Source organism: Camellia sinensis, chromosome 7 (assembly GCF_055761805.1).
Source record: "Camellia sinensis isolate YWXY chromosome 7, ASM5576180v1, whole genome shotgun sequence".
In the NCBI taxonomy this organism is placed as follows: domain Eukaryota; kingdom Viridiplantae; phylum Streptophyta; class Magnoliopsida; order Ericales; family Theaceae; genus Camellia; species Camellia sinensis.
Window position 1 is genome coordinate 19,908,718 of NC_138967.1, and position 144,179 is coordinate 20,052,896.

General features: G+C 39.5%; 5 protein-coding genes and 4 pseudogenes across 5 annotated transcripts; 3 read left to right on the forward strand and 6 right to left on the reverse strand.

The window, feature by feature from the left end:
* Positions 1–1,395: 1,395 nt before the first annotated feature.
* On the forward strand, positions 1,396–7,817 carry LOC114306255 (ATP sulfurylase 1, chloroplastic). The gene is made up of 5 exons (XM_028251466.2): positions 1,396–2,301; positions 4,745–5,150; positions 6,000–6,260; positions 6,375–6,461; positions 7,122–7,817. Exons 1-5 carry the CDS (start codon positions 1,796–1,798, stop codon positions 7,257–7,259), a joined length of 1,398 nt encoding a protein of 465 aa, XP_028107267.2. The 5' UTR covers positions 1,396–1,795; the 3' UTR covers positions 7,260–7,817.
* A 10,627-nt stretch (positions 7,818–18,444) lies between these two features.
* LOC114306270 (calcium-transporting ATPase 12, plasma membrane-type pseudogene) lies at positions 18,445–19,884 on the reverse strand (annotated as a pseudogene).
* A 9-nt stretch (positions 19,885–19,893) lies between these two features.
* LOC114306271 (calcium-transporting ATPase 12, plasma membrane-type pseudogene) lies at positions 19,894–21,132 on the reverse strand (annotated as a pseudogene).
* Positions 21,133–25,027: 3,895 nt separating this feature from the next.
* Positions 25,028–28,084, reverse strand: LOC114306256 (calcium-transporting ATPase 12, plasma membrane-type pseudogene; annotated as a pseudogene).
* A 6,630-nt stretch (positions 28,085–34,714) lies between these two features.
* Positions 34,715–35,110, reverse strand: LOC145795645 (uncharacterized). The gene has a single exon (XM_082880492.1). It carries the CDS (start codon positions 35,108–35,110, stop codon positions 34,715–34,717), a length of 396 nt encoding a protein of 131 aa, XP_082736618.1.
* Positions 35,111–35,137: 27 nt separating this feature from the next.
* LOC145795646 (uncharacterized) lies at positions 35,138–36,039 on the reverse strand. The gene is made up of 2 exons (XM_082880493.1): positions 35,614–36,039; positions 35,138–35,524 (listed from the first exon to the last, which is right to left on the reverse strand). Exons 1-2 carry the CDS (start codon positions 36,037–36,039, stop codon positions 35,138–35,140), a joined length of 813 nt encoding a protein of 270 aa, XP_082736619.1.
* Positions 36,040–50,704: 14,665 nt separating this feature from the next.
* On the forward strand, positions 50,705–80,467 carry LOC145795647 (uncharacterized). Its single transcript, XM_082880494.1, has 5 exons — positions 50,705–50,866; positions 64,979–65,561; positions 65,671–66,069; positions 79,932–80,219; positions 80,262–80,467. The coding sequence occupies exons 1-5, from the start codon at positions 50,705–50,707 to the stop codon at positions 80,465–80,467; spliced, it is 1,638 nt and encodes a 545-aa protein (XP_082736620.1).
* Positions 80,468–80,643: 176 nt separating this feature from the next.
* Positions 80,644–81,906, forward strand: LOC145795648 (putative calcium-transporting ATPase 13, plasma membrane-type pseudogene; annotated as a pseudogene).
* A 3,024-nt stretch (positions 81,907–84,930) lies between these two features.
* Positions 84,931–88,247, reverse strand: LOC114306257 (putative calcium-transporting ATPase 13, plasma membrane-type). Its single transcript, XM_082877560.1, has one exon. The coding sequence runs from the start codon at positions 88,136–88,138 to the stop codon at positions 85,040–85,042; it is 3,099 nt and encodes a 1,032-aa protein (XP_082733686.1). The 5' UTR covers positions 88,139–88,247; the 3' UTR covers positions 84,931–85,039.
* Positions 88,248–144,179: the final 55,932 nt, after the last annotated feature.

Below are 144,179 nucleotides of genomic sequence, written 5' to 3' on the forward strand. Positions count from 1 at the left end.
AATATTTGGTGCATCTTTGAATTTAAGTAAGGAAGATTCCTACAAGTATTGGCACAATCAGACAATAAACCATTGCCAACCCACTTTCCATCTTTTTGATACAAAAGTCCATTTTTATAAAGGTGAAAGAGATGTCAGCAGTGGTGATTTTGGCCACTCCACACTTGGCTAATTGAATTTGTTCTCCCATTGAAAAGACAATTTTATCCAAGTTCTAGGATCATAATCTTGAACACCTCTGACCTGATTTCGAATTTATTATTTACGTTAAGGTTTTCCTCCGACTATTGTGGAGAAACTCCTACAATCCTTCTCCGGTGGCAATCTATGATTCGACGCCACTTGTCACACAATTTAAAATTCATAATTTCTCATTCAATTCCACGATAACAGTCAACATTAATTAATTCTTTTAAAAAAATAACGTTAACTTATTTTAGGCCTTTATGCAATTAAATCTCTATTTGCTTGTTGGAAACATTTCGTATACAATCTTATTACAAAATTACGAAAGTTAAATATAAATTTGTGTAAGTTTATAAAAACTTAAGACTTTTATGAATTTGTGTTTAATTTATGCATTTTTATGAGATCACTTACATAAATTTATAAAAATTTAAATAATTTTATGATAAGATTGCATACGGTGTGCATTGTATACTAGAGAATTATTTTCATTGTCTCAATAATTTACTCTTATTTGAAGTGTCCATCAAATTGTAAATTAAACCGAACCATCAAGAATATATTTTGTTACTAATCTAACCATCATTTTTTTCTTTATGATAGATTTACATATAATCAATTATAAAAAATTATTTTAACCATACATATTAAACAATGAGACTCATTGCAAAAGAGATTGTTCAAACTAATATAATGCTTAATTATTTTTATGTAATTGGTTATGTATTGGTAGTATTATTGCTATAGGAGTGTGCGCGATGCGGTTTGGATGATTTGAGAGTAAAATTACAAATTGAATGGCGGATTAGTGGATTGGCAAATCGCGGTTTCAGTAGTTTTAGACAAATTGACGAATTGAAAAATATTCTAACCAATTATCAAGTATTTGCATAATATATAATACTAATTTGCATAATATTTTATATATATAATACAAATTAATTTTACATAATATGTTTCATATATAGTTTGTAACAAATTTCATATTTTAAATTTCTCTCACACTCATTTGTACTTTGATATGTCATTGGAGATTAATATATATATATATATATATATAATAATTATAACGGAGTAAAACGGTTTGAAAGACAATTTTAAATTTTAAAATTCAATCCGTGAATAACAAATAGAACGGTATAGATTAATACCAATTAATATAATTTTAATGAATTAAATAATATTTTACACGAGCCTAAAATTGCACATATAAACAAAAGCAAAAGCATGCTTCATGCGGCACTTCCATGGAGGACATTTTTGATTTTCTACACTCACTTTTGTTGAAAGAGGAGAGTGCCCCAATCCATAAAAAGCCATCACAAAAGACCAGGAGAATAGTGTCCAGGTTCATCCTCCCAAATTTACGCAACAGACCTTATATAATCCAACATGCGATCTATCCAACTTCCAAAAATTCATATCAGACTCAGACGTACTTCACTGTTTCATGTGATAAGATATATCTTTCATTCTTTTTTCCAACCTGCCTTAATTTTTATTACAAAAATACCCTTCACTTTCTCCTTCTCCAAACAAAACCAGAGGAGAGAGAGAGAGAGAGAGAGAGACAGAAACAGAAACAGAGAGATTTCAGTGGCCATCTCCAATGGCGTCCATGGCCCTCCTTTTCAACAAATCCCCAAACCCATCTCTCTCCTTCCCCAAAACCCACAAAACCCATTACTCCACACATCTCAAACTCCCTCTCTCTCATCATTCAAGCCCTAAAACCCACCGAAAGATCCGAATTTCATGCGGGTTGATCGACCCGGATGGGGGGAAACTCGTTGAGCTATTCGTTTCGGAGTCAGAGAGGGACGAGAAGAAGAGAAAAGCCGTCTCTTTGCCGAGAATCAAGCTGTCTCGGATCGATCTCCAGTGGGTTCATGTCCTCAGCGAAGGCTGGGCTAGCCCTCTCAAGGGCTTCATGAGAGAATCCGAGTTCCTCCAAACTCTTCATTTCAATTCGCTCCGACTCGGTGACGGCTCAGTCGTCAACATGTCGGTGCCGATTGTTCTCGCCGTCGACGACTCGCAAAAGGGTCGGATCGGTGAGTCCACCTCGGTGGCTCTGGTCGACTCGGGTGATGATCCGGTGGCGATTCTTAGCAAGTAAGCTTCTTTTCTTTTCTTTTTTTCTTTTTTTTTTTCATGTTTAATTAAATCGCATATATGAAAGTATTGTAATGTGATTGATATTGGGTATGTCATGATTTTGTTGTTTTTTTGTGGTTACCATGCGAATTGTGTTATTCTTTTGGGTTAAATTAGATTGGCACAGTGAAATGTTATTTATGAAGATCATGCAGTTCCTAAATTACATGTTAAATTGTGTAAAATTCAATTTTTCAGTGTATGTTCTCACCAATTTTTATTTTTATTTTTATTTTAAAAATTTTCTTATGTTGAGATTTGGGATTAGTGAAAAGTTTAGAAGGTTGATTAGTATTCCAGATAGTTAGACTGGATAATGGATCATGGGTCTGAGAGTTGCAAAGTTGATAAGTATTCAAAATTGGAAAATGATTTGCAAACAAAATTTTATATAGAAGGCCCACCAGAATGACATGACAATGACATTTTCGAAACAATAAGCCATTTTGATGGGTTTTTTTGGTTTGAAATGAATGGATACAAATCTGCCACGTCTTTTTATATGATTTTTCTGTTTGTATATCTTTACTCTTCAGAATAATAGCGTACACGATGGAGTGATGGTGATAGAGTTGCAGAGATGGATTAACTCTGATTTTGTCTTTGTTTCAGATTATAGAGGCCATGAAAAAGATAACTGTCTGATCAGTGCACTGTTGCTAATGGCAATATTGATCAATTCACTATCCTTCCCTTGAATCTTGTTTTTATATGTCGGCTACTTGTTCAATATATTTTTGTTATATCACATGATGAATTCAATTCGTTGTCATACATTTTAAAATCATAAAATAAATAAATAAATAAAAATTTAGAGACTTTCTATGGATGTTTCATATTTTAGACTCTAAATTAGGTATATCAGAGAAGATAATGAAATCTTTCCTTTAAATTTGTTTTTTCAAAGGTCCCACTTTCTCACAGATAGGGAGAGGCCCTACCATAAATTTAACAAAATTATGAAATTTTAAATATGCATTTACTATTGAAATCATGCAGATTCCAAACACCTTTGAAGTGACCATTTTACTGTGTCGAATTTTAGTTGACTTATATAGGCTTTCTAAGGGAATGACATAAGCTTGATTTTGTAAAAAACGAGACGTGTGTTGCGGCTGGACGTTGACGCTGGACGTTGACTTCATATAATGTGATATGCCTCTGCTAGTGATATTAACTGTCATATTGGATTGTAATCCCTGAAGAGTGAAAGGGACCTAGTTGATGTCTGTCCTGTAAAAGTATCAATCCATTTGACGATAATATGTCACGTCAATTTTGTTTTTAGTTTTCGTTATTTCTGTTTGGGGAGACCTATATCATGTAAAAGTTAGTTGGTAGTTAAGTTATTAGAGTTCTGGCTGGCCAAGGGAAAGAGAGCTAGTTAGAGTTATGCAAAAAATTGAACTTTGAGCAATTGCTTTTAATTGGCATTCTATTATGCATTATTTGGGTAGGAATGACTTGTCGATGGGGAATGAGAAGGAATAGAATGAAGTTTAAGGGTTTATATTAATGTTATTTTCTTATTTATAATTTAATAGGTAATATTATTTTATTTAATTTTTATTTATTCTTTAATTATGGTAGTTTTATTTTTGGTTACTTTTAATTAGGGTTTTCTTGAATGCCTATAAATAGGCCTTTTATGTAACGGTTTAGCTTTAGCAGACTTTTGACATTGAGAGTAAAATTTTGGATATTGAGATCAGATAATTAGGGTTTCTTTTATTTTGTGTGGCCTTTCTTTCATTTTCTTTGTGTTGTTCCATTCTTGCTGACTGTCCAGCGTCACTTGGTTTGTAATTTTGGGAGAGCTTTGAGTTTGGCACTGTAGGAAAACATATTCAGCTTATGATACTTGGTTGAGAATGCAAAATACCTTGCACGGTTGCACTTCGTGTACAGTTTGTTTTTGTAGAAAACCCTATTTCACCAATGTTTTGGGAAGCCAAACACGGCATTGTTGTATCAATTTACTTCATTATCTTTAGGATGAATTGGAAAAAAGAAAAGAAAAAAGAACTAGTGGTCTGAGAGTTGGGTGTGGGTGCATATCTAAGGGTCGGACGCATGAAACTCCAAATTTTAGGATATGCAAGCTCAACAAAAAAAATTTTAAAAAAATCCAAAATTTAGATATGGGTACAGGGATACGTTGTCTAATTGGGAAAAAAAAAACAATTGTATATTATAGACTTTTTTTCATGATATATCATTTTATATTAATATATTGGCAATGATTTTACTCCAAAATTTATTTATTTTTCTATATGTGCTGATGATCTCAGAACTTTTATTGATTAGATCAGGCATAATTCAATTTAGTCTGTGACTGTTTAATCCAATGGCTTGCCAAAAGTTTCTAATATGTTTTTGGTTTGTGCAATTGATTCTATAGTATTGAGATCTACAAGCATAACAAAGAAGAACGTATAGCGAGAACTTGGGGTACAACTGCCCCCGGTTTACCATATGTTGAGGAAGCCATAACCGGTGCTGGAAACTGGCTGATCGGAGGTGACTTGGAGGTGATAGAGCCGATCAAGTACCATGATGGTCTTGATCGGTTTCGACTGTCTCCTGCGGCACTCCGTGAGGAATTTACAAGGCGTAATGCTGATGCGGTGTTTGCTTTCCAGCTCAGGAATCCTGTGCACAATGGTCATGCTTTGCTGATGACTGACACACGTCGTCGGCTTCTTGAGATGGGTTATAAGAATCCCGTGCTCTTGCTTCATCCATTAGGAGGGTACACTAAGGCTGATGATGTTCCCCTTAGTTGGCGAATGAAGCAGCATGAAAAGGTTTCATATATTCTTTCTTTGACCACTTACCATATTTTCTTCTTATATGAATTGATGTTTTGTTTGGTTATGGCCACAACACCTGGGAATATGGAGATGAGAGAAGCAAAATTAGGGTCCTACTTGGTTGCCTTTTTTTGTTTTTTGTTTTCATTTCTTGGAAAACAAAGAAAACTTGTTTGGAGAACTGTTTCCAAAAACTTTTTCCGAGTACATTTTTTGAAAACAACTCACATTTTAATTAGGAAACATTCTAAAGTTGTTTATGGATTTTCAAAAACTATTTTCAGACAAAAATGAAAATGATTAGGCTATGTTTGGATTATGGGTTTGCTAGGGATTAGGAAAGGGAAAGGAAAAGGTGATGGAATGTTAACAAATTATAAGCTAATTTTTTTCTTCATTTCTCTCACCTTTTCCTTTCCCTTTCCCTTTCTAGATCCTTACCCAAATTTATGATCCAAACACAACCTTAATCTTTCTGACCTTTTCATTGCTTTGTTTATGCAATCATGAAAAGAAGACAATGAAAACACAACTAAACAGGCCCTAGGTGATTTTCCGTAGAGTCCCTTTCAAGGAAGTGAGATAATGTATTCTAGTTCAGGTTAAAATATCTTTAGTAGAAATACTTTACCCGTTGCTGGTTTTGCAAAACTCTATGGCTTTCCCTCTCTCTCACATCAACATGCTCAGACGCACACAAAATTATTAGAAAACTACGAAATTTTATATTCTTGTTACTCAAATTCTTATTGGGGTTTGGGGAAAATGGGAAATCAGCTCTACCAATCTTTGCCTATCTCCTACCTGTATTTATTTTGCTTGACAATTTAACTCGTTTCTCAGGTTCTTGAGGACGGCGTTCTTGATCCTGAGACAACTGTGGTTTCTATATTCCCATCACCTATGCATTATGCCGGCCCCACTGAGGTGCAGTGGCATGCAAAGGCTCGGATTAATGCCGGGGCCAACTTTTATATTGTGGGTCGGGACCCAGCTGGCATGAGCCATCCGGTTGAGAAAAGAGATTTGTATGACGCCGACCATGGGAAGAAGGTGCTGAGCATGGCTCCTGGACTGGAGAGGCTAAACATCCTCCCTTTCAAGGTATACAACACAACCCACTCTAGCTGTTACAGTCTCCTTATATATATACATACCACTATTGTCTTTTAAATTAGTAAGATCCCAAGTATTCATTTGTGTTATGTACAACTGCAGGTGGCTGCGTATGATAAGACTCAAAGTAAGATGGCATTCTTTGATCCCTTGAGGCCTCAAGATTTTCTCTTCATTTCAGGCACCAAGGTATATTTTCTGAACATAGTAGTGTCATGGACCCATTTGACAATGCTTAGATGCAGCTTAATTGGCTTGAAATTTGAAATTCCAAACTTAGTCAGTTGTACTTTGAGATGCCTTTGTTAGGCTAGTCTGTTTTTTTAAGAGTTTTGGCATATGTTTTCTTCGTGGAATTGTGCATTTTTTCCTCTTTTGTGGGTTATATGGTTGGAGCATAATGTTAAAGAGTTTTTGAGGATAGGTTTGAGGATATTGACACTTTATGGGATAGAGAGTGTGTTATTTATCCTCTTTTTGGGCTTTGGTTCCTTTTAAGAGGATTCCGTACTTTTTTATTTTTAGGGATTGGAGGGTGGTGTTCTATTTGTAGGTGGTGACTTTGATAAGTTTTTTTTTGTTTTTTGGGGGGATCATTTTTTGGTGGACTCCTTGCCCTACTCCTTGTACTTTTCTTTTCATTAACGTTATCTCTTATGTTGCTGATCAAATTTTTATTTATTTATTTATTAAAAAAAATGCATTCAAGTGTAAAAACCTAATGAAACAAGAAAATAAGTGCACAAATAAGAAAATTGTAGGAGGATGGAAAATGCATTTCATTTTGGTGTGTTACATTCGTGCTCTTGCATGTGTAGTCGTCATCTGATTGGTTGCTTCATTTTGCAGATGCGAACACTAGCAAAAAACGGGGAGAATCCACCGGATGGATTTATGTGTCCCGGTGGTTGGGAAGTGTTGGTAGAATACTACAACAGTTTGGCTCCGGCCGGGAAAGGGAAAGTCCCTGAACCTGTACCAGCTTAAAAGGATTTGCTGTGTCAATAGACATTGACATCTGTTTGGGAGAAACTTAAATTTTATTTATCTCCAATGTGTGGTTGTTGAAATGTTGTAAAGTTTCTCTGTCCAGCTCTGGAAATAAATCATATGAGGCACTGGGTTCAGAGACACAAAACTTGGCCTCAACTTGTAAATAGAGCTCCAAAGATGGAAGCTTGAAATTGTGTACTTGTACCTGTGTGCACGCTGTATCATATTGGGATGTGATTTTACAAAAAGAAATTTGTTGATGGGTGCTTTTTAGAAGACAAAAAATCTATCTCCTATTTTTGTTTTGGAAAATATTTGAGTTCCTCAAAAAGTACCCGTAATTCTACCACAATGATATGTCCGAATATGTGTCAACTTTTGATTTATTACACTTAATGATGATCGGTGAGTCTCTAACATTACTCCTTTGTTTTTGGTGGTGGTGATTTGGGAGGCATTGAGAGATTAAAGAAGGAAAATTTCTGTGCAGTTTAAGTTTCAAAAAATAATTGCTATAAATAAATTGGCAGATTTTATAAATCTTAATAATTATAATTATAATTTTTTTTATAGATCTGTAATAATTTTTTGAAGTTAAATCACTGAATGATAGTTTTTCCACAAAAAAGAAAAAAAAGGGGGATAAATTATTACACACACTGTGAGGTTTACGAAAAGTTTAATATTTTTAATATAATTACATTGATTTTCTTTACATTTTTAATTTACACAATACTTATTTTTTATCAGTAATATGAATAAAAAGTTGAGGTCGTCATTTTTATATTAAAATATATATTTACTTTTATTTACAATGCGTGTATCTACTACTTGCATTAGTTTAGTTGCTTCAATTTTATTAAAAAAAAAAAAAAAAAAGTATAATTATATCAAAAGTATAAAATTATGAGTGTAATTTGCTTTAAAAATAAAGTCTGATTTTATTCACCTATTTAATAGTGGACCATCTTCGATTCTAATTGGTAAAGAATAATACTATATATATCAATTAATGTACTAATTAGTGTACTAATTGATGATGTGTCATAATTTAAGAGGTTTTTGGTATTTGTAATGTGATTAATGAGTGGAGTCAATAATAATGTCATAATTAGTATTGATATACTAGTTAATATACTAATTGGTATATATAGCACCACCGATTGGTAAAAGTAATAGAGTTTATATATTTTTTAACTTGGAATTGACATTTTTAAGGGTAGTGGCTAAAAGTCTAAAATTAAATTTTCTTTATTCAAAAGTTTAAGCATTTGATTTTCCTTTGTCCATAAAGACAAGTTTAGGTAAAATGGCCAAAATATCCTTCCTTATATATACCATATACACATTCTAAACCTTACACACACACACACATTCTCTCTCTCTCTCTCTCTCTCTCTCTCTCTCTCTCTCTCTCCAACCTCACACGGCAATGCCGATGCCTAGCCTCAGTGACTACCACAACCACCACTGCTGCCGTCACCACCCTTTTCCATCGCCGCCTTCTCTCTGTCTCTTCTCCTCTTCTCTTACCGATCATCGCCATCCTGTGTATCTCAGATCTCTCCCACCTCACACGGCAATGCCGATGCCTAGCCTCAGTGACTACCACAACCACCACTGCCGCCGTCACCACCCTTTTCCGTCGCCGCCTTCTCTCTCTCTCTTCTCCTCTTCTCTTACCGATCATCGCCATCCCGTGTATCTCAGATTTGAGATCTGTTGTCTTGTGTCTGAGGCGATGTCGTCGTGTATTTGAGAACTCAGATTTGCCATCGTGCCAAATCTTTGATGATCTTAGATCTACCTCGAAGGACTGATCCACCGTCGTGGCTTCTTCACATTCTCTTTCTCCTATGATGTTGCCTCCGCCTCCTCATAGCGCTCGAAGTCTTCTCCACGAGAACCAGTCCCTCGACGGCCAGTTTCAACCACCGACAACGACTTTCCACTTGAACAAGTCAGATCTTGATAAACTCGATCCAGATCTGTAACAACCCTCACTCTACTCTAGTCATGCTTGCATATATTACATGATCTTGTCTTGATATGTTGCATTTGCAAACCTTGATTTATCTTGCATAAGTGTTACTTGCATGTTTGTTCCTTGTTTGGTGTGTGTTTGGCCGAGGTCATCTTAAGCCTAGGTTACACCTTTGAACCTCTTGCACCTAGGATCACCTTGAAACCACTTTGGTTGGCCTCCACCTTCACCCCGGCATATTGGCCGAGATGTCATCATCTAGGGCGAGGTGTTCATCACCAAGGCCGAGATGTGTATTATCTAGGCCGAGATGCTATCCTTGCACCTAGTGATCTTGTTCCTGGACAGGTATGACCTAGACCGAGGTGTGGCACAGCTAGGCCAGGTGTTGTCCTTCCTAGCCGAGATCATTGTCACCTTACTTGCCGAAGCCTTGCCCTTAGCCGAAGTCATTACTCGCCGGAGTGCCCATGCCATCTTGCTTGTTGAATACACTTTGTCATAGTCTTGTCTTTTCACTCAGTCACATTTTTTAGGAGAACCAACCCGGTAGTGCCACGTGTCCGAGCTGAGTGTTAAATCAGCCGGCAGAGAGAGAAATGTGTCATTTTGTATCATATCTTGTTCTTGAGGAGAGAGAAGCTCTAGGAGAAGAAGAGAAGTTCTTAGAGGAGGAATAGATTTCCAAACTTGATCTTGGGTGATTGAACCGTTAGATTCAAGTTCTGAGGTTAGAATCTTAATCTACTCTTGTTGTTCTTATTGATCATCTAGCTGCATTGCATGATCGAACCTGATTTGCAAGCCATGCATCTATTTAAAGTTGGGTTTAGAAAGGGAAAGTAGCATTCATGTGTTCTTGAAGAAAAAGCCTTGTTTGATCCGAAAGTTTGCATTAAGATTCATGTTTTTGTGTTTGTTTTCATAAAATCTTCGAGTATGGGTACCCAGGTCCGTGTTTTTGAATTCATAGCATGAAATCTCAATTTTTGTAATAACAAGTTGTGATTGAGCATTCATGTTTTTCATGTTCTTCATGTTCGTGTTCTTCATGTTCTTCAGCAGAGGGAAACCCAGATTTTCCCGACTTCATTTCTTTGAATGTGGCCATCGGGACCACACCTCGGCAAGAAGGTGTGGGACCTCAGCCAAGACCTGGTTAGTGCCCAGCAAGTTTTCCCTGAGATGAGAAGCAGTGTTTTGTTTTGGTTCGACTTAGTTTTGAAGAAATGCCGAGATCATTTGCATTCATGTAAAGCTTGTTTGGTAGTGCATTCAATAGACCTTGCCATGTGTTTGTAGGACTTGGACTCTCGCTTGACCCGACGTTTGAAGAACTATGTGAGTGGTATTTTTAATAAAGCTATGTTATAATGTTTGATAAGCTTTGCCTTGCTTTGTTTTGAAAAGTATTTGTTAAGCATGAATGACTATCCCTATTTTGGTGTATCGAGTATTAGCTTTGGTTTTGCTCACAACCTTTGAAAGTCCATACGTGCTAGGGGACTATAAGCATTTGTAACACAACCTTTGAAAGTCCGTACATGCTAGGGGACTATAAGCATTTGTAACACAACCTTTGAAAGTCCGTACGTGCTAGGGGACTATAAGAATTTGTAGCACAACCTTTGAAAGTCCGTACGTGCTAGGGGACTATAAGCATTTATAGCACAACCTTTGAAAGTCCGTATGTGCTAGGGGACTATAAGCATTTGTAGCACAACCTTTGAAAGTCCTTACGTACTAGAGGACTCTAAGCTTTTGTAGCACTTTGTTAATGTCATCCCTCGAAACTTAAAAGCCTTGAAAGACTTTGATTGTTGAAACTTGAAAGATTTGCTAAATGAACTTGATTCATCCCATGTTTTGTTACAAGCTATGATTATGTATTGTTTGTTAAAGATCTCGGATATCATTCATGCAAACCCTTTATTACTTGTACCATTCACTAAGTATCCAAGCTCACCCTCTCTATATATATGTAGGTGATGAGCAGGACGACGACAACGCCTAGATGTGCCTTGCAACTTGTTTTGGATTCGCATTTTGTAGCATCTTGAAGATCATGCTTCTTAGCGTGCATTTCATTGTGTTTTGTATATGATGGCTTGAGAAGCCTATTGGTCAAGATGTATTTTTGTACTTCACTTTATTGTATCCAAGTTGTAAGACCTTGACAAGATGTATGTCATATCATTAGATCTATGCACAGCTCTTAGGGACTAATTGGATTTAAATTTATTGCTTCCGCACTTGTTAGCCCCATATGTATACTCTGATTGTGTGTGAAACCTTGTAAGTTGGCCTTTTGTAACCTCGGATTACTGGCCATCATGGCACCATTCTACTAGGGGCGGAATGGGGTCGTGACAAGATTTGCACGATTCATAGAATCGGCCGATCTCCGCTCAGATTGAAGTTGTCGGTCAGATCGAAAGACATCTCTCTCCTATAGTGTCCCGGGTCTTAGACCCAGCTTGTTTATGTTAAGTGGTAACTGTTACCTTATACTTACAAAGTTATTTTTTTTTTTTTTGACTTTTGAAAAGTTATGGGTTGCATTTACCTTTTAGTTATTATAATTGGGACCTCCTCTTCATTTTTTGGAGCCTTGATTGATGAGTTAACTTGTTGGTTGGACAAGATTAGACCAAGAATGCTGAATTTGAATATTTGTTTTGAGTAGTGTTCACTCTTTTGTCTTTTTCATTCTCTACATTTTGAATCTTGATGTGGGGCTAAAATTATTAGAAAGCTTATTTCCGAGACTTCAATTTAGACACAAAATTGACCATATTCCATTTTCGCACGAGAGATACACATGTTTGAAGTCACCCTGCAAAAGTTGTTAGGTCAAATCAGCACGATCGAAAATTTGAATTTCACAAAAGCGGATTTCGTGAGAAAGCCATTTTTTCCTGAGTTGATCCGCACGAGCTATTTTAAATTCGCACGAGTGGATTTTGTACGTCTAAACATCGATTTATGTGCTCTTTTCACTCAAATAAGATCACTATCACTCTTTTTGACCATTTCTCATCACACACTGTCTCTGTAACTTCTATTTTCTGTTTTCTCTCCCTTCTCTCTAAACTCTCACCAAATTTCACATTTTGTTCGATCTACAAAGATCAAATGAGATTTTGATACTAGTTTCTTATACAAAAATGACGAGTGTGTCGAGGGCTATGTTTTGACTAGTGGAGATCAAATTCTGGCGAAGATGATTTTTAGAGTTTTCTCCTCTTCTCTCTTCAAGGTAGGGATTTTTTTGCTCATTTTCAATACCCCATTATAGATAGATATGTGGTAGTTTTTGTTGTATTTTAAACTTGTTTTGTTGGGTATTTTTTAAAAGCATGTGATGAGGGTTAGGATTTTATGATCTAGAGTTAAATCTTGTGTTTTATTGTCAGTATATGAGATTGTATATTTGAGGAAAATATTTAAAAGGATTAGAGTAAAAAGCCTAATTAATTGTTTATGGGTTATGAGAAAGAGGAAAAAATTGATAATTTGATTTTATTTGAACCATATGAGGTATTGTGTATTACAAATATGAAAATGGGTATGTAAAAAAATAAAGAAAGTCATCATGAAATTTAATTTGTGTTAATTGTTATGTATGGTTTTATAATTGTTAAATTGTAACAATTGTCGAAAAATTGAAATTTCGGAGAAATAAAAAGGGTGTTGGTAAATGTTGTGCATATGAAAGATTTTTGAATTGTCTAATCTCGTTTATGAGGGTTGTGATGAAAAACCCCAAATCCTTTGGTTATTTATTTGTTTGAGAGATGAGATTAATTTGTGTTACATATGTGTTGGATTATGAAATAATGTGCCAATTGTTGACTTGAATGAAAGTGCGCATTGATATGGGTTCCTTTCCCCTCCGGATTTGCACCCGGTAAAGTTTTGCACTTTGACATAGGTTCCTCTCCCCTCCGGTTCGTGCCTGATAAAGTGTGAACGAGTTTCTCTTCCCTCCAGCTCGAGGTCCGGTAAAGTTTGACTATTTGAAATGGGTTCTTCTTCCTTTTGGCTCGCGCCCAGTAAAGTGGGTTGTCGTGGTTATGGCTTAACGAAGCCAGGGTTCGTTATGTGTTAATTACGCGCAGTGTATCTTCATACTTGTGTTATGATGAGAAGGGATGCATTATTGGCTTTCCATGCTTGTGACCGGTAAAATATGATAATGCGTGTTGACACGTATATTGTTGCTTATATATATATATATATGTATTTGTGAACGTTTATTTTACACTTGTGCTTAAGGCTATAATATAAGTAGTCGTAATGAGTTGGAATGTAGGACGAGTATATTGTTTAGATTGATCTTAGGAGATCATGTTAATGTGATGAATGGTTGAGATTTCTTTAAATGCAAATGAAAAGTTTTGAAAGGTAAGAACTGGTTTTTGCTTCTCATTATGTTAAAGAGGATCTTTTTGAAAATTGTATTTATGTAAGTATATTTTGAAGTATGAAATGTCACATATCCTATATATATACGTGAAGCATTCATGATTATAGCTATCTATATGTGCTATTGTTTAGAATTATTAAGATTCTTACTGGATCTTCGTGTTCATCCCATGTTGTAATCATTTTTTAGGTATGGAGTGAAGAGTTGCTTGAGACTTGAAGTTTGTTAATTATTGGCCATGGGGCTTTTTAAATGCAATCGGAATGCCAATGTGTTGTAAAAAGGATTAATCCCTTTTATATATTTCGTTATTTTGTAATTGATGACGTAATGCCTATGGGCGTATATTGTATTTCATTACATGTACATGAGAAAGAATATTGTAATTTATTTCTTCCTAAATATCTTTGATGTTTATTATTATTGAAATGGACTGATTTAAAGGGAAAAGTTAACATTATCTAAGTAATAAAAGTTGGGGTGTTACATCTCCTCTTTATTCTTTCTCTCTCTTCTTTGTTCTCTCTCATTCATAGATCTGAAATGAAATAAGGGCAGGTCAATAGCTCCATATGCTAAGAAGTCCTAATCTGGTAAAGTTGATTGGGTATTGTTGTGAGGATGATCATAGATTACTTGTTTATAAGTTCATGTTCAGAGGAAACCTTAATTTACTTTGCTAACTCTTGCCTTTGATGCTTTCAGTCTTGCAACCCTTTCATTTTTGTTTTTGTTGTTTTGTAAAAATTAGCTATTTCGTTAAAATGTTATCTATTGCAAGTGGTTGAATGATAAGGTGTTTACTTGAACCATATTTGCACTTATCTCTTTTTTCAGTTCGAACTTTAATTAGAGCACATCGACTCCAAATCTGAATTCGATTTTGAAGCTTGAGCTTTGGTTTTGACCTAAATCTGTCTTTTTTAGGTTCAAATTGCATATTTCCATTGGGATTTTTTTTAATTATTTTATTTTGAGCGAAATTGCTGCTTGGATTTGATTTTGAGTTTTGGTTTTGAATTCTGGTAGCCATATTTGGTCTTGCAATCGAAGTGAATGAACAAGAATTGCATATCTCGAATCTATATATATATATATATTAATGTAAATTTAGATCTCTTGTTGTTGTTGATGTTGTTGATGAAGATGATGAAATACATAAGAAAAAAAAGGCTTGTGAAATTCAACAAACAAGGGGAATTGCGATAGATAAATTCAACTGATAATGAAATTTCAACAGATAAAGACAGAAAGAAAAGAGAGATGTAAAAATTCAAGTTGTAAATTTCAACAGATAGCAAAATTTTTAAAGTAATAAGGGCAAAAAATTGAACATATAGTTAAAAAATTTGAATAGATAATTATAAATTTGAACACATAGTTAATGAAAAATCCACAAGTAAAAAAAAAAAAGTCAATAGATAAATTAAAGGATAAAATTGAAACCAAAATGTCCTCTAAAAGTAATGAAAGGACTTCTCACAAAACTATTTAACAAATGGTAGACCTTTCACCAACAAAAAAAAATCTATTAGATCTAATGTCTTATACACTTCTTAGATTGGATTTATCACACATTTTCTCATTTTTAAATATATATTTTTTTAATTTAAAAAAAGTTCAACCTAGTTTTACAATGGATTAAAAAAGTAAATTTTTTTTACTAAAGATTCCAAAAGAAGTAATTTTTTATTTTGTTTTAATACTTTGGCCTTTTTTTTTTTTTTTTTTTGGGTTTTTGTTTGATTTTTTTTAAAAAACTTTTTCAGATCTTTCTTCATTAAATCGACTTGGGAAAAAAAAAATAGACACAATTAAAAAAAAAAAAATTCAGTAAAACTCGCTGGGCAATATTTGCTGTAATTATCAACAACAGCGCCCTTTTTATCTATCCGTCCTGTCTTCACCACCAATGGAGCCATGTATGCATGGTTTTGGGTGCTTTAACATTCATTCATCTGCGTATCCTATCCATCTATCTGGGTTGTATTGTATTGTATTGTTCTTCTTTGTTCCAGATTTCCTCAATCAGAGTCTGACTTTTATCTTCTCCATAAGAAGCTAAAGGTACATTCTTTCCATACCTATCAATTTCACAGTTTTCCAGTCTTTCTCAGTTTTGGGTTTCTTTTATTTCCTCAATTTTTTACATCTTTATTCTTTCTTCAATAATGAAACTAATTTCTATCATTAATTACTTGGAGGTGTCAGTATATTAGATTATAGCATGCAATTCTGTTCAAATTATGTACATTTCCATTTCAGTCTGACTCTGAATTCTTTTATTTATTTATTTAATCTTTTAAAATGTTTTGTTGGTGTTTGATTTATTGGCATATGATACAGATGGTTCCAAATGAATTTGGGTATCCTTGTTACTAGATGAGAAAAATTGGCATTTTGGGTTGATATTGGTTACAAATTTGGATGAATAATTTGGAAAACCAGAGACAAGTTGGTCCACTCTGGCAAATAATTGATGAGTTGAAATTTTTTTTGGATTTGTAAAAATGTAGGTAAACTATGTGTTGAGGGAAAATGTAGGTAAACTATGTGTTGAGGGAAGATTTGGTTTGGTGCCAAATATTGAAATCTGTACATGCTTTAAGGTGATTTTTACATGCTTTTTTGGGTTTTATGAAGCTTATAAATAAGCCTCAAAGTTGTAAAGAGAGATTAGACCTAGATGATGAATAATGTTTAAGAAAATATTTAGAAGAGCTCTCTCTCTTTTCTTCTTTTTCTTCTTCTTTGCCCCAGTCTTTCTCTGTATATATTTTCTTCTAATTTTTTTTGATATTCCTGTTTTTTGCTTGTGAATTAGAGGCTTGGAAGACGCATTGTGCCTTTCCTCTCCTATTTTCATTTCTTTTTCTTTCTTCCATGTCATTGTTTGAAGAAAGTCTCAAGAGAGCCAAATTACATCATATAATGAATTTTTCGTTTGGCAAGTGACTGGAAACTATTGTTGGAGGGGTTGGGGATTGGGGTTTTAGAGTTCAACATTAACCAATTTATGATATGTATTTTGTAGTAAGCTGATTTATGAGGAAAGGTTCTCTTTTGGACCCATACTTCCACATAAGCAAAGTCATTATAATAATAATAATATTATTATTATTATTATTATTTTTTTGTGTGTGTCAATCTTCCACTGAGTCTTTACAAATATAAATTAAAATAGTTTGTGGTTTACTAAGAATTTAACTTATGAAGCTAAGGATATTGGAACTATCTTGGGGAAATGGACTACCTTAACAATATTGGCTTGGCAGAACTAATGAAACTTCCCACAAAATCTATGAATCTCTTAATCTTCATCATGATCAGAGCCTATGTGGGTACTTTTTGTGTCTTGAAACTGAAAACTATGGTTAAGAATTGACAGTGTATCTTGAAGTAAACCTATGAAGCATGGTTACTTTGCAAAGCATGCCGAATCTGTGCCTGGTATATATGGGTACCGGTATTTTGCATAATACCTCTATATGTGTACCGGGTACATAAAACACGTACCCAAGCCGAAATAATTATTTTATTTTATTTTATATAAAAGTGAAGTTAGTTTCATAAGACTTTTTTCTATGCTTGGCATGATTTGAAAATTAGGCTTTGCTTTGTATCTTACTTCTAGTATTAAAATGTGGGGTTGTCCTTCCTTAACCATTTAACTAATTTTTTCATTTGTCCAAATTACAAATAAATATCTTTTTATGAACGGATCCAGCCATACACGTACCTTATTTTTTCTAGATTTTACTACATCGACATACCCGTACCGTCCTAGTACCCATACACGTGTAAATAGTTATTTTTTATTTATTATGTTATACATATGAATATTTAAGTTAAATATAATAATTTTTTAAATCTAAAGGAGGATAATAGGTATAAATTTACACCGTTTTGGTTTTATCATTAGATACCGAGTTATTTTACTCAAACTTGGTAATATGTTTTGTGTATGTAAGAGTTGGGAAGTGTTCAACATGTGTCGTGTCATGTTACTTTTTTGTCGGTACTTCTTAGGTCATGTGTAACTTGCCCAATTGTGCACTTTCAATTGTCACCTACCCACCATACACGAGGCAATTGAATTTGCCAATAAATATGTGGCGATATGTGATTAGCAAAATTTAACTTGTCTACAGTAAGAAAGGGTAACAAATTTTATTTCTGACAGTAGAAAAATATGCATATGTAATCCTAAAAATGAAATGTCATAAAAGACTAACCTGGTCTTTGAAGAATCAAAGATTCTTTAGTTGACCATAAAATGATGCTACGTACACAAAAATGTTATTGTGGCTTAGATTTATTTTAAGTGCGGTGGGGAGGATCACACCAAAAAAGAATATGGCCACACATTGATTTTTATGTGCATATTTATGGTATGTTTTTCCAACTATGCATATAGCTAAAATGCTTTTTGAGGAACTGGTACGTACTTGATAGCCAACCAATAAACCAAGGTACAGCTGTGATCCCAAAGCATGTACCCCATTGCCCCCAAGATAACACCTCTAAATGTGCAAATGTTTTCAACAATTCCACCATTTCCACCTGAAGAACAATGATTATTCCGATGATCCCCCAAATCAACTTTTTCCTCTGTATTCCCTCAACAATATTCCTTTCGAACTTCCTTGCATTGAATATCGTAAAGATTTGGAAGAGAACTAGTGTATTGAAGGCCAATGTGTCATTCACCTTGGTGTTTACGCTGAAAATTAGTTCACCCTGGAACTGTATGGTTAGCAGGATGGTTATTTGATACAAGCTTGAGTCAGCATGTCCCTCCACATAATGTTGGTGATGAATGGCTCGGTGCGATTGATAAGTGGCTTTTGCATGACGCTCATGGTGGGCTGCTCTATAGTTGTAGCCAGAGCAGCCAATGTACCCATGACCAACTTTACCCATAGTAGTTGAAGCGATGCATACGATACTTTACCAGTTGAGATGGCTGCCACTATGTTGATTGTAGGGGGTTCACTAGCTGAAATTGCAGTTACAAAGTCAATTACCAGTGAAACGATGCTGACAGTAAGCTGGAACTTAGTGAATGTTTGGAAGTTGATGTATATGCCTCTCCCGCACCTCAGAACTTTGACTACAGAAACAAAATCATTGTTCAGGATGACAACATCCAAGCTCACCTTGGCCATATCAGCGCTCTGAATCCCCATAGAGATTCCTACTCTGGCTTCTCTAAATGCTGTTGCATCCTTTGTGCTATCTCCAGTAACTACAACCACATGGCCTTTATGTTTCAAGCATTGTACCATAAGAAGCTTATGGAGATGAGAGGCTCTTGCTATCACACGAATTCTATTGACTTTCTCCGTTCTCTCGTCGTCTGTCCAGTTCCTAAATTCCTCTCCATCAACTACTTCTCCAGTGGCAATACCTTGATTTAGATCAATTATACCACAGTCAATGGCTGTAGCTTCTGCAGTGGACCTGTCGTCTGCTGTGATCATTTTGATATTCACTCCGAGACTTTGGCAATCTATTACAGCTTGTCTTGCCCTAGGTCGATATGGGTCATTTAGGCCCACAAACCCTAATAAGATCAAACAATCCTCTTCTAGCATTTGGGTGTAATTTTTGTCAAAATAATTTTCTTGTGAGAGTTCTTTATGTGCAAAAGTAATGCACTGGCAGCCAGTAGTTACCAGGCGTTGAATTACTTGCCGCAATTTTTCCCTTTCTCGATTGCTAATGACTAAGATGTTCCCAGTGGCATCATAATAGTGTGAACACATAGCTGATATTGCCGCTGGTGATCCTTTGTGGTGCATGCGGATTGTTTGGTCAGCCTTCTTCCTGATCATAACACTTTGTATCTTCTCCAAATTGAAGGCTTCATCATAGAGAATGTCACAGCTCTTCCTCAGTTCCTCAATATTCATGCACATGCTTTTGACACCCCAGTCATGAATTGCTTTCTCAGAGAGTTCAGATGGAGACCCTGAGGGATATTGTGTTTCATTCAAACCAACTCCTTGGCAGAGCAATTCTTGAACACTTGGTGAAATTGAAGATGAAGCACTTTCTCCAATATATTTTGGGCCTACCCAAAACATGGTTACCTTCATTTGGTTCATGGTTAGAGTGCCTCGTTTGTCTGTACAGATCGCAGTGACGGAGCCCATTGCTTCAGAGGCTGAAAGATCTTTTACAAGGGCCTGGTTGGCTAGCATTCTCTTGATTCAATAAGCAAAAGTAACCTTGACAGCAAGCAAAAACCCTTCTGGAAAGGCAGTTGCTGCAATGGTAACTGGGGTTACTAGGATTCCCACTACAGCTTTGAACAAGTAATGTATATTTTTCTTGTCACCAGTGAACTCCCGACTTCCATTATCGCCATGCATATTTCCAGTGAAGTAGCGAATCAACAATATTACAAGAACCAGGAAAGCAAATAGCATGCCGACCATTCCTATAAACCAGGTGAGATTTTTGAGCTTAGCTTGTAAAGGCGTCTTCTCATCAAAATCATAGTTTATTTTGCTCATTGTCTGTCCCCATTCTGTGGTCGTGCCGACTGAAGTCACAAGCATCCGAGCATCCCCATCAATGACCTTGGTGCCAGAAAGCAAGAACGGATTAAAGATCTGGTCGACTTCTTCAAGTGGATAACTTTTTGCTGTGATGCTTGATTCATCTACCTTTAATGGGTGTCCATCTAAGAGCAACCCATCAGCAGGAACTTGATCTCCGATTTTCAATGAAACAACATCTCCAACAACAACATCAAAAATTGGAATCTGCTGTTGCTGTCCATTTCTTGTGACATCAACCCAGATGTCGCTGCTGCCTTGGGATAACTTGTTGAATTGTTTTTTGAGCCAGAAATTAATCGAGGCAGAGACAGCAATGACTAGGAAGACGGCAATGAATGTGCTGGCACCATCAGAGCATCCTTTGAGCCCATCCTTGTGAACTCCGAAACCATGAGAAAGAGCAGCACAAACAAGTAGGATGAGAATAATGGGATCTTTAAATGCCTCCGCAATAGCATCCATCACAACTTGGAGTGTCTTTGCAGGTGGCTTCCTATAGGAGTTGGAGCCAAAGATGTTGCGTCGAGAGGCAATGTCATCAACATCGCCTTTAATCCTATTCTCTGCATTGGTTTGGAGCTTTGCGACCACACCCTCAACCCCTCCAAACTGTGCAAGCTGGGTGGTGTTTCTCTTCCTAACTAGCTTGCTGAGGCTTGAGTGATCGATACTAGGGAAGTTGTCCGGCTCCACATCAACCACAAAAAAAGATGGCGCATGCAAGAAACACTTCTGGTTTGGATTCGCTTTGTGCAGAGCCAGAGAGAGCCAGGCTTCGGTACAATAAACTATAGTATAAGCCAGTTGCCACCACTTCTGGGCTTTGCTGCTAGAAATTTGCACCAACTTTCTGCCATCAATGCTTGCTCTTAAGACGCAATACATGGAAAAAAGGATCAAACAGGATGGAAGCTATGGAATTTGGAGATGCCAAGGTTGGATTGGTTGGTTGATATTGGGTACCAATTAGGCATCAGAATGATTAAACTGTTAAAAAGTTTTATAAGTGATGATGAAGGGTATGCTCTTTGTAAGGGGATGCCTTGAGTGTTCTTAGGTAGAAGGTTTGATTGGAAGAACTTTCCTAGATTTTCTGGGTAATTGCCTGTATGGTTCTCAGAAACTCTTTAAGAAAATGACTGAAATTTAGGGTCAACTGACTCAATTCCCTCATTTTTTTCTGGGAAATTGCCTGTATGGTTCTCAGAAACTCTTTAAGAAAAGGACTGACTTTATGGTCAACTGACTGAATTCCCTCTTTTTTTTCTGGGAAATTGCCTATATGGTTCTCAGAAACTCTTTAAGAACATGACTGACTTTAGGGTCAACTGACTCAATTCCCTCATTTTTGGAGTTAATAGAACCATGATGATGAGCTTTTGATTTTAGTTAATGGAAAATGGAAGATCGAGAAGCCACCAAGTGCTAATTAATAACTAACTTTGGAAACTCAGGAGGACCTAATATTCAGTTGTTCTTGGAGTATCATTTGACATTGTTCAGTGTTCTCAACTAATAATGTAGCGGAAAAGTTTATGGGTGAGATAATGTTGACTCACTTTGTTACATATTTGAGAGAAGAGATGATTTGCCAAGTGCATTTTAAAATCGTACTTGTCATTTAATTTTTAATTTTTCAAAACAAATGGATGAAATTATATATAGCTATGATTAAGTGATGGAGCTTATCCAATTTGAGTTGTTGAAATGGATACTACACAACTGTGGAATCTCCAGATTAAAGCAGAGTACCTTACCTGCCTTCACTTCAATTGGATACTTTTCTATCAGGATTGATCAAATATTCAACAAGAAGTATCTATCTGCACCTCTCCTTCCTTCTCACCCAAGCATACGATTTTCTTTATTTATTTATTTATTTTTAAATATATATATATATATATATATATTTTTGGTGAAATATATATGTATGTATTTGTTTTTGTCATTATTGAACAACTTAAACAATAATGTTGATATATATATGAGCATAAAAAGAAAGTGGTTTTGTTATGATTAATTTAATTTTTTATTTAAAGTATTATATATGGAGTGGTTTTGCTGTATATAATTTACTCTATATATATTGACTTCCGCACCTGTTGTGATTTATCAAAAGAAAAGGTTTTTAGATATCCACCCAGATATATATAAAGTAATGTTATACAAATTAACAAATTTAATAAAAAAATTAGTTACTAGTATGACACCTATCACATTATTAAAGTGGAGCATGTTTTATATTCCAAAATTTATTATTGCATAACTCATCAGTTAGTATGGCAAGTTTGTAAAATTTATTAGTTTATGAAAGAAATTGGTACTATTAAAAAATGTGTCTCACATTTACTAGCCCTTTAGGTGCTTTCATATGCATCCAGATGAGCCATGAATGGTTTTGGGTGCTTTCATATGTATCTGCCACGTCTGGGGTGTATTGTTCTCTTGCTTCCAGAATTGTTCAATCAGAGTCGGCTTTAGGTTTTCTATGAGAAGGTAAAGGTATATTCTTTCTTTCTATACCTATCAATTTCACACTTTTCCATTCTTTCTCAGTTTTGGGAGTTTTGGGTTTCTTCTATATGCTCAATTTCTTGCATGTTTATTCCTTCTTCAATAATAAAACTGATTTCTATCATTTCTAACATTTTTCTTATAAAAAACAATTCTCTGATTCTTTTCTTTAATATTGTTTTGGGTTTCTTTTATATGCTCAATTTCTTACATGTTTATTCTTTCTTCGATAATGAAACTGATTCCTATCATTTCTAACATTTTTCTTATAAAAACAATTCCCTGATTCTTTTCTTTAACATTGTTGGCTCAGCCCTTGGTTCCCAAATTGAATGATGATATATTCTTTAATGTGCGGGAAAAAAAGATGATGAATTTATAGTGTATTGACTAGAGAACTTAACAACTTATTTTCTAATCAAATTGAATGATCTTCAATTTTGTATATATATGATAATAGATATATGGGTATTCACAATGAGCTCAAATTTTAATTTGTTAAAAGTTTCCTTCTTGTGGGCCAATGTGCTGATTATTTTTGGTTTGTGAAAAATTGGATTAGTTGTTGCTTGATCTTGTAAGCCATACTGGTGATCCTATCTAATTATTAGTGATTGGTTTTCTTGGGATTAAGGTTTATCTTTGTAACACTGTAGCTTGAGTGTAAGATAAGGATGGAGCATTGATACCAGAAAATGCATATATCCTAGTGAATTATGTTTTGGAACGCGTTCAGAAACATGGTTTCACTTTCATTCCGAAAGATAAATTTAGCAATCCAAGGCGATCCCACAAGGCTTTTCCAATATATTTCCTTATGGTGAGTTTGGTTGGAGGATTTGGAGAGGGATTTGGAAAGGGAAATGGAAAAAGTAGGTGAAATGTGAATAAAATATGCTTATATTTCACCTAGTTTCACACACTTTTTCCCTTTCTCTTTCCAAATCCTTCCCCAAATCCCCCAACCAAACATAGCATTAAGGTTTTCTTAGGAGTAAAAAAAAAAGAAGGTAAATATAATGAACTAAAATCTAATTTGAGTGAAGTTTTGGCATGAGAAAACGTCAAAAGATGAGGCATAATGCTCATGGCAATGAGTTTTTATTAGTGGGATAAATAATCCCATCTTGTCCACATTTGTCTTGCAATGGATATGGCAATATACAATCGTAATTATACATTTGTTTTTCATTATTAGTTGTAGAATTAAAAAATTTGTCAATTTTGTTTGATAGAATGTTCATTGGAATAACAAAACTGCAACCAAACGCTAGAATGTGAGTCTCATGGATTAATAATCCCAATCCTATGCTATAATCTGCCCAATCAAACAGGCCCACAGTTACCATTCCCATTTCCTGTATCAGATTGATCCACATTCTAAGTAAAATAGGGAGGGTGTTAGGTGATAAGGGCTATCTTCTTCTTGATGGGTAAAGCTCATAAGGATTGTCTATATGATGGCCAAATCCCTACTCTCATACAACAAGCTTCTTAACTCCATATGATGAGTGCATACGATGTGGAGAGAATAAAAGACCTTGTCTCAGGTTTGACCAATTTTATAAACTGATTTCATGTTTCATAGCCCGCACTAGATTTGTTCAAACTGTTTCCACAATCCTAGTGAAACAGAATCTTGAAGATTCAAGCGTGGAGGAGATCGACTTAGTTTCATTATTAATAAAGATCAAAGACTGTAAAATATTCTTTAAGGTTTTGGAGAACTTTCTCTTGTGCTTTATGTATTGGTGGTCACGCTTGTAAGTGTGAGTTCTAGAAAATCATAACAGAAATAATTTCAAAATAATCATCACTTCAGTATTTGTTTATTTTAGAGAAAGATCAATAATTACTTGGTGGATGCAATCAATTTTTGTTGGAATAAATATTTATTTGCCTCGTGTAGGTCCATTTGACAAGGGGCTTAATATGGTTACTCTAAGATTCACTTAAAAACTATATAGTTGTAAGTAACGTAGGGCCAAGCATAACTTTGCCCAACTGTGCACTTTTAGTTGTGACCCACCATACACATTGAAATATTTAATTTGCCAATAAATTAGTTAAATTTTACTTGCGATTTCTGTTATTTAATTTGCCGATAAATATGTGGCAATATGTGATGCTAAATTTAGCTTGTCTACAGAAAGAAAAAGTAATCCAAATCTATTTATGTAAATAGAAATATGCGTACATAATCCTAAAAATGAAATGTCATAAAAGACTAGCATGGCCTCTGAAAAATCGAAGAGTCAATAGCTGATCATATGTGTCTGTAATTTAAGTTCTGCCAAGTAAGATTTCTGAAAAATGGTTTTTCAGGAACTGGTATATACTCGACAAACCAACCAATAAGCCATGATACAGCCGCAATCCCAAAACATATCCCCCATTGCCCCCAGGACAACCTCTCTGTATCTGCAAATGTTTTCAACAATTCCACCATTGCCACCTGAAGAACAATGATTATTCCAATGATCCCCCAAAACAACTTTGTCCTCTGTATTCCCTTGAAAACATTCCTTTCAAACTTCCTCGCATTGAATTTTGTAAAGATTTGAAAGAGAACCAAAGTATTGAAGATCAGTGTGTCTTTTACCTTGGAATTTACTTTAAAAATTGATTCACCCTGGAACTGTATGATTAGCAGGATGGCAATTTGATACAAAGCCTGAGTCAGCATGTCCCTCCACATAATGTTGGTGATGAATGGGTTGCTGTGGCTGATCGGTTGCTTCTGCGTGACCTCCTTGGTGGGCTGCTCTATAGTGAGAGCCAAAGCAGCCAATGTACCCACGATCAGCTTTACCCATAGTAGTTGAAGCGTTGCATATGGAACTTTACCAGCTGAGATAGCTGCCACTATGTTGATGGTAGGAGGTTCACTAGCTGTAATTGCAGTTACGCAATCAATCACCAGTGAAGCGATGCTGACAGTAAGCTGGAACTGAGTGAATGTCTGGATGTTGATGTATATGCCTCTACCCCACTTCAGAACTTTGACTACAGAAACAAAATCATTGTCCTGGATGACAACATCTGAGCTCTCCTTGGCCATGTCAGTGCTTTGAATCCCCATAGAGAGTCCTACATCGGCTGCTCTAAATGCCACTGCATCGCTTGTGCTATGTCCCGTTACTGCAACCACATGGCCTTTAAGTTTCAAGTATTTTACCATAAGAAGCTTGTGGAATGGAGAGGCTCTTGTCATCACACAAATTTTATCGACTTTCTCCATTCTCTCCTCATCTGTCCAGTTTCTAAATACCGCTCCATCAACTACTTCTCCTGTGATAATACCCTGATTTTCCTCAATTATACCACATTCAGTGGCCGCAACTTCTGCAGTGGACATGTCGTCTCTCGTGATCATTTTGATATTCACTCCGGCTCTTTGGCAATCTATTACAGCTTGTCGACTTGGGTTTTGTAGGACCACAAGCCCTAAAAAGATCAAATGATCTTCTTCTAGCTTTGGGGGGGATTTTCCATCATAATCACCTTGTGACATTTGCTTATGTGCAAAAGCAATGCACTGGAGGCCATTAATTGCCGTGCGTTGAATTACTTGACGCAATTTTTCCCTTACATGATTGCTAATGACTAAGATGTTTCCAGTAGCATCTTGATACTGTTCACACATGGCTAATATTACCTCTGGTGCTCCTTTGTGGTGCACGTGGATTGTTTCATCAACCTTCTTCTTGATCAAAACACCGCTTCGTTTCTTCTCTGAATTGAAGGCTTCTGTTTGGAGAATGTCACAGCTCTTCCTCAGTTCCTCAATATTCATGCACATTTCTTTGACACCCCATTCATGAATTGCTTTTTCGGTGAGTTCAGAGAGAGACCTTGAGGGATGTTGAGTTTCATTCAGACCAACTGCTTGGTGGAGCAGTTCAAGTACTCCAGGAGAACAATATGAAGCACTTTCTTCAATATAATTTTGGCCTAGCCAAACCTCAGTTACCTTCATATGGTTCATGGTTAGAATGCCTCTCTTGTCTGTACAGATCACGGTGACTGAGCCCATTGCTTCATAGGCTGAAAGTTTTCTCACAAGAATCTGGTTGGCTAGCATTCTCATGGTTGAATAAGCGAGAGTAAGCTTAACAGCCAACAACAAACCTTCTGGAATGGCAGCTGCTGCAATAACAACTGGGGTGGCTAGAATTCCCACTACAGCATTTAACACTTCATGGATATTTGTCTTGCCACCAATGAACTCCCTACTTCCATGATCACGGTACATGTTTCCCGTGAAGTAGCGAATCAACAATATTACAAGAACCAGGAAAGCAACTAGCACGCCAACCTTTCCAATAAACAAGGTGTGATTTTTGAGCTTAACTTGTAATGGTGTCTTCTCGTCAAAATCACAGCTTATTTTGCTCATTATCCGGCCCCAATCTGTGTTCTTGCCTACTGAAGTGACAAGCATCCGAGCATCCCCATCAACCACCTTGGTGCCAGAAAGCAAGAATGGATTGCTGCGGTCGACTTTGACAGGGTCACTATCTGCTGTTATGGTTGATTCATCCACCTGCAATGAGGATCCATCTAAGAACAGTCCGTCAGCAGGAACTTGATCTCCGGCCTTCAACAAAACAACATCTCCAACAACGACATCAAATATTGATGTCTGCTTGTGCTGCCCATTTCTTGTGACATTGACCTGGATATTGTCGTTGGCTTGAGTTAACTTGCCGAATTCTTTTTTGGGCCAGAAGTTACTTAAAGCAGAGAGAACCATGACTAGGAAGACAGCAACAAATATGCTTCCACCATCAGAGCATCCTGTGAGCCCATTCTTGTGAACTCCGAAAGCAAGAGAAAGAGCAGCACAAACAAGTAGGATGAGTATAATGGGATCTTTAAACGCCTCCACAATAATGTCCATCACAACGTGGAATGTCTTTGCAGGTGGCTTCCGATAGGAGTTGGAGCCAAAGATGTTGTGTCGAGATGCAATGTCAATAGCGTCGCCTTTGATCCCGTTCTCTCTATTGGTTTCAAGCTTTGTGACTACACCCTCAACCCCTCCAAATTGAAGAAGCTGATAGGTGTTATTCTCCTTAACGAGCACGTTGAGGCTCGACCGGTCAATGCTAGGGAAGTGCTCCGGCTCCACATCAATCGCAGTATAAGATGGCGCGCGCAAGAACTTCTTGTTTAGAAGTAGTTTTCCCAGAGAAAGCCAAACCCGGGTACTATAGAGTGTGTTAAAAGCCAGGCGCCACCTCTTCTGGGCTTTGGTGCTCAAAATGGGCACTGAGGACGACTCTACTCCATCAAAGCTTGCTTCCAAGACACCAGACATGGGTGTTGTTGACATAAGAGGACTAAACAGTATTGTGTGAGATAGTAAGCTGGAGATACTAATGAATGATTGCAAGCATGGAATGGAATGATTGCTGTGAAGATGGTGATTTGAGAATGGACATTTCTTATACTGCAGGGGACTCCGTGTGTCTTGCGTGGTTGATTTTGTTGTACATGACAAGAAGGTTCCTCTACATCATCACCAAATAATATGAAGAATCTAAGAAAATGACTTACTCTTGACTTGACTCCAGGTCCACCATATTTGAGGTATTTCACATTGTTGTACTAATTGTAGTACTTTGATGATGAGCTTTTATCTGATATTAGTAATGGAAATTGGCCTTGTTTGGTGTAGTTTTTTGAGCTGAAATCTATGTCATGTTGATGTAGTTTTTGTTTATAGCTTATGACAAAAAAATAACTTAAATAAGTTTAAAAAAAAAAAAAAATTGATTATCTGAAAGTTGGAGAATGTGTTTTATCTACTCTTAACTTGATAAAATTGCATCAAATATTTTTTGAATAGTTATAAAAGATTTTTGCATTTTGGCCTCTTCAAAATTTATATAAATTTACTCCAGCCCCTTCAAAATCAAATAATTTTACTTTTTCTACCTAGAATTTTAAAAATTTTCGTTATTTTCGTGCAAGTTTTAGTAATTATAAAATGAATTAGTAATTTTTGCCAATCCCAAATTTTTGAAAAATTTTATTACTATCATGTAATTTTGAGTATTTATTTTGATCTCCAAAATCTATATAATTTTACTTCAATTTCATTAAAACTTCAATAATTTTACTTTAGTCCTGCTTTGTACAATTTCTGAGCTACCACTGAAATGTTATATATATTGTGATAGTATGCACCTTTCTAAGAGTGCATACCGTAAAAGCTCTCCATATTGTAAATATTTTTCTATCACATTATTTGATTATTTTTGGCTGTAAAGAGCCTCTTCTTGTCATATATATATATATATATATATTTAAACATAAAATGAAAACAGTATCAAATGTATTGTTGATAAATTGAAAATTGATATTGATGCTAAAAAAATAAAATAACAGGAAGAAAAATACAACTTTGATATCAAATTTGATGGGATTTCAACTTTCTCTCTCTGTGTTGATCATAAAGTGAATTCAACAATGATGTGTAGCATCCTAGAAGATGTGTTGAAGTTGCTTTGCATGTTTGGTTAGGCATCTAGAATAGAAGCATCATAAATATGGAAAGACTCCTGGGACTTGCCCAGTTGACCAATGTCTAGTTGAAGACCAAGAAAAAATAAAGATTACCTATGTCTTGTCGACAAATATCTAATTTGGCATTGTAGGGACATGCTTCTCTCTAGTTGGATTTGCCACTTGAAAGGATGTTGGTTTTCGTATATTTGCTTCAATGATTCAAATTATTCATCTTATAAAATTTTTTGAATGGATTTTCTTCCTTTTCTCTCTAATGGGTTAAAAAGTAGCCATTATGTGATTCTTTCTTTTTTGTTTTTGAGATTCACATCTACCAGGTTCCATTTATTTTCAGAGATAGAATGGATGAAATTAATAACGAGAAGATTATTAGTAAGAGGATTGATAGTGAAGGGATTATTAGTATGATAAAATTGTGTTTATTTTGATGATAGTTGTTAGTATAAGAATTGTTAAATTATTTTTATATAAAATAAATATAAAATAATAAAACAAATAAAAAAATACAAAAATATTAAACATCAATGTTCAAAAAAAAAAATGCCTAACATGTAAAAAATTAAAAAAAATAAAAAATTTTCAGAAAAAAATAAAACAAATAAAACAATGATTTTTACTTAACAAAAACTACAAAAAAAATTAAACATTAATGTTGGTTAATGTTGGACTATTTTTCTAATACTACTTCTACCTCCTCCATCACAATCCCTCTTCCAAGGCCCAACCTAATCTCCTCCTCCATTTTAATCCCTTCCCAAATCTACAAATAAACACAATATTAAATAAATCTCACCTTTATTTTAATCCCATCTCTCCCTCTATACCCCAAAACAAACGGAGCTACCTCTTTGCTCATCTATATTGAAGATATTTTGATCACTGGCTGTGCGTACCGGTTTCCGTAGTTGATGAAAGTGGATCGGAGAAGAAGTGTAGAGAGTAGAGTTTGTAGTAAGTGGGGTTCAGCTTAGATCAGTTACCTTCAATGTAAAGTTTATGTAGTATATATAGAGTTCCTTGCTTGTTTTCCCAGATGGTTTCATGGAGCTCTGGTGCTGCCAAGTTTCCTTTTAGCATGGCCTTAGGTGGGGGACCATTTGGTAGTTGTCAAGAGGTGGTCATGCTCATTGTAGTCATGCTGATAACAAACCACATTTCTCTGGTTTAACTGTTTCCGTGATTCTAGGTGTAGGGGACCAGCTGAGGTGGCAACTTGCACATGCATATACTCATAGCTTCCACGTTTCTTTTGAGAGGTTTCCTCAGCTCAGCCTTTTGGGAGGCTACTGTTGGGATGGGCTGGTCCATTTTGGTTTTGATGATGGGTTCGACCCATCAGTTCAGCCCATAGAATGGGTCCTGCAGCTCGGTCCTAGCCCAGTATCGTAGTTGGATTGGCCTTTCCACTACGAGTTGGGCCCAAGTGCTTGAGGACTTGGGTGGACTGTTAGTAATTGAGTTGGGCTTAATTGGGTTGCCCACATGCTCATCTGATCCATTCGGATTTGGGCTTAGGGGATTGGATCGGCCCAAGGCTTGAGTCCGACCCTTTCCTTATTTAGTTCCTTCATTTGCCCCCTAGCTCGTGCTAAGGTTCCCCTTGGAGGGAGTTATGGTTCTGTACTTCCAAGCGTCACATCGCTTCGGTTCTGCCTCAGTTTGGCCTTGGTGACGGTTCAATCCTGACACACAACCCCTGCATACGTCCTTTTGTGGTGACACGTGGCAGCGTGGGATAGATGTGCAGAGGTAGTGTGTTGATTCCATACCGATGGTCGTGCTTCGTATACCTTCACGCCGGCTGGTGCAATAAATGCTCTAAGCTATCAATCCAAATCCCTTTATCTGCTTTTCATTTTTCTAGAGAGTTTCAAAAAACCCTTTCTGTTCCTTTGAGCCAGTCTCGTTGGTGCTCTGCCCAGACGTTCCGTTGCCGCTCTTACTTCAGTGCCACCCGTTCGCTACCGCTGCTCTGATCTCTGTAAGTTCTCTTGTGATCCTTTTTCTCCTGTCTTTTTTGTTTCGATCATCTCGTTTGGCCCTTGCGCCGTTATATTCCACATCTTGATATCTGAGTTCTGCCCCTATACCACTAGGTTTGGTTTAATGCGAAAGTTTCGCTCATTAGTTGATACTCTTGAGGCCATGGCCATGTTTTGTCGTAACTACAATATCCCTGATGATGTGACCCTTTTGTTGGCAAATGTTGATGCCAAGCGTATTGGCACTAGGAATACTGCCGCCTTTCCGATTGCATCCATCGTTGAGAGAGGGGTTCGGTTTCCCCTCGACCCTTTGGTGCGCCGATTTCTGCACCAGGTTTAACTCACCCCAATGCAAGTATCTGTTAACCTGTTTCGTGTCGTCTGTGGTGTGTCTGCTCTCAACAAACGGTTGGGTTTGAATCTCGATATTTGGGACATTTTAGGCTGGTACACTCTCGCACAACAAGGATCACAGCACGTATTACCTGCGTGTTCGTTCGATCGATTGTCATCTGGTGACTGGTTTGCCTGATTTAGACAAACACAATGATGATTTTCTGCAAGTTGGTGGCAACTGGGAGTTCCCTGTTGGGACTGAATTCCAGTCCGAATGGATGCCTCTGAAGGATGGCTATCCAGGTTCGAATCCTTCCTCTAGTGTCTTTTGTATTTCTTGCCTTTGTTTTGGATGTTGCTCTAATGTGGTACTTCTTTTTTGCAGAGGCTTCCTGTTTTCAGCGCAGACTGAACTGGGAAAACACTGAGGCCATCAAAGCCGTTCTGCGGTACAAGAAGAGGTCCGCACCAGAGTTATTGGATTACCAAGCGACTTACCGCTCCGTCATTCCGAAGAAGGCGAGGCTTGTTGCATCCCTTCTAAATTCTAACACTAAGACTGATACATCTCTCACCCTTTTGGTTACGAATCGCCGCTGGAGTCAGGGTGCACTGCCTGAAAGGATGCCCTCTCCTGCCCCCAATTTCGCAGGGGGTGGGTCTGTATCGAAGAGAAGAGTGCTAGTGGATTTGGAGGCTGAGGCTTATGGCGCCTCTGATGCTTTGGAGACTCCTTTGTTGAAGGCCGAGACGAAGAGCTTTATGGATATGAAATTGGAGGTGGGAGCTTCTGGAACTTACACTACTACTACCGAGCCCTCTGTTTCGGTTGCTGCGAGAAAAAGAGGAGGAGAGATGCTGCATTAAGGCAGGCCCATTTCTGAAGATCCTATTGAGGACGAAGCACTTGAGAAATAGGAACCGTCGATGCTGCATTAAGGCAGACCCATTTCTATTTCTGATTCGGTTGTTGCTTCCAAAGATTTTGTTTTTGACTTGACCAAGACTCTGTTGATGCCGGTCGACATGGTTGACCATAATGGGCCCTGCGATATTCCTATTTTAAAGGGGACCCTGCAGATGATGACTGCTGTAAGTGCATTCTTGCTTTGCTTGTTTTTGGGGTTATGTTACTGCTTTCTTTCTTTTAATACTTTGCAATCCGTTGTAGTGTATTCAGAGGATGCATCTGTCCATCACTCGCGCGGAGGAACTGGAAAAAGCCGTGCTGGAGGCCGAGAAGGAAGGACGCAGAACTGTCGAAAGGGAGGCGTTCCGTCTGAACAAGATTGTTGCTTCAGCTAAAAAGTCAAAGGAGGCTGCTATTGGGGCGTAGGCTCAACTTGAAGGAAAAGTGGCAGAGCTGGAGGTCGTTACCGTGGTGATGGCTACTGAGCGCTCTGCGTTGGAGGCCAAGTACTGGTAACAAGGTTGGGATGAGACTGGGGTTGCCTATAAAGAGGAGGTGCTTGCGAGACAAGCTCTTTCTGAAAGGTTGGTCGAGCGCTCTAGCCGCTGCCCTGGTTCCTGAAGGCTCTCCCCTAGTTTAAGATGTCCTAGTTCCCTCAAGGTCCTTGGGTTCAAAGATTGCCTCTACCCCAGCGGTTCTTCCGACTGAGGTTTCCCTAAAATTTGATTTTGCAAACAAGACTCAGGAGAGTGATATTGCCATTAAAACAATGAACGTTGAAGGGGGTGGAACCCTGGAGACTGAAGCCGCAAGAGATGTGCTAAGGTAGCTTCCACTTCTCAGGAAGTTAGAGCTGCCTCTACTTTTCCTCCCCAAGACGGCCTGGACAAGATCGTGGACACTGCTCCTGAGGTTCCCTCTGTTGATGAAAGCTGAAGTTTTCTTTGGAAAGATTTGAAGTTTTTGCTTTTTGGACTCTCTTTTGTTTTTCATGTTTCTGATGTACTGTGGCTCGGTCCCCTTGACGAGTTCTCTCTTTATACTTGTCAAGAAAATTTTTCTTCTTTTCTTTGTTGCTGTCTATGAGGCCATTTGTGCCTTTGCTGGATGATGGAATTTTTCTTTTGATTTTGCAATCTGATGCTTTCTGGCTTTTACATCTGAATGTTTTCTGTACTGTTTGCCCCTGGCCAAGCACTGTTCGGACCTCAGGACCAAATGGATGCTCGGTCTAGTTCTGTACTGTTTGCCCCAGACCGAGCACTGTTGGGACCTCATAGATGCTCGGTCTGGTTAACGAATATGTTTCATGACTGTGCTTGATTTCGTAATGAAAAGAAAAGGGTCGTACTTAGGTACAGGTTGGTTTTAAAAAACAATAGTTTGTCCCCACCTGGAGCTAAGTAATATCAATGCTGAAGACTGTGCTCTCTAGGCAGAGCTGTTTAAGTCTATTGCAACTTTGATAGCATAAGTGCATTTGAAGAGGTATGAAGGGGTGTCTTATTCAGGTCCAGGCTGGTTTGAAAAAAAAACAATTGTTTGCCCCCAGCTGGAGTTGAGTTAAACTAGTGCTGGAAGTTTGTTCCTGATAGAGTTTAGCTTAGTCTGTTCCAACTCTATTTGTATACAGCAGTATTGAAGTGTTGATGTGATGATACTTAAGAGATTTTGTAGATTCAGAGATGTTTACTTAAAATATGTTAGTGCGGTTTCCACCAAGCAATTCCACTTGGCTAAAGTCTAATTTAGTTGCCAAACATAATTCCACCAAGCAGTTCCACTTGGCATGTTTGAGTGCTAACTAAATTTTAATTCTGTTCAGTCGTTCTGAAACTAAGTCCATTTGGGTTAAGACCAAAGCTGAGTTCGTTTGATACACATCAAAGCTAATTCCGTTCGATAATCATCGAAGCTATTTCCGTTTGGTTAGCCCCAAAGCTAATTCCGTTTGATAAACATCAAAGCTATTTCCGTTTGGTTAGCACCAAAGCTAATTCCGTTTGATAAACATCAAAGCTATTTCCGTTTGGTTAGCACCAAAGCTAATTACAAAGAATTTGATAGTCTTGCGAGAAGTGGGGGGGGGGGCATTTGTATTAGCCAAAAGATAAATGTCTTTACATCCTGACAAAGAAGTTAGGGTTTAACTCTACTGATAGTATTTCTTGAGATTTGCTATATTCTAGGGCCGAGGTATGGCTCGGCCTTTAAGATCCTCTAGGTAGTAAGCTCCATTTCCAGCAACAACTGTGACTTTGTAGGGACCCTCCCAATTAGGCCCAAGTTTTCCTTCGCCAGGCACCCTTTTGTGATCCATGACTTTCCTCAAAACCAGTTCTCCAGGTGAGAATTGCCTTGGGAAAACTTTCTGGTTGAAACTCTTGATGAGCTGCTGCTGATATGCTACAAGTGTGATCAGTGCAGCTTCTCTTCGGCCTTCTACCATATCTAGTGCTTGTTCAATAGCTTCCTCATTACTGGTACTTTCAAACAATTCAGACCGGAGGGTTGGGAGACCTACTTCGAGTGGGATGACGGCCTCTATTCCATAAGTCAGGGAGTAAGGTATTTCCCCCATTGAGCGTTGTGCTGTGGTTCGGTACGCCTATAGCACGTGGGGTAACTCTTCAACCCATTTTCCTTTTGCATGTTCAAGCCGTTTCTTTACTCTGTTGATGATGGTTTTGTTTGACGCTTCTGCCTGCCCATTACTTTGTGGATACCTTGGAGAAGAGTTCCGATATTCGATTCTGAGGTCGGCACAGAACTTTCTGATGATCTTTCTATCGAACTGTCTTCTATTATCTACAATCAGTACCCGCGGGATAATGAAATGTACCACCATGTTTGGTATGATGAACCGCTTTGTGTCCACTTCTTTGATACTTGCTAGTGCTTCGACTTCAACCCACTTAGTGAAATAGTCGGTTGCAGCGATGAAAAACCGTCTGTTCCCAGTGCCTCGTGCCAACAGTCCGACAATATCCAGACCCTATTGGGCAAAGGGCCATGGGCTGGTAAGTGAAGTGAGAGTTTTGGCTGGCTGATGAATTAATGGAGCGAACCTCTGACATTTATCACACTTTTAACGTACTGCTGTGCATCTTGTTGCATCCGTGGCCACCAGTACCCGTGAGTGAGAGCGTGGTGCGCCAGTGACCTTCCACCAACGTGGCATCCACAAATTCCATCGTGAATTTCGTAGAGAACATCTACGACCAGATTTGGATACACGCATAGAAGATAAGGACTGAGATAGGAGCGTCTATACAGTTTCCCAGATGGTGAGATCCAAAATCGAGCTGATCTATGTCTGATTTTGTTGGCTTCCTTTTTATCTTCGGGGAGAGTGCCAGATTTTAGAAAAACAAGTATTGGATCCATCCAGCTTGGCTCTAAGTTACTGCGGAGGACTAGAGACGCAATGCTTGGTTCTGATACGAACTTAACCCAAATTTTTCTAGTACCTTTGTAATGACGAGCCGAGGCAAGCCAGGGCATCAACATGGTTGTTTTTGTCCCGGCTGATTCGTTCCACTCGTATGGATTGAAATTTTTTGAGTAGCTCTTTGGCCTTACTTGCGTACATAGCCATTCTTTCGTCTCGTGTTTCATAGACCCCAGAAAGCTGGTTTACCACCAGTTATGAGTCGCTGAAAACAAGAATTTGTTCTGCACTGAAGTGTTCGGCGCTGCGTAAGCCAGCCAATAATGCTTCGTATTCCGACTCATTGTTAGAAGCCTTCCAACCGAGCTTGAGGGCCTGCTCCCAAATAAATCCCTCTAGTGAGATAAGTACTACTCCTGCCATCGAGCCTCGGTTATTGGATGACTCGTTGACAAAGCTGCCATATGTTTCCAATAAAGAGTTTCCATGTTTCTAAAGCGCAATGCTTTCCCTGTTCGGTGGTGCGTGGCACCTGTGCCAAACTGGGATTCCCTGGCTCGGTACTTTGGGTGAGAGCAAATTCTGCGACGAAATCTGCTAAGACTTAGGCCTTGATTGCTGTCCTGGGTTGATACCGAATGTCAAACTCACCAAGTTCTACCGTCTATTTTGCTATTCGGTTGGAGAAATCTGCTCGGCTGAATACAAATCTGAGGGGGAATTCAGTGAGGACATTGATAGTATGCCCTTGGAAGGAATGTTGTAACTTTCTTGAGGTGATAAGCAACACGTAAGCTAACTTTTCTAAGGGTAGATACCATGTCTCGGTATCTAGTAAAGTCTTTCTAACATAGTATACTGGCCTTTGTTCTTTGTTAACTTCTCGAATCAATACCGCGCTTACGGCGTGATCTGAGATTGCTAGATATAGGTACAACTCCACTCCTGGTTCTGGAGTGAATAGAAGAGGTGGTGTATTGAGGTATCTTTGGAGACTTTGCAATGCTTCAGTACATTCAGGACTCCAATCAAACGCTGCCTTTTTTCTCAATAGCTGGACGAAAGGCTTCATCCGATCTGAAAACTTGTTGATGAACCGATTCAGGGCGGCCGCCATTCCAGCCAGCTTCTGTAGCTCTCTAGCCTTCGTTGGTACTTCATGTTCTTGTATTGCTTTGATTTGATTCGGATTTGCCTCTATTCCTCTGTGAGTGACCATATACCCCAAGAACTTCCCCGTTCCTACCTCGAAAGCGTATTTTGAGGCATTAAGGTGAAGTTGGTGGTTCTTTAGGATACCAAAGGCTTCTCTTAAGTCTGCAAGGTGGTTTGTAGCGAGCTTGCTCTTTACTACCATATCATCTATATAAGCTTCCATGGTCTTACCGAGTTGGTCCTTGAACATTTGAGTGATCATTCGCTGGTAGGTTGCTTCGGCGTTCTTGAGGCCGAATGGCATTACTTTGTAGCAATAAGTTTCCCTTGGAGTGATAAATGCTGTCTTCTTTTGATCCGGACCGAACAGTGGTATCTGGTGATAACCGCTATAAGCGTCCAGAAAGCTCATGCGCTCATGCCCTGCTATTGAGTCTACCAGTTGATCGATGCGAGGCAGTGGAAAACTGTCTTTGGGACAAGCTTTGTTTAGGTGGGTGAAGTCAACGCAGACTCTCCATTTTTCGTTCTTCTTTTTAACTACAACTGTGTTGGACAGCCATTGTGGGTACTGAACTTCTCTGACCGTTTTCGATGCCAGGAGTTTTTCGACTTCGACAATTACTGCTTCAGTGTGCTCAACTGAGGACCTCCGACTTTTCTGTATAACAGGCCAAATGGAAGGGTTGATGTTGAGTTTGTGGCAAGCAAATTCTGGGCTTAACCCTGGAGTATCATATGCTGATCACGCGAATACCTCCATATTTTCTCTCAGCAGTTCCAGCAGCTGAAGTTTCTCATCAGCGCCTAACGAGGTACCGATAAGGAAGTACTTTTCTGGTTCATCCTCCTTTACCAGGACTTTCTCCAAATCCTCTATCATCTTTCCCTCTGGCGCTCTCCCTACATCTTCCAAGACTGGTTGGCCGACAACTTCCACTGTCTGTACCTGGTTGCAAAGTTGCTTGGCCTTTAATGCCACCATGAAGCAATGTTTGGACGCAACTTGATCCCTTGAGATTTGCTCCCAACGGAACGGATGAGCTGGTGATAGGTTGAAGGGACCGCTTCCATTTGGTGAATCTATGGACGACCAAGTATGGTGTTGTAAAGGGAAGGTTTATTAACAACTAAAAACTCTATCTGGAGGGTCTTCGTTCCTGCCACAACTGGCAACACTATCCTACCGAGTGGCCATTCTGGCTGTGAGTTGAAGCTGACTAATGGAGCTGCCGCTGGGGTGAGGTACTGCTCGGAGAGACCAAGCTTTCTGAACAAGTCATAATACAATATGTCTGCTGCGCTGTATTGATCTTTTTCGATGCGGGTTCTACTGACATGACCTGCTGAATTTGAACAGCCTTAGCAATCTCTTGTTTCAGTGCCTCTTCAGGTTCCCGGGTCGCTGTTCAATGGATCACATTTATTATCAGTCGAGGTGGGTGCTCGATGTTCGGTTCTGGTGGTGGGTTCCCCGGTTCGGTCACTGCTTTATCCCGACCAATGTAATCCCGGAAGTGCCCAGCTGCTACTAGGTCTTCCAAGTGTTGCTTCAATGCTCTGCAGTTCTGAGTCATGTGCCCCATGTCTTAGTGATAGGTGCATTTGAGTTTCTGATTACGCCGAGCCGGATCTCTCAACATTTTCGGCGGCCAAACAAAGAAGGGCTCTCTCTTGATCTTTTTCAAGATTCGATAGATTGGTTCCTTGAATATGGTCACGACTGCTTTGTGAGATTTAGACTTATCCACCTCGTTCACTGTGAGCCCTTGGTGTTCCCCTCGGTCCGTTCTCTTTTTGTGTTTGTTCTGCTGATGCTACCTCGATGGGGATCTGATCATCTTCGAGGCAAGCGTACTGCTCAATCCTGGCACGCAAATCTTTCAATGTTGTGGTTGGGCGCTTGGTAAGTGACTGTCTTAACTTATTTTCCGGGCGCAGACCATGTTTGAAAGACATAATAGCCATTTGCTCACTGCACATGTTTTCTTCCAGGTCATTGTACTCTTCCCAATACCTCATAGCATAACTGCGCAGTGTTTCTTCCTGCTCCTTTCAGAGATCGAACAGTGTATCCGGCTCTTTTGGGATCTTAGTGTTGGAGACAAACCTGGCTAAGAACTCTTCGGAGAGCTGCTTCCAGCCATAAATTGATCCAGCGGGGAGTCGATCGATCCATCGAAGTCTGATTTCTCCCAAGTTGGATGGGAAGACTTTGCACATCAGTGCCTCATCTCGGCTCCATAGAGACATCATCTGTCTATAATGGCTAATATGTGTTAATGGGTCTGACTTCCCATCATACGACGTGAATTTTGGCAGGGTGAATTTTTTTGGGGGTCTCATGTCCTCGATTTCCAAGGAGAATGGTGAGGAGACAAGCCTGTCTAGCCCTCGGTGCTCTCTTTGGTGAATGGTACGGTCGAGATGATCCCGGCGTTGCTCATTCTGCTTGTTGCCAATCAGCCAGGTATGAAGGTCTTGAGGAAGGTATTCAGTCTGTTGGCTAACTGTCTTCTGCATCTTAGCCCTTCTCCGGCGTGATCCACGGGTGTGGCTGCTCGTCGTTTCACTCCGTACCGGGATTGGCTGGTTTTGCTGCCCAGACTCATTTCTGGGGAACTTCTTCATTGGTGGCTCTCTAGATAAGCTCCTCTGTCGTAAGCGAGAGGGTTCCACCTCAGTCTTTTTCTCTGTTGGATCACCCAGCACCCTTTTGAGTTGCGCTCTGAGCTCCTGTATCTCCATTCCCATGGAGTCTATGATTCGATCTCGGTAATCCTTTTCCAGAAGAAAGTGATGAGAAGAACCTTAAGCGAAGGGCAATCGATGCTCGACGGATTCGGGGGTCCGGTTATTGTTTCCAATTTGTTCTTCTAAAACTATTGGGAGTGCCAAGCCTTTGTCCATTGTCTTCTCCGTCTGCGGAGTATGTGTCGAAGGTGGGACGTCCTCAATCCCCATCGCCGGAACTGAGTGTAGAGCTCAGAGACAAAGTGATCCACGCTCACCGCACTAATTGTGCGTACCGGATTCCACACTAGATGAAAGTGGATCGGAGAAGAAGTGTAGAGAGTAGAGTTTGTAGTAAGTGGGGTTCAGCTTAGATCAGTTACCTTCAATGTGAAGTTTATGCAATATATATAGAGTTCCTTGCTTGTTTCCCCATATGGTTTCATGGAGCTCTGGTGCTACCAAGTTTCTTTTTAGCATGGCCTTAGGTGGGGGACCATCTGGTAGTTGTCAAGAGGTGGTTATACTCATTGTATTCATGCTGATAACAAACCACATTCCTCTGGTTTAACTGTTTCTGTGATTCTAGGTGTAGGGGACCAGCTGAGGTGGTAACTTGCACATGCATATACTCATAGCTTCCACATTTCTTTTGAGATGTTTCCTCTGCTCGGCACCATTGTACCTCGGCTCAGCCTTTTGGGAGGCTACTGTTGGGATGGGCTGGTCCATTTTGGTTCTGATGATGGGTTCGACCCTTCAGTTCGGCCCATAGAATGGGTCCTGCAGCTTGGCCCTAGCCCAGTATTGCAGCTGGACTGGCCTTTCTACATTGAGTTGGGCCCAAGTGCTTGAGGACTTGGGTGGACTATTATAATTGGGTTGCCTACATGCTCATCTGACCCATTCGGATTTGGGCTTAGAGGATTGGACCGGCCCAAGGCTTGAGTCCGACCCATTTCTTATTTAGCCCCTTCACTAGCAATAATCCAACCCATATTCTGTTATTGCCAAAATCCACTTTGTTTTCCGTGGAAGAGCCTAGTCAAATGTCATATTAAAAAAAAAATAATAATAATACCAAAAAATTAAATAGATCGAACAATTATACACGTGGTTGGATGATCTATTCTTAAAATTGTACTTGTTCATTATTTTTAGGGGGATTTACGTATAGATCTTAATAGGTGAACTTATTGTCCAATATATTCTATGATAATTAATGACTTTTTTTTTTATCAAACATTATTAAAAAATGTTACTAGTTGCTAACTTTTAGCGATAGTTTAAAAATTCGTCATAAAAAATGTCACTAATTATAAGTTTTAGTGACAATTTTAAAAAATCGTTAAAAAAAAGTCATTAATTTTTAACTTTTAGCGATAGTTTAAAAATTGTAATAGAAAAAGTTACTAATTTTAATTTTTAGCGACAATTTATAAAAGTAGTGACAAAAGTCAGTAATTATTAATTATTAGTGACATAAAAAATGTCACAAGAAATTATTTTTAACAATGATTTTATTAGGACTAACTTTTGATAAGACTCTCTCTCTTTCTCTCTCTAAAACCTCCACCTCGGGCCTCACTCTTGGCCGGCCGGCACCTTTGGCTATGGCGATCGGTTGGCCCAGACTTCTCCTGTATTTGTGCATTGGCGTTTCCTTTTAATAAACTTGAATTCCCCACTGTTTCCCACCTAGATGTGCTTTGTTTGTTGCTATTGTTCTTTAATTTTTTGGTGTTGCGATGCACGCTATGGATGTTCATTGGGGTTATTCATATCAGATTTACCAATTTCGAGGGTTTCCGTCTCAGATTTATCACTGTATTTGTGATGTTTGCGACAATGAGGGTTGATGTAGCAGTGGTGTTTGTTATCAATTAGAGGTGTTTGGACCAGGGGTTAAAGTTGATGGAATAAAAGTGATCACATCATAATTCGGCGTGAAATACAAACATTTTCCATAGGAGGTGATATAGTGTGACTCACTACATTCAAACATTTTCCGTAAGTGGTGATATACCTTCCCGCAAGAAACCGAGAATAATCTGAAAGTTGAATGTTTGAATTTGAAACACCTAGTGACACAACCATTGGTGAAAGGTTGTAGCGAAACATGGTACCTGTTGATATTATGGATCAATCTCAACAGGTGTGACCATTACCAAATGTTGCCATGGTGTGTATAAATACCCATGGCAGTGAAGTTGAAATTCACTTCAATATTACAAAACTTTCTCATTTGTTTTGTTCACGGATTATTGCATGATAAACACCCTCACGGGATCATCAATAATTTCCATTGTTAATTTATCTTATAGAGGTATCAGAGCGAGGTTTAATTGAGTACGCAAAAGTCGAATTACAATCCCGAGAAGAGTGAATTTCCATAATTTATTTTGTTCAAAATTCAGTGAACAAATTGACAAGCTGTGTTTTGCTTTGGTGACTTCCATTTGGTTGTTCAATCACTACCAGCGCATAAACAACCTAACAGTGCATCCAAAGGAAGTTATTGTGGTTTGGAACGACAGAAGATCAATTGCCGAACTCAAGTTCGAACACCATTGCGTAGAAGAAGTTTCACTCAATTTTTTTTTTTCGGTTGCAAAAACGCGTCTCCATCTCCTTCATCTTGTTCATTTCAAAATTTCAGTAGAGAAGCTAATTTTCTTGTGAAAAATGACTGAAATTTTGTTCCTTCAAAACCAGTTTTTTTAATCATCCAACCTGTTGCCGGAGAAGAAGGCAACCATAATAATACCATTGTTGCTGTTGCTGCTGCTACTACAAAGTTCTATTTTTAAGTTTTTGGGCCAGATATAACAAAAGAAAAAAAGAGGCCCAAATAATCAAGCAGCAGCCCAAATCAAAAAGATATTTATCATTATTATTATTATTTTAGATTGGTATTTTGACCTGTTCTTATCTGTTTCAAAGTCAAACTGAGTTGTTCAAAAACAATTTTTTAGAATTTAGTAAGGAACTACAAAATCTTTAAATTAAAAAAAAGCTTTTGTATCCATAATTGTTTATTAATGTTTAATATTATTTAATAGTACACATTTTTGTAATGGCAATCACTCTAGAGGATCCTTGCTCAAATTCACCAAGGATCCTCTAGAGTTAAATTTTCTTAAAGTTTCCTAGAGTGTTACATTGTGTGGTTGAGATTTATTGGCAAGTCATATCAGAAAAATTGATGTGACTTGTCAGTAAATCTCAACCACACAATGTAGCACTCTAGGAAACTTTAGGAAAAAATCACTCTAGAGGATCCTTGCTCTCAAAAATTGAGATGCTCAATGAAAATAATTTTCGAGTATGGAAACTGTCACAATCCAAACTCGATACCTAAGGGTTAGATGTCGCGACAAGTCAAAACTGAGGTCATAACAAATTAATAATACAACGGCGTAAAATAAAAGGGTATCCAAATATTTATTTAATTAAACATATGCATTGGGGCTTTTATTTATTTACATTGTCAGAGCTAGATTATAATTACAAAGTGCCTCGTGTCTACCCCTCGCATTGGTCCAGCTACTTCCAACTTATGAACAAGGAATTAACACCCTTCTCTAAGCCTTATCACTTGAAAGTGTTTAATAGTTATAAGCGAATAAGGGTATAAAAATCACCATGGATAATTATTTAGGTTAAACAAAAAATAGTTTGATTCGAATAAATCATTTTAAATAACAGACATATAATACATAAATCATATAACCAAACCAAGCCTTAAGTCCCATCACATGGGGTCGGCTACATGAATTTTTCTTCTTCAAGCGGCCCTATCAAAGGCTATTTCATTAGTCAAATTAAGTAGATCCATATCTATATTTACAACGCTAGCTAACGTTAATCTAGGTCTAACCCGTCCCCTAACACTTCCATCTACCGTTACATTATCGCATCTCTTTACTACTGCCTCTGTTGGTCTCCGTTAAATATGACCAAACCATCTCAATCGATTCTCTCTCAACTTATCTTCTATCGGTGTTACTCCTACCCATTCCCGAATACATTCATTCCTAATTTTGTTTTGTCTTGTCTAGTCTTGCCACACAACCACCTTAGCATCTTCATCTCAGCCACACTCATCTTATCTACATGTTGTTTCTTGGTTGCCCAACACTTCGTCCCATACAACATTGCTGGTCTAATAGCCGTCTATAGAACTTACATTTTAGTCTAGTGGGTATTCGTTTATCGCACAGTACCCTAGACGCATTTCTCCATTTACACCATTTCGCCTTAATTCTATGGGCCACATCCGTATCAATCTCCCCCACTGTTGTGATAATCGACCCTAAATAACGAAAATGTTCACTCTTAGGTAGTTCTTGGTTGTCAATCTTCACTTCTCCTCTGCTTTCATTGTTACTGTTACTAAATTTACACTCCATGTACTCTGTCTTAGTTCTGCTTATCCGGAATCTTTTAGATTCAAGAGTTTTTCTCCAAATCTCCAACTTTGTGTTAACTCCTTCTCTAGTCTCATCCACTAGTACGATATTGTCTGCTAAAAGTATATACCATGGCATGTCATCTTGAATATTTCTCATCAACTCATCCATAATAGAAATCATATAAGCAAAATAATTATAACCACAGTACAAAACAGAACAAAGGGTCAATAGATATTTAAGTCCCCAGACATGGGACTTGCCAAATATTTAAGTGCCTAGGCATGAGACTTTCAGAGGGCTAGATATTTAAATCCCCAGGCGTGAAACCTGCAGAGGGTTACTAAAGTGATAATAAAACATAACAGAACAGAGGGTCAGTGGATCTATGACAAACAGAGGGTTACAAAGTGACTAATCAAAGGGTCAATGGTTATTTAAGTTCCCCAAGGGATGAGACCGTCAGAGGGTCACTAAAGTGACAATTTAGAGGGTTAATAGTTATTTGGGTACTCCAAGGCATGAGACCTCTGTGATGGTACTTATAAAATAATTGTTCAAAAACACATTTAATAAACAGTTATATCCATGGGTTTTCATTTTTAAGAAAATAAGGTTCATAAAATAAATAATATAGTTGAAATGTTAACATAATTTACATAAAATAATTCATAAAACAATAAAACAATTCATGATTACTCAAAGTATAATATAACTTACCTTAATGTCGATACTCACTATATACTTCCTATTTTCACCGATTCTCCCCGAGGCTCCTTTCTTCGCTACACTTTCTTTGATTTTATTATTTTTGTTGCCTTTTGTTTGCTACATCAACTCTTTTATATACATGAGCACATGTGATGACTCACTGTCCTTACATGTGCTCATCTTCACTATAATCATGAATTGCATAGGTGGCTTATTTAGATAACTCCAGCCATTGCCACATTTCTCCCTAATTACACCTTAACACATCAGTTAAAACAATTACACTATCACCTACCTATTGCCTCCTTTTTTTTTTGACGGTTAGTTGATATTAACACGGTATTAAAATTAATTAAATATTTGAGATATCACATTTCTCTCCTTCTAAATAGAAATTTGTCCCCAAAACTTGTTTAACTATGATATTTTTCAAGCGTTAATTTAACTATTTTATATAATAAGATAACTAATTTGGCTTAAGGCATTCAAAAATAGATAATAGTATGATTTTCATAAGTAGTATTATTCAAGGTGTTATAGAAACGCCCTATTTTTTATCTTCTTATACATGAGAAAACTTTGTACACGTTATCCACTTATAAACCAAATGATGATTCTAATTGGACTTAAAACAAGTGGATAGAGGATGATGCAATGGCAAAGGCTACTATGTTACACAATATGAAAGATAATATTACTCCATTATTTGAATACTATGAAACTGTAAAACAATTGATGGAAGCACTAGACAGTAAGTATGAAGTTCGATCAGACACTTAAATACAATTGCTCTTGGACAAATATAATAACACTCGTATGAGTGACAATGACAGTGCTGGTGATCATGCTAATCAAATGGAATTAATTGCTAAAGAATTATCCAACGTTGATCATCCTTTATCGAACAAGATGCAAGTAACTACCATACTTAATAGTCTTCCATTTGTCTTGGGATCATGTTGTCACATCTCTAACTCATAGCAAAAGAGAGATTTCAATGGTAACTTTGCCCGTACTCTTAGTTTTGGAAGAAGAAAGAATGAAGCGAAGGCGACAAGAAGGATTGTCTTTTAACTTGTTGATGGCACAATCTTTGACATAGCCACAGAATAATTCCCATAAGCCATTCAACAAGAGGAAAAATATTTATTTCAAGAAAAGATGGAAGAAAGGATTCTAGAAAGGGTGGCATAAACAGCAAGGGTGGCAAAAACAACAAAACAACAAGAACCAATTAGGTCCATGCTACAATTGCGGTCAGAAAGGTCACATCGAAGCCAAGTAAACAGAGAAAAGATCGTAACCCCATTGCCATGACGGTTTCTGAAGCAATGATAATTGAACCTTCATCAAATTTATGGTGGATTGATTCTGCAGCAACTAGACACATAGTGCGCAACAAAGAAATGTTCATGGATTTCACTAAGAAGAAGATTGGTGAACACAGAATCTATATGGGCAACAACTCTTGCAGTGATGTTTTGGGCGTTGACAGTTGTAAATTCTCTGTTAATGGAACTTCTATCGTACCTCATGATGTGTTTTATGTACCCAGCATCCAAAGAAATTTAATTTCAATTCCAGTCTTAGCCCAAAAAGGTTTTGAGATTAATTTTAGGCTTGACACAATGTTGATCAAGAAAGGAAGTGCATTAGTGAAAGGTGTAAGAGTGAATGACATGTACTCTCTTCCTATTGATTATAATAAAATATGTATTTTTGATTATTTGCATGTCTCTACTAGTAATAGTTCTTATTTATAGCATTTAAAATTAAGTTACATTAATAAAAATAAAATGTCTAGAATGTGTAAAAATGAACTATTGCCTCAAGTGTATTTTGACGATTTTGATACAAGTGAACCATGCATCAGAGGAAAAATGACTAGCAAACCATTTTCAAAACAGTGGAAATCATCAGAATTACTTGAAGTAATTCATTCTGACATTTGTGGCCTTTTAAGAATTAAGATTCATTGAGACATGGAATACTTTATTACTTTTACTGATGATTATTCAAGATATAAACACATCTACCTTCTTAAATACAAATCATAGGCAGTTGAAAAGTTTAAGGAATATAAATTAGAGGTAGAAAAGCAACTTGGTCAGTCCATTAAAAACTTGAATAATGATAGAGAAAGCGAATATGAAGTTTTGGATTCTTTTTGCAAGGAAATGACATAAAACATTTGTTTACAATGCCATACACTCTACAACAAAATGGGATTGCAGAAAGACGGAATCGTACTCTAATGGAAAAGACAAGGTCTATGATGACATATGCTGATTGTCCCATTCAATTTTTTGAGAGAAGCCTTGTCAACCGCTACATATATATTAAATAGAGTCGAAATAAAAGACAAACCTTTAACTCCTTATGAACACTAGAATGGTACTAAACCTAATGTTCTAAATCTCAAAGTTCAGGGATGCAAAGTACATGTACTTATTCCTAAACCTTTAAGGGATAAATTGGGAAGTAAAACTTGCGAATGCAAGTTTATTGCCTATGTCGAAAATGGGAGTGGTTATCATTTTTACCATCCCGAACGTGGATTAATAGAAAGTAGAGATACTATTTTTCTTGAATCCACTGATCTTGTTACTTCAATTGAACAAATTGAGTTGCTCTCCAAGGTATCTTAGGATTCTTCTCCTTTCCTATTTGTCATAAGAACCACAAGTTCTCACAGATCAACCTAATAGTGGGAGGAAAATAAAACAAAGTGACGTTGTATTACTTGATTTGAATCTTGAGATAAGTGGGAGTAAAAGAGAAAGATGTCCATCTACAGTTTTAAAAGACCATTTTGTTTTTCAAGTTGAAGAACTCAATGACTTAGTAGATGATCCTACTAGCTATAATGAAGCAATGAGTAGTAGTGATGCTACATAATGGCTTGAGACAATGAATGAAGAACTTGACTCAATCAAGAAAAATGATGTTTAGGAATTAACCGATCTCTCGAATGGAAGAAAAGCCATTGGTTGTAAATGAGTTCTTAGAAAGAAATTCAAAGTAGATAGAAGTTTGGAGAAATACAAGGCAAGGCTAGTAGCCAAGGGGTTCACACAACAACATGGAGTAGACTTCGTGGATACGTATTCTCTTATTGCAAAATTTACCTCAATAAGGATTCTAATGGCTGTCGTAGCCAGGATGGATATGGAATTGCATCAGTTTGATATTAAAATAACTTTTCTCAATGGAGAATTAAAAGGGAAAATTTATATGATGCAACTCGATGGTTTCCAAATTCAAGGTAACGAAGATAAAGTCTACAAGTTGAAAAGATCCTTTTATGGACTCAAACAATCTTTAAGACAATGGTACATGAAATTCTACCAAGCCATTTTAGAAATGGGCTATGTTGTGAGTCCATTAGATCTTTGTGTTTATATTTGGAAAAATGATGGCAAGTTAGTAATATTGTTTTTGTATGTGGATGACATATTGTTAGCAAGAAATTGTTCAGTTATGATTAAAAAAATCAAAACTTTCTTGGCATCCAGATTTGAAATGAAAGACATGGGTCCTACAACCTATGTTCTGGGAATTAGAATTTCAAGAGATATAAATTCAAAGTTATTGTATCTAGATCAAGAGAAATATCTGGAAAAAGTGCTCGAAAGGTTTAATATGGATAATTGCAATCCTTTGGGCACACCTGTTTGCAAGGGACAAAGTCTTAGTAAAAGTATGAATCCTCAAAATAAGTCTGAAATTGAGGAAATGAGAGATGTCCCATATGCTTAGTCATTAGGTAGCCTAATGTATGCGATGATAAGCATAATGACTGATATCTATCATAGGGTAGGATTGGTAAGGAGGTTTCAATCCAATCCAAGTAAGGAACATTGGCAAGCAGTTAAAAGAATATTCAAATATTTAAAAGGTACCAAGGGTTTAAAATTGTGTTTTGGCTTGTGTGATCTAGAAATAAAAGGATATACTGATGCGGATTTTGTAGGAGATGTAGATGATAGAAAATCTACTAATAGTCATGTGTTCCTATTTGGTGGAATAACAACTTCTTGGTTAAGTAAGAAACAAAGTTGTGTTGCAAAGTATACTATGGAAGTTGAGTATATAGCTTACAGCATAACAATTAGTAATGCTGTTTGGATAAAGCAATTTGTTGACAGTTTACAATTAGGTATACCTGCTAGACTGGTCAATATATTTTGTGACAATCAGTCTACCATCTCATTAATAAAAAGTGGAGCGAATGGCTCTAAGGGAAAACATATTGATGTAAGTTATCATTATATTCAAGATATAGTGGAAATGGAAGAAATTAAAGTCAACTATATACTCTCGGAAGAGACGGTGGCCGACCCTATGACTAAAGGGTTGTCTGGAAAAATTCAGAGAACATATAGCCAATATGGGATTGAAAATGCCTAGCAAGGTGGTTTGGCTACTTATAGAAGAGGATAGTCGGATGACTCTGGGGACGCCTGAATAACCGATGTTATGCGATTCTATCTTGCATGGAAACATGTGTTTGGTCAGGTAATAAGATAGAGAATCTGACAAGGTACAGACATCATAGTTAGCATGAGATATAAAGTCCATGATATGCAACATGCTGACTAGGTGATGTTGTCTACTTGATCAATAAAAATTCGCTGATAAGGTGTGTTAAGGAAAACCTTCAGGAATGAGCCTTAGAGAAAGTACTTAACGATAATTTTGGCGCAGGTCGACACATGAGAAATGTGTGCGGCTGAAGTTATCAATGGTGATTGGGTAGGGATTATGAATCCAGCACTGGAAATTGATGTCGTTCACTTGAAATATAGTGAATTGAAGTCATCTGGAGTGTGTTGTTAGTGGGAGAACACATTTGCATAGGTGTGGTTAGATTGGTGTCAAAAACGTGTGCACGTATGGCCAAGTCACAATCGGACGTCGATCTATGAGGTAATTTCATAGATGAAAGTTGGCATAAGGCAAAATTTTGGTACCAAGGTAAATATGCTCAACTCAAGTTTGTCATCTTATAATATTGTGATCAAGTGCGAGATGATGGAATAAAAGTGATCACACCATAATTCGGTGTGGCTCACTGCATCCAAACGTTTTCCATAGGTGGTGATGTACCTTCCCGCAAGAAATCGAGAATAATTTGAAAGTTGAATGTTTGAATTTGAAACACCAAGTGACACAACCATTGGTAAAAGGATGTAGTGAAACATGGTACATGTTGATATTATAGATCAATCTCAACAGGTGTGACCATTACCAAAGGTTGCCATGGTGTATATAAATACCACGACAGTGCAGTTGAAATTCACTTCAATATTACAAAACTTTCTCATTTGCTTTGTTCTCGGATTGTCAACTTTTTTGTGTGATAAACACCTTTACGGGATCATTGATCATTTCCATTGTTATTTTATCTTACAGAAGTAGAGAAGGGGGAGGTCGATGTTGGGTCAGCAAAGAGGATGTTCTAGATTTGGTTAGGATCTTTCTTCGGGCACTCTAATGCGAGTGGGAGTTTGAGGGGTGAACTCCGTTCAGATCTTTAGAGATGCTTTGGTGTTTTGTTTGGAGGGAAACATGGGTGTTGAAGTCGTTTCAGATTTGTTTAGGACTTTATTCGAGCTCTCCTATGCGAGTGAGAGTTTAAGGGGTGAACTTCGTCCAGATGTATGGAGGTGTCTCGGCAGTTGTTCGGTGTTTGGGTCGACAACATAGGAGCTTCAGCAGTGGTTGTGTTCGGTGTTTGGATCGAAAAAGAAGAGGCGTTCCGACCATGAACATGGAGATGGTAGCCAGTCTTGATCGTCCATGGGTGTGTCCGGCTTCTGCCAAGGTAGCTTCGACCATGGGTGCTTCTTCGGTCATGGTAGATACGGCCAGCGGAGGGGGTTGGTATGGGAGACACAAATCAGTGGATGAAAAAGCTGTGAAAAAGAATGAAGTATCAAGAGTGCATGCTTTGAGTTTGTGTGTTTTGATGGGTCCAACTACAGTACATAAAAAAAGTTTTCTTGTACCATACAAAAACGTGATATTCTAATAAAAAAGGGGTTTGCTATCGGGAGTCACTAGTTTTACTGGTGATGTGATGTGACTTGACCTTTTTTAATTTTTTTTTTTTTGGAACTATATAGAGAAGTTATTTGATAGTCATGGGGCATGGTTACGCGATGCCCCAAATGTATTGTGATTAATGGAGGAGGTGGGGTCTATAATTTTATATTGGGTAATTGGAAAATAACAGGGACATTGTGGTTTGTGATTGATAAGGGGTATGACTACGTGGCGCCCCTAGATCAAGGAATAACTTTTCAATAGTATGACATTAATACAATGTTTCACATTACTTTATTTATATAAAAAAAAATTAGACTAATCTTTTTTAAAATTAAAAAAATATATTTACCATAAAATTTAACATAATTATATTGAACTTTCTTGAAATTTTATTAATTTAAATAAAATTTAGTTAATTTCTCAATAGTATTTTGTCAATTACATGAATATAAAAAATGATGTTATTTATTTAATATTAGAATATATACAGTACATTTGCATTTATTCTTGTGTTTATAGGAAAAATTTATAATACACATTCTATTTTTGATATGTACTATATGTATAGTTATAAACTTTGTGATCTTTGATTATAACTCATTGTGTTATTAATTATGAGTATAATTATATCAAACGTATAAGATTAATTGTATTTAGTAGTAAATTAACTCAAAACAAATGGTAATTAGAGTCATATTAGTAAACTTCTTTATTAGGGGTGAGCATAATTTAATTTAGTTTGTTTAAGAATAAACTAATGACCAAACGATTACTTACAAGTTTTTAAAATTTAGAATGAAACTATAAAAATCTTAAAACCAAATCAAACTAAAGAAGTAATTTTATAACATAATCATAAAATATTACTTATAACTTACTCGAACATTAAACAATGTGCTATCATTTCATTGTAGTTCACTTACTACTTAATGAGACTCTACTTACTACTAAATTAAACCCTACTTACTACTTAATGAGACTCCACTTATTACTTGTTAATTGTTTACTTACTACTCTATCAAATTTGAGTTACTATCCAATGAAACACTACTTATTACTCAACGAGACTCAACTTACTAAACAATCAAACTCTATTTCACTACTACTTAAAAAGATATCACTCAATTGGATTTGATTTACTACTCATTTAAATCCCACTTACCACTCATTTAAATCCCACTTAGTTGTATCATATTAAATCCCACTTACTATTCAATGAGAGACTCCATACTACTCAATTAAATATGACTTGCTATTCAATAAGATACTATTTAATTGGACTTGACTTACTACTTAATTAAATCCTACTTACTATTCAATGAAACTTTACTTACTATTTTATTAGACTTTGTTTACTACTCAATTAAACTCTATTTATTACTCAATAAGACTTGACCTATTATTCAATTAAACCATACTTACTACTCACTGACACTTAACTTACTCTACTAACTACTCAATTAAATTCATTCATTACTCAAACATGACTTTCTCAATAAGACACCACTTCATTTGATCTATCCTACTCAATGATACTCGATTTACTATCCCATTAAACTTGAATTACGCCTCATATTAAACCACACTTGCTACTCAATCAGCCTTGATTTATTATTCAATGAAATTTCACTTACTATTTAATGATACTCCGCTTGCTACTCCATTAGACTCAACTTATTACTCAAAGAAATTTTATTTACCACTCAATGAGACTCCACTTACTACTCTATTAGACTCGACATATTACTTAATGAAGCTTCATTTAGCACTCAATGAGACTTCACTTAATTACTACTCCATCAAACTTGACTTATTATTCAATCAAATATCGTTTACCAGTCAATGATACTCCACTTACTCTACTTACTACTCTATTAGACTACTAAATCAAATGTTTGGCACTCGGCTTTCTACTTCATCAAACTTGATTTACTATTAAATAAAATCCCATTTAGAGAGTGCCACACTAAGTGATAAGTCGTTTAAAAACAAATGGTAAGATAATTCATAACGAGCAATAAACAAATTTAGAAATCTAACTAACTTTAGAGAGCGTTATAGTTTGATCTCATTTATTACTGAATGACATTCCACTTACTATTTCATTAAATTTGACTAACTACTCAATTAAACCGTACTTACTATTTAAGGAGATTTCACTTAGTTATTATTTATTGAGTTTTCACTTACTATTCAATCAAAATATACTTATTACTTAATTAAACATGGCTTATTAATCAATAACTTCAATAAACTTAAGTTAATAGTCAATAAAATTATACTTAAATAGAAAACAGTAAATATAAACGTTACTAAACAGGCCCTTAAATAGTAATTACTATTTTGAGGTGTTGTAGGTAATAATAATAATAATAATAATAATAATAATAATAATAATAATAATAATAAAAAATTAATGTTTTTAAAATTAAGTTTAAATAACTTATAATTTAAAAATATTTTATTTACAATTATTTATTTATTTATTTATAATATTATATCGAAAATTAATTTTGTACAATAATGACTATTTTTAAAAATTAGTAAATTTTAACAAATTTTGGCAATTCAAAAATAATCCATCTTTTTATCTTTTTATCTTTTTTTCATCACATCACTTCTCTACTTTTTTGCACATCTTTTCGTAAAAAGACAAAAAGTACACTTATTTAAGTCATCTCAAACAACCCTTTGCAAAAAAGTAGAGAGATGATGTGATGAAAAAAAATAAAAAGATAAAAAGATAGATTATTTTTGAGTTGCCAAACTTGACCTTAATAAATTAATAGTTACATATCATATTTTACTTTTTACAAATCATAAAAGGACAAAATATAGAGGGAAAATAAATATGGTATGTCATTAGTTTTACGTATTTAAAATTAATTTATAATATAAAAGAAGGCACAATTTTCAAGAATTGAAGGTAACCTATTTAACAGGTGACATTTTAAATGGTAAATGACTAAATATCAAGGTCAAGTTTGGCAACTCAAAATAAGTACACGCTTTTTATCTTTTTATCTTTTTTTCATTACATCATTTCTCTACTTTTCTACATATTTTTTTGTAAAAAGACAAAATGTACACTTATTTAGGTCATCCTAAATAACCCTAAATAGTAAGTATGTTTGTAATAAATGATAAGTTAGTATCATTTTTTTTAATTTTTAAATTAATCAAAACTATTTTACTTTTTAAAAAGCCTTTACTTTTTCTATCTAATTTCACTTTTAGTTCATCCAACGATTAGCATTTATCTTATCCAATAATTCACCCAAACTATTCATTTTCATGTATGGTGTGTTCTGATGTGATGTGATCAGTGGGTGAAAAATGTTGGGTATACCTCCTTATTGGAGTGTGGGACCCATTGGTTTGTTAAAGAGTTTTAATTTAACTTGATTTAGGTATAATATATTTTTATATATTATATTTGAGGAAACCCAATTCAATTTGAATACAATTAGAGTTTGATTCCAAAACCTAAGATTTAATATATTTTTTTTAGGTTGTTTTTCCCAAGTAAGGACGGCGGCTTTGTTTGTGGGTGAAAAACACTTTTTCGAAGTGCTGCGGCAAATACAGTGCATTTGAAATCAATCAATTCGGTGGGAGTGCTTTGGTGCATTTTCGGCTTTCGTTTATGATTTGGGTTCGTTATTTTGGATCTTCTTCAATTCTGGTTCTGAAGATTTTAGTTCATCTATTTGGTGAGGTCTTTTCTCTTATTTATTTGTAATTATTTGGAATTCACCTAAGGGTGATTTTGTGAGACCATTATTGTCTCGTTTGTAATCGTTTGGAAACTTATTTGGTTGATAGTGGAATCAGATTTCGATCCCGTGGACGTACCTCACATTGAGGGAACCACGTAAAAATTCTTGTGTTGCCTTTGATTTAATTTTTCCACATTAGTTTTTATTCCCATTGATTGATTTACTTGTGGGGAATCACATCGATTTTCCTTAACAACTGGTATCAGAGCTTACGGTTTATTTGGGTCTATTTATTTGTGTAAATCAATGGAGGGGAATGTGGGTCGTATGTCTAGCTTCAATGGAAGCAATTGGGTAACTTGAAAAACTAAAATGGAGGACCTATTATTTTGTAAAGTTTGTATGGGCCTATTGAGGGTGATAGTGGCAAACCCGAGGGTATGAAAGATGATGAATGGAATAGGCTTAATCGAAAAGCCGTTGGTGTTATCCGTCAATGGATTGATGACAGTGTGTTTCATCATGTTGCTACTGAAACTTCAGCACATGATTTATGGAAAAAATTAGAGGGCCTTTATGATAGGAAATCAGCCACAAATAAAACTTTTCTGTTTCGTAAGTTGGTTAATTTAAAATATAAAGAGGGCAGCCCTATTCCGGAACATCTGAATGAAATAAAGAGTATTGTTAACCAACTTGCTTCTATGAAAATTGTTTTTGATGATGAGTTGTAGGCTTTGATGCTACTTAGTTCTTTGTCCGAAAGTTGGGAGACTTTGGTTGTGACCGTCAGTAATTCAGCGCCTGATGGAGTTGTCACAATGGACTAAGTCACTAGTAGTCTGTTGAATGAAGAAACTAGAAGAAAATCAGCGGGTTCCTCTCATTCAGAAGCATTTGTTGTGAGAGGCCGAAGCAAAATAAGGGGGAGGAGTAAGACTCCTCATGGTCGTGATCAAAGCCGTAACAAATCGAAAGATGTTCTTTTTGAAAGAAAGACATTGAGTGCCATTATTGCCATGAGAAAGGGCACATGAAGCGAGAATGCCGAAAACTCAAGAACAAAGAGAAAAGGCGTGATAAAAGTGTGGATAAGAAGTAAGAAGACACAATAGCAGTTACTACCAATGGTGATCTCATGGTCGTTTGTGAAGATGATTGTATCAATTTTGTGGGCCAAGAGAGCAATTGGGTGATTGATTTCGGTGCTTCTTTTCATGTGACTTCTCGAGTTGATTTCTTCACTACCTACACCGAAGGAGATTATGGTTTTGTTTGAATGGGTAATGAAGGTTTGTCCAAGATTATTTGCATGGGTAATGTTTGCCTGGAAACAAATTTGGGTTGCAAGTTGTTGCTTAAAGATGTGAGGCATGTTCCCGACATTCGCCTCAATTTGATCTCTACTGGGAAGCTAGATGATGAAGGCTTCAACAACAAATTTGGTGATGGAATATGGAAGCTCACGGAGGGTTCTTTGGTGGTGGCTAAGTGCAAGAAGACTCATACACTTTATTCGATGCAAGGAAAAATTTGTAAAGGTGTTGTCAATACACTTGAAGAAGATACTTCTACCGAATTATGGCACAAGCGGCTTGGCCACATGAGTGAAAAGGGGCTGCAAGTTTTGTTCAAGAAAGAGCTTCTACCTGGTTTGAAAGGTACACATCTTAAAACTTGTGTTCATTGTTTGGCGGGTAAACAACATAGAGTTTCTTTTCATAAAAATGTTGCTTCTAGAAAAGAAAATGTTTTGGAGTTGATTCATTCGGATGTTTGTGGTCCTTTAAAAGTTAGAACACATAGTGGTGCACTTTATTTTGTTACTTTCATTGATGATTATTCAAGGAAAGTTTGGGCTTTTCTACTAAAAACTAAAGATCAAGTTCTAGAAGTATTTAAGCATTTTCAGGCAATGGTTGAAAGAGAAACAGGGCAGAAATTGAAGTGCATCCGATCAGACAATGGTGGTGAATACATTGGGCCATTTGATGAGTATTGTCGCAGCCAAGGTATTCGGCATCAAAAGACAGTTAAGAAGACTTCTCAACAAAATGGAGTTGCCGAGAGGATGAACCGCACCATTGTGGAAAGAACAAGGTGTTTGCTTTCACAAGCTAAATTGCCAAGATCCTTTTGGGGTGAGGCATTGAAGACAACGGTTGACGTGATCAATTTGTCTCCTTCCTATCCTTTGAATGGTGATGTTCCAGAAAGAGTTTGGACCGGTAAAGATGTATCTTATGAGCACTTGAGAGTGTTTGGTTGCCGAGCTTTTATTCACATTCCAAAGGATGAGAGGTCCAAGCTTGATAGTAAGTCAAGGCAATGTATTTTTCTTGGCTATGGGCGTGATGAATTTGGGTATAGATTGTGGGATCCGGTCGACAAGAAAGTCATTCGAAGCTGTGATGTTGTGTTTCTTGAAGACCAAACAATTGAAGACTTTGGCAAAGGTGATCAACCAGAGCCAAAAACTAGTGATCTCATTGACATGGATCCATCTCCTTCATCTTCAGTTGATGATAAAAATGGGGGAGATGTGCAGCCACCCATTGAAGATGTAGAAGATGATGCTAATCCTAATGAAGTTGAGCTAGAAATTGAGGAAGAGCATCCAACTCAAGAACCACCACCACAACTTGAGTTGAGGAAATCTCCAAGGGACCGACAACCTTCAAGAAAGTATCCTCCCAATGAATTTGTGTTGATTTCTAATCAAGGGGAGCCGGAGAGCTACCAAGAAGCAATTGAGCATGCAAAGAAAGGTGATTGGAAAAAGGCCATGGACGAGGAGATGAACTCTTTACTTGAAAATCACACCTATGACTTAGTGAAGTTACCTAAGGGGAGGAAAATTCTGAAAAATAAGTGGGTTTTCAAATTGAAGAATGATGGCAAGAATCTGAGGTACAAGGCACGTCTTGTTATGAAAGGCTTTAGGCAAAAGAAAGGTATTGACTTTGACGAGATTTTCTCACCGGTTGTAAAGATGTCTTCTATTCGAGTTGTACTTGGCATGGCTGCAAGTATGAACCTTGAAGTTGAGCAACTTGATGTGAAGACCGCATTTCTTCATGGTGATCTTGAAGAAGAAATTTGCATGGAGCAACCGGAAGGCTTTGTGGAAAAAGGGAAAGAAAAATTTGTTTGCAGATTGAAGAAAAGTTTGTATGGTCTCAAGTAAGCCCCGCGACAATGGTACAAAAAATTTGACTCTTTCATGATGAATAATGGTTTTTCTAAAACCACTTCGGACCATTGTGTGTTTGTGAAAAATTTTCCGGATGGTAAATTTATTATTCTTTTGCTTTATGTTGATGACATATTAATTGTGGGTCAAGATTCTACCATGATAAACAGGTTGAAATTGGAGTTGAGCAAGTCTTTTGCTATGAAAGATTTGGGGCTGGCAAAGCAAATTCTTGGTATGAAAATTGTTCGTGATCGCAAAAAGGAGCTGATTTGGTTGTCTCAAGAAAGCTACATTGAGAAAGTTCTTGAGAGGTTCAATATGGATAAAGCAAAGTCGGTTGGTTGTCCACTTGCGGGTCACTTCAAGCTTAGTTCGAATCAATGTCCTACAAGTAAGAAAGACAAAGAAGAGATGTTGAAAGTTCCTTATGCTTCAGCAGTTGGTTCTTTGATGTACGTCATGGTTTGTACAAGGCCGGATATTGCTCACGCCGTTGGTGTGGTGAGTCGGTTTCTCTCTAATCCGGGTAAAGAACATTGGGCAGCGGTAAAATGGATTCTAAGATATCTTCGAGGGACTTCGAAGGTATGTTTGTGTTTTGGGGATGGTAAGCCGATGCTTGATGGGTTCACGGATTCTGACATGGCCGGTGATATTGATTCTAGGAAATCTACTTCGGGGTATTTGATGACTTTTGCAGGGGGAGCTGTGGCATGGCAATCTAAATTACAAAAATGTGTTGCTCTCTCAATTACCGAAGCTGAATTTATTGCTATTACAGAAGCTTGCAAAGAAGAGTTATGGTTGAATAAATTTTTGCAAGAATTGGGTTTGAAGCAAGAAAAGTATGTGCTTTATTGTGATAGTCAGAGTGCTATTCACTTGAGTAAAAATTCTACTTTTCATTCGAGATCGAAACACATTGATGTGAGATACCATTAGATTCGTGATGTGTTAGATTCGAAATTGTTGCAACTCGAAAAGGTTCACACAGATGATAATATTTCGGATATGTTGACTAAGACTTTGTCGAGGGACAAACATTTGAAGTGTCAAACTTTGGCGGGTATGGTTGATTACTCCACCTAAGTCGGTAGGGAGAGAATTGTTGGGTATACCTCCTTATTGGAGTGTGGGACCCAATTGGTTTGTTAAAGAGTTTTAATTTAACTTGATTTAGGTATAATATATTTTTATATATTATATTTGAGGAAACCCAATTCAATTTGGATACAATTAGGATTTGATTCCAAAACCTAAGATTTAATATATTTTTTTTAGGTTGTTTTTACCAAGTAAGGACGGCGGCTTTGTTTGTGGGTGAAAAACACTTTTTCGAAGTGCTGCGGCTAATACAGTGCATTTGAAATCAATCAATTCGGTGGGAGTGCTTTGGTGCATCTTCGGCTTTCGTTTCTGATTTGGGTTCGTTATTTTGGATCTTCTTCAACTCTGGTTCTGAAGATTTTAGTTCATCTATTTGGTGAGGTCTTTCCTCTTGTTTATTTGTGTAGGAAAGGGTTCAAGAAAGTAGTTAGAAAATTCGAAGATCTTCAAGATCCTTGAAGAACAATTTCGAATTCTCTAGAATATGATGAGAGGCTTAGATTCTTCAATAATCTCAACTTAGGAACACAAAAAAACAAAGGAGATGATGGAGATAAGAGATTGGGTGAAGAAGAAGGCAAAATGGCTAGAGAATAGAATAATGGCAAGGCTCTCCCAGGGATCTCCCACTTTCACTCTCAAGGTTGATAATGGAGAGGGGAAATTAATTCTTTCCCAAGAGTTCAAAAATCTCCAAAATTCATCCCTTGTAAAGCTATGGGTGGGTGCTATTTATAGGCACCTCATGATGTAGGATGGAGCCCATGTGCAAGGCACATGGGGGATATTCTCTTTAACCACCTTGTCCGAGGAGGTGACCTCTCCGAGGAGGTGACTTCTCCGAGGATGAGAAAACCCCGAAGAGGAGATCACTCCCTCGGCGAACCCTTCTTCTTAGCCACACCTAACCAATGATCCCCAATCATCCCAAAGGGTCAGGGGTAGTCCCAGAGGACGTCTTGCCGCAAAATATTGCCGAGTCTCATGGACCCCCCGGGGTCGTGCCACCTCGACCCGGGTATAGGCTAGTTTAACCGAAGAGTGAATTTATCTCCACTCACCGTCCTCGGGATTGGGTCCTTTGTTCGGACTCCATTACGCCCATGGTTCTGGTGCGTAGATCCTGGAAAGCTCCGAGCCCGCAAGTGTTCTGGGACTCATTAACGGAGCGACTTCTAGATTACGTCTGAATCCGTTCGAAGCCAAGTATTTCGGACCTCTAGGTTCGTGGATCCGAACCCTTTCGAGTCCGAATGCCTCGGATCTCTAGGCTTGCCTAATACCTTTTCGAGTCCGGGCCTGAGTAAGTCTCTAGGTTCGTGGATCCGAACCCTTTCGAGGCTTAGAGCGATTCAATCCGTTTGATGGCGATAAATCTGGGCCCACCGATTCTTGGACGTGCGATAAATTCGGGCCCACTGATCTTGGGCTATTGGGCCTAAATAATTTAGTGGGCTCAAATTAGCCCCTCTTACATTTGCCCCTTGCGTGTATGAGAAATTTTAAATTTCTCAGACATGCATACTGTCATTTCTTCGACCCTGTTTCGCATCACGTTCCCAAAAAAAAAAAACATTTTGTCACGACAGAGCCTATGGATAAAGTTGATGACGCACTTCAATTTACAGAAAAAATTGACAAGCAAAAATTTTATTTTTTTGTATTTTTTATTTTTATTTTTTAGCTCACACGTGTCTTTTTTTAATCACACACTTTTCTTGTTTGGCAAGACAATGAGTCAGCAGCCGTTATATGTTGTATGGATATACACAACCTTGAGGGAATATTCTAGCATCACACAGGATCGCACCTTTTTTTTTTTTTTTTTTTTCTTATTTAAGGAAATGGCAAAACCCTATTTGGCTCACCAACTTTTCGCACAGCCGCCACACCCATTTCAACTTCGTCTCTCATCCTACTCTCTCTAGATCGAGAGGCCATATTTCTTCCTCAGCAACCCAGCACTGTTGCCATTTGCACGGACCTCCATCGCAGCTTCTAGCCCCGCTGCCAAAGATCCAGCCACTGTCACGGTAGGCCAGCACCGGCACCAGCTCGTCACGGTCGCTGCCTCCTCGCGTTGCTAACATCTTGTCGCTGCTCTACCTACTGCAAATGCCGACTACGACCTACCACAAATGCCGACTGCCATTGCAATGCCATCCACATAGCTCAGCTCTGACTATCGCGAACATCACAGCCCAAGCCAACACCGACGCCGCTGCTACTGCCGGCTTCGACTGCCCAGCTTCATCGCCAATTCACAGTCAGCCTTTCTGCAACATCACTGCTCCTCCACTGTCCAGCGTTCTTCCTCATCTTTGCTTTTAGTAGGCATTTCAAATATATATATATATATATATATGGCTCATGATGTATATATATTATATATTTTTATTTCATTATATTTTTTTTTAGACTCCTCTTGAATGGGACCAACACAGTTTTTCTTCTTTGTGAACAAAGCAGAGCTGCTGCCGTTTGCATTGAACTTCCTCGTGGCTTCAAGCGACGCCGCCAATCTGCCCCAACGCCGTGACACAGCCACTGTTTTGTTTCAGCGTCACGACTGCCGCAGTCGTGTAATCCAGGCTGTTGCTCGCCCTTGGTGCTTCACTTCAGCTTAGTGTGCTTAGAGGTTCAAGCACGCCAAACCTTGGTTTCGCTCCCACAATCGCTGAAATCCGCCTCTATTTGCATATCGATTGTTGTCTCAACCCTCCGAGTGCCGCTGTCAGCCTCTCTCTGCTCCACCTCCGATCACTATTGACTTCAACGGTTCCAACACAGACCACACACGTTCGCCCTCTCAACGCAACGTGTGTGGTCTAGCTCAGCCTAGCTCAATCTTGTTGATCTTGATCGACGCCGACTCAGCTACATCTTCAACACTGCCTTCCGTCCTCAACTCTCCAACGCCGACTACGCACGTTGCCCTTTCAACGCGACGTGTGAGTGGGCCTGCCTAGTACTGCTCGGCGTCGGCCTCAGGTGTGTCTGGCTCACGTTTTGTAGTCTTGTCACTACTTCCAGCCGTGCTCTTCTTCCATTGGCGTGAATCTGTGAGTAACTCTTTCAATTGTTTTATATATATATATATATATTTGTGTGGTGGCAGCTCTTGTAATAAATAAATGAATAAATTCACTTTCCTTCTTATTGATGGATCTTTGTGCTCAAGAAATAGATATATAAACCCATGCATTGCTATATTAAATAAAATGAATCCATGCTTGAACTTCCATGTTCTGATACATTAAATAAAAATAATATCGGTGATTTGAAATCCCAATGTGAATCTTGAATTTGTTTGGGCTTTGCAATTTTTGAAATAAGTTGTGGGATTTATTTAAACGATTTTTCTGACTTGAAATTTGCCAAAGAAATTCTGGACTATTGCATAACTTGAACCATTGCTGCTGAATTTTTGCCCTCGTAATAGAATATCTGCCACCTGAATTGAGCAAATAATATTGACTTGGGAAGAACATTCTTGTAGCTTGCACGTCAATCCATCAAATCTTGCTACTGATAAGTAATGTAATATACTTCGGATCTCGGGCCTGAAATTTACTATAGAACTTCACTCTGTCCAAATTTTGAGCCCCGTATAAATTGGACCTTTAATATGGAACATAGTGACTTTAAGAAATTGACCCAATTGAACTTCATCATGAAGCGACCTCTGACATTGCACCTCTTATTGATGATAGAAGGCGAAAATCTATATGTTGATGATGCACCCATTGGTATTAAAATTTGTTGAGCTTGAAGAATATCCGAGAAAATGAATTGTTGATGACGTCCGAAGTTGAATTTGTTGATAAACCCATCATGTTGCATGTAACAATATTCTGAATTTTAATACGGTCAACTCTTTAATATTTATACCGGTTATTTCAGCCATATGTCTTCTCGAAAGAAACCCGTTGTCCCGGGATCATCGGAACCGGCTCTCATGAAAGAGAGGGATGTACCTCCGGCATCTGAGTGGAGGAAATCTCCTTATTTTGGTCGGAAGGACCCCTTCTGGCGGGCGGCTACCTCCACCACTTCTCTTCTATCTCCGAAGGGGGCTCCATTATGTCTCACTGAGGACACTGACTCTGGACATGAGGCCCTCATTTCTTCTTCCTCGGTGCTACGCTTTCGGATTGAGCGGGGGGACTTTCCATACTGTTATCCTCAGTTCAAGGCCTTCTCAAACCCTCCTTTTGGTTGGCAGGAGTGGGTCGATGATGTCCTCTCGGACAAGAGCTTCTGTCAGCGGCTTCAAGAGGCCCGACTATTGATCCCGGTGAAAATATCTCGATCCCTATCCATCCGTCGCAACAATGCTAGCCTGGAAGCCATGGCTCTTCGGTGGAGCACCGAGACACACACCTTTATACTTGGCCAGCACGAGATGGGGCCCACCCTTGAGGATGTGTTCATGTTGCTGCGTCTAGAAGTAACCGGCCCTGATGCCTTTGACCCTGAGCAGACACCCCCCGAAGATGATTCTTTGATCCAATCTCTGAAACTAAATCTTCAAACTTGTGGTCGGTGGAGTTCCGTTTTCGATGGTTCAGCGAGGAGGACTAGTCGAGTAAGGACGGACCGTGCCTCCTATACTGCATGGATCCGCCACTTCTTCAAGGATCTTCAGCCCTTGGCCAGAGATGCTGACCCTGACTCTCGAGAGTATGAGGCCGGTCCGATGTATGGCTCCAGGCTCTATTTCTTGGGATTTCTGGCTTGCTTCCTTTCATTCTTCATTCTTCCGAGCACACCTCCGGATTCCCTCAATCCTTTCGTCTTCCCCTTGGCAGTCAGGCTCTTCAGAGGAGATCGGATCCCTTTGGCTCCCCTATTTCTTGGGAATCTCTATTATCGGCTGGATCTGCTACATCGAGATATGGTTCGCTCCGTGGGTCGATATGAGCCTGTCTCCTTCATTCACAGCCAGTTCCTGCTTTGTTTCTTCTTCGAGAGGTTCCCAAAATTTGCCCCTGCTCCGACTGTATTCGAGGCGGAGGTTCTTCAGGAGATAGTGGATAAAGATGGCATCCCCGTGCTCGATACTGATGGGTCTCGAACATTTGAGAAAGCGAAGTCTTGCCAGCCATTGATTACACGCTGGTCACGTACCATTTCCACCTTATCCTTGAATACTCTGGTGGATGATCCCCGACGCTTTGTGGCACGGCCGTATGTATGCCCACCTGTGGGTGTGGCCACACCGCTTATCTATCATGGTTCCTCCCGCTCGGTGTCTTTTCCTTTGCCGAAGAACATTCCTGCACCCTTTATTGATATGCTGATTATGATCCGTCCGGGTTCATTACCGGTGTGGCATGAGGAAGGCGTTGATAGTGCTGTTTATAGGCCTGACCGTGTAGCATGTCAATTCGGGTTTGATCAATGTGCCCCGGGGCCAGCACCTCATTTATTATCATTTTCAGAGAGCTACGGGCGCTTCAGTCGCCGGCTTGTACACACCGTGCTTCCCATATCCGGCTGTTTGACGATGCCAGGCTTGAGCCAAGTAGGGGGTTTCACCCCTTCTTTCAGGCGGTATTGGCAGAAGAATATCGATGCGTTTATTGCATTTGTCCAGAGCAGACTGTCCGTATGTCTGCCTCCGCCGATTTATAAGAAGGATTCTTCTCTTCGACTACCCGAGAGCCGAAAATCTGACCACATGTACGAGGGTTTCTTCACTTCATCTGCTCCAACTGACCCTTCTGCTCGGGCATCTGCTTCTAGCTTGGCAATTACTTCTCCAGAGCCAGTCCCTTTGAATAAGGCCTCTGGTCCTCGGACGACACGCCTTAAGAAGATGGCTCACAAGAGGACTTCTGATGCCAGTCCTTCTGCTCCTCGCCTTTCCAAAAGGCTTTATGAGGTACCCGAAATTCTTGATTTGAAGCTACTTTCCTTCTTGCGACTATACCTTCTAAAATGAAAACTTTTATTTGCCCATGTTGTGTAGGATCCTGCGGTTGTTGACGTTCTCGGTATCGTGGCTCATGGCCATGCTGCCTCCCCCAGGCCGGACTCAGACTTGGACGACACCCTCCCTTTGTCTGCAAGACTTGTGAAGATGCGCACCCCTCGCATAGCAGTTATAGATGACGATGATGATGAGGCTGAGTCCTCCGATCATTTTTGTGACCTTATTCCACGCACGCGTCGTCACCGCCCTACCGTAGCTGAGGAAGAGCACTACCTTGGTGACGAGTTTATTGGGGCTCACCGTTCTGATGTTGAGATTGCTGGAGGAACTGATGCCACAGAAATTGATGTCGCGGGCCATGTTTCTAGAAGCGATGTAGAGATGAGGTGCGCCTCTGGGAATGGTGTGGAGGTGGATGTGCCAGAGATCTCTGAGACTCGCTCTGGCACTTATGGTGATTCTCATCCTCCGGCCCTCCATCCTTCTTCAGGGATGACTGCTACTGTTCAGGCTTCATCAGACATTGAGATCGATCAGGTGGTCTCTACACGACCAAGTGACTTTGTTGATGCTAGGAGTCCTTCAGTTGCCCCGGCTTTGCATATTGATTCTCCCTCTGGTAATCTTTCTTTCTGAAGTTTGTCATTTACTTATATCTGTGAGAAATCTTTATTTAAATGACTTTCCTGTTCCCTACCTCTAATAAGGCCTTCTTATCTTTTCTTCAGTGTTAGCTGCTACCGGGGTCTTGCCTTCACCTATCTCAGACTCTGCTCCAGTGTTAGCTGCTACCGGGGTCTTGCCTTCACCTACCTCAGACTCTGCTCCAGTGTTAGCTGCTACCGGGGTCCTGCCTTCACCTGCCTCGGACTCTGCTCCAGTGTTAGCTGCTACCGGGGTCCTGCCTTCACCTGCCTCGGACTCTGCTCCAGTGTTAGCTGCTACCGAGGTCCTGCCTTCACCTGCCTCGGGCTCTACTCCGACTCTCTTTGTAACTCCTCACGGTTCTCCTTCTCAAGGGGGGACACCTGCCTTTGAGACGACTGCCAGAGGTTCTTCATCGCCAGTGCCTTCGAACATTTTGGATCTGAATCTTAGTGATTTCCACATTGATAGTGATGCTTTTGGTCTTTCCCCTTATCGTTCGGCATTCTCAGGCTCGGGACCTCTGCCAGGAGTTACCCCTCCGGGTGGTTCATCTAACCCGATAAATATTGGGGAGATTCCTGAGACTAGCAGCTTTCCGGCCCCAATTCCTTCTTCGGCTTCTGGCAAAGTATCATTTCTCCATTATTGGGTAGCTCTTGAGTTTGCTTCAGTTCTACAGCTTGTGCATTCGAGTTACCCGGAGACTTTTGCTTCATTTGCTTGCCAGTGTCCACTCATTCAGACTGCTCTTCTCGAGTCTCTTGCCACTATCTTATATAGCTTGGACAGGCAACGGTTGTGTGACCTTAATGGAAAGGTAGTCGAGACGGCGTATCAGGGGATCTCTGACATGGAGCGTCACCAAGTGGACTTATCATGGCTTCGAAAGCGCCTGGATATAGCTTCGAACGCCAGTCATCGGGTGGAACTTATGTTTGTGCTTGCCTCTTATCGGACTTCTATAGATGAGACAAGGGCAACTCTTCGTGAACTTGAGTCGGGTTATGCTCGGGCCTTGGAGACTTTAGAGGCACACTGTACTATTTGTCCTCCGGATGTAGATGTGACGGGTAGCTTCTTCGAGGGTGTCTTTAGGAAAGATTGATTTTTTTTATCATTACTTTCTTGCCCCTTTCGATAAAAATGTTTTATCTAGGACAATGCAATGAAATGACAAAATTTTTGTTGTTTGGATATTTTCGCATTGTTTTCTCATTCTACTTGATAAAATATTTATTTCGAATGATACAATGGAAAGAACAATCATATGCACATGTTTATAAAAGCTGAAATATTCTCATTAGTTCTTCAACTTTCTTGACAAAAGTATAATAGATTCACTGTAAGTGATGGGATAAAACATACACCATAGAGAAAACCAGCTTCTTCATAACGTAAGGGAAATACAACTTTTAGACAAAGTAAGAAAGTGAAAATGAATTTCAACATAGATGAGTCCAACTATGGGTAGTAATGCTTGATAAACTTTGCATTGAGCGGGCCAGTTCGGAAGCCGTCTTCAACCCTTACGAGTTTGTAGTACCCGCTTGAGCTCGCCTGAGCCACCTTGTAGGGCCCTTCCCATTTTGGAGAAAACTTGGGCAAAGGCTGTCCTCGCATGATTGGGTCTACAATCTTCCATACTAGATCACCTTCTTCAAACTTCCTTGGTACCACAGTCTGGTTATAGGCTCGGGCGATGGACTCATGATACCTTTCCATGACTTTTGCAGCTCTGTCATGCTTTTCCTCTAATGCTTCCAATCTGGTGGTTCGAGGCTCCAATACCATCCCCGAGGCGAGAGCCATTCGAGCAGATGGCGTTTCCAACTCTATAGGTAACACTGCCTCGGACCCATACACAAGGGAGTAAGGAGTTGCTTGAGTTGGCTTTCTCTTCGAAGTGCGATACGCCCATAGGGCTACTATTAACTGTTTGGACCAAGTCCCCCCAAACTCATCCATCATCTTGCTCAGAATCCTTATCAGTGTCTTGTTTGTGGCTTCCGCTTGCCCGTTCCCTTTTGGATAGTAGGGTGTGGATTTATGATGCTTCACTTGGTAAGTCTCTAGGAGGCTCTTCACATATTTGTTTATGAAGGGAGTGCCGTTATCCGAGAGGATGGTGTTTGGTACTCCAAATCGGCAAATGATATTCTCCTTGATGAAGTTCGCGACTGCAGGCCCCGTAGCGTTCTTCAGAGGAATTGCTTTGACCCACTTTGTACTCAATTCTGTGGCTGCGAGAATCCACTTGTACCCCTTAGAAGATGTGGAGATGGGCCCTATCAGATCGAAAGCCCAGGTATGGAACGGCCATGGCGTTCGGATACTATGCAGGTCTACAGCGGGAGCATGGATCAAATTCCCGTGTTTCTGACAAGTCTGGCACCTCTTCACGTGATGGGATGCATCTGACTCCATGGTCGGCCAGTAATACCCAAGGTGTATAAGTTGCTCGAACAGCCGAGCCCCTCCTTGATGTTCAATCTCGTGGGCTCTTCCGAGGACTAGATCTGACTCCTCCTTGGAGAGACACCTCAGGGGAGTGCCCTCAATACTTCTTCTATACAGCTTGTCCTGATCAAGAAAGTACCGCCCCGCTCTCCTCTTGAGGTGTGCAATGTCCCTTGGGCTCTCAGGTAGTGTTCCCTCTTTGAGATAGTCAATGTAGACTTGCCTCCAGTCAGGGGTATCAATTTCAAAGCAACTCTCATCCTCCCGGATGTATGACTGACACTTGGGGCATTCCTTCTGTAATTGATTCGAGTCCTTCTCCATCTCGGGCCAATAATAACCTTGTCTTTGGATTCTTCTATACAGACTGATATCCCCATCCCCGCAAGACTTTTCATGGATTTGTTGTAGTCGGAAGCTTGCTTCTTGTTGGCCAACACACTGGGCTAGGAATCCGGTACCCCCTCGGAAGTAAAGTTCACCTTGAATAATTGTGAATTGGGCAAGCTTGGCCATAGTCAGTTTTCCAACTTTGCTTCTGAGTTGTTCGAGGACTTCTCCTCTCCAGTCCTCCGGAAGGTCTTTGTCTTCGGGTATTATTGAAGGTTCTGTTCTCTTCTTGATAACAATCGTTGCCTCTTCCTCTGGAATGTCAACTCTTGCCCCTAATGTTGCGAGGGCATCTGAAAACTTGTTGTCGGAGCGAGGCACATGCTCTATTTCGACCTTCTGAAATTTGTCAAGAAGCCTTTGGACTGTTGTTCGATATGTGGCCAAAGCAGGCTCCTTTAAGACGAACTGTCCTGAAACTTGCTTCACTATCAGCTTTGAGTCCCCCCGGATCCGAATCTTCTTGATACTGTGCTTCTCAGCTGCTATCAAGCCTAAAATAAGAGCCTCATACTCGGCTTCGTTATTCGAACAATGAAAATCCAGTTTATAAGACAAATATAACTTTTTCCCACTTTTGCTTGTAAGGACTATCCCGGTTCCTCCCTTCCCTCCGGCTGCTGCTCCGTCAAAGCTCAATGTCCAGAAGCTTTCCTCGGAAGCCATAGCTGCGTGCACCTCTCCTCTTAATTCTTCATTCACTGGTTCATAGTCACCACTTGGAAATTGGGCAAGGAGATCAGCTAAGGCTTGGCTTTTGATCGCCTTGGGGGCTACACATGTGATCTCGAATTCACCCAGTGCTAACAACCATCTTGCCACCTTCCCGGTTAGAGCAGGCTTGCTGAGGAGGTATCGGATTGGATCACTTCTAGTAACAATCTGAATCTGATGTGCTAGGAAGTAATGTCTGAGCTTTTGGGCAGTGAATACCAAAGTTAAACAATGTCTCTCTACTGGAGTATATCGGACTTCTACTCCTCGAATCTTCCGACTGATGTAATACACCGGGCGTTTTACTCCATCTACATCTTGGACCAATAATGCCCCTATGGACTTGGGGGTTGAAGTTAGGTACAACATTAGAGGCACCCCGGGCTGCGGGGCTATCATGGTCTGAGGCGAGGTCAAGGCCGCCTTGATTCTCTCAAAGGCCTTTTGGTGCTCTTGGTTCCACTCGAACTTGGCATCTCCTTTTAACAAAGAGCCGAAAGGCGCAGAGATCTCTGCCAGTGCTGGGATAAACCTCCGAATATAAGACACCTTCCCGAGGAACTTCTTTAACTCCTTCTGAGAATGCGGGGGAGGCATTGCTCTGATAGATTTGACCTTGTCTTCATCTGCCTCGATACCATGCCTATGTACAAGAAACCCGAGGAACTTCCCGGCCGTCACCCCGAAAGCACATTTGAGAGGATTCATCCTCATTTTGAATTTTTGGCACCTCTTGAATACCTTCTCAAGGTCTCGAAGATGGTCTTCTTCTTTCTTGGATTTCACCACTAGATCATCAACATAATCTTCCACCTCATGATGGATCATGTCATGAAAGATTGCAGTCATAGCCCTTTGGTAAGTTGCACCGGCATTCTTGAGTCCGAAAGGCATGACTGTATAGAAGAAGTTTCCGAGAGGTGTTCTAAAAGCAGTCTTTTCTGCGTCCTCTTCAGCCATCTTAATCTGATTGTATCCACTGAATCCATCCATGAATGAGAACATCTGGTGTCCCGAGGTAGTATCCACGAGGGTGTCGATGTGAGGAAGAGGGAATTCATCCTTCGGGCAAGATTTGTTCAAATCTCGAAAGTCTACACATACTCTGATTTGGCCATTCTTCTTCTTTACTGGCACGATGTTTGCTAACCACGTGGGGTACTGTATTGGCCGGATGAAACCAGCCTGTTGAAGTTTTTCAATCTCCTCCTTAATCTTCTCTTCGAGATCTGGATGATATTTTCGAGCAGCTTGCTTAATTGGCTTGGAGTTTGGGAACACATCAAGATAGTGGGAGACTAGGTCAGGATCTAGTCCGGGCATTTCCTTATATGACCAAGCAAACACATCTGAGTATCGGCTTATCAACTTTAACAACTGTTCCCGCTTCTCTGGGCTAAGGCTCGAACTTACGAATACCGGCCTCGGTGCATCTTGTCCATCACTCAGATCTATTTCAATAAGTTGTTCGGGCTGAGGCTTCGGCCCATCTTGCATACATTCTGGAGCCACTTCAGGCTTTATTACTATAACATTGTCAGGAGGCTCTTCTTTTGACTCGGAGTCGGTGACTGAAGAAACCGACTCCCCGCACCTTCATAAATAGTACACCATCTTGCCTCATTCTCGAACTTTCATCACCTTTCGAGGAATAGGCGGACTTTCTGGTCTAGACATTGCCCGCTTACTTGACTCTGCCATCGGCTCCTTGTCATCTTTGATATCCTCCCAACGAGGAATTTTGACCCCTCGAGGCTTAGAGGTGGTGGGAACTTCTTCAACAGCCAGTTCGGTGAAGTAGATGGCATCAGAATAATGAGCTTCATGGATCTCGAAAGGCCTTTCTGTAGCCTGAATTGTCACCGTCTTCTTTCCCCATTTAGCCTTAACACACTGATGATAACTTGATGGTACAGCCCCATATCTATGCATCCAGGTCCTCCCTAGAATGATGTGATAATTTGCCTCAGAATCGATAATATGGAACTTGGTGGCCGAGCGAATCTCTCCGACGGCTAAATCAACTGTTACATATCCGATAGTAACTCTCATTTCTCCACCGAAGCCAGTGATGACTATCGGCTGTTTCACAATGCGTTCTTCAGAGATTCCGGCCTTTTCTAGAGTAGCGCGAGTCATAATGTTGATAGAGGCTCCACTATCTAGAAAGGCCCTTTTGAACTCAACCCCGTTAATAAAAGCAGTCACATAAAGCGGGCGATTGTGAGAAAAAGGATACTTCCGATCAGCCTCGGAGAAAGTAATGGCACTAGATTGCTCCTTTGCCTTCCTCGGGATAGACCCCTCAGTCGACATGCATTCCTCATGGTGTGCCTCGGCTATATTAATGATAGACTTGGTGATTTCCGTTCTTGCCTCCCTGGAAAGTCTAAGCTGGTCAAAGAACTGCTTGAACTTTACACAGTCTTGCAAGGTTTTGGCATAGTGATCCGGATCTTTTTCCACTCTTGGAGGCTCGTAGCTAACCATCTCCTCGGTCTCTTCAAAATAAGATGCCACATAAACATGGTGTCCTCTTCTTCCGTAGTACTCTTCTCCTCTTTCTGGATCAAAGGGATCTTCGCCATGAGTCATAAATGTTCTGCCCTCTGGATCGAGAGCACTTCCATAGTAAACTTGCTCACCCTCTGGCTCGAGGATGTCGTCCAGATAACAATCATCGTCATCGAGATTGGCGATAGCCTCGATCATCGGGCCTTCATAAGCAATCATAGCAACATTCTTGCCCTTGTCTCGGTGTTGAGGATATGGTTGTTCTCGGATGTCTTGAGTCCCTTGCTTTTTGAACCTCAATTCGTCTGCCTCGACTTTAACTCTGAAGATTTTTCTGAGAGTCCAACACTTCTCTGTCGGATGTTTCAATGTACGATGGTAGACACAGAATTCAGGGCTCTCACGGTCCTTCTTTGATGGCATTTCTTCAACATAAGGCAATTTTAGCTCTCCGTCAGCCACCCATTCCTTAACTAGAGCTTTCACTTCCTCGATTCCACATGGATAAGAAACATTCCCCTTTTCACCATTATATTGCTTTCTCTTCTGGCCTCTATGACCTCATCTTTGTGAATTTCGGGTATCTGGGGCAGAGGCAGCAGCAACAATAGGTCCACGAGACGATTTGAAACTAGTCTTGTAACTGGCCTTAAATCCGGACTCCTGAGCATGAGGAATGCTAATGTTCCGAGCTGCTTCTATTAATGCCGAGAAGGTGGGTAGCTTGTGATTAACTAGAAACATTTTGTATCTGCTCAATGCCCCTTCTAGACAGATTTGAACCAGATAACTCTCCTCGACTGCTTCATGACAATCTACGGCCTTGTCCTGAAACCTTTTGATGTAGTCAAGGATGTCTTCACTTTCTTGTTGCTTCTCTTTACACAATGTAAGTGTGGTCACCCTCTCCGCCACTTGAAAGAACTTGGAGTGGAATTTGTTAACCATTTCCTCCCAACTTCGGACAGAGTTTGGGGCCAAATTAACATACCAACTATATGCTCGGTCGGTGAGGGACTTAGAGAATTCTCTCAGTCGGAGGACGTGGTTTGAACCGTGAATACCCAGAGTCTCGATGAATCGCACAACATGTTCTCGGGCATTTCCTTGTTTGCCGTTGAACTTGATGAACTTTGGCACTGTATACCCCTCGGGGTATGGATAGTTCAGCATCTCAATGGGGTAAGGCGGCTTGACGTCTGGATCAGGCAAAGAGGGTAAGGTCCTCTTGCCCCGTTCGAGATCGAACATGGCCTGCACATCGGCGAGAGTGAGAAACTGCTGAGGGAGAGAGTTTGATGGTGGTATTCCCGGGACTTGGCTTGTGGACCCGAAGACTGAGCTAGGGGCGACTTGGCCATTCTGGTGCTGCGAATTCATCATTGGTGAGGACATTTGACGGTATTGGCCATCAGCGCCTATAGACAAGCTAGTTGGTGATGGGACATTGAATTGAGGCCTGTAAAGTCCACCGTATGGCGCCGCTATACCGGGTTGTGCTTGCAGATTTGTTGTCGGCACCAAAGGAGGCCCGCTTGGTGCTTGGGTAACATTTACTGGTGGCGTAACAAGATTAGGTACGGGCATAGCTCCCTTTTGCGCCATCATGCTCCTTATATTTTCCTGGACACCAGCAGTCGTTGGAGCGCCATTCATTACACCAGAAACTCCCCTAGTCACTATTGGATCTTGGCTCGGCACGCCATGGAGCCCGGGCATGGGCAAACTGCTGCCGTCTACTGTGGTTTGAGCATGTGTTACTGTGGCTGTGTTGCCATGAGCCATAGGTTGATTGGGGCCTGCTTCTCCTTGGATTTGATTTTGCGCTCCGGCGGGAATAACTCCACCACCCGTTTGATTTCCGTTTGGCGCCGGTGCAAAATTAGAACTCATCACTAACATGGTGTGAGTGAGATTCTGAAGAGTGGTAAGAATCTCTTGCTGAGTATTTTGAAGTCCTTGAATGGCTTCAAGCAAAAGTGGTTGATCTGGAGCCATGGTTCTGTCATCACCACCATTAGAGGATCCTTGTTGGTGAACTTCATCTTCTCCCGCCATCCTTGTTGGAGTTGTGTGGATTCCAGATCTCGTTGAGACCATTAACCAATCCGCCTCCCCAGCAGAGTCGCCAAAAATGTAGGAAAGGGTTCAAGAAAGTAGTTAGAAAATTCGAAGATCTTCAAGATTCTTGAAGAACAATTTCGAATTCTCTAGAATATGATGAGAGGCTTAGATTCTTCAATAATCTCAACTTAGGAACACAAAAAAACAAAGGAGATGATGGAGATAAGAGATTGGGTGAAGAAGAAGGCAAAATGGCTAGAGAATAGAATAATGGCAAGGCTCTCCCAGGGATCTCCCACTTTCACTCTCAAGGTTGATAATGGAGAGGGGAAATTAATTCTTTCCCAAGAGTTCAAAAATCTCCAAAATTCATCCCTTGTAAAGCTATGGGTGGGTGCTATTTATAGGCACCTCATGATGTAGGATGGAGCCCATGTGCAAGGCACATGGGGGATATTCTCTCTAACCACCTTGTCCGAGGAGGTGACCTCTCCGAGGAGGTGACTTCTCCGAGGATGAGAAAACCCCGAAGAGGAGATCACTCCCTCGGCGAACCCTTCTTCTTAGCCACACCTAACCAATGATCCCCAATCATCCCAAAGGGTCAGGGGTAGTCCCAGAGGACGTCCTGCCGCAAAATATTGCCGAGTCTCATGGACCCCCCGGGGTCGTGCCACCTCGACCCGGGTATAGGCTAGTTTAACCGAAGAGTGAATTTATCTCCACTCACCGTCCTCGGGATCGGGTCCTTTGTTCGGACTCCATTACGCCCATGGTTCTGGTGCGTAGATCCCGGAAAGCTCCGAGCCCGCAAGTGTTCTGGGACTCATTAACGGAGCGACTTCTAGATTACGTCTGAATCCGTTCGAAGCCAAGTATTTCGGACCTCTAGGTTCGTGGATCCGAACCCTTTCGAGTCTGAATGCCTCGGATCTCTAGGCTTGCCTAATACCCTTTCGAGTCCGGGCCTGAGTAAGTCTCTAGGTTCGTGGATCCGAACCCTTTCGAGGCTTAGAGCGATTCAATCCGTTTGATGGCGATAAATCTGGGCCCACCGATTCTTGGACGTGCGATAAATTCGGGCCCACTGATCTTGGGCTATTGGGCCTAAATAATTTAGTGGGCTCAAATTAGCCCCTCTTACAATTTGTGATTATTTGGAATTCACCTAAGGGTGATTTTGTGAGACTATTAGTGTCTCATTTGTAATCGTTTGGAAACTTATTTGGTTGATAGTGGAATCGGATTTCGATCCCGTGGACGTACCTCACATTGAGGGAACCACGTAAAAATTATTGTGTTGCCTTTGATTTAATTTTTCCACATTAATTTTTATTCTCATTGATTGATTTACTTGTGGAGAATCACATCGATTTTCTCTAACAAAAAAGCCATGGAAAGAATAGAAAAATAAAGAGTGCATAGTTTGGGTGTTTTTGTTTTGGTTTGTGTGGAAAAGAAGAGTGCAGTAGCAGCATGGGTGCTTTTGCCTTGGGTTGTGTCGGTTGATTTGTGGGGATTCATGTATTTTATTTGTTGAGTTTAGTCTTTTTTAATTTTTTTTTGTTTTCTTGGTTTGTCTTTTATTTTTGTTTAAAAAATAAATAAATTTGAGATTGAGGGATTGGTTGTATAAATGTAAGTAACAATAGTAGAGGTAATTTTTACTTTCTGAATCTTTGTTGATACATGTCATTTTCCTGTACTCTTAATTTCACGCTGTTAATAAAATTTTTCTTTGTTGATAAAAAAAAAAAAAAAAAATATAAGAGTTAATGAAAATTAAGTCTAACTATTAACATCTATTGGTAATTTATCCTTATTTTTATACCAAATGTCATATGATGATTTGGTTACAATTGTTCGATTTGAATTTTTTGATAGATGATCAATATTGTCCATTATTTTTTCACGACCCTATGTAACTGTAAATTTCGAGCACAACCTGCTGTATTTATTTATTTATACTTGAGACAATATCAACTTCATTCAATATTTCCCGTCACATACACTATTAGATTAGTCAAATATAAGCAAGTTAACTATATAAAGAAAAAAAAATAATAACATCAAATTTAAGGAAAATTTGGCTATAAACCTCTCTTACCTTCCTTTTATTGTTAAAAGGACTAAGAAAAAAATTATACTTTTAAATCCCTTCATCATTATAAAGTCTTATATAAAGGACAAAATTTATTATTTAAATATTTTATCGGACTATCTTACCCTCAACTAAATTTTCCCACCATCTCCTTCTACATCACTTTCTCTCTCTTCCTTCAGCTCCACCTCTCTCTTCTCCTTCGCCGCAGCCACCGCCCTTTTCCCCTAGGCCCTCCACAACCTCTCTATGTCCCTCATCTCCCTCACCATCTTCGTCGAAATTCTCTCTCTACTGGCGTTGTTGTCTCTCCAGTTTCAGACTCAGATTCTGACAGCTGAAACCCCAAAGAGTTTGCTGGAATCTGACATCAATGCCAGTTGCATCCATGTTCTTTGAAAACCCGATCGAGATCATCGAAGATCGAACAGATCTGAGATTTGAGATAGATGACGACGCCGATCTGAGCTAGATGACGGCGTTGATCTGAGATACACGGAAGCACCGAAGAAGATGTCAGAAACAGAGACCGAAGGAGAAAGCTCAAGCAGGCATGGAGCTCAGGCGGCCATGAAGCTTAGGCGACCACTAAGAGAGAGTGAGAGAGAGAGAGAGAGATTGATTGTTGTTTTCAATTGACTTTTTTTTTATTTGTTAATAGATCTAAGAGTAAAATTTGACTATGGTTTGTTCATTTAGTACGTATTTTATTTTTTGTAATAGTAAAATTTTACTCTTATGTTAATTTACTTAACGATATAAAATTATACTTTGAATCATAGTAAATTTTATTCTGATTCAAAGTAAAATTGTACTTTCAGAATAAAATTTTACTCTGAATTAGCGTAAAGTTTATTATGATTCAAAGTAAATTTTTTACTCTGAATACACTGTAAGAATGACTTAATAGGAGAGCTGATAGATATGAGAGTAGTACAGTGAAAGAAAGAAATTTTAAAATATTAGGGAGTTTTGAAAGTACCTATATAATTCTTGTCATTTTGAAAGACAAATTAGGCAGTGAGGGATCTATCACCAAATCCCCATTTATTTAACAACATCATCATGCTTGGTCTAAGATCATAAGTTCATAAAATTTCATGCTTTCTTTGTTGTGGTACTTGTATTAAATCATACCATGAGTAAGCATTTTGCAACTTTTGATACAGATATGAGATATAAGAATGAGACCCACAATAGCATAATTTTAAAAATTCAAGAAGTCACTACCCAAAACTCATGAACTTGTTAATTTGCAAAATTAATCCTTGAGAATATTCTTCAAAGTCTTAATAGGTAGTTAAGTTTCTTGGGCCCATTTTTCTTAAATCGAAGACAAGGAATTTGTGTTCTAACCTGGGATTTATTCTTTAAACCCATTACATGGATAATTTGACACAATAATATTTGGGCCTCTATTATCAAAATAATATTTGGGCCTTTTCATTAAATCATAATGAGTATGCTAGGCGTGCCCAATAGTGACTTTATTTAGGAGGGTATGTGTGTAGGTTTTAATATGTGAATTTATTTTTTGATAGATCTTGTAAGAATTAATGATATTTTTCATTAAACACTATTAAAAAAAAGTTAGTAATGGTTAATTTTCAATGACAGTTTAAAAATTTTATTACAAAAAATGTCATTAATTATAAATTTTAGCGACAGTTTAAAAAAATCATTACAGAAAAAGTCACTAAAAGGGAGAATAAGAGGGGATAAGGGCTTGGCTATGGAGGGTAGATAGGAAAGGTGGTTGGTGGCCGTGTGGTTGTCAGCGGTGGTGGCGATAGTGGCTGAAAAGGGGAAAAGTAATAGCTGAAGTTGTTGAAGAGAGAAATAGGTTTTAGGGTGACTTCAAAGTATAATAATATTAACAAAAATGATTTGGACCACTAAACAAAGACCTCTAATGCATCTCTAATTTGTCTTTTTCTTCCATTTTTTTTGTCTTTTACTTCACTGTTGTTTGTTTGTTTGTTTGTTTGTTTGTTTTTTTTTTTTTTTTATGGTTGGACAGCTCATTAGAGCTGCACTGTTGCAGCTCTAATTAGAGCTCCGGAGCATGACCCTAATATTAAAAAGAAAAAAAAAATCAAAATATTGTCTAATAACATTTTGAATTGCATTTTAGAGCTTCTGTATATTTTACCTGTTGAATCTAGACCTCGTCTTCTTCTACTTTTATTTTTTATTTGGACCACACCCTGCCTTTTAATTGGGGGTCGTTTACTTAGTCTTCATGTCAACGTTCCACCAATTTTGGTTGGGTCTATATTGTTGGGGTTCGGCGTCCTTTTACTGGGTCTAAGTACAAGACTTCTGCACCCAAACATGGATAACAGGCTATTTGACCCCTTTACCATTTTTTAAATTCAAAATAAAACAAATATTATACCCAAAAACTTGGGTTAAGTACATTTTTGGTCTTCAATATGTTAAAGACTTATATTATTTTGGTCTAAAACATATAAAAAGTATTTTAATTTGATTTTCTAATCAAATTTCAGTAATAAATGTTGTTAAAATCAATGGTAAATGTGTAATTTTAGAGATCAAAATAACACATATCATATATTTTTGAGAATTCGAGTTGAATTTCCACATTAACAACATATATGACACGTTCGTTTAGTCTAAAATAAAAGTGTAATTTTTTAAGTAAGTTTTCACATTTTATTCTTAATTTTATATGCATATGGAATTTGGTTGAGAAATCAATTGAAATAGTTTTTTTTTTAAAAATTTATTTTGTTCTGTTTTTATTTTTTATTTTATGACACAAATCTCATACTTTAAGAATCAAAATTAACCCAAAAAACTTATTCCTAAACTATTGTAAAAATATTATTAATACCTCCATTTCATTCATGTCTCAACATTTAAAATTTACACAAACCATTAAGAGCAAAACGAAATTTAAATGACTAAATAAATAAAATTTACAATTTTTTTTTTATTTTATAAATTAAGGTAAATTATATTGACATTTTTTCTGAAATTTAGAGAAATATAATAAATTTCACAAGTTTGATATAATTATATTAACATCTTTAAGGTTTTAACTTACATAATATTTAATTCGTTAGTTATGTGAATGAAAAAATGATATTGTCCTCTTTTTACATTAAAACCTACATTTTAACTTGTTTGTTCTTGTCTCCTTTCCGCATTTGCATTAATTTTAGTCTCTCTAGCCTTACGAAGGAAAGATTAGTATAATTATATCAAATTTGTAAGACTTATATTATATTTTTTTCAAAATTTAAAAAATGGTCGATGTATTTACCCAATGAATTACAATCACAAAAAAACTTCCAAATTGAAAGAAAATCTCCAAACAAATACACAAAGTGGTGCTACTTAGGCCAAAAAATTATACCTACTTTTTAAACCAATGATGCGATAGTCTATTGAAGTATATAAGCTAACTTTCTCTTTTATATCTTTTCTAATTATCCACCAATCATCTCATTTACCTATCATTAGATTTAGAAATGAAATTCAAAAAATAAAATTGTATATCATTTTTCATACACAAATAAGATCTACAAGCAAATGGAAAAATTCAAACCCATATCTTGTGAGGTGCAATATTTTTTTTTTTTTTTGGGAACTAGAGGTGCAATAGTTCTTTCCAATAAATTAGCTCCATTTGTTCTGATTATTTTCATTAAAAGAAAAAAGACAAATAAAGGGATTTATAACCACCGACTTTCATTCTATTTAATTTTGTTAGTTGCTGAAAGACTTGGCCGCTTACGCGGGGTTCAAAATGGGACTATAAATAGACTCGTAAGACATTCCATTTTGCTTCACAGCTGTTTTTGTTTGTGAGTATGAAAGAAACATTGGAATTAAAATGGGTTAAATTGAGATATACAAATTCTCTGTCACCATCATCAACCAAACTTTCCTACCCTTTCTAATACTAAAAAAATCTCCATTTCAAAAATGGGTTGAGATAGACATCCCATGGTTTTGAATCTTTACTCTCTCCCCTGTTTCTCCGACATTGTTCACTCAAGCCTCACCCAACTTGTTGAGAAAAATAAAATCTGAACCAGCTTGTTGAAAATCATGATGGAGTTCAATGTCTAGCTTCTGATCTCAAAACCAATTTGGAGCATGGAATAAATGGAGACAACGAAGAAGATGTTTCGCACAGACACGAAGCTTTTGGCACTAACACATATCCAAGGCCTCCCACAAAACGTTTCTATCGTTTCGCGTGGGAGGCTTTGAAAGATCCTACTATTATAATCCTTTTAGTATGTGCAGCTCTTTCACTTGGCTTTGGCATCAAAGAAAATGGGCTGAAAGAAGGGTGGCATGAGGGAGGAAGCATATCTGTTGCTGTCTTTCTTGTCATAGCAGTCTCAGCAGGAAGTAATTTCTAGCAGAATAGGCAATTTCTCAACTTATGTAAAGTTAGCAACAATCTCCCAATTGATGTTGTGAGAAATGGAAGGCGAAAACAAGTTTTGATTTTCGAAATTGTTGTTGGGGATGCTGTTTGCTTGAAGATTGGAGACCCGGTTCCAGCTTATGAGTTGTTCATAGATGGGCACTCGCTACAAGTTGATGAATCCAGCATGACCGGCGAAAGTGAACATGTAGAAGTAAATCTTAACTGAAATCCATTCTTGTTTTCGGGTACCAAGGTTGCTGCTTGTCACATCGGTTGGCATGAGCACCATTAGCCACGAATCCAATGAGCAAACGCCTTTACAAGGCTGGCTCAACAAGCTAACCTCGGCTGTAGGTAAGATTGTTCGGTATTTCACAGGGAGTACAAGATGAGAACGGAAATATGAAGGTCGATGACATTATCATTTCTGTGGTGGGAATTGTAGCTGCTGCAGTAACTATTGTAGTGGTTGTGATTCCTGAAGTCTTGCCATTGGCTGTCACACTTACTTTGGCTTATTCCATGAAGAGAATGATGGCTGATCGAGCAATGGTACGGAAGCTCTCTGCTTATGACACAATGGGTTCAGCCACCGACATATGTACTGTCAAAATGGGCACCCTCACACTCAACCAGATGCAGGGGACAAAGTTCTGGCTCGGCCGAGAATCTATGCAGGAAAGGAGTTCAACTTCAATTTCAGACAATATTCTTGAATTGCTCCACCAAGGAGTCTGTTTGAATACCACAGGTTCTGTTTACAAGTCCACTTCAGGATCCGAGTTCGAGTTCTTCGGCAGCCTACTGAAAAGGTTTCTATCTTGGGCTGTCTTGGGAACTAAATATGGATATTAAGAAGCTGAAGCAGAGTTTCTCAATTCTCCATGTTGAAGCCTTCAATTCAACAAAGAAAAGAAGCGGCATTTCAATGAGGAAGAAGGATGACAATACGATCAACATGCACTGGAAAGAAGCTGCAGAGATGGTATCACAATATGTTCCCATTACTATAATTTCTCTGGAAAAATGAAGGTTTTGGATGATGTTGAAAAAGAAGAAATTTGATCAAATGATTCAAAATATGTCTGCGAGCAGGCTTCGATGCATCGCTTTTGTTCATAAACAAGTCCAAGAAGAAAAGAATGAAGGAGAAAAAGTACACAAATTTTGAAGGACAACAGCTTGACCCTTTTGGAACTGGTAGGTACAAAGGATCCATGTCGGCCTGGTGTCCAGTAAGTTGTGAAAGCTTGTCAGTATGCTGGACTGAACATCAAAATGATCACTTGCGACAATGTTTTCACTGCTAGAGCTATAGCCATTGAATGCGGGATACTTAAGCCTAATCAAGAGATGAATAGTGAAGCAGCGGTAGATGGTGACCAATTTGGCAATTACACGCCAGAGGTGCGATTGGAGAAAGTTGATAAAATCTGTGTGATGGCAAGATCTTCCCCATTTGATAAACTTCTCATGGTGCAATGCTTGAAACAGAAAAGCCACGCTGTGGCGGTTACTGGTGATGGCACAAATGATGCACCGACATTGAAGGAAGCAGATATTGGTCTTTCTATGGGAATTCTTGGGACTGAGGTGGCTAGAGAGAGCTCAGACATTTTCGTTTTAGATGATAACTTCGGTTTTGTAGCCACGGTCTTGAAGTAGGGAAGATATGTTTACAATGAACTCTAAACTACAGAAACTTAGACCCCAAATTTCAGGTAATTACATCATTATTATTATTATTATTATTATTTTCTTTTTGGTATCTGTGTGTGTGTGTGTGTGTGTTAATTTGATGGTATCTCACAATAGACATACATGATGCAATTGTAGGGAAGAAGTCCTGGAGGAAGCAAAGTTACTGGCATTTTTTGGAATCTCCATATCCTACCTCTAAACAGGTCATAAATTTTCTGTGTCTTCCTTTATATTCAATTGAAGTAAATTGTCCATGTAGATGCAATACACTCTTGCCTCAACTTGCTACTTGGATGATGTGTACTCTGCATGAATTGTGTGCGAATATTAGATGTTTGGATGTATATGTGGATTTTTGTTTCAGTCATAGTTGCAGTAGTGTTACTACATGGATTTTCTTTGATGTTATTTGATTCAAGTTCTGTTTGTTTACCATGTTTGCAATTGCTTTCTGTATTCTATCTATTTTTTCTGTACATGATCTCAAATTTTAACCTGCTGCTATTGACTAATATACTTGCGTGTTTGCCTTGAAGTCCTGTTTTGGTTATGTCATTCTTTCACAGTACATATTGTTCTGGTCAAGAGTCAAAGTCAAAGAAATCAAGGCTTGAGAGCATAACACAACCTTTTGTTCAAACAAATAAAAAAATGAAATAAAAAAAAAAAAAATAAATAGTAGTGCACCAAGAGATTCAGAGGATACATTAAAGCCTTGATTTCCTTTTTCAATTATATTCCTCTGCTATTTTTGCCCTTTTTTCATAAGAAAGCGAGATCAACCTTTATCACTCAGCAATGTTATGTTGCAAAATATAGGTTTATGTACAGAATTTTTTTTTTTTTGGGATAAACTATCAATAAGTCATAAAGTCTTGTTGAAAATCAGTTCTAGTACAATTGTAATAAAAATAATTTTTTGTAACCATTTTTTACATATGTTGTTAAAAATTGACAATTAGTGGCTTTTTTGTCACGGTTTTCATAAATTGTCGCTAAAACTTACAATTAATGACATTTTTCTTTGACAAATTCTTCAAACTATTGTTGGAAGTTTTAAAAATTAGTGACGTATTTTGTGATGATTTTTTTAAAACTCTTGCTAAAACTTATAATTAATGACATTTTTTATGACAAAATTTTTAAATTCTCGCTGAAATTAGCAATTAGTTATGTTTTTTGATAGTGTTTGACGAAAAATGTCATTAATTATCATACGACCTATTGAACAATAAGGCCACCTATTAGAACCTACAAATGAGCCCCTTTTTTTTCGCTTTCCTTCCTAAATGCAAGTTCCAGCTTTTCTTGTCCAACTAATATGGTGAAGAATTCTTTTCCTTTTTTATTTTTATTTTTATTTTTGGCTTAATTGATGCACTCTGAATTTGCAAATACTAGTTCTAAACATCTATTTGATTGCATTTAAAAACACTTTAAAGTTTGCCTGGGCTTGAACCTAGCCCATTAGGCCGTCATTTTGAAGTCCGGCCCGATCCATCGGTCCGCTTAAGGTCCACTCAAGATCCGGCCCAAGGTTCAGTATCGTTTTTTAATGGAAAATAATAAAATTTTGATAGAAAAGGTAAAAAAAAAAAAAATTGTTCAGGCTTGCCCAAGCCCGAGCCCAGACCCAGGCCCACTGGTCTGGCCCACCCAAAGCCTGAATACTCCCTAGTTTTGGGCCTAATTTTTAACCCATGGGTTGGCTCGACCCGACCCAAATTTTGACGGGAGCTAGTGAGGCCCACCATGGGCCGGCCCAAGCCTAGGTGGGTCGGGTCGGGCCAGATCAAATTTACCCCCTAATTCTGGTATAACATCAAAATTACCAAATTCAATGATCTATTAATGCTAATGTAAGTTTCGGTGACATTTCCAGACATGTATTGCAACAATTGGCCTCCTTGAAATTCTTGTGCTGCCGGGAACTCCTCAATAAGTATCAGAATCTTCAACTAAATTTGTCAGAAATGATGAATGGATTTCTTTCACCAGATCATAGTGAAATTTTTAGATCAAATGGTGTGCAATATAGTCTGTAAGTTCTCTCTTTCTTTAATGCCTCTTCAAATTCTACTTGTTTTCCCTTCCTGATAAAAAAGACAAAAATGTTTGAGAGATCTAAACCAAGAGCTCTAAAGGAGCTCTAATTAACGGAGTCCACCATTGATGTGATATTTTGGCCTTCTTTTTTTTTTTGGAAAATGAGTGAGAGCACTAATTAGTGCTATCACTAATGATGTGGTAGTGGGTCCCACCAGGAATGATTTGATGTTTTGGCCTTGGTGTTGTATTTTTTTTCTTTTTTTATTGAGTGCCATGTCATTAGTGGTTTTTTAGAGCTCCAAAATTAGTGATCTCTATCATTGTTGATCTCTCCTTATTTGAGTGAATACTAAAAGGGTGACCCAGCATTGTGGTTTTATTAATTGTTGATACTGTATGTTCATACTGTTTGTTCTGTTTGTTCATTCTGTATGTTCATACTGTTGACCCAGCATTTTATCATTCTGTTTGTTCATGCTGTATAACTAAAACCGTTCCGTAAACTACTTTGTAGGAAATTTACTAAGGAAAAAAAAATAAAAATAAAAATACAGCTTTTACAATTCCTTATGCAAAAAACCATTACTTACAATACAGTATGAACAAACAGAATGATAAAATTAGTTATACCTATGACATATCTTCGGCTACAACCTTCAATTACAAGAAAAGAAAAGAAAAAAAAAGAAAAAAGAAAAAGATTATTGAATCTGATTTTCTGCTAAGAACCAATTATTTATTACATTGTTTTTAGAGGTCTAATCCCCAAAACAGTATGCCATTTAGGAGTACAAACAGTTTTCAAACTGATTTTAGCACCAGATTGCTTCAAATCAGCTCTGGTTCATAAATATCATCTGATCAAATCTTCTGTATCCTTAAGCACCTCAACACATAGGATGAATAAAGAACAATAATTTGAAAGATTACCTTCTGGTATGTCTAAGAAAAAAGTACAAGTTTTATTATTTCCTTGCATATTAAACCAACACTTACAATACAGTAATTGAATATACATAATGATAACTGTAGAAACACCAATGACATATCAAATATTCATATTTACAAGTTTTTTTGTATAGCTCCATTTGAGGTAGCTGAAAAATGGTTTCTCTGGAACAGGTATGCACTTCACAAGCCAACCAATCAGCCAAGATACTGCAGCAAATCCAATACATACTGCCCATTGCCTCCAATTCAACCTCTCTGTGCTCGCAAATTTCTTCAAGAATTCCACCATAACCACTTGAAGAACAATGGTTATCCCAATGATTGCCAAAAACAACTTGCTTCTGTGTATTCCCTTGAAAACATTCTTCTTCTCGAGCTTCCTTGCATTGAATTCATTGAAAACTTGGCAAAGCACGAAAGTATTGAAGATCAGTGTGTCGTTGACATTTGTATTCACCCCAAAGATTGATTTGCCTCTGAATTGTAAGGTCAATAGCACAGCTACCTGGTAGAATGCTTGAGCTAGCAAGTTCCTCCACATAATGTTGGTGATGAGTGGCTTAGTCCGACCTACAGGTGGTTTTTCCATGAGCTCCTTGGAGGGCTTCTCTGTGGCTAGAGCTAATGCACCCAACGTGTCCATGATCAAGTTTACCCACAATAACTGGACCGCTGTAAGTGGGACTTGACCAGATGAAACTGCTGCAACAAAGTTGATGACAAGGGCAGCAACGTTCACAGTGAGCTGGAATTGGATGAATTTTTGGATGTTGTTGTAAACACATCTTCCCCACTTCAAGACCGTGACTACAGAACCAAAGTTATCGTCCAAAATGACAATGTCTGAGCTCTCTTTAGCCACCTCAGTCCCTTGAATTCCCATAGAAAGACCAATATCAGCTTCCCTCAATGCTGGTGCATCATTTGTGCCATCACCAGTAACTGCCACAACATGGCCTTTCTGTTTCAGGCATTGCACCATAAGAAGTTTATCGAATGGGGAAGATCTTGCCATCACACAGATTTTATCAACTTTCTCCAATCGCTCCTCTGGCGTGTAATTGCGAAATTCCTCACCTTCTACCACTGCTCCACTATTTATGTATTGATCAGGCTCAAGTATCCCGCATTCAGTGGCTATAGCTCTAGCAGTGAAAACATTGTCGCCAGTGATCATTTTGATGTTCACTCCAGCATATTGACAAGCTTCCACAGCTTTCTTCACTTCAGGTCGACACGGATCCTTTATACCTACCAATCCCAAAAGGGTCAAGTTGTTGTCCTTCAAAATTTTGTTCACTTTTTCACCTTCATTCTCTTCTTCTTGAACTTGTTTATGAGCAAAAGCGATGCATCGAAGGCTGCTTGCCGCCATACCTTGAATCATTTGATCAAATTTCATCCTTTCAACATCATCCAAGACCTTAATTTTCCCAAAGAAATCATAGTAATGGGAACACATTGCAAGTACCATCTCTGCAGCCCCTTTCCAATGGACGTTGATCGTATTGCCATCCTTCTTCCTTATTGAAACGCCACTTCTTTTCTTTGTTGAATTGAAGGCTTCAACATGGAGAATTGTACAACTCTGCTTCAGTTTCTCCATATCCATGTTTAGCTCCAAGACAGCCCAAGAAAGAATTGCCTTTTCGGTGGGGCTGCCAGAGAACTCAAACTCAGATCCTGAAGTGGACTTGTAAACAGAACCTGTGGTATTGAAACTGACACCTTGGTGGAGAAATTCAAGAACATTGTCTGAAATTGAAGTTGAACCTCTTTCCTCCATAGATTCTTGGCCGAGCCAGAACTTTGTCACCTTCATCTGGTTGAGTGTGAGGGTCCCGGTTTTGTCAGTACATATGACGGTGGCAGAACCCATTGTTTCACAAGCAGAGAGCTTTCGTACCATTGCCTGATCAGCCATCATTCTCTTCATCGAATAAGCCAAAGTAACTGTGACAGCCAATGGCAAGCCTTCAGGAATCGCAACAACAACAATAGTTACTGCAGCAGCTACAATCCCCACACAAGAATTGATGATAGCATCAACTTTTGTCTTGCTTCCGTTGAACTCAGTATTTCCATTCGTATCTTTTGTATTCCCTGTGAAGTAGCGAACCAACAACACTACAAGAACTAGGAAAGCAACAACCAAACCAACCTTACCTATGGCCGAGGTTAGCTTGTTGAGACGGACTTGTAAAGGCGTCTGCTCACTGGTGTCGCTGCTGATTGTGCTCATCATCTCACCCCATGTTGTGTTCATGCCAACCGATGTGACAAGCATTCGGCCAAACCCATCAGCCACCTTGGTACCGGAAAAGAAGAATGGATTTTGAGTGAAATTTACCCCTACATTTTCACTTTCGCCTGTCATGCTTGATTCATCAACTTGTAGCGAGTGACCATCTATGAACAACCCATCAGCTGGAACCTGGTCTCCAATCTTCAAGCAAACAACATCTCCAACAACAATTTCAAAAATCGAAACTTGTTGCCGCCTGCCATTTCTCACAACATCAATTAGGATATTGTTGCTAACTTTAGATAAGTTGAGAAATTGCCTATTCTGCTTGAAATTACTTCCTGCTGAGACTGCTATGACAAGAAAGACAGCAACCAATATGCTTCCTCCATCATACCACCCTTCTTTCAGCCCATTTTCTTTTATGCCAAATCCAAGTGACAGTGCTGCACATACTAAAAGGATTATAAGAGTAGTATCTTTCAAAGCCTCCCACACGAAACGATAGAAACCTTTCGTGGGAGGGCTTTGATATGTGTTGGTGCCAAAAGCTTCGTGCCTGCTTGAAATATCTTCTTCGTCGTCTCCATTTATTCCATGCTCCAAATTGGTTTTGAGGGAAGAAGCTAAACCTTCAACTCCATCATATTTTTCAACAAGCTGGGTTAGATTTTTCTTGTTGACAAGTTGGGTGAGGCTTGACTTATCAATGTTGCTGAAACAGGGGTGTGGAGGTTCAAAAACATCGATGACAACGACTGGGTTAGAAGGAAGAATAGGGGATACCTTTTTCTTTTTGTTGGCTTCCAAGCAAGCAGAGAAGGCCCTGGAACAATAGATAGTAGCAAAAGCCATATGCCATCTCTGTTTGTTTTTGTTGCTAAGGCAAGTGGTTTGTAAATTGAGTACAGAGTCTAAACCAGTCAATCTAGATTGAAATATTGAAAGCATGCTTTGATAACACAAAAAATGGAGATTTTTGTATCGAAAGAAAAATAATACTATAATTAATAATGGTGTATGTAGGCAATTGTCATTCCCTTGGAGCCTATATTTATACGCGTTGCATACCGCTTTGGTAGTTAGTTCTTGGGTAGTTCACTTAAACAAATACTCGGTGGTGCGCAATGTCGATTGGTGTTAAAAGTCCATAGTGTGAATAATACTAGGTGCAAATAAATTGTAGGGTAAATTACACTTACCTCCCATGAGGTTTGAAAAAAAATCACGGTTAGCCCTAAAAGTTTTACATAATTATATTAATTTTTCTTTTAGTAAAGTTAAAATGGTTAAAACTAATACAAATAGTGATAGAAATTGAAAGATAAATGCTAGAGACCCACACTTTTAGACTTACAAATTCATCTACAATGATGTGGCAAGAGAATTTGATTTTATATCATTGGGTGTGTAACAAATCGAAAATTAACATCTATATACCACATCATTATAGGTCAAATTGTGATAGATTTTTGTGGGCTTCAAACATTTTCTAAACTGAAATAAATAAAAATAAATATATATTTTAGCGTAAAAAGATGATAATATTATTCTTTCATCTCTATGTCTCACGAATTACGATAATTTTTTTTAAGTATTACGTAAATTAAAATCTCAAAAGAATCTAGTGTAATTATATAAAAAATATGCGGCTAATTATATTTTTTTCCAAATCTTAAGGAAGACAAGTGTGATTTATCTTAACATATATTATGTGGCAGAAATATTCTATATTGAAAATAAATCTAAAACGCACCATTCTGTATATATTTTATTTCTAATTCCGTACATCTAGCCCTTACCCAAGGGAAATAAATGTAGAGTATCATCATAGAAGAATTAAATACAAATTACATATTATTTTTTACAATAAATTTATCTGGATCAGTAGTGAGCCCACAACTCCAGCCTTCAAACGGAAGACACACGGTTCATCAATTGCGTAATGTCGACTTGTCTTAGGGTTAAAGGTTTGATGCAAATCCAAGAACTGCAAGAAACCAGTGAGAAGCTCACTTTTTTTTTGTTTATATTTTTATTGTTTTTGTTTTTGTTGTTTTCGAAAGCAAAAGAAGAGAGGTCACCTTTTTTTTCGTCAAGTTGTTTGGGCAACAAGCTCTCTGGTTACGAAGGTGCTTAGATGCTCCACCCATGGCATTTTTTTACGGGATCTGTGGTTAGTGCCTGGTCTTTCATTGGACTTTTTCGGTCTAATTTATTATAAGTTAAAAGTTGGTATTTAAAAATTAAAAATTAAAAACACATCTTTCAGAATTTGTAGATAATCTGTTTTTTTTTCACTTTAGTTAAGTTATTAGAAAAAAAAAAGTTACATCAAAAGTTTATAAACTCCTAAATTAAAATAAATTATAATCAATTTATTAAAAGTATAACAAACAAACAAGGCCAATCAATGTGCTGCGAATCACATGCACCGGTCTCTTTACCTGGTTATTTACACCGATTTATGTGGATTCATCCTACTTGATTACAAGTAAATAACCCAAAAATATCTAAGAAATTATTCAGCATGTTCTTTCTTTTTTTTTTTTTTTAAGAAAAAGAAACTAATTTGATAAAAATAAATATCAAAAAGATATTTTAAAATTTTTAAAAATTATTTCTAAATTCTCCAAAGATAAAATTATATAAAAATGATAAGTATTTTTAATTATTTTTTATTTCTTTCACAAAATTAATTTTTAATTTAAAAAAAATAAAAATAAAATAAGCTTCTCAAAACCAAATCATCCATTAATTTATTTATATTTTGGTTGACTATACAACAAAAATAGGTATGGATATTGGCCACAATTACATTTGCAAATAAGGTATAATAAAACTTTGATTTTCAAGGAAACTTCAACTTTTCATTTCGGAAAATATATATACATACATATACATATATACACGAAGACGAAGCCAATCCAAGGTGTAATGAACTTGGGAGTTGGATAGGATAAGTGGAGTTCTCGGTCATTAAGATGTATGACCACCCCGTGATCCAAGGGATGGATTTCATGAGGAAGACCAATGTGATGTCAGTCCGGCACACAGCAACCATGTTGTTGTTTGCAGGTGATCGACCATGTGAGGTCCCTTTGGTGGCAAGGAGTTAGCTACTCAAAGACGAGGAGAAGTTGATTGCTACAAGGTGGAAACACTAGCGGCAATGGAAGACAGAGATCATATTGAGACATGGTGACTCGGTATGCTTCTATGTGATAAGGGCGTCATGAGATCGGATGGGGGAGAGTGTTACATTCTGAGAATTTCTATGACACATGAAGCAGCGTTTGAGCTTTATGGCAGGTGCTATAAGGTTTCGAGAATGTGGTAGAGTATGCTAGAAGGCTCTAGAACGTGGTAGAGCCTTCTTTGCCGATCAAAAAGAAAAAAAAAAGGATTTGGAGTGGCCTAGAAGATTTCAAAACATGATGAGAGAACCTTGAAGGATCCAGAGGAGTCTGGGTGAGTCTGAAATATCCCAGAATGTTGTGGAGAAGCCTACCATGTACTACACTAAGAATTCTAAAATGTAGTAGAAAGGTAGTTGTTCTAGATATTTCTATAAAATGTTCTAGAAAAGAGTTTGTAGCTCTTGGATCAAAAAGATCCTAGCTATCCATTGAGGAGGAGGTGGATGGCTATATAAGGAGAGAGGCCTTATTTGTAAGGATCATTTAAGAGGAAATCTAAGAGAGCTCTAGAGTGAGTGCCAAGAGTGAACCCTATACTTTGTGTGCTACTTAGTGACCTATACTTTGTGTGCTAGTTAGTGTGGTCTAGTGGGAAAGGCTGACAAAATCCAAGGCCGTAACATAAGCCTTTGAATAATAGGTCTGTTATTGATATTTTTTTTATTTTTATTTTTTATCAACCTTTGATGGAGTTTCTTCCTTCACTTTTTGATGGGGAAATCATTATACTAATGGTAATTTAATTTTTTTTTAACTGTAAGGAGAACTCACTAACAAATTATCTTGGTTTTGGTCAAATTAACGTCAATCGGGCCAAGATAGGTCATTATGGGATCATGAGTGGCAAACTTATAGCAGTTGTACATTCACTACCCCCATAGATTATTTGGGTTTTGCCATCCAAATAATGGAAAAAGTTACAAAAGTATTTTGACACTCAAAACACATTACAGTTATACAAAGTAATATTTTGTGCTAGTCCACACGACAATTTACTAAACTGTACAAACATTTAGAAATTTGTAGAAATCATTATATAATGTTTCCGCTTATCTACCTTCCACCTTCCTTTCTAGATTGGGTACCTTTGTAATTACAATTTTATTGACTTTCGTTCTAAATTGGGTACCTTTGTAGTTACCATTTTATTGATGGCTCTTGCATAAAGTATCCATGGTACAATGTTTTCCCCTTGTCCATCTCTCCTAGGGGTGTGCGCAGTGCGGGTCGGTGCGGTTTGAGAGAAAAATAGAAACCGTATGGCGGGTGGCGGATTGATAAAAGTGTCACTAGAATTTGCCATTTTCCTTATCGAAAACCGGCGGTTCGGTTGGCAAATAATGGCGGATTTGCCTAGGCGGTTCGGGCGGATTGGCGGTTTATAAAAAATATAATTCAAATTACAAAATTTAAATCAAAGAGTAAAAAAAAGACGAGAGATATCGTAATGTTAAGCATCTTGTAAAGCTTTCTTCTGATGCAGCAAGTGTAGTAACAACATGATAATATCAACGACTATACCATCAGTTCATTACAAGCATCTGTGGAAGCTACGATGATCAAATACAATACATAAAATTCCCCTCGAGCAGTAATGTAATACTAGATTCTAAGGTATAGAACAACAAGCACACTTAAGTAAAAAAGAATTTTTAGAATCCTATAAAACATGATTTAATAGCGGTGCGGGTCGGTGCGGTTTGGAAGAAAAATAGAAACCGGCGGATTGATAAAAGTGTCACTAGAATTTGCCATTTTTCTTACCAAAAACCGGCGGTTCGATTGACAAATAATAACGAATTTGCTTTGGCGGTGCGGTTCGGTGCGGTTTTGGCGGTTTCGGCGGTTTCGGCGGTATTATGCACACCCCTAATCTCTCCTCCGCCCCGCCTTTCGCTCTAGATTCTGTACCCCTTATTTCGGTTTTTACATAGAATATTATATAATTACAATTTTATTAATATTTTTTTTATCTAGAGCATTATATTTCAATAAATATAAAATAATTTTTTTTTTTGGGGGATTTGTTGTATGTGTTTTAATATATTGGTAATGGAGAATTTGTTGGAACAAAGGGTCTTGAATTCTTCAAATGGTGGTCTTCGGCTCCTCAAAATTTGGCAATGATCTTGTCTATATAGAACAGAAAATTAGTGCTTCAAGTCGCGTTACTGAGTCGCTTTCCTAAAGACAATATTTGTACCCACCAAAAGGTGTGCAGGGGGTTACAAAAAATTTGCCTCTAGGATACAATGAAACCTAATCTAAAGATCTAGTCTATTGGCATCTGCACTGGAGACAATAGATCAGAACACTCTTGATATAATCAAGAAACCAAGACACTGATAATCAAATCTGCAGAACTTGATTATTAATAAGAAAAATAGAAATTTGCTTAAGAAACTCTTGATTGAAAATTCAAAATCAAGAGGGAGAGAGAGAGAGAGAGAATTGCAGGAATGAATTCTGAATTGAATGAAATGGTTGAATTCGTAGCCTCTTTATAGGCCTTGATGGATCTGATCGAATGGTCATGTCCTTTGATCGCATCCGACTGTTGGATCGACGATCTATGGTGCAGATCATTCTGACACCGAATAGATGCCTTGACTAATCACACCTGATCACGATCGGGTGCCATTTCATCTGTACGATCGCGCGCATCTCCAATCAATAGCTATGATCAACCCGCTCTAGATCGGACACATAACCGTTTGATCGGTTGGTTGACTCATCGCCAACGGATGACACATCACTGCTACGTGGAGCTAACTGTATTCCACGTCACCCATGCCACGTCGGATCCATGTCATCCTCTAACCTGTCCGATGCATCCGTGCTAAGTGCAAAGTGCACCATCAAATGCCACATAGCCCAGTGCCCACGCCACGCACGCACAACCGTGTGTGTGCGGATGGTGTGCGAAGCACCATCCTTTTGGTGTGGGTGCATGCACACTAGCTTTCATCCCACAATTCCATATTCAAAGGAATATTCCATATATCACTTTATTAAGTGCTCCATGTTTTCCTCTCTTTCTTAATTAATGCTTTCCAAAGAAAAACAAGGAAGGTTTTGAAAACACCCAAAAATTAAACTATAAATTTTAAAAACCATTTTGAAAATTCCCCAACAGAATTCTATTATGAGATTTTTGGTGAAAAGCCCTTCCTATTGGGCCTTTTTTGTGTGAAGCCCACAAAATAAAATAATAGTTCCAAAAGTCCCTCAAATGAAAAAATATGATGAAGAGACTGAAATACCCTTTCATATAAATGGGCAAATATCAAACGATGGAACTGTTTTTGTCTCCCCTTACTTTGTTTCATCACTTGAAAACCTTGCTTTGAAAACCATCATTTGGAAACCCTAGCATCCAAAACCCTCTTTCCACCACCATTGTAGCATCCGAAATCCTCCTTCCACTACCACCATAAGCATTTGAAACCCTTCTTCCACCACTACAGTAGTATCCAAAACCCTCCTTCCACCCTCGCTATGGGCATTTGAAACCCTCTTTCTATCACCGCCGTTAGTGACGATGCCATCGACATTAAGGAGCTTTCATCAATGCCTCTTGATTTGTTGTTGTATGTGTTCTGTAACCTTTGCTCATTACATAAATGTGTAATATGTGTGTCTGATTTCGGTTTTCTAGGAATTTTCCTGAATTTAGGCCAATGTTCTTGATCTTGCAACAAATTTTTAGTTTGATATTGTCAATATATGCTTTTTTTTGGGGTTTATTTCTAGTGTATATTGTTCAGAGTAAAATTTTACTACTTTACTGTTTCATTACAATGTTTGTGCATTTTTATGCTTTCATCAATGCCTCTTGATTTCTTGTTGTATGTGCTCTCTAACCTTTGCTCATTATATAAATGTGCATATCAATTTGTATATGAATACATGTGTATATACGATGGTGCTACATGCACCAATTAGTAGTTAGTACAATAATTGGTACGTATAGCATTATTCGTGTATATATATGTATCTATTTATGTATGTGAATGTGATTGTAGTTTTGTCATTTCTCTGATTTTGGTTTGAATTTTGAATTGTTCATGTTAGTTTTAGAACCGTGTTGCATATAATCACAATTGAGACGAGGTTTTCTTGGAATTTTCCTAAATTTAGGTCAATGTTCTTGATCTTTGCAGCAAATTTTCAGTTTGATATTGTCAATATATGTTTTTGTGGCTTTTATATGTAATTTCTATACATCACTAGAAGTATCTCTGTTTCTTCACCATCATTTCTTGAATATGGCGATGAAGCTTTGTCAATATTATTGGTTCTAGAACTTTTGTAGGTGTTTTTCTTTATTTCCTAGGGTGTATTGTTCAGAGTAAAATTGTACTTCTAATCAGAGTAAAATTTTACTTTCATAGTAAAACTTTACTGTTTCATTACAATGTTTATGCATTTTTATGCTTCACCTTCGCGCACTAATTTATTTATTTACTATTTTTTCTTTATTCTTAATTTTCTTTAGTGCTTATTGTTTTGTTACTTTGTTGTTTAAAGTAAAATGTTACACTGTTGATACAAGGAAACTTTTTAGTGTTCTAAAATGATTATTACTAGAAGCAAATGTGGAAATGGTGATGATGATTTTGAAGTTCCACCTACGGTTGTACAAAAGAAGAAACTCCTTGAAAAACATAGCAAAAGTACTAAAAAATCCATGTGGATAATGCATTTGATGATGATTTTGTGCTTCCATCAATGAGATTGAAAAAGGGCTCCCCTAGTGATGATGAAGGCTCTCATGAAAGCAATCTAATGCCTTTAACAGCAAAACTTTCACAGTCGAATATTGTACGTAGAGTACGGGAGAGGGAGAGCTGCGTGAAATAATGTAGGTTAAATGCTGTTTCATTGATAAACCTAATGCGAGATACAAAGTTCACTAAACGGTACATTGCTGCCCTCAAGAGAACACCTTTTGGGATGTTATTCAAATCTTTTTGGAAGAAAGAAGATGTGGTGTTGAAAAAGTTCAAGAAAGTTGACGATAATGTCATGGCCGTGATCAAGTCTTATGATTTTCATGCAAAGAAATTCAAGCTTGGGGGGAAAATGTGTGACATACGGGACAGTGATGTTATTTTGATTTTTGAGATGAAATCGAGAACGAAAAAGTAGATGTCTCATATGGAAAGAAACAAGAAACACCTTTTGTGCATAGAAGGTTTCATAATATGCCAAGAATATTCGTTAAGATTTTGCGAGAGGTGTTAGGAGATGCATTGGAAGGCACAACGATAGTTGATGTTGAGGATGTTGCACGAATAATGTATATATTCGTTGTACAAGTTTGTTACTCCCAACAACCGGTCTAACAGTTGGATGGGCTTTTGTCACCCTTGTAGAAGATTTGGAAATGATGAATTCATATGTATGGTCGACTGTAGTTGCATTCACATTGACTACTTCAATCCAGTCTTCATTAGGAAGTCTTGAAAATGTAACTAGATGTGTACTTCTTCTTTTGGTAAGTAAATTGAACTACTTGAAATATTACACAATCTATCTTTAGAGAATTAGCAAATTTTGGTTTTTTATTTTACAGTACTGGTTATGCAGGTACACTACCCTCATTCAACCTGAAGGCAAAAATTTGTGCCCAAGGGTCCTTCAATGGGACTTATCAAAGTTGAGGAAAAAGCTGATGAAGAGGTCATTGCAAAAACTAAAACCTGAAGAGGTATCATCTTTTCAATCTTAGCCTTACTGGTTCACTTTGCATAAAATTATAGTTACATAATAAAATGTTACTCTTGAACAGAGTAAAATTTTACTTAAAATTAGAATAAAATTTTACTTACAATCATAGTAAACTTTTACTTTCAAATAGAGTAAAATTTTACTTTGTTGGTTAAAGTTTGTTTCATTGTTAACTTATTTTTTTTTCCCCCTTCTAATTTTCAAATGCAGGTGAATCATAATCAACTGAACCCTATTTCTAGAGAAGAAATAAATCTCATTCGCAATCATGAGTAAGAACATGCAATGGGCATAGAGGAAAATTTGGAGACTAAAGAAGATGAAGATCATATAGTTGAAGCTATAGGAGATGATCAACCTTTGAAAGACTTAATTGATCTTGGGAGATTAGAACGAGTTTAAAAAGAAAACAAGAGGCTGAAAAGTGAGAATACGGCATTGGTTGAAGAACTAAAGAAAATGAAGGAAACAATGCAAAAAATACAGGAGGATCAAGAGGCGAAAACAAAAGAAATGATGGGAAAGATGAGCAACACATATAAAGAAATAGAGAAACTAAGAAAGGAGTTTGAAGTACTCAAATTTGAAAATAAAGAGTTGGTTGGACACATTAAAGAAAATACAGTTCATGCGGCTACCTAAGCTTTTGCTTCTATAGAAATGTCACATGCTAAAGGGGTACAACGAGAGCAAAACTTTGAGATTCAGGCTACATTGAAAGAAACTCCTGTAGTCATAGAGCCATTGCAAACATCCATAGTCAAGAAAATAAAAATGAAGTGAGGAAGAACAAAGAGATGTCTAATTTTGAATGTGAGACAAGAGAGGCAGAGAAAAAAAAAGACCACAAAACAAGCAATTAAAGTGATATAAAAAGAAATGATTTATGCTGACAACTTGCCTCTAAGCCAACCAAAACCAGTTGAAAGGGCTTTGTATCCAGATAAGGCTGCAATATACAAATTGCTTGATAAGAATGATAAGCGTCTACTGAGCAAGATTTACAATTTGGAAACCACAGAGTAAGACTATTTTAATTTCTCAAACAACAAATTTTTATTGTTATTAAACTGCAACGTGTTAATTAACTTTTTTTTTTTTTACCTTATGACTAGTGCAATCATGTGGTCTGGTACAAGAAATGGAGTATATGTTACATTGCATGATGTGGATGCAATTGTGAGAGATGGTAATACTGTAAATAATGTAAGTGTCCATATAATTGTCAATGACTAGTGCTCACTTCAATAACTAAAAATAGTTCATTTTATTAACATATATTTAATTTATTTTTGTTTTTGTAGGTCATTAACAGTTTTGTAGAAATCTTTCAAATTGAGCAACAAGCAAAGAAGCCAAAAAAGAATAAGTCAGTCTTTTTCTCAAGCCTTCGTTAGGTAAGCCATCAATTTGTGTTTAGTTTGAATTGATAAACTTTTACTGTGGTTTGGTATAACATTGTACTATATTTTAGAGTTAATTTTTACTATTTGGTTTGCCAAAGATTGACAATTCATACAGTGTGTCACCAACACAACTTGACACATGACACTTTTATATGATTAAATGCAGTCACTAGTGAAATAGGGTTATGGAGATTTGAGAAATCATTTAATTGACGAAGTGATGGAGCAAAATTTGAGTGTATACAAATTCCTTCACTTTTGCATGAACTCCAATGGGATCAAGAAGGGAGAAAAACCTATCACTGGACGCTGCTTGTATTGGACACTGAATATGATGAGTGAAGGCATTACAATTCTTTATGGGCAAGAGACAACAAAGAAGATTCTTACCTTAAGGATGAAAAACAGATGGTAAGTGCTTTGCATCATATTAACAGTAAATTTTTACTGTGTTTGATTATTGTATTTAATCATGACCAAACAATTCTATAATGATGTTAGATAACATATGTGGAGAACAAGTTGGGCAACAAAAGGAAGAGAGGTACTGTAGACGTCCCCGAACGTCCTGGGAGGGAAATCCCCGTTTTGTTCGTTGGGGCTCACTACAGTTCGGACTCAAAAGTCACGGTCCTGTATCTAATCTTACAGAGTGCAATGCAAGACTGATGAATCATCAAAGAGTCCAAATCTGGCAAATCGTTTTGGAAAACAGATTTTTAGAAAGAAGTGACAAACATGGACTGCTTTGCCAAATACAGAGTCGCCACCTAAATAAAGACATAAATATTTTATTTTGGGAGAATTTAGGAAACCCTGACTCGTGCCGAAGGCCATGTGTCCATCATCACCAAAGTTGCCTCGGCTCGGGAACTTGGGTACGATTGGGAAAGGTCACTTCGTGAGCACCCCCGCTCGCCCGATCAAAGATCGGCCTCTACTAACCATGATATTGAGTTTTGAAAACATTATGCATTCTTATTCCGGTTATTAGCCTAGATTTACTACGTGATGCACACAGCATACGAGTATAGATTGGATCGCCTGAATTCGAACAAAACACCTCATGTTTGCTTTTGAAACGGTTTGTTACTCGCAAGTAGGCTAAAATGCGAATTTGCCACCCTCAGGTGGGCTTAGAAAACAAGATAATTTGCCACTCTCAAGTGGGCTTAAAACTCACAGTCAATGCATTATTCCAATTCAGATAATCCAACCTTCACCCACAGGCATTCAGGCAGTATATCACATAAGCAGTTAGCCTCACGGTAAACATGCTATCATGGCAGTCACTCACACGCATGCAAGGATGCTAAAGCAGGAACACTTACCGAGTACTCCGAGCAAAAACAGAAACTAGTTAGTAATCAATGCATGATCCTAGTTCATGTTAAGATGGCTAATGCAACACATGCAAAATGCAACTAGAAATAGGCTCAGCTATCCTAAGAATGGCATATGAGATGCTCCAGCTAACACGTGTTCAACTTGGAATTGGAATACAATGCAGTTAGTATGATACGCCGAGCCCGGTACATGCAACACAGATGAATGATGCAAACATGCAAGCATAAGTATGCTAATTGAAACATGTCCTAATCTAACCATCATAAGCTGGTAAATAAAAGGGAGAAAGACGTGGGGTTGGAAGACATACATCACACACACGCACACTTATTACAATTGTGCCCTCACTCGGAGGGTCCGAATAAATAATACAGTCTGAATAAATAATTAAATACTCTAGCAAATTAAATATTACAAAACCCTAATTAATTAACAAATTAACTAGGAAAGCGAATAAACTAGCATGCAAGCTATAAAATGGACTGCCTCAGCTCTTGTTCTGAATGACGAAAGATGCATGCATACTCGGGTCGCCTTGTCGAGAAATTCCATCACGACGCCTCGCCTCGCCTTTGTTTGCAATTGATCTCAGAAACTTGCACAAAGCTCCAGAAGGCTGAAACTCCACCTTGGGAAGGCCACCGACCAGTTATTAGCATGGGAGACCACCTGCCGACCACCCTTTGTGGTGGAGACCAAAGAGGGTGGTCGGCCTGCCAGAAAATCTGGTCGGCCGACCAGTTTCCACCTCTAGTTTCTAGTTTTTCTGCACAAAGGCAAGAGAGAGAAAAGGCAACGTATTTTTTACAAATGTGTGCATGACCACCCTCCCCGTCCTTGCACAAGCTCAAGGGAGTGTAGACCTCGATCCTCGTGCCACCAATCATGCATCTCGATGCATGATGGTCGAGGAGTCGAATTGCACGACTCAATATAAAATGAATGCACATATAAACATAACAAGGCCTAAACTCCATCATGGGTAATCCAGAGTGTCGGCGACTGGGAATTGAGACACGTTTCATCACTTTGAGTACGAAACGTCCCTCGTTTCCCGTGTTTGGACTAACCCTACTCCAAACACAATGTAATGAGATGTCATACACAATGCGGCTAACATGCAACCCTAAATGCAATGCAACCTAATCATGCTGGCATGCGAGGGATGATATGCATGCATGCAATTAGCATACGTAATGCTATGAACCTAGAATGGCATACTCAATGCGCATGAGCTATATGGCATACACAATGCACACATATGAAGATGGACATACACAAAGACATAACCAAGGCATACACAATGCGATGGTAAAACGTGCAACAACATGAGCTAAATGGCATACACAATGCAAGATAGACTTAAACCAATATGAGTGGATCTCAGCCACACTCAAATTAGTGGCCATATGATGGAAATGAGACAATCGAAATACATGCAAACATGCACGAATGCAAATGACCGATCTTAAGGCACACCATGCACCTTTAACTAAGCATGGCAAAGGATGAAGTATGGCATGCAAACACACATTTTCCATCTCTGAAACATAATGTACAATGGTCCCGAATCATGCAAATATGTTACCCAATGCATGGTAGATGGCCCGAATACCGAAACTAGTGAAGTGCGTTACACTATAGGTATACAAAGCAATGCACGAATGGCAAAACCACCCCCAAAAAGACCCTAAGTAGGTCTGAAATAGTGGGAAAATGGCCCAAAATGATGGTTCAAAGTGCATGGAAATGAAGCTCATTCAATGGTTCGAAAATGAGGAATACAAGCCCAACTATCAAATGCATTTAAAGAGTACAAAACATGGGAATATGGCATTCACATAAGCTCTGAAACATGATGTATAATGGCCCCAAAACAAGAAACCATCTCAGCATATGCATGTAGTGGACCTCAAAACTCAAAGCTAAGCATGGACATTGAACTACAAGCATGAAAAACAAGAATCATTCGACCATGAGACCCAATAACAGAGCTAAGGCAGTCCAAAATATACATATAATCAATATAAGGCATGGCCAAAAAGTGCTAAAATCAAGGGTCAACAAAGCATGCAAAGAAAACTAGTGAACCATGAGTTGTACTACAACTATATGAAGCATATGAGAGCTCACCAAACCAGAAAAAAAAAAGAAGTATGCCATGCCAAAATATGCCCCAAAACCCACTGAAACTCAGTCAATGCATGCAAGAATAATAGGCTCCTTTGGAAGGCCATGCAAGGGGTTATTCTACACATGTATGATGGACACACAAAATGGCAAAACCACCCCTGGAAAGAGGTTATGAGGGTCCTAAAACCCACCAAAAAGGTCCTGAAATTAGTTTAGGAAGCATGAAAGTGAAAGCCCCTTTGAAAGGCCTTGAATAGGATTGTTCTACAGATGCATAATAGGCACTTTATATGGAAAGATGGGCTCTGGATAGAGCCTATGCAGACCTTAAAACTCACCAAATAGGGCCTGAAATATGGCTTTGAAACATGCAAGTAGGAGCCCCTTTGGAAGGCGAATAAAGCTAGTAAACAAATCAAGGGGTGAGAGGGTCACCCCTCTCTGATTTTAGGGCTCAAAAACACATGTTAGCCACTGAAAATCTGCTGGATTTCAGTGGCTAAAAGGCCAAACCAAGGCCAATACAAATGCTCTAATGCATAGCCCTAAACATGAGGAAATGAAGCATGCAAGGGGAAGATGACCCCAAACAGAAAAAATGTCTTAAAAAAACATGTTTATAAGCTCAAAACAATTTTTTTTTCAGTTTATGAAAAAACCCAGAAATGCTTGCAAATAAGGCTAAAGAATGAAGCAAAATAAAGCTACAAAGAGGGAAATGGCGACTTATCCTTGTAGCACAGCAATGCAGCAAGCTCTGGACCAAGAAAGTGAGCCCTCAACCTCTGAAAAAAAAGCTCTAAGGTACTTAGGATGGTAGTGGAGGTGTTGTGCTTGGAGGTGTAGTGCAAATGGCCAAGAACCATGGAGCTATGGAGCTTGGATGTAGAGATATAGAGGGAGAGTATATGTATGCCTCAGCCAAAACTATTCAACCCTTGCAAATGGAGAGGAGAGCCTCTCTTATAGAAGAAGAGGTCCAAGGTTTCTTGGAGAAGCCTCAAGTAAAGGGACCAAGCTTCTAAAAGAAGCTAAACCAAAAGGGTCAAGCTTCTTGAGGAAGCTAGACCAAAGGGGTCAAGCTTCCTCAAGAAGCTTGACAAAAGGTCAAGCTTCTGTTAGAAGCAAGGCAAAAAGGGCAAAGACAAACAAAAGGGTTAAATCTCGGAGGATGGGGCAAATGCCCCCCAGCTGGCACAGCTGTATGCAACTCAGAAAGGCCAAAAAGAAGATGGCTGGCCGACCAGTTCAAGTGGTCAGCCGACCAGGGGTCAAAAGGGTCAACAAGAAAAGGTGGTCAGCCATGCCAAAAAGATGGCCTCCCAGGTGAATGCAACACAGTGGTGGCATGGGAGACCAGAAAATGTGGCTCAAAAGTGAGGGAGACCAAGGGGTCAAAAGGGTCAAGCACCAATGGTGGTCGGCCATACCAAATAGGTGGCCTTCCAGATGAATGCAACATAATGGTGGTATGGGAGACTAGAAATTATGCCCCAAAAGTGAGGGAAACCACCTCTCTAACAAGAAAACCGGGCGGTGAAAAGAAAAGTGGTCTCCAAGAAGAAAAGGTGGTCTCCCACCATACTACCACCTTTCTAACAATGAAACTAGGGTCCAAGCCAAAAATGAACCCTAACCGATGCAAAACGAGGGTTCGGGGGCCAAAACGCGAAGCCGGGGGCCCCAAAAACTGATTGTTAGGCGCCGGAAGTGGCGTGCGACCCCAAAGGTGGTCTCCCGAGCCACAGTGTCCCTCTAGGGAGAGGAAACAAGGTGTGTGCCAAAAATCAGAGCAAACGGAGGTAGTTAAGCGATCCCAAACCGAGGCGGGCGGTCGATGACTCCGAAAATCAGAAACTGGTCTCCAAACGGGAAAAGTGGTCATGAAACGTAGCCTACGACCACTGAGAGATGGTCTACGAGACCTCTCCCTCCCTTTGGGAAGAGAAAAACAGAGAAAATAGGACTTAGTTCGCAAACCGAGGCAAGGGACGAAAAGGTTCCGAAGCCCGGAGGCAAGGCTCTCAGCCGAGACTTTGCAACCTTAGAACGAGCACAATATGCAACATCACCGAGCACTCAGTTTGTGACGTTTGAGTCTTAAGGTCGGTCAAAAATGGGTTCTCTACAGTTGCCCCTCTTTGACAGAACTCGAAAGTCATAAGTGACGGGAGTGAATGTCAAAGCCCAGAGATAACCCATTTTTGACAAGGCCAAAGACTTAGACAAACAGGCGAGATAAACAAAGATGTATCCGCAGGCATGCCAGCAGGCAGGGGGCAAAATGTAAAACGATATGCACCAAGTCGAACGTAACTCATGATCATGCAAAGCAGCAAGCTATAATGAAGCACATATTCACAATAGATGCAACAGTTTTAAGCAAGAATGCAAAGCAAAACTACATTTCATGCAGTTTCAAAAAAATGTGGAGAATTTATTCAATTCTCCACACGTCTCACACGGAGAAGATACAATACCTGTGCGGTTCGTCTGGTCGCACCAACCTCAAATGAACCGTACATACAATATCGTGCTTGCAAAATAAAGAAACTTAACAAGCACAACATAGTTAGTAACATATGTTCAACGCTATATCGAACGCAGACAAACATGGTGTCAATGGGAGAGTGCATTGCGATGCGAGGAGAAATGTACGCGACAACGCAAGTTAAGCATGGAGGTATGACAATACCGGTGAAACGTGCACAATAATGTAAGTGATGTGCATAACAATACAAGTGACGTGCATAATAATGCAGGATAAGTACAACTTCGAATGCACATTTGATACAAAACAACGGGCAAAGAAATGCAAGTTTCGACGAGGGCGACTCAATCGCGGCCTCCGGTTTACCTCCCGGAAGGGTCACAACGTACTCAAAAAGGATACATCTTGCTCTTGACGAGTAACAATGAAACACGCATTGAAAGTTGGAGTTGAAGTTCCCGCGGAGGGATTTCGCGACGAAAAGTGCACTTTTCTTGTACTTTCTCAGGTGCCGGGGACTCCGATCACTACCAAATTTTGCAGGGAGCTCAAAGAGACATTGGAGACCACCTTGGGAACACCACCGACCAGGTTTGGAGGCCACCAACTAGGTTTGGTGTAGGGGGTGGTCGGCCTACCAGAAAAGGTGGTCGGCCGACCACCTAGCAAGAAACAGGGGTAGTTTTGTCCTTTCACCCTTGTTTCTTTAAATACACATTGCCAAACACTTTTTGGCTCACACCTTCAGATCTGAAATCATCTCCCCTTGCTTCATAGATCATTTTCTCTCTCAGATCTGCGCTCTATACGTGTTTTCCAACGTCCTACATTATGTCTTTGCCTCCGAGGGTTCGGCCATTCGATCCCGAGAGGTATCACCCTCGAAAGCACATCATTCCTCGGGCCGTTTTCTACCATTTTACCGATTTTGATGATCGAGCACCTGTGGATCTGCTATTGCGGGAGCCGGAGTCCCACCTCTCTCATCAGGCACGAGAGATATGTACTTCACTTTTACATTTTCTACAATGTATTATGCATTTTCCGTGCATTTCATGCATTCACTATGCTTATCGGCTCATTCTAGCACACAGCTTGTTCTGAACACTTAGTCTATAACACAGTATTCCGTTTGCATCTTGAACACACAGCTCAATCACTTGAATTTCTAAACACGCAGCCCACATATTGATTGTGAACACACAGCACACACTTGTTGAGAGTTGAACACGCAGCCCAAACTGTTGAATTTCTGAACACACAGCCCATTGTTGATTGTGAACACGCAGCACACACTTGTTAAGAGTTGAACACGTAGCCCAAACTGTTAAATTTCTGTATACTCAGCCCATTGTTGATTGTGAACACGCAACACACACTTGTCGAGAGTTGAACACGCAGCCCAAACTTTGAATTTCTGAACACGCAGCCCATTGTTGATTGTGAACACGCAGCACACACTTGTTGAGAGTTGAACATGCAGCCCAAACTGTTGAGGTGAACACACAGCCCACTATTTCCGAAGTCTGAACACGCAGCCTAAACACTTGATGTTGAACACACAGCTCGAACTTTAAGATGAACACACAGCCCACTATTTCTAAAGTCTGAACATGCAGCCCAAACACTTAATGTTGAACACACATTTCATTATTTCTGAAATCTGAACACGCAACCCAAACTCTTGAGTTGAACACACAGCACAGCTCATATACTTCATGTTGAGCACACAGCTCACAACATTGTAATTGACTTGATTTGCAGCCAGCTCATATTTTCATGTTGAACTGAATATATGTGTTCATTCTAAATGCAGGTATCTTCCTGCATTACACGAGGATATGGCTCCATCGTTGCAAGGGAGTGGTACACGGAGCTCCCGGAGGCCGTTCGTGATTGGGTTGACCAGGCAGGGTTCGGACCCTTCTGCATGGGGATATCTCGCTATCTTGCTAGCAGGACGTTGATGGGCGCCCTTGTAGAGAGATGGTGGGACACCACCAACTCCTTTCATTTCTCAGCTACCGGGGACATGACTATGACCCCGTTCGACTTTGCTGTGTTGACAGGCCTTGACGTGGGAGGCTAGTCGATCCCTTATGACGAGGACATGAGCGAGTAGGAGGCTGCTTGGATTTATCTGTTGGGAGCTCACCCACCGGTTGACAGATCATCGGGCAGGGTCCAATACACTTGGTTTTCCATATATTTTAGGAGGACTGAGCCCGAGACTCCCGAGGAGATAGTGCAGTACACTCGAGGGTTTTTGATGTTTCTCCTCGGGACCACTCTGTTCTCCGATGAGGGGAACACCATTGAACTTTATCTGCTGAGTGCTCTGGTAGACTTATCACAAGTCAGCCACTATGACTGGGGTGGCGCCGGCTTGGCTACCCTCTATCGTTACATGAGTGCGACCTCCCGCGGACGGGGGAACATAGTCGGCGGCTATTGGAGAGCCTGGGAGGTACTTTCTACCCTCTTGATTTACATTTCTACTTTTCATTATTTGTACATTGCACACACAGCACACTTTTGCATTCTGCTCTCGGCATTCTGCATTCTCTGTACATTCTGTATTCACATTTTGCACTCATCATTCTGTATTCTGATGGCTATTGCCCTGTTTTCCACAGCTCTGGGTTTTTGCGTACATTCCGACGCTAGCCCCGGAGCTTGAGGTGGAGGTGCCTTTCACAATCCCTTACTCGCTTGTATTTGAGGGCCAGTATCGGCCGAGAGCTCGGGAGTCTCTCCCCTACCTACGACAGTTTTTTGATACAGTGCGGCCGACAGAGGTAATTCAGAATTCTCAGTTCTCCATGTTTTCATGTTTGATTCATCTTGTACATTTATGATTTCTAATTGGCCCATGCATTGGTTATCTACAGATCACATGGCAGCCTTGGGCGCCCTTGGGTGGAGATACCCGATTTCAGTTTGCTGGGGGATGGGCTGCTTCTCGGTACAGGATCCTATTTGAGGGGCCCGCTAGTAGGGCCTGGTTTCTAGGGGACCGCTTCATGCGCCAGACTATGGGCTACCCCGAGCAGAGTGTTTCCGCAGCACCTCCGGACGACATGCGGTCTACTGAGGGGCTCACTCCCCAGGATGTCGATAGCGCCATGTTGGGTACCGACGTACTTCTACATTTGGAGGAGGGGGAGTACGCGACTTACCGTCATACATACTTGATGCCTTCATTGACAGGTGTCCGTACTCCCACGAGGAGGTCTGCTGGCATGCCATCATCGAGCTGGGCCCGGGTTGTAGATATTCCTTCGACCAGCAGGGCCGGTACATCGAGAGGTAGGGCTGGACTGGTCCCCCCGATTCCCCCGACTTATCATCACGCTGGATGGCCAGATATTCGACTGAGTTGACAGGATGGTGATACAGGACTTCCTACCCGATTCTGATAGAGCCCCCTATGCCCGATCACCGATACGTCAGTGATCCTGACTCACCACCAGCATGTTCCACTGCTTTTCATTTACCACTCAGATACTTAGGCATTCATTTACTCATTGGTGACTTGAGCTTGTATCTGCAGCCATCCAGGGAGTATACGGAGGGGCTACTCAGGTTAGTAGCCTCACTTGAGGGCATGGTCCTGCGGAGAGAGACACAGTTGTCCATCGTCGGTGTCCCGGTACTCTTTAGTTTTCTTGCATTTATCATACTTCTGATGACATGCTGAACTTGAACATTTCACTACATTGATTGACTGTATGTATAGAGCACATCTGACACACACCACATTCATGTACTGTATCTGCATACACCCACTCTATGTAGTTTTCTTGCATCTGCATCTGCATCTGATATACATACTTTGGCTGATGTATTCAAATTGCACTCTTTCTTTTCAGATGCCTTTGCTACATACTGGGCCACAGGCCGGGCCATCCAGGCCTTCTCAGAGAGCCGGGAGAGGGGGTTCGACTCGCGGCCGAGGCGGACGCAGAGCACCTGTCATAGAGGATGAGTCTAGCGAGGAGGAGGAGTCTGCACATCCCAAGTCAGAGACATCCACTGGCAGAGAGGATGACTCTGGTTCTAGTTCCGGTAGTGGAGATGATACCGAGGAGGATTCTGAGGGCGGCGACTCCGATTTCGATGATGATAATGGTACAGAGGTTGTTCCGCAGAAGAGGATGAAGAGGGCCTCTTATTCCTGTGCTTGATAGCACTGATGCAGCTGTTCCTGCTTTATTTGCCTTTTTTACCAGTAGTTGTAGCACATTGTACATTATTAGGCAGTTTTATTTTCGGTAAAACTTGTACCCTTGTTGTAAAATGTTGTAACAAAGGGAAGTATGATGGAATGAAACAACTTTTGTTCAAAAAAATGTAGTATTTTATGTTCTTAGCATTGCATCGCATCATTTTGCATGAAAATGAGATTGAATGGAATTGTGCATTGAAAATTGCCAAGTCAGGTAGTGAATCGACGCAACAAACTAAACAACTTAACTTACTAAGAAACAACAAAACCTTAGCAAGTTTACAACTCGATAAGCAAGGCACAACAATGTTGAGTAAACAAAGAGTAACAACTCGATATACAAAACTCGACAACTCGACAAAACCTAACGATTCGATAAGCAAAATAACTCGGTAAGCAAAACAATAACTCGATAAGCAAAAACAACAACTCGATAAGTAGGACTTAACAACAACTCGATAAACAAATGCATTTCGGACGATCTTGGTGACGGAACGTATCCGAAACTGAGGTAAACTCGAACCTTCAACATTCCCGACGCATGGAAATGCTAGGAACTCTCTTCTAGAAGCTAGGACAAGACCAAAGCCCTGTTTCTCTCTATAGTCGACCACCTAAGGAAGCTGGCCGACCAGATTTTTTCATTAGAGACCAAGGGGTGGTCGGCCTACCAGAAAAGGTGGTCGGCCGACCACTTGGTTTGGCAATCACCAGTTTTTTGACATGTGTTCCCCGAACAGTGCCTTGTCCTTTTTAAAAGTTCCAGCCTCGTGGTTCATTCATTTCATCTCAGTTTTGCATCAAAATGGAGGCGTTCCTCATCCAAAATCTCACAGCTTGGATTGCTTCTTTGGATGGCTCAGAAAAGTTGAACTTCCGAGGCTTCGGCTTGAATGCACTATTCACGCTGGGCCGTACTCTGCTGCATCATGGCTAGGCTTGCGGGGGGCCCACCACTATTGCAAGTAATATTTCCCACCCAATCTCACATATGTATTGCTCACATCACTCGGCCCCCAGGCTCGGTTTTTCTCACAAAACCCTTTTCTTACTTTTCTCTCATCGTACATCTCTCTATTCTTTATTCTCTCATTTTTCATCCCTCCCCAGGTGTGGTTGGTGGACAAGTTACTGATTGTGGAGTCTTGCCCAGCATACTCAGCTCGCAGCTACTTTTTTCGACAACGCCTGGTCGATGCCCTGGATGAGGGGTGGTGGTACAACTGGATGTGTAGTTTGTCTACAAACCGTATTGCTTGGCGCTGCCCTTGGCTCAATCTGTCGGCAATGAGTTACAACATGACTCGTCAACCTGGGATTCAATTGATTAGCATGACACACTGTGTCTTCTATTTTCCGTTCTGGTTCCGGCGCTAGTTCGGACATGATCAGACTTGCCCGCCAGAGGGGATAGAGTACCTTGCTGCATTCCCAGCCCGAGGCGCACAGCTTGCCCGGTATGCCACAACATGGAGGACTAGAGAGCTTCTGGCCCCCGCTCCCACTTTTAGTTGTACTTTGTCTGGTGAGTGCTTGGATTGGCTCAATGAAGAGGCACAGGAAGGGCCCACTTTGGCATCAGAGGCTTCGACCAGTTCTGGGAGGGGGCGCAGGAACACCTGACTTATCTATGCCCCGGATTTTTTACTTTATTAGTACTTTCAAGTTTTCTTTATGAATGTAATAAAAAGTAACTTCAATTTGTATGTAAGAGCAGGAGAACTCTGTATTGAAATCAATGAAATTGAAGGTTGTGGGTACTGAAAATTTTCCGCTTTGGTCCAAAAATGGTCTAAGTTGTAAAAAGATTAATTTTGAACAAAGTCAACTTTTATTAAAACTTTTCAAAACCATTTTCGATATGGATCAGAACTGGACACACCTGAAATCTGTCACTGAGATGCACAACCTTGGATCCTAGCAACTGGAAAGTTGCCCCTAGTCTGAATAGCACCGCGGCACTACACAGCAACGGAAAGTTATACCTAGTCTGAAAAGCACTACACCAGAGATCATAACCGAACTCTTGAATGCTGAACAGACAAAGATGACCGAGATGATCAAATGGACAAAGTTGATCGGGAAAAATTTTATGGCTGAACTTCAGGATGAAATTGCCTACGTATCCCAAAGATGGGAATCAAGCCTTACGTAGTTCAAGCTCGGGTTCACTCGAGTATTTTCACTCTCCTTTTACGCTCTAACTTTTGCCAAGGCCGCCTTTTGCGGGTTTTCAACCTTGCGAGCTTAGTTTTTATAATTTCAAATTTTTTGTGCTTTGACTTTTGCCTAGGTCGCCCTCTCGGGTTTTTAGCCTAGCGAGCCTCTTAGGGGTAATATTTCTTCAACTTGTCCATGTTGATCAGCTGTGAGAACTCTAGGCCATCTAGGTCCATCAGAACCATAGCTCCACCTGACCAGATAGACTTGATGATGTAAGGGCCATCCAACTGGGTCTGAACTTGCCCCTAGGGTCGTGGATGGGAGCTCGGTTGTCCTTGAGTGCCAAATCTCCTTCTTTCAAATTCCTGGACTTAACTTTCTTGTTGAAAGCCCTGGCAATTCTGCATTGATAACCTTGAACATGGTACAGTGCTTTCAGTCTTCTCTTATAAAAAAACATGAGTTCTTCAAATCTGCTTTGCTGCCAATCTGCTTCGGCTATTTGACACTCAGCCAACACTCGTAAAGACGGAACCTCAATCTCGATAGGTAGGACGGCCTCCATCCCATAAACTAATGAATACGGAGTCGCCCCAGTAGAAGTTCGAATTGACGTCCGGTACCCTCACAGAGCAAACGACAGCTTATCTAGCCAATCCCGGTAGGTTTCCACCATTTTCTGCAGTATGTGCTTGATGTTCTTGTTGGCGGCCTCAACCGCTCCATTGGTTTGCGGCCGGTATATGGATGACTTATGAAAAGCCACGTTGTATTTCTCTAACAAGTCAATCACTTCCTTCTTGAAGTGGGAACCATTATCTGAAATGACCTCGTTTTGGACCCCATAACGACAGATGATGTTGTTTCTGATAAACTTTGCAACGTGCGACGCCTTCAACACCGCATAAGATTGGGTCTCAACCCACTTCGTGAAATAATCTATCGCGACTAGGATGAACTCATGCCCATTCGACCCCTTTGGAGTGACAGCCCTGATCACATCGATTCCCCAAACTGAAAATGGCTATGGCGAAGTCATATTGTACAGCTTCGACGGCAGAATGTTCATGCGGTTTGCATGGATCTGACACTTGTGGCATCGCCGAATAAAGCCGATACAATCCTCCTCCATGGTGGACCAATAATAACCTTGTTTGAGGATCTTTCGCGCTAGCATTACCCCGTTCATATGCGCACCTCATTCCCCTCCATGGATGGCCTCCATCAGGCGTTTTGATTCTTCAGCTTCAACGCAGAGCTTATGCATTACCAGATGACCTCTCTTATACAATTTACCTTTGCAGATGATGAACTGAACGGCCATTCTTCTGATTGCCCTTTTATCCTTGGCATTTACCCCTGGTGGATATGCTTCCTTCTCCAAGAAATTCCAAATATCATAATACTAGGGGTTCTCATCTTGAACCTCATCGATAGCAGCAATCGACTTGTGGCACAAATTTCTGGTCGACAATGACTGGACGCATCCGGACTCCAAACGGGATGTCTATCATGGAAGATAGAGTTGCTAGTGAATCTGCGAACCTGTTGTTTTCTCTTAGTAGATGAGTGAAGTTTAAATTCTCAAACCGAGGAATCAGCAGGTCCAAGGTCTGGTGGTACATTATCATCTTCTCTTCTTTGACCTTCCAATCCCCCTTAGCTTGGGATACGACAACGTTCGAGTCCCCAATGACGTCCAACCGTCTTGCCCCTAGTTCCAGGGCTGCTTCTAAACCAGCAATGCATGCTTCATACTCTGCTTCGTTGTTCGGGACTTTGAATCGAAGTTTAAATGCTAAAGGGATACGGAAATTGTCGGGTGCTATCAGCAACACCTCTATCCCATACCCATACTGGTTCGACGCTCCGTCAAAGTACATCGTTCAAAACTCATCTTCGATATGCAAAATGGCCTCATCTGGGAACAAGTACTCAACTACTTCACCTCCTTCAACTGGATGATCGGCTAAGAACTCTGCTACCGCTCTTCCCTTGACTGACTTGCGCGTTACATATTTTAGATTGAATTCGGAAAACAACAGCAACCAACGAGCTAGCCTACCCGTAAGTGCCGGTTTCTAAAAGAGATATTTGATGGGATCTAATCTTGAAACCAGCATTACAGAGTGAGCTAACAGGTAGTGCCGCAGCTTCCTGGTGGCCCATACCAAGGCTAAGAAATCCTTTTCCAACGGTGTGTAGCGGGTTTCATACTCCAACATCTTCTTGCTCAGGTAGTAGATGGCTCTCTCCACTTTGTCCTCTGATTCTTATGCGAGCATGCAGCTCATTGTAGTCTTAGTTATTGAAAGATTGACAACACGAGCGGGTTCTATAAGTATTCCTTGATTTGTTCAAAAGCAGCTTGGCATCGGCCGTCCCATTGGAATTTCTTTCCTTTCTTCAGGAGGCCAAAAAGTGGTTCACAAGTCAAGGTCAATTTTGAGATAAACCGTCTTATGAATTGCACTTTACCCAGAAAGCCTCGCACCTCCTTTTCAGTCCTTGGTGGTGGCATTTCTAAGATGGCCTTGATTTTGGAAGGGTCGACTTCGATACCTCTCTATGTAATCAGAAACCCCAGTATTTTCCCTATTGTAACACCAAACGTACACTTCTGAGGATTCAGCCGCAACCAAAATTCTCTGATCCTTTGAAAGAACTTTTGCAAGGTGGTGTAGTGGCCCTCTTTTTCTTTGGACTTGACAATCATGTCATCCACGTACACCTCTACCTCTTTGTGGATCACGTCGTGCAATATCGTGGTCGCGGCCCGTTGATATGTAGCTCTAGTGTTCTTCAACCCAAACGGCATCATTCTGTAGCAGTAGGTTCCCCACGGGGTGGTGAAAGCAGTCTTCACCCGGTCCTCGGGTGCCATTACAATCTGATTATAGCCTGAGAAACCATCCATGAACGAAAGCAAAGCATGCCCTGCTGTGAAGTCCACTAACTCATCGATGTGCGGCAAGGGGAAGTCGTCTTTCGGACTAGCTCTATTCAAGTCCCTGAAATCCATGCATACCCGGATCCTACCATCCTTCTTCGGCACCGGAACGATGTTGACCAACCAAGTTGGGTATTCAGATACCAGCAGGAAACCTGTGTCAATTTGCTTGGTGACCAAGTTGGGTATTCAGATACCAGCAGGAAACCTGTGTCAATTTGCTTGGTGACCTCTTCCTTAATCTTGAGAGCCTAGTCCGGGCGGATCCTTCTGAGTTTTTGTTTAACGGGTCGGGCCTCGGGGTCAAGAGGGATCCGGTGCTGTACAATCTCAAGATCGATTCCAGGCATGTCTTCGTAGGACCACGTGAAAACATCTTTGAAATCTTTTAATAAAGCGACTAAGCGCTCGTGTTCCTCCGAAGACAACATGGACCCGATCTGGACTAGCCGCGGGTCCTCCTCAGTACCAATATTCACAGTAGTGATTTCATCCATTAAGGGTTTAACAAATCTTTCCTGCTCTTGTTCAATTAAGCGTTGCCAAACTGGAAGAATTTTTTCCTTGTCGTTTTCATCAAAATTTTGAAAGTCTGAGTTAATGCAATAAATCAAGGGCACAAAAAAGTACTCAAAAACCATAGCCATATCATTCTCATTAAGCACATCCAAATCGTCCGATTCTTCGGTTACAACAGACTCAAAAGAGAAACAAAAAGACGACCTGGACAGGACTGTGGTATCCGGGTTGTCACCCCCTGGAATATAGGACTCAGACTCAGTCGAGCTAGAACCTGATTCCGACTCAACAGACTCGGTGGAATCAAATTCTAGCTCACTACCTGACCCGGTGCTGCTTGACAAAAATTCCTCTTCATACTACCAAATGAGAGAGGGTGTGATAGATGCATCCAAAATGTTTGCTGGTAGACCCGCAGCCGTTTCATTCCTGATCACGCATACCGAGAAGTTATCCCCCAAGCACTTCTGTTCGATTGGAGAATCTGAAAGTAGACACGCCAGCGTTACCCCCATTTCACTTTCGGCGTCCTTAGACTCCACTTTCTTGCTCTGCTCAGCCTCAGTCGATGAGTCTTTCTGCTCTTCGGCAATGTCATCCCCGGATAACTGTAGATCAAAGAAGATCTCAGAACCTGGTACGCGCTTCCTCTCCGCATTCAGCCATGGCTCTGGGAAGCCACAAAACGGAAAGTCCTCCTCATCCCGGACGAAACGTTCGTTTAGGGTACCCTGGATGGGTCGGTGCATTAGCTCAAAAGGCTTTCCCGCTTGTTTCGCTCTGGCTCTCCCAGCCATCTCCTTACCTTTTCTCACCCAATCCTCTTTGGTGGGAAGATAACCCAAGCCAAAGGTATATGGATTGTGTGGCACTTCGGCCAACGCTGCAATACCCTTCCGGCCGCTCCTTCCCAATCCTATCCCGGGGATGTGTTGCAGCTTGTTCATGAGGTATACTGATTGAGCACTAACATACACCCCCTTATCAATGGCCATGATGTTCTGAATGACCCGGGCCTCAGCCAGGGTAAAACCGGATAAGAACACATCTTCTATACCATGCTCGATTTCCAAAACCGGCGTAGATACTTTTGGAGATGGATGGATCAACGAATTTCCAAAAACAATGGCTACTCTCTTCCTATGGGGGTATTTCCCCATCTGATACAAGGTTGACGAAACTGCCTTCACCTGGTGCAGCCACGGCCTCCCCAAAAGCAGATTGAAAGTTGCAGGAACTTCTAAGACGTGAAAGTCTATCTCATGCTGTCCCGGTCCAACCTTGGTCTGAATTTTCACTGTCCCCATGACTTCTCTGCTCCTGTTGTCATATGCCCAAATCACCTGGGCTGTCGGCACAAAGTCCGCGGTCTTTAAACCAATTGCATATACAGTTCTTGCCGGGCACACATTGATGGCGGACCCTGTGTCGACAAGCACCACGGGTATCCATTTGTTTCTACACTCCACAGAGATGTAGAGTGGCTTGTTATGGTTCGCACCCTCAGGTGGTAGTTCTTTGTCGGAGAAAGTCAACATCGGGGTAGCTCCTCTCGGAAAAATTAAGCCCACCAGCTGTTCAGGCGTGGTGTCTATTGAGAGCTTGGCCTTGTCCATGGCCGATAAGACAACTTGTCAATGCACTCGCGATGCCATAAGCAGTCCCCAGATGGAGATGTCTACTTGTATCTTTTTCAACTGCTTCAGTACAGCCTCTTCTTCGAGTTGCTTCTTTTTCTGTTTCTCAGCCTCCTTATCCTTCCCAGACTCCTCTAGCTGATCTAGGTGCGGAGGCTTGAAGTACCGCCTGCTTCTAGTCATATGGTCGACTTCACCAATGTACCAAGTATCGTTTGGTTGGTTACTCCCCCAATCGTCATCCGTGTGGGCAAGACATAAATCATCGTCCTCCCACCACATTTCGTCGGCAGCCGACAGACACCTGTCCGGCTCCGGTATAATTGTACTTACAGTATTTTCCATCCACATGCTCGCAGCATTCTCTGTACCCATGCATACAGCACTTTCAGTCCCCACGGGGGCTTTAGCTTTCCTGATTCTCTCAGAATCCCCAAATCTTTCTTGTTCCAACTGCGTCAGTACAGTTGCCTGTTCAATAATTCTTGTATTCAAAATGCCTAGATCCTGAGCGAAATTCTTAGCACCGGCGCTCTCCAGCGATGCATTCTGGTCTCCGGCTCTTCCGGCCACAATTAATGCCCTTGCCCCTGCCGGGCCCTGTTCCGACTGAGATTCTTTGACGACGTCTGGTAGGTCATCAAGCCACCCGGTGACCTCTGCTGATTCCTCAAGATCAGACCAGTTGACTGCCATGTCCCCTGGATCTTGTTCACTGAAAAATTGGAGGTTAGCGAAGTCCCTTTCCACAGCCGCTAAGTCATTTATCCTCTGACCAAATTCATCCCCTTGTATCACACAAAGCTCTGCCCCTGCCGGCAATTGCACATTTGGCCCAACCTGGCCCACTGATAGAATGTAGTCACTCGGACTGTATACCTCCTCAGCAAAACTCCCAGATTCCTCAGATTCTGACTCAACAATCCCATTCTGCCCTGAAATCTCCCCTGTTCTGTCTTCGACAGTCACCATCATTGGTTCGGGTTGGGTTCTGGAGATGTCCAACATGCACAAGTCAGTGCAGTCAGGAAGGAGCACCTCCGGCTTGGGTAGGTGGGACGGGGTGATATATATGCTAGGATCGTAAGATACGACCCCAGTCTGGATAAAGTTGATACGTTTAGGGGGTGGAGCTTGGTTGTCTTCTAAACGCTATCTAGTACGAGATCTTGAATCTCATGATGCAATCTAAACCATTGGTCAGTGTCGTGACCATGTTGTTGGTGATATGTGCAGTATTTTGCTGGGTTATGAGAGGGAGGGAATGGATTTGGCAATGGCCTCAGCTCCAGGGGCTTTAAGTGCCCTTTCCTGATTAATACCCCCAGAGCCTTGGACAGGGGCATATATAATGGGGTAAAGGTTCTCTGGCCTCGAGGTTGGTATTTGGTGGTTTGTGTGTTGCTTCCAGACGCACCGGAGAAAGGTGTAGCTACCACGGGTCTTGGAGGGGGAATGGTGGTGACCATGCTTACTTTTGAAGCTCTAGCATTTGCGGCATTGCTGGTGCTTGTATTGTTGTTGCGGTTGAAGGTTCTTCTGGGTTGCTCTCTGCCATTATCAATCAAGCCCTGTTTCAAGGCATCCTCAATTTGTACTCCCATCTCATGCAAATCTTAAAAGGTAGGGAAAGGGAGCACGATCATTTTCTGCATCAACTTAGGCTGGAGATTGCGCACAATCATCCGGATTTGATCTTTATCAGTAGGCCTTAGGGTCATCATTGAGGCCTTCACCCTCCATTTGGCTACGAACTCTGAAAAGCTCTCCGTAGGCTCCTGTCTTGTTGTCTCAAGATCACGGGTTATAATCTCGATTTGGGTGTTATAGGAATACTGTGCAATGAAAGCCTCGGCCATCTCATCCCAGTTCCGCTTAACATTGTCTTCTAATTTTGCGTACTAGATAGCGGCCACACCCGACAAGGTCCGGCCGAATAATGAAAGCTTCTGCGGTCTGGTGAGGCCCATCGGCTGTAGTATATCTGAGAACAACCGGAGATGTACCATGGGATCTCCAGATCCATCAAAGCGGTCGATTTGTGGCATTTTGAACCTATCTGGCAGCGTCACAGCCACGTCAGTGCACCCATCCTCAATGTCTGGGATGGACTTTACCCCTTGGGATTTTTTGAACAACTTCTCAAGCTTGCTTAATTTCAATGCTGTAGGGTCGACCTCGAATTCGAAGGGAGAGTCCGGTAGGTTGGTAGGTGTTTTGGACAACTGGAGTAAGATTGGGGGCGGAGCCGACCTTATCGGAATGTCTGTACCCTCCTTGGACATTTGATGTTTCCCCGGGTGTCTGAACCCCTGGTGGTGGAGGAGCTTGATGCGAAGCAGATGCTCTGTTTTGCTGTTGCAACCTGGTGATTAGCTTGGCCTGCTAGGCCATGATTGCAGCCTGCTGCTTGGCAAATTTCGTTTGGCGGACGGCGTCCTGCTGCATAAGTTTCATACTTTCTTGGAGTTGACGCATCATTGCTTCCATCCTTGATATGTTTTGTTGATCCATTTGACCGACTTGTATATCTATCTCTATGGCAACAATTGAGAACTCAGCTCGACTGTCCACTGCTGGGGTAGACCACTGCTCTGGCAACCTCTGCTTAGATACACTGCATTTTCTCGGCCTTCGTCTGATAACCGGGGTAAGAAAGTGGAACACTGGTTTTCCGTCGATCAGATCCTCAGATCGATTGAGTCGGCGACCTCTTGTCCAGAGTGCTTGGGGAATATCTACTTGGTCTGCAGCAATTGTGCTAAACTACCCTAGCAAAAAGATAAATAAAGCAATAATAAAGAAATAAACAACCAGACAAACTGACAGCATAACGGCTTTGAATAAATACGCAACACACAGTTGGGCATCACAACACACAGTCGATAAGCTGAAAATACTGTTCTCAAACATTGATCATTATTCTCAAATCACTGCCCCCAAAACTGAATCTGAAACCCGCAGATAATTGATTCCCAAAATACTAAACTGGTGCTCGTAGGCCTGATGCCCAAACCTGTAAACTGATACATGCATTTCTGTAGAGACGCACTCTAAAAGCACATAACAAGCAAGTGAGAGCCAAAACACCCCTATGTTGGAATAGGGTTTCCCTGTCCTATTTTGTCAGGAGCTTGGGTTTCACTACGCATGCAGCGGTTTCAAACAACCTATGACCGGGTAAGTAACCTGTCCTAGCTTGAAATGGTCACAATGGATTTCGAATATGCACTAGGGCGAATGGTCAAAGAGGGTGCCCCGGTAAAACCGAGGTTTCTATTCCCGTCGTGGTAGAGCCCGCAACCGGTTAGCCTTATGGCACGCTTCGCAAAGCGAGCCTCCGGCAAACTGTTCAGGAATAGCATACGGCAAACACGGTGTCCTAGGTGCACCAATGCACATTCAATGCAAAGAAACACATAAGTGTAGTCAAAACGCGATATCATGAGTTCGAGTCAAGTTCTCCAAACTCCCCAGCAGAGTCGCCAGAAACTGTAGACGTCCTCGAACGTCCCGGGAGGGAAATTCTCATTTTTTTCGTTGGGGCTCACTATAGTTCGGACTCAAAAGTCACGGTTCTGTATCTAATCTTGTAGAGTGCAATGCAAGACTGATGAATCATCAAAGAGTCCAAATCTGGCAAATCGTTTTGGAAAATAGATTTTTAGAAAGAAGTATCAAACATGGACTGCTTTGCCAGATACAGAGTCGCCACCTAAATATTTTATTTTTGGAGAATTTAGGAAACCTTGACTCGTGCCGAAGGCCACGTGTCCGTCATCACCAAAGTTGCCTCGGCTCGGGAACTTGGGTACGATTGGGGAAGGTCACTTCGTGAGCACCCCCGCTCGTCCGATCAAAGATCGGCCTCTACTAACCATGATATCGAGTTTTGAAAACATTATGCATTCTTATTCCGGTTATTAGCCTAGATTTACTACGTGATGCACACATCATACAAGTATAGATTGGATCACCTGAATTCGAACAAAACACCTCATGTTTGCTTTTGAAACGGTTTGCTACTCGCAAGTAGGCTAAAATGCGAATTTGCCACCCTCAGGTGGGCTTAAAAAACAAGATGATTTGCCACTCTCAAGTGGGCTTAAAACTCACAGTCAATGCATTATTCCAATTCAGATAATCCAACCTTCACCGACAGGCATTCAGGCAGGTATATCACATAAGCAGTTAGCCTCACGGTAAACATGCTATCATGGCAGTCACTCACACGCATGCAAGGATGCTAAAGCATAAACACTTACCGAGTACTCCGAGCCAAAACATAAACTAGTTAGTAATCAATGCATGATCCTAGTTCATGTTAAGATGGCTAATGCAACACATGCAAAATGCAACTAGAAATAGGCTTGGCTATCCTAAGAATGGCATATGAGATGTTACAGCTAACACGTGTTCAAGTTGGAATTGGAATACAATGCAGTTAGTATGATGCGCCGAGCTCGGTGCTTGCAATACAGATGAATGATGCAAACATGCAAGCATAAGTATGCTAATTGAAACATGCCCTAATCTAACCATCATAAACTGGTAAATAAAAAGGAGAAAGATGTGGGGTTGGAAGACATACATCACACACACGCACACTTATTACAATTGTGCCCTCGCTCAGAGGGTCTGAATAAATAATACAGTTCGAATAAATAATTAACTACTCTAGCAAATTAAATATTACAAAACCCTAATTAATTAACAAATTAACTAGGAAAGAGAATAAACTAGCATGCAAGCTATAAAATGGACTGCCTCAGCTCTTGTTTCGAATGACGAAAGATGCATGCATATTCGGGTCGCCTTGTCGGGAAATTCCATCGCGACGCCTCGCCTCGCCTTTGTTTGCAATTGGTCTCAGAAACATGCACAAAGCTCCAGAAGGCTGAAACTCCACCTTGGGAAGGCCACCAACCAGTTATTAGCATGGGAGACCACCTGCCGACCACCCTTTGTGGTGGAGACCAAAGAGGGTGGTTGGCCTGCCAGAAAATCTGGTCGGCCGACCAGTTTCCACCTCTGGTTTCTGGTTTTTCTGCAGCAAAGGCAAGAGAGAGAAAAGGCAATGTATTTTCAACAAATGTGTGCATGACCACCCTCCCCGTCCTTGCACAAGCTCAAGGGAGTGTAGACCTCAATTCTCGTGCCACCAATCACGCATCTCGATGAATGATGGTCGAGGAGTCGAATTGCACGACTCAATATGAAACGAATGCACATATAAACACAACAAGGCCTAAACTCCATCATGGGTAATCCAGAGTGTCGGCGACCTGGAATTGAGACACGTTTCATCACTTTGAGTATGAAACGTCCCTCGTTTCCCGTGTTTGTACTAACCCTACTCCAAACACAATGCAATGAGATGGCATACACAATGCGGCTAACATGCAACCCTAAATGCAATGCAACCTAATCATGCTGGCATGCGAGGGATGATATGCACGCATGCAATTAGCATACGCAATGCTATGAACCTAGAATGGCATACTCAATGCACATGAGCTATATGGCATACACAATGCACACATATGAAGATGGACATACACAAAGACATAACCAAAGCATACACAATACGATGGTCAAACGTGCAACAACATGAGCTAAATGGCATACACAATGCAAGATAGACTTAAACCAATATGAATGGACCTCAGCCACACTCAAATCAGTGGCCATATGATGGAAATGAGACAATCGAAATACATGCAAACATGCACGGATGCAAATGACCGATCCTAAGGCACAACATGCAACTCTAACTAAGCATGGCAAAGGATGAAGTATGGCATGCAAACACACATTTTCCAGCTCAGAAACATAATGTACAATGGTCCTGAATCATGCAAATATGTTACCCAATGCATGCTAGATGGCCCGAATACAGAAACTAGTGAAGTGCGTTACACTATAGGTACACAAAGCAATGCACGAATGGAAAAACCACCCCCAAACAGACCCTAGGTAGGTCTGAAACAGTGGGAAAATGGCCCAAAATGATGGTTCAAAGTGCATGGAAATGAAGCTCATTCAATGGTCCGAAAATGAGGCATACAAGCCCGACTCTCAAACGCATTTAAAGAGTACAAAACATGTGAATATGACATTCACATAAGCTCTGAAATATGATGTATAATGGCCCCAAAACAAGAAAACATCTCAACATATGCATGTAGTGGACCTCAAAACTCAAAGCTAAGCATGGACATTGAACTACAAGCATGCAAAACAAGCATCATTTGACCATGAGACCCAAAAATAGAGCTAAGGCAGTCCAAAACATGCACAAAATCAATTTAAGGCATGGCCAAAAAGTGCTAAAATCAAGGGTCAACAAAGCATGCAAAGAAAACTAGTGAACCATGAGTTGTACTACAACTATATGAAGCATATGAGAGCTCACCAAACCAGCCAAAAAAAGAAGTATTCCATGCCAAAATATGCGCAAAAACCCACTAAAACTCAGTCAATGCATGCAAGAATGATAGGCTCCTTCGGAAGGCCATGCAAGGGGTTATTCTACACATGTATGATGGACACACAAAATGGAAAAACCACCTCTGGAGAGAGGTTATGAGGGTCCTAAAACCCACCAAAAAGGTCTGAAATTAGTCTAGGAAGCATGCAAGTGAAAGCCCCTTTGAAAGGCCTTGAATATGATTGTTCTACACATGCATAATAGACACTTTATATGGCAAGATGGGCTCTAGACAGAGCCTATGAAGACCTTAAAACTCACCAAATAGGGCCTGAAATATGTCTTTGAAACATGCAAGTAGGAGCCCCTTTGGAAGGCCAACAAAGCTAGTAAACAAATCAAGGGGTGAGAGGGTCACCCCTCTCTGATTTTAGGGCTCAAAAACACATGTTAGCCACTGAAAATCTGCTGGATTTCAGTGGCTAAAAGGCCAAACCAAGGCCAACACAAATGCTCTAATGCATAGCCCTAAACATGAGGAAATGAAGCATGCAAAGGGGAAGATGACCCCAAACAGAAAAAATGTCTTAAACAAACATGTTTATAAGCTCTAAACAAAACTTTTTTCAGTTTATGACAAAACCTAGAAATGCTTGCAAATAAGACTAAAGAATGAAGCAAAACAAAGCTACAAAGAGGGAAATGGTGACTTACCCTTGTAGCATAGCCATGCAGCAAGTTCTGGACCAAGAAAGTGAGCCCTCAACCTCTGAAAAAATAGCTCCAAGGTACTTAGGATGGTAGTGGAGGTGTTGTGCTTGGAGGTGTAGTGCAAATGGCCAAGAACCATAGAGCTATGGAGCTTAGATGTAGAGATATAGAGGGAGAATATATGTATGCCTCAGCCAAAAATGTTCAACCCTTGGAAATGGAGAGGAGAGCCTCTCTTATAGAAGAAGAGGTCCAAGGTTTCTTGGAGAAGCCTCAAGCAAAGGGACCAAGCTTCTAAAAGAAGCTAAACCAAAAGGGTCAAGCTTCTTGAGAAAGCTAGACCAAAGGGGTCAAACTTCCTCAAGAAGCTTGAAAATAGGTCAAGCTTCTCTTAGAAGCTAAGCAAAAAGGGCCAAAGCTTCCTTAAGAAGACAAACAAAAAGGTTAAATCTCGGAGGATGGGGCAAATGCCTTCCAGCTGGCACAGCTGTATGCAACTCAGAAAGGCCAAAAAAGAGATGGTTGGCCGACCAGTTCAAGTGGTCGGCCGACCACTTCCCCTGGTCGGCCGACCAGGGGTCAAAAGGGTCAGCAAGAAAAGGTGGTCGGCCATGCCAAAAAGGTGGCCTCCCAGGTGAATGCAACATAGTGGTGGTATGGGAGACCAGAAAATGTGGCTCAAAAGTGAGAGAGACCAAGGGGTCAAAAGGGTCAAGCACCAAAGGTGGTCGGCCATACCAAATAGGTGGCCTCCTAGATGAATGCAACACAATGATGGTATGGGAGACTAGAAATTATGGCCCAAAAGTGAGGAAGACCACCTCTCTAACAAGAAAATCGGGTGGCGAAAAGAAAAGTGGTCTCCAAGATGAAAAGGTGGTCTCCCACTATACTACCACCTTTCTAACAATGAAACTAGGGTCCAAGCCAAAAATGAACCCTAACCGATGCAAAATGAGGGTTCGGGGGCCAAAACGCGTAGCCGGGGGCCCCGAAAACTGACTGTTAAGCGCCGGGAGTGGCGTGCGACTCCGAAGGTGGTCTCCCGGGCCACAGTGTCCCTTTAGGGAGAGGAAACAAGGTGTGTACCAAAAATTGGAGCAAACGAAGGTAGTTAAGCTGTCCCGAACTAAGGCGCGCGACAAATGGCTCCGAAAACCGGAAACTGGTCTCCAAACGAGAAAAGTGGTCTACGACCACGAAACGTAGCCTACAGCCACTGAGAGATGGTATACGAGACCTCTCCCTCCCTTCGGGAAGAGAAAAATAGAGAAAACAAGACCTGGTTCGCAAATCGAGGCAAGGCACGAAAAGGTTCCGAAGCCCGAAGGCAAGGCTCTCAGCCGAGACTTTACAACCTCAGAACGAGCACAATATGCAACATCACCGAGCACTTAGTTGGTGACGTTTGAGTCTTAAGGTCGGTCAAAATGGGGTGTCTACAGGTACAAGAAAGTTTGCAAACTTGGTTTCGGCGAAAGATAGTCCACAACAACGCCCAACTTCATAAGTATTTCATGCTACTACTACATGCTTGAATTGGTAGTTTTCAAATTTGAGTGAATCCAACAAGATCTTAATTTTTATTAACAGTGTTGATTCTGGAATTATTGTATGTTATATCATGCCTTATATCATAAGAGATGAGCCTATTGCAAAGTCTATGGAAGATGAGGAAATTAACAATTTCCAAGCATCAATAGTGCATCGATTTTTGAATGATTATCCAAAAGCTTGGAGTGAGGAACAATTCAACCTCAAAAGAAAAATACCCAAGAGATAAGACCTCGAGGACGACGATGTGGACAACTTTTGGGAACTACTTTTTTGTATTTGTGAATGATGTATGTAATTTTGATTTTTGTAAATGAAAAAACGCTGAAAAAGTAATTGTAAGTAAAAGAATGCTAAAAGAGTAATAGATAGTACATGCTATGTTTATTGTTCTAGTAAATTTTACTGTGGTTTGGTGAATAATACATTATTATAGCAGGATATTGTTTTGACAAGGAATGAACATTGTTATGGATAAAATACAGGTTATACTTTTGTGTCTTGATAATATATGCAGTTGTGTTGTTAAATTATTTTTGCACAAAGATTGCATGATGAGCATAAGGGGAGTTTGTGTATTGTGGTAAATTTTGGTACATGTTGGAAATGTTTTTCAATGGGACACACATACTGTTTGACAATAAAATTTTACTCTGAAACCACAGGCTCAGTACAACCATAGATAACCATTCAACAACATAGTAAAATTTTACTTCCATTTTAGAGTAAATTTCTCTAAAAGATAGTAAAATTTTACTCTGAAAGGCAGTAAAGTTTTACTTTCATGTGAATGAAGCTAATGCTTTACTTTGAAAATTTTGAAATTTTACTCTGTAATAAAGTAAAAGTTTATTCTCAAATACAGTAAAATTTTACTCTGAAAGCATAAGTTGAGCATAGCCATAGACAACCATTCAATAACATAATAAAATTTTGCTTTCATTTCAAAGTACATTTCTCTAAAAGATAGTAAAATTTTACTCTAAAGGGTAGTAAAGTTTTAATTTCATGTTTACTTTCTTTTAGACTAGAATTTTACTTCAATCCTTCACACCTACTGAACAAACTCCATTATAAGTTTCCTTACATGAAACTTATTCAACCACATTAAAAAAATATATTAAAATGCCAAATTCAACCACAAAGCAAATCAGAAACTTGGATAGACAACCATTTAAAAACATAGTAAAAATGTCTTTTATTGCAATGTCTCTTTACAAGTTTAGTCTAACAAACTAGACTATTATTGCTATAGACTATTTATTGCAGAAGAACTGCATTATTTTCATATTTTTATTACAAAGCAATAATGTCTTTCATGGAAATGTCTCCTTACAAGTCTTTCTATTATGACCGTACTTCTCACATCTACCACACTGTACTCATCTTATCTTCTCACCCTTAGATGGAATCCAATTCTTTCTTGGCCTACCGGGTGGCTTCTTAAAAATTGGAGGAAGGACAACAAGATCATCCATAACTACCAGAGGTTTCTCAATAGTGAGTATTAGATAAACGGACTCATAGCAAGCTTTGAACTTGTAGTGTACTAAAATGGTTCCGCATGTGCATACAAATCACCTCTGCTCTTTTGGATAGCGGTCGCCACGTGAGCACAAGAGAGAGCGATTCAATTTCCATTGGTAACACGAGCAAGTTCTACTCAAGAGGTCAACAATAACTGAGGGCCGGGATTGAACCTCAAAAACATAATCACTTGAATGACTAACCAACCAAGTTCTTCCACTTTTAAGAGCCTTTACTAATGTTGAATCCATCACTGGACAAAGAAAAGCATTCCATTTCTTAGCTTGTTCTCTTCTTCAATCATCTTCGCAGTGGGCAAATGCTGAGCTTGAAGGATCCATGAATTGAAAGACTCCGCCACATTTGAGTGCATTTCACCGTATCTTTGTCCTTTAAAATATGCATTAGTCTACTTGTCATAAGGCAAATTGGATAGAAACCTACAAATGATCCCTTTTCCTCATCTTGTAATTCTTTCAAACACTAATTAAAACATCCTACTGTTAGAGCATAAGCACGTGAAGAAAACAAAAAAAAAACTATTCTACTCTTGAAAGTGTTGCTGAAACTTGGACCGGAGAACCTATCTCTCAAATTGGCCTTCAAGTGTTGGAGAAAAAACAGTAGTAAGCAGTAGGTAAAACCTTGGGTAAAGCCTCCAAAAGTCCAGCGTTCCGATCAGATATAAAGGTAATTGGTCTTTTATCCAACAATATAGTCGACAAATGCATAAGAAATCATTCCTAACTGTCTGTAGTTTTTGTATCGATAATTGCCACTGCAAGAGGAAAAAAACCTAAAAAATAACATTTTATAATTTGTAAGTATATTAAACAAAAAGAACAAATACAGCAAATTTTTACTCTGAATAAAAGTAACATGTTACTGTGAAAATAAGTAACTTGTTACTTTTCAATAAACCATGACAGTAATATTTACCTTGATCCCCATTTTTCGTTGTAACTGTTAACAAGGTGCCCTTCAGAAAAGGGCCATCGATAAACAATAGAGGAAGACAATGCCTAAACCCTTGAATGGAAGCATTAAATACAACAAAAAACCTTTTGAACCATCCACTTTAATGGTTATAGTCAAGCTGCAAAGAGCTACTAGGATTTAAGCTCATCACAATATTCATATACCATCGAATCTTATCATAAGACAGAGAAATCCCTAGAAAGTAGTAGTCCTAGCTTTCTCAACTCCCAGCCGAGCATGATTGTACGTAATGGTGAGCCCATATTGATCTGTAAATTGACACACAACATTAATTGGATGAGTTTGGGGATTCACACGAACTTCATTAACAATTAAACTTGCAACCAAATTTGAGCTCATCCTTGAGTTTTTAGAAGTACGAACTGCAGCTCCACATTTTTGCTCATCATGTAGAGTCCTAATGTAGAAAAAAAATTATTAACACTCTCTAGAGATGCATGTACTCGCCATAAACAACCTTTGGACTCCCACATTGAACACACAACAGTGACCCCGACACTTCTCATTCTTCACACACACAAACTCGAATCCTTTCTCAATGGCATATTTACATAATGCAGTTTGGAAATCCTTTGCACCCCCAATAAATCTTTGACCTACATGAGTAAATCCATTCACCCATCCAGAAGGCAACAAATTCCTTTTTTCATGTTGACAAAACATAGGGAGTAAATCTATTTCATTATCAGTAACATTGGATCCACTAGCCTCACCCAATTCTCTAACTCCATGTTTCATTTGAAATGCCCATTTCAATAATAGTCACATCAACCCAGTCAACACCAAGGGGATAAACAAGCGACAACATATTCTAAAAATCAGAATCATCATCAATCATGCATTGTGAATGTTTAGGTAAACAGTACGATAATAGTATGCAACCACTACTGTCAAACTTCTTCAATTTACAACTTAAGAAGTCAGTTAAGTCCTTCAACGTGCAGTTTGATACAACCTTGAACACAATGGTATGATCACCATACTTGCATAACAACATAAGACGTGGAACCATTTTTCAAATCTGTAATCAATTAACAGTAAAAATTTACTGTTAATCAAAGTAAAATTTTGCTGACACAACAAGTCCAAAAATAAATAACAAAAGTACACAATACCATAGTAAAATTTTACTGTCATTGTATCAAAAAATAAAAATAGAATAGATAACACCAAAGTACATAGTACCAGAGTAAAATTTTACTCTCATTCTGTCAAACAAAATCAGATCATACACAATAAAAATAAATCAAAAAAAAAAAAAAAAACTAATCAACAAATCAACATGCCTAATTGAACTCGAACAATAATCAAACACGTGATTGAAGCAAAACCTCTATAACTCAATTAACACTCACAAATCTCGATGAAACTCTCAAAATCTAATACAAATTTGTATATATTTGAAATGTAATCTCTCATTTAATTGAGAGTGTTGATCGTTGATGGCAAGATCGTCTATTGTTGGCCAAGGCTGAGATCGTCAACGCCGAGATCTTCAGATTTTGATATCGTCTTCATGGATTTCATAGATCATCTTTGCGGATTTCGTAGATTATCTTCACTGATTCAAATATACAAGATCCGTGTATACATGAGCTTAGATTTTCAAATATTATATATATATACATATATGAAAGGGCAATATTGTCAAAAAAAAAGACAAATTATACAATGTCCTTATTGAGCCACGTGTCTCCTACTCAGAGACTTTTTGAAAGAAAATTCATTGAGTTGTCCTTTACCCTAAAAAAAGGCCCAAAAATGGGGGTTTCACCAAAAATTCCTTTTATTGTACACACTCCATACCATATGCACCCTTCGTAACAACATTTTCTTCTCGATCAATTTTCTTCTTTAGTTATGATATTATTTTGATATATTTAGTTATGACATTTTCGTGTTTGGTTATGACTTCTTTGTTGTTTTTTTTTTTTTTTTAGTTATAACTCAGAAAATATGAAATTATACTATTTTCTTCTATGGTTATAAGGTGCATATGGTACACACCATTTGAGGGCATGTACCATAACCTTTCCCATTGGTTATAATTTAGGATAACCAAACTAATTAAATTATAGACAATCATTTTAACAGAAATCTGATTTAGCCCAAGATAAAGCCCAAGCATGTGTGTTTAAAACGGGCCATATCTTTTGTACTAGGCCATAATAATAAAACAAATCAAAGTTAGAATATTAGGCCGTGTTAAAGGAAATCTGATTCAGCTCAAATAGAAGCCCAAGCTGATATCTCAAGCCCAAAACAGTTGACCTTTCAATGGGTCATTTCTTTTGGACTGGGCTATTAAATCTAATCCTTTTAATTCAAACTAGAATGTATTAACTTAGAGTGCTGCTATTAACAATTCATTAATTATTTTAGATTTTTTCATTCCCTTAGATTCTTACTTATAAAGTGTAAAACCCTTAAAATTTCTTTTCTCTCCCTAAATAATACCAAAACTATCATTGTAAAAATAGTCTACCCATTCAAATGCACACCTTTACATCCCAAAAAATCTTTCTTCCAAAATCCTAACAAAACTAATGATAGTGGAACCTCCCAAAACTAGTGAAAAAAATGTGTAGTGATTAAGAAATTTTTTCTCTGCTTCATTACGTTGTTTGTCAATTTGTATGATTTCTTTTATTACATCTTTTTACACACACAACACAATCCACTTTTATGATTCTCTTTTTGATTTTCTATGATTCATCCATGGCTTTACTATACTTGTATGCTCTCTGTGTGAGCAAAACTGGATAGCATTTCACTCTCTGATCGCCCCCTGGTCAACCAGCCAATCTATCACCGAAGGGTGGTCCGACATCCTTTGTCTGTCTGCTTCTACTTCTACTACTGCTTCGATTATTTGTTCTCGAGCAAATAAAAAATGTTTGGTTACCTGTTCCTGAACAGATAAACATTGTTCGAACTTGTGTTTCTGAATTTCGATCACATGTTTGAGAGTTCAGTCCTGAAAAAATGACGAACAATTTTTATTATTTTTGTCATTTTTTTTTTCAAAAAACTTACCCTTATAAGGCCAATCTCCTTTGAGCTAATATTATCATCAAGGTTATGAATCTCTTTTGAGTTTTTATTGTTGTACTCTTGTCTCATGGAGTTGTAGTTGTCGGAAAAACTTCCACTCATTGTCATTGTCGGAGGAGTATATGTAATTAAATGATTGCCACCGTTGCTACATGAATATTGCCGCCAAAGGTTTTCATGGTTTTGCGAGTGGGTAGGTTTTGAATGTGGGATTTGGAGATGATGGATGGTTGGTGGTGTCATAAATCCTAATTCATGATATCGTGAGTGTGTGGGCTTAATTGTGAGATAGAATGTCCAAAATTTTTTATGTCCTTTTTAGTTATTTCTTTTGAGGTTATTATTATAATAAAAAAAAAGCTAAAAAATGAGCTCATGATCTAGCGAATGTGTGGGTTTAATTTTAGATTTTCATATTCACAAAGACGAGAAATTAAATTTGATAAAAATACTTCTGGAATTTATGGGGCTAAATACTAGAACGGTGACGGAGTGAAAAATACGAGAGGTTCCTACCAAAGCAGTGTCTGAGATGTACAAGTTGTATGTAATCTTACCCCATAGATGCCAATTGGCAGGTCTTACTAGTGGGTCAAGCCTCCCTTTTAGGATATACTCTATTATTTGTTTTCTCCAAATGTGGCACAGGGATAACTTATATACAAAATTTTTAAAGCTCTTTACTTGATCAAAATTTTTACACCTTATTAGAAGGTCAAAAGTTCGATTCTCCTTCTCAAACTATGATATCTGATAAAAAAAAAAAAAAAAAAATATTGAATCTAGTTTTCTTTAAAGAGCCCACAAATGCCAAAGCATTGTGGCTTTCTAGAAAATGATCTGATTAAACCTTCCATATCCTCACAGGTAGAATGAATAAAATGCAACAATTTGAAAGAGTACCTTCCGGTATGTCTGAAGAAAAAAACAATACAAGTTTTATTATTTGCTTATTTATTGAACGAACAATTACAATACACTAATTGAATATATACAGTATAACACTCTGAATAATACTATTTATGAAAATTATACTATTATCTATTTTTGAATTCCTTAAGTTAAATTAGTTATCTTATTACATAAAATAGTTAAATTAATGCTTGGAAAAGATTATAGTTAATAATTTTTGGGGACAAACTTTTATTTAGAAGGAGAGAAGTATGACACCCTAAATATTTAATTACACACTACGTTAATATCTACTACTACTACTACTAATAATAATAATAATAATAATAGTAAAATAAAATATTTAATGTTATGATTTTATGTGATATAGTATAATTTAATTAGGGATTATGTGTTACCAAGGGAGATGTTAACATAATTATTTTAGGATATGGCCTAAGTGAAAATTTGGCCCAGCCAATGTTGGGCCTCACGGGCTCCCGTCAAAATTCGGGCCAGCTCTTGAGCCAGAAAATTAGGCCCAGGCTTAGGGGTATTTGGGCCTTGGGCAGGCCGGCCCAGGCTTGGGCGGATCTGAACATTTTATTTTTATTTTACCAAAATTTTATTATTTTTCACTAAAAAATACACTGGGCCTTAGGCCCGGCCTTAAGTGGGCTGATGGGTCGGACCGGACTTTAAAATGATGGCCCAGGCCCAGAGTCTTGGGTTGTGCTTGGGTTCGGCCCGAACGAGCCTAAATGGGTCGGGCCGCCCACGAGCTGCGGGCCATTTTTACACTTCTAGGTCAGTTTTGTGCTGGGTATAAAAGGAAGGAGAAACAAAATAAACAGTAAACGAAAAATATAATAAGCCGGTAGAGGAAGTAAGCTCCGATGAACGCTGAAGTAAAGGAAAAATTAGAAATTAATATTTCAGTGAGTTTTATTATATTTTAAATTATTATAAATTATTTTATGTAAATTATATTTTGTAAACTATATTAGTTTTTAGGGTATATTATTTGTCAAATGAACCCATTTGCATAAAAAGAAAAACTCATGAATATAACTGTTTATTAGATGTTTTTTTGAACAATTATTTTATAAGTACCACCACGGAAGTCCCATGTATTGAGGGACTTAAATAACCATTAGCCCTTTGAATTGTCACTTTAGTGACCCTCTGACGGTCCCATGCCTTGGGGGATTTAAACAACCATTGACCTTCTGATTAGTTACTTTGTGACTCTCTGTTTGTCATGGATCCATTGACCCTCTATTATGTTCTGTACCGTGGTTAAAATTATTTTGCTATACGATTTCTGCATTTTTGTTTCTATTATTTAAAATGATTTATTCGAATCAACGTTAAATAATTATCCATAATGATTTTTATATCTTTGTGCTCTTAGTATAATATTTCTTACTTTACCATATACTTATAGCTGTTAAACACTTTCAGGTGATGAGGCTTAGGGAGGGGTGTTAATTCTTTGTTCATAAGCTGGAAGTAGCAGGACCAGTTTGTGGGTTATAAGGCACAAAATACTTTGTAATTATAGTCTAACTCTAGTAATGTAAACAAACAAAAACTTCAATGTATATGTTTTAATTAAATAAATATTTGAGTGCCTTTTTATTTTATTTTGCTATATTATTAATTTGTTATGATCTCAATTTTTGACTTGTCAATACATCTAACCTTTGAGCACAGGATTTAGGTAGTGACATACACAATGATAGAATTAGCAATACCTATGACACAAAAAAAAATTAAGGGCGAATTAAAGCCATTGTTCCTCAAGTTTGACACCTATTTCATTTTTGTCACTGTAATTCTAATTGTGACAATTAAATCCTTCAAGTTTTAATTCCAAATCAATTTCATCCCAGAAGGAAATATAAAAATAAACTATTAACCCAAAAGTTCTATTAATTACTATAAGGCCCTATGCCTTAATTAGTATAATTATAAAATCCTTGTAAAATTGTGTGTATTTAGAATTGCATTCAGGTTGATTAAAATTTTCACTACAATATCTGCATAATTGATTATTTTCTTTTATTTTTAAAATAGAGCAACTATTACTAAATCATTATTTTTATTTGGAAGTGTATATATGGATAAAATTTTACATTGCTTTTTTTAAGAATTTTATCAGTAGAGTATTGACTGTGTTCGGTCAAATCCTTTAAATGCTGTTCTTATTTTAGAAATATAATAAGCTTAAAAACCAACAACTTAAACAATAGACAAAATTATTGTTAATGTTGTATGAGTGTGTATCAACATTTTTATATTAAAATTTGTTATTAAATCATAATTAGTTGCTCCAACAAATTGGAAATTGCTAACAATGTCGCAAATTTTTGCAACATTTATTAGATATTGGTACTACTACAGAAACTACTAGAAGAAGAGTTGAAAAAATAATTGAAGAAATCTTTTTTATCAAGATCAAAAATATTATTCACCCAAAAAAAGATCAAAAATATCTACTGTGTGATAAATAGAAAAATAAAAAGAAGGTATTTTTATAATATAACAAAACTTAAGAGGCAAAAATATAATAATTAGAACCTCAGGGTCAACACTGAAAAGCAAAAAGAAACAAAGTAGAACAAGATAGGAAATATAAGGATCAAATTAATAAAATTCAAAAGACCAAACTTTTTTGCCACATTATTGTGGATGAATCTGTGAGTCTAAAAGTGTGAGTCTAGCATTTATGTTTCAATTTCTACCACCATCTGCATTAGCTTTGATTGTTTGAAACTTACTAAAAAAAATTAAATGTAATTATGTAAAACTTTTAGGGCTAACCGTGATTTTTTCAAACCTCATGGGAGGTAAGTGTAATTTACCCTACAACTTGTTTTCACCAAGCATTATTTCACACTACGGACTTTTAACACCAATCGACATTGCCACCACAGAGAATTGTTTAAGAGAGCTACCCAAGAACCAACTGCTAACCCGGTATGCAATGGTTATAAATATATAGTCTCCCAGGGAATGACAATTGCCTACACAAACATTAATTATATATTATTTTTCTTTCGATACAAAAATCTCCATTTTTTGTGTTATCAAAGCATGATTTCAATATTTCAATCCAGATTGACTGGTTTAGACACTGTACTCAATTTACACACCACTTGCCTTAGCAACAAAAACAAACAGAGATGGCACATGGCTTTTGCTACAATCTATTGTTCCAGGGCCTTCTCTGCTTGCTTGGAAGCCGACAAAGAAAGAGAGGTATCCCATATTCTTCCTTCTAACCCAGTCATTGTCATCGATGTTTTTGAACACCCACACCCCTGTTTTAGCAACATTGATAAGTCAAGCCTCACCCAACTTGTCAACAAGAAAAATCTAACCCAGCTTGTTGAAAAATATGATGGAGTTGAAGATTTAGCTTCTGCGCTGAAAACCAATTGGTGCATGGAATAAATGGAGATGACAAAGAAGCTATTTCGCACAGACACGAAGCTTTTGACACTAACACATATCGAAGGCCTCCCACGAAATGTTTCTATCATTTCGTGTGGGAGGTTTTGAAAGATCATAATATTGTGATCCTTTTAAGTCTGTGCAGCTCTTTCACTTGGCTTTGGCATCAAAGAAAATGGGCTGAAAGAAGGGTGGTATTGTTGATATTACCCCATGTGAAGGGGGTGATTCTCTCCAATGTGAAGTCGGCTGCAACATTTCTTGATTGCGGCTGCCAACCAACAAGCCGCCAAGGTTGACGATCTACCTTCGTTGAATGACCAACTGGCCATGTGCAAGGCCAACCATCTCTCTCCCTTCACAGTGTATACATAGAGGTAGAGAGAGCAGAGGGAAATGTAGTGAGTGGTGAGCTTAAAAGAGTTTACAGAGACAGGGAATACAGAGTGTGTAATACATTTCTCCATATAGTGAAATCCGCTGCCCGTGGACGTAGGCGACTTGCCGAACCACGTTAAATCTCTTGTGTTATTGCTTGTGTGTATTTCCTGGTGTGTCCCCGATCCACAACAATTGGTATCAGAGCTTGGGTGATGAAAAATCAAATTTTTTCCGAAAGTGCCCACATTTCGAAGTGCTCGAAATCAACTTTTGAGTACACCAGGAGCAAGATCTCCAAGAGACGAGTCCAGAAAAGCAAAAACCAACCCCAGAAAACCATCCACGTGCTCTCACGCGCCCTCTGAAGAAGGAGAGTGAATCCCACTCACCACACGCGCCACCACGCGCGGTTGACAGAGACGGCGCGTTAGCCCAGTCGCTTCCACGTGCCCCACGCGCAGCAGAAGGAAGAAGGCGACTGAGGGGAAGCGCGTGTACTCCACGCGCCAGCCACCGCCAGCCACGTGGCGCCACGTCAGCCGACACGTCAGTGCCGCGTCATCTGACACGTGTCCTGCCACGTCATCGCAGAGCTGTTGACCGCGCCGTCAAGCCATTGACCGCGCCGCTGAACCACCGTTGACCGCGCCGCCCGCGCCGTTCTAGAGTAATTATCCGATGCATCTCAGACGCACCAGATTCTGCAGATTTGAACCGTCCACACTGTTTTGGCTCGATCGAAGTTATTCGGAGTCCATTTTTGACGATCCAATAGTGCTTTCCAAATATTTGGAGTATTCCGGACACATTCGTACCGTCATTTTTTTGAATCGAAGTGTCTAAAAAAAAAACAGTTTAATGGCAGAATCTACAGAGACCAGATCAACCGAGTCCGTAAGTAATCCAGCGAGTACAAGGAACTCTAGGCATTGGACCCCGGTGTCCCATTCTAAGTTCGAGGTAGAAAAGTTTGATGGTGGCAGCAACTTCGGCATGTGGAGATGCGAAGTTAAAGATATGCTTGTTCAGATAAACCTGCACTTCACTCTGGGAGACAAACCAGATGACCTGGACGGGATAGAATGGGAGAAGGTGAATCTCCTGGCTTGCAGTTCCATCCGACTTTGCCTTGTAAAAGAGGAGAAGTACGCCTTCACAGAATATGATATTGTGAAGGACCTTTGGAAGGCGCTGGAAGATAAGTTCATGACAAAGAGCATTGAGAACCGGCTCTACTTGAAGAAGAGGTTGTTTCGTTTCAACTACAAGAAAGGTATTTCGATGAACGAACACCTAAACAACTTCAACAAAATTCTTACGGATTTGAAAAATTTGGATGATCACATTGGTGATGAAGATAAAGCACTGTTATTGTTAAATTCCTTACCTGACTCAAGTATGTTGATGTTGCAAATGCCTTGGTAAACAATGAGTTTAGAAGGAAAGATAAGTCTGCAAACAGGGACTCAGCATCCGAGGCATTGATAGTCAGAGGCAGAGCAAATAACAGGAGACATACTGGGCGAGGAAAGTCTCGTTCAAAATCCAGAGGGAAATCATCAGACAAAAGACGTCTTGCAAAAGACGAGTGTGCTGCTTGTTGCCAGAAGGGGCATTGGGCAAAAGATTGTCCTAATAAAGACAAGAAAGAAGAAAAGGTGAACGTTGCACGAGATAGAGATAATGGTGAAGGAGCAGCCTTCACAGTTTCATCATATGGCCAGTCTGATGAATGGATTATACATTCCGGATGTTCCTACCACATGTGTCCTAACAAGTAGTGGTTCTCGAGCTTACGAGAGTTCGATGGAGGAGTTGTGCTGATGGGCAACGACGAAGCTTGCCAGACAAAGGGGATTGGAACAATTCGACTGAAGATACATGATGGAACAATCAGAATTGTTGAAGATGTTCTGTATGTACCAGATCTAACAAAGAATCTCATCTCAATGGGAGTTTATACTCCAAAGGTTACAGAGTAACTATGGAAGGTGGAGTCCTCAAAGTTGTTCGAGGAGCATTTGTTGCAATGAAGGGTACTCGACAGGGAAATTTATATTTCCTAGGCGGCTTTATAGTCATAGGGAGAGTGGCTGTCTCCACCAGCTCAGAAGATGATGCATCAGAGACTTCCAGACTTTGGCACATGCGCCTAGGGCATGTCGGTGAGAAAGCTTTACAAGGGTTAGTAAAGCAAGGCCTGTTGAAAGGCGCCAAAATAGGGAAGCTTGAGTTCTGCGAGCATTGTGTACTGGGCAAGCAAACAAGAATCAAGTTTGGTACTGCTATTCATCGTACCAAAGGGATTCTAGACTACGTTCACACCGACGTATGGGGTCCTTCCAAGAATGCTTCATTGGGAGGTAAACACTACTTTGTGTTGTTCATTGATGATTGCTCAAGAAGAGTTTGGATTTACACAATGAAGCACAAAGACGAAGTCTTAGACATCTTTTTTATGTGGAAGAAAATGATTGAGACCCAGACAGGCAGAAAGATCAAGAAGCTCAGATCTGACAATGGTGGGGAATACACATCAGATCCCTTCTTTGAGGTTTGCCAGAATACAGGGATAGTGAGACATTTCACAGTTCCTGGAAAACCGCAGCAAAATGGAGTTGCAGAATGCATGAACCGTACTTTGGTGGAAAAAGTCCGGTGTATGCTGTCACATTCTGGATTGAGCAAGGCATTTTGGGGTGAGGCATTGAACTATGCTCGTCATCTTGTCAACAGACTACCTACTGCAGCACTAGATGACATGACTCCCATAGAGGTATGGTCAGGAGTGCCAACTACTGATTATGATCAGTTACGTATCTTCGGATGTCCAGCTTATTTTCATGTTACAGAATCTAAGTTGGATCCAAGAGCCAAGAAAGCCATCTTCTTGGGCTTTAGTGACGGTGTCAAGGGATACAGACTCTGGTGCCCTGAATCAAAGAAAGTTGTCACCAGAAGAGACGTTACCTTTGATGAGTTTACAATGCTGACGCAACTAAATCCTCAATAGAATGAGGAAGCATTGAAGAAGTCAGTACAGGTGGAGTTTGAGAATCCAACAAAGACTAGTCAGCCAATCAACCATCCTGAAGAAGTCTCAGTGGATAGCTCTGAAGAGAGTTCAGGTGAAAATGAAGATCCAGGGGCCCTACAACAATCAGAACCCATTGCAATCAGGAAAGGAAAAAGGGTTACTAAACAACCCGGTTGGATGACTGATATGGTAGCCTATGCACTTCCAATCATTGAAGATAATGTTCTTTGCACTTTTAAAGAAGCCGTGCAGCATGCAGAAAGTGACAATTGGAAGGAGGCTATGGATGAAGAGATCGGGTCACTTCACAAGAACCAGACTTGGGAGTTGGTGCAACTTCCAAAGGGAAAGAAAGCAATTGGGTGCAAGTGGGTTTACACCAAGAAAGAAGGCATCCCAAGCAGAGACAACATCAGATTCAAAGCTAGATTGGTAGCTAAAGGCTATGCTCAGAAGGAAGGAATAGACTACAATGAGGTATTCTCACCTATTGTGAAGCACACGTTTATTCGTATCTTGCTAGCTTTGGTTGTACAGTTTGATCTCGAGCTCGCCCAACTCGATGTCAAAACTGCTTTCTTACATGGAGATCTTGAAGAGGAGATATACATGTCCCAGCCAGATGGTTTCAAAGTTGCTGGAAAAAAGAATTGGGCCTGTAAGCTGAACAAATCATTGTACGGATTGAAGCAATCCCTGAGACAGTGGTACAAAAGATTTGATCGGTTCATGATAGAGAAAGAATACATAAGAAGTCAATTTGGTCATTGTGTATATTTCCGTAAGCTTCCAGATGGTTCCTTCATCTATTTGCTCTTATATGTGGATGATATGTTAATTGCATCTAAGAGCAAGGTGGAGATTGATAAACTCAAGGCACAGTTGGCAAGAGAGTTTGAAATGAAGGATTTGGGAGAAGCAAAGAAAATTCTTGGCATGGAGATCAAGAGAGATAGGAAGAAGGGCACGGTTTGTCTGACACAAACCCAGTATCTAAAAAAGGTGTTAGATAGATTTGGCATAAATGGGAAAACAAAAGCTGTGAGTACACTGTTGGCCCCTCATTTCAAGCTTTGTGCTTCGATGTCTCCGCGTACAGAAGAAGAACGGAAGCATATGGCACAAGTTCCATATGCAAATGCAGTTGGTGCATTAGTGTATGCTATGGTTTGTACAAGGCCTGACATCTCACATGCTGTGAGTATGGTAAGCAGGTATATGCATGATCCAGGAAAAGATCACTGGCAGGCAATGAAATGGATCCTAAGGTACATACATGGCACGGTTAATCTGGGATTGAAGTTCGAGAGAGATAACCGACTCGGACAAAATTTGGTTGGATATGTGGGCTCAGATTATGCTGGTGACTTGGACAAATGCCGATCAACAATAGGGTATTTATTTACGCTTGCTAAAGGGCCAGTGAGTTGGAGGTCAACGCTTCAGTCAACAGTGGCTTTGTCTACCACAGAGGCAGAGTACATGGTAGTGACAGAAGCCTTTAAGGAAGCTATTTGGCTACATGGGTTAATTGAGGACTTGGGTATTGTTCAAAAGCACGTTGAGGTGTTCTGTGACAATCAGAGTGCCATTTGTTTGGCAAAGAACCATGTTCATCATTCCCGCACCAAGCACATTGATGTCCGTTTCCATTTCATCCGAAAAATTGTGAATGAAGGGGATATTCTGCTTCAAAAGATTAGTACTACAGATAATTCGGCTGATATGCTCACAAAAGTGGTTTTTGGGATCAAGTTCCAACATTGTTTGGACTTGGTCAACATCTCTTGGAACTAAGCACCTTCGGGTGCAAGGCAGTGTTGATCGACCACTATGGACAGAGGGCAAAGGCATGATAGTCAAGGGCATCCCAGTAGGGGGTGCAGGACATCCAATCAAGGGATGTATGATATCTTGGTTACACAAGTTCAAGCATAGCAGTTGAAGACATCTGAGACAGGAAGCGTGGAAGAGATCTGTGGGAGATAGTAGCAGAGGCTCTCTCCAAATCAGAGAGTAGTGTGAGTTGAGTTGAGGATGTAGGATTCCTTTCTCCTTTTGTATCTCTGGTGTATTATCTCTAGCTTCAAGAGATACAGACTATGTTGAATTTTGGGCGTGACAAGATTAGCAACAGTGTGTGCAATAGATCACCTCACATGGGTTGAGGGGGTGATTTGTTGATATCACCCCATGTGAAGGGGGTGATTCTCTCCAATGTGAAGTCGGCTGTAACATTTCTTGATTGCGGTTGCCAACCGACAAGCCGCCAAGGTTGACGATCCACCTTCGTTGAATGACCAGCTGGCCATGTGCAAGGCCAGCCATCTCTCTCCCTTCACAGTGTATAAATAGAGGTAGAGAGAGCAGAGGGAAATGTAGTGAGTGGTGAGCTTAAGAGAGTTTACAGAGAGAGAGAATACAGAGTGTGTAACACATTTTTTCATATAGTGAAATTCGCTGCCCGTGGACGTAGGCGACTTGCCGAACCACGTTAAATCTCTTATGTTATTGCTTGTGTGCGTTTCCTGGTGTGCCCCCGATCCACAACAGGTATGAGGGAGGAAGCATATTTGTTGCTGTCTTTCTTGTCAAAGCAGTCTCAGCAGGAAGTAATTTCAAGTAGAATAGGCAATTTCTCAACTTATCTAAAGTTAGCAACAATATCCCAATTGATATTGTGAGAAATGGAAGGCGAAAACAAGTTTTGATTTTCAAAATTATTGTTGGAGATGTTGTTTGCTTGAAGATTGGAGACTAGGTTCCAGCTTATGGGTTGTTCATAGATGGGCACTCGCTACTAGTTAATGAATCCAGCACGATAAGCAAAAGTGAACATGTAGAAGTAAATCTTAACTAAAATCTAATCTTGTTTTCAGGTACCAAGGTTGAGCAAACACCTTTACAAGGCTGGCTCAACAAGCTAACCTCGGCTATAGGTAAGATTGTTCGGTATTTCATTTATGTGGTGGGAATTGTAGTTGCTGCAGTAACTATTGTAGGGGTAGCGATTCCTGAAGGCTTGTCATTGGCTGTTACACTTACTTTGGCTTATTCCATGAAGAGAATGATAGTTGATCAAGCAATGGTACGGAAGCTCTTTGCTTATGAAACAATGGGTTCGGCCACCGACATATGTACTATCAAAATGGGCACCCTTACACTCAACCAGATGCAGGGGACAAAGTTCTGGCTCGGCCGAGAATCTATGCAGGAAAGGAGTTCAACTTCAATTTCAGACAATATTCTTGAATTGCTCTACCAAGGAGTCTGTTTGAATACCACAGGTTCTGTTTACAAGTCCACTTCAGGATCCTAGTTCGAGTTCTTCGGCAGCCTACTGAAAAGGATATTCTATCTTGGGCTGTCTTGGGAACAAAATATGGATATTAAGAAACTAAAGCAGAGTTTCTCAATTCTCCATGTAGAAGCCTTCAATTCAACAAAGAAAAGAAGCAGCATTTCAATGAGGAAGAAGGTTGACGATACGATCAACATGCACTGGAAAGGAGCTGCAGAGCTGGTATCACAATGTGTTCCCATTACTATAATTTCTCTGGAAAAATGAAGGTTTTGGATGATGTTGAAAAAAAGAAATTTGATCAAATGATTCAAAATATGTCCACGAGTAGGCTTCGATGCATCGCTTTTGTTCATAAACAAGTCCAAGAAGAAAAGAATGAAGATGAAAAAGTACACAAATTTTGAAGGACAACAGTTGACCCTTCTGGAACTGATAGGTACAAAGGATCCATGTCGGCCTGGTGTCCAGTAAGTTGCGAAAGCTTGTCAGTATGCTGGACTGAACATCAAAATGATCACTCGTGATGAAGCTTTCATTGGTAGAGCTATAGCCATTGAATGCGGGATACTTAAGCCTAATCAATGTTAGATGATCCAACCCATATGCATGCAGAAAAGAGAGCCAATGAAGAATGGCGTAGGAAGACTTCCACCTCAAGAGAAGTGAAAGTCTGACCTAGGAGTCTGAGCTAGGCATCTGCTCTCCCTTCTCTTCACGTTGTTGATACTCACCCTCACCATTAAAGAAGGTAGAAAATTGTGTGGGTTTGTTTCCTCTCTCTCTCTCCCTCTCTCTCATCTTTGTGTATAAATAGGGACATGGGGGAAAGGATGTAATATATCAGAAATTTGAGTGTATGAGAGCTGTGAGTTGAGTGAGAATAGTTGTTCTCCTCCTCTGTTTTTGTTTTGCTCTGGTTTAGTGAAATTCTCATTTCTGTCTGTGGACGTAGGCATTGGGTTGAACCACATAAATATTTGTGTGTGTGATTGTTTGTTGTTTACTTTTTGGTTGTCCATGATCCTAACAAAGTGGTATCAGAGTCAGTTTTGTGCATTTTCAGAAAAACATAGTGTTTTTCAAAAATTTCCCAAAAATCAAAGTGGTCGAAATCCACTTTTGATCACATTAGCTTGAAGTACTCGATGAGACGAGCACAGAGGTGAAAACCGCATCAAAAAATGATCCCAGACGAAGCCTCACGTGCCAAACGCGCCTACTGATGCCGCTCTCACACGCGCCCACGTGCCCACGCGCTGCACGCGTTGCACGCGTTTCTAAAGGAAGAAGACGCGTGATTTCACAGGCAGACATGCATCACATGCACGTGCACCAGGCAATCCGACGTCATCCACTGATGTCATCCAAGCTGAGCTGCCAAGCCAAGCCTCTAAGCCGATGCCGAGCTGCCAAGCCAAGCCGAGCCGAGCCGAGCCGGAGTTGTTGACCAGCCGCATCGCTGACCAAGCCGTTGACTGAGCTGATGAGGTCAACCTGACGCCAGCTGAACCGGAGAAATAATTCGGTGCTTTTCAGGCGCTCCAGAATTCACCGATGTAAACCGTTTAACTTGTTTTGGCTTGATCTAAGCCATTTGAGGTCTGATTTGGGTGATCTAATAGTGCTTTCCAACTATTTGGAATATTTCAGACACATCTATACTGTCAGATTTTGAAAATCAAATTTTGAAAATTTACAGTCTATTTTGGCAATCCGAAGTGCTTTTTCGGCTAATTTAACCAGTCCGGACTCCTGTTTTTCAAACAGAGATCACTTTTTGTATGATGGAGGAATCAACATCGACTTCAAGATCCATGATCAAGCTGAATGCTTCCAATTATGCCATTTGGAAGCCCAGAATAGAAGATGTCTTGTACTGTCGAGATTTGTTTGACCCCATTGAGCTTAATAGAGTTAAACCAGGAACGGAAACTAACGAAGACTTGAAGCGGAAGAATCGAAAGACCATTGGCCAGATCAGACAATGGATCGACCATGGTGTTTTCTACCATGTCACCAGGTGACTAATGCCTATGCTCTCTAGATGAACTTAGAAGGCGTGTACCAGTCGAAGACTGCTCGGAATAATGCCCTCCTAATGAGAAGACTTGTAAATTTGAAGGTGAAAGGTGGTATCTTTGTTGCTGAACACACCAGTGAGTTTCAAAATCTGGTGAACCAACTAGCAACTGTCAAATGGAGTTGGACGATGAGGTGCAAGCCCTATTGCTGCTCAACTCTTTACTAGACAGTTGGAAGACATTGGTGGTGTCCCTTAGCAACTCTGCACCTGAAGGAAGACTGACCATGAGCATGGTTAGAGATGCTCTATTCAGTGAAAAGGCAAGAAAAAAAGACATGGGTGGAGATCAATCCCATGCCCTCGTCACAAAAAATAAAGGCAGAGGCAGAGGAAGAAGCAAAAGTAGAGGACGCAGCAGAGGAAGATCTCAAGACAGAGGGAAATCCAGAGAAGGTACGTGTCGGCCAAGGTTCAAGTGTTACCATTGTGGCCAGGAGGGTCACATAAAGAAATATTGCTATGCCTTGAAAGGAGAACAAAAACAAGGTAATAGACAACCAAAGATCGAAGATGGGAACATTGTAGTAACTGTCTAAGAGGATATTGCATTATTCTCTGTTGAAGAAGAAGATTGCCTTCATATGTCAGACAACAACACCAAGTGGGTGGTAGATACATCAACTTCCTACCATGCTACATCCCAGAAGGAGTTTTTCAGTACGTACCAAGCTGGAGATATTGGTACAATGAAAATGGGTAACTCCAATTTTTCGAAGATTGTGGGAATTGATGATGTTCGTATTCAAACCAAAGTTGGGTGTACGATGGTATTAAAAGATGTCAGGCATGTCCCTGACTTATGCCTGAATCTTATCTCAGGGATAGCCTTAGATCGACAAGGCTATGAGAACTACTTCGACAAAAGCATATGGAAGTTGAAAAAGGGATCTCTGGTGGTAGCCAGAGGACAAGCAATTGGCATACTGTACAAGACTCATGTGGAGATGCATTCAGATAGCCTCAACGCAGCAGAAGATGAGGCATCACCGAATTTATGGCACAAAAGGCTAGGTCACATGAGTGAAAAAGGGTTGCAGATTCTAGCAAAGAAGTCTCTTATTCCTTTTGCCAAAAATGCAAAATTGAATCCTTGTGACAACTTGTCACGACCCAAACCCGCCCCTATGGGTTTAGCACCGTAACCGGCCAGTAATCCGTGATTACCGAAGGCCTGCTAAACAATAAAGATAGTAATATAGAGTACAGGGGCTGGCGGAAGCCAAAACAGTAATAAAAGATGTCGAATGAGCTGTGACAGTCAGTATGCAAAAAGACTTTTTTGTAACATAATCACATTCAAAACCAAAACAGTATATACATAACAGGTGCACATAACATCCAGGTTAGGGACCAAGTCCCTTCCATAACTGTACAGTACAAGTCTCAAACATTAATTACAGAACAGAGACACGGGTGAAACTAGAACACCCCAAAAACAGCCTTAGCTCGGTTAGACTTGGAACCTTGAGGTGAGGCACAATGGTTGGCTTGACAAAACAAGAGCTAACTCGACGCTCCTAGCTCCGGTCCGGTGCCTGGACACCTACACACACATATATATATATATATATATATAAATAGTGAGCTAAAGCCCAGCGAATAACAACTATGTAAACTCACCCTCTTAGACGTCACCGTTTGAACACTCGGTGACTGTCCTCAAGACTTGGACGTCACCGTTTGAACACTCGGTGATTACCCTTGTTTGTGTTCGTTTGGAGTTCCCGGAGGTCTCGGCTACGCGCCCTGCCTCAG

What these genes read in the sequence shown, in the direction of transcription:
- LOC145795647 (XM_082880494.1), top strand. Translation starts at nt 50,705, where the DNA reads ATGGAGATGGTAGCCAGTCTTGATCGTCCATGGGTGTGTCCGGCTTCT. An exon ending in AAGCTGTGAAAAAGAATGAA is followed by an intron (nt 50,867 to 64,978) that starts GTATCAAGAGTG and finishes CATGTTGTGTAG; the next exon opens with GATCCTGCGGTTGTTGACGT. An exon ending in GCATATTGATTCTCCCTCTG is followed by an intron (nt 65,562 to 65,670) that starts GTAATCTTTCTT and finishes TCTTTTCTTCAG; the next exon opens with TGTTAGCTGCTACCGGGGTC.
- LOC145795646 (XM_082880493.1), bottom strand. Translation starts at nt 36,039, where the DNA reads ATGTTGATGCCCTGGCTTGCCTCGGCTCGTCATTACAAAGGTACTAGA. An exon ending in CACAGCAGTACGTTAAAAGT is followed by an intron (nt 35,525 to 35,613) that starts GTGATAAATGTC and finishes TTTGCCCAATAG; the next exon opens with GGTCTGGATATTGTCGGACT.
- LOC145795645 (XM_082880492.1), bottom strand. Translation starts at nt 35,110, where the DNA reads ATGGGGGAAATACCTTACTCCCTGACTTATGGAATAGAGGCCGTCATC.
- LOC114306257 (XM_082877560.1), bottom strand. Translation starts at nt 88,138, where the DNA reads ATGCTTTCAATATTTCAATCTAGATTGACTGGTTTAGACTCTGTACTC.
- LOC114306255 (XM_028251466.2), top strand. Translation starts at nt 1,796, where the DNA reads ATGGCGTCCATGGCCCTCCTTTTCAACAAATCCCCAAACCCATCTCTC. An exon ending in GAATGAAGCAGCATGAAAAG is followed by an intron (nt 5,151 to 5,999) that starts GTTTCATATATT and finishes CTCGTTTCTCAG; the next exon opens with GTTCTTGAGGACGGCGTTCT. An exon ending in TAAACATCCTCCCTTTCAAG is followed by an intron (nt 6,261 to 6,374) that starts GTATACAACACA and finishes GTACAACTGCAG; the next exon opens with GTGGCTGCGTATGATAAGAC.